The 124,520-nt window shown below is 56.5% G+C and overlaps 8 protein-coding genes across 32 annotated transcripts; 6 read left to right on the top strand and 2 right to left on the bottom strand.

Moving 5' to 3' along the window:
• Positions 1-875: 875 nt before the first annotated feature.
• On the bottom strand, positions 876-5,388 carry CRYBA1 (crystallin beta A1). Its single transcript, XM_053995540.1, is given in 8 exon segments — positions 876-1,208; positions 1,317-1,459; positions 1,855-1,996; positions 3,543-3,661; positions 3,905-4,024; positions 4,575-4,639; positions 5,357-5,369; positions 5,371-5,388. Coding segments are annotated over 8 exon segments (768 nt in total). The 3' UTR covers positions 876-1,060.
• Positions 5,389-9,346: 3,958 nt separating this feature from the next.
• Positions 9,347-46,003, top strand: LOC128817153 (unconventional myosin-XVIIIa-like). 16 transcript variants are annotated; one of them, XM_053995399.1, is made up of 48 exons: positions 9,347-9,412; positions 14,093-15,175; positions 20,132-20,188; positions 20,552-21,232; positions 21,437-21,499; positions 21,703-21,795; positions 22,196-22,231; positions 22,862-22,918; positions 23,466-23,553; positions 23,690-23,799; positions 23,878-24,054; positions 24,170-24,380; positions 24,628-24,770; positions 25,443-25,543; positions 25,632-25,695; positions 25,806-25,950; positions 27,379-27,390; positions 27,836-28,012; positions 28,090-28,180; positions 28,266-28,458; positions 28,869-28,955; positions 29,555-29,696; positions 29,906-30,065; positions 30,145-30,331; positions 30,420-30,654; positions 31,482-31,591; positions 31,680-31,745; positions 31,992-32,120; positions 32,574-32,717; positions 33,732-33,821; positions 33,907-34,026; positions 34,103-34,214; positions 34,317-34,444; positions 34,555-34,709; positions 35,849-35,972; positions 36,048-36,248; positions 36,544-36,654; positions 36,977-37,081; positions 37,193-37,339; positions 37,430-37,543; positions 37,687-37,803; positions 37,906-37,989; positions 38,210-38,347; positions 39,023-39,208; positions 39,291-39,430; positions 40,503-40,547; positions 42,050-42,172; positions 45,342-46,003. In XM_053995399.1, the coding sequence occupies exons 2-48, from the start codon at positions 14,168-14,170 to the stop codon at positions 45,478-45,480; spliced, it is 7,146 nt and encodes a 2,381-aa protein (XP_053851374.1). In that variant the 5' UTR covers positions 9,347-9,412; positions 14,093-14,167; the 3' UTR covers positions 45,481-46,003. The 16 variants fall into 16 exon arrangements, with proteins under 16 accessions (XP_053851374.1, XP_053851373.1, XP_053851382.1 ...); XM_053995398.1 differs by having other exon boundaries at positions 21,703-21,807; XM_053995407.1 differs by lacking the exon at positions 20,552-21,232 and having other exon boundaries at positions 21,703-21,807.
• On the top strand, positions 42,222-45,335 carry LOC128817154 (serine/arginine repetitive matrix protein 1-like). Its single transcript, XM_053995415.1, has one exon. The coding sequence runs from the start codon at positions 42,978-42,980 to the stop codon at positions 44,256-44,258; it is 1,281 nt and encodes a 426-aa protein (XP_053851390.1). The 5' UTR covers positions 42,222-42,977; the 3' UTR covers positions 44,259-45,335.
• A 443-nt stretch (positions 46,004-46,446) lies between the features above and the next one.
• On the bottom strand, positions 46,447-49,344 carry PIPOX (pipecolic acid and sarcosine oxidase). The gene is made up of 8 exons (XM_053995647.1): positions 49,219-49,344; positions 48,760-48,908; positions 48,131-48,332; positions 47,829-48,011; positions 47,614-47,766; positions 47,389-47,547; positions 47,205-47,280; positions 46,447-47,109 (listed from the first exon to the last, which is right to left on the bottom strand). Exons 1-8 carry the CDS (start codon positions 49,342-49,344, stop codon positions 46,979-46,981), a joined length of 1,179 nt encoding a protein of 392 aa, XP_053851622.1. The 3' UTR covers positions 46,447-46,978.
• Positions 49,345-52,626: 3,282 nt separating this feature from the next.
• On the top strand, positions 52,627-67,228 carry SEZ6 (seizure related 6 homolog). 2 transcript variants are annotated; one of them, XM_053995897.1, is made up of 17 exons: positions 52,627-53,034; positions 60,393-60,962; positions 61,035-61,168; positions 62,056-62,248; positions 62,548-62,733; positions 62,808-62,976; positions 63,352-63,518; positions 63,602-63,796; positions 63,980-64,118; positions 64,200-64,396; positions 64,473-64,667; positions 64,747-64,938; positions 65,013-65,210; positions 65,307-65,345; positions 65,451-65,571; positions 65,652-65,754; positions 66,284-67,228. In XM_053995897.1, exons 1-17 carry the CDS (start codon positions 52,971-52,973, stop codon positions 66,314-66,316), a joined length of 2,895 nt encoding a protein of 964 aa, XP_053851872.1. In that variant the 5' UTR covers positions 52,627-52,970; the 3' UTR covers positions 66,317-67,228. The 2 variants fall into 2 exon arrangements, with proteins under 2 accessions (XP_053851872.1, XP_053851873.1); XM_053995898.1 differs by having other exon boundaries at positions 52,630-53,034; positions 66,300-67,228.
• A 648-nt stretch (positions 67,229-67,876) lies between these two features.
• PHF12 (PHD finger protein 12) lies at positions 67,877-99,677 on the top strand. Of its 2 annotated transcripts, none has more exons than XM_053995436.1 (15): positions 67,877-68,202; positions 68,524-68,705; positions 82,839-82,911; positions 84,451-84,838; positions 85,379-85,499; positions 86,465-86,597; positions 87,301-87,465; positions 88,052-88,213; positions 89,290-90,106; positions 92,118-92,240; positions 93,188-93,331; positions 95,230-95,328; positions 95,881-95,963; positions 97,770-97,908; positions 98,506-99,677. In XM_053995436.1, exons 1-15 carry the CDS (start codon positions 68,137-68,139, stop codon positions 98,838-98,840), a joined length of 3,030 nt encoding a protein of 1,009 aa, XP_053851411.1. In that variant the 5' UTR covers positions 67,877-68,136; the 3' UTR covers positions 98,841-99,677. The 2 variants fall into 2 exon arrangements, with proteins under 2 accessions (XP_053851411.1, XP_053851412.1); XM_053995437.1 differs by having other exon boundaries at positions 68,113-68,202; positions 84,429-84,838.
• Positions 99,678-100,657: 980 nt separating this feature from the next.
• DHRS13 (dehydrogenase/reductase 13) lies at positions 100,658-102,869 on the top strand. 2 transcript variants are annotated; one of them, XM_053995168.1, is made up of 5 exons: positions 100,658-100,785; positions 100,872-100,990; positions 101,554-101,677; positions 101,755-102,066; positions 102,538-102,869. In XM_053995168.1, exons 1-5 carry the CDS (start codon positions 100,659-100,661, stop codon positions 102,852-102,854), a joined length of 999 nt encoding a protein of 332 aa, XP_053851143.1. In that variant the 5' UTR covers position 100,658; the 3' UTR covers positions 102,855-102,869. The 2 variants fall into 2 exon arrangements, with proteins under 2 accessions (XP_053851143.1, XP_053851142.1); XM_053995167.1 differs by having other exon boundaries at positions 101,536-101,677.
• FLOT2 (flotillin 2) lies at positions 102,048-122,899 on the top strand. Of its 7 annotated transcripts, none has more exons than XM_053995161.1 (12): positions 102,048-102,066; positions 110,858-110,939; positions 112,208-112,286; positions 114,765-114,855; positions 118,706-118,829; positions 119,243-119,361; positions 119,775-119,888; positions 119,981-120,100; positions 120,487-120,701; positions 120,818-121,001; positions 121,151-121,300; positions 121,479-122,899. In XM_053995161.1, the coding sequence occupies exons 2-12, from the start codon at positions 110,876-110,878 to the stop codon at positions 121,515-121,517; spliced, it is 1,299 nt and encodes a 432-aa protein (XP_053851136.1). In that variant the 5' UTR covers positions 102,048-102,066; positions 110,858-110,875; the 3' UTR covers positions 121,518-122,899. The 7 variants fall into 7 exon arrangements, with proteins under 7 accessions (XP_053851136.1, XP_053851133.1, XP_053851134.1 ...); XM_053995158.1 differs by lacking the exon at positions 102,048-102,066 and adding an exon at positions 103,269-103,510; XM_053995159.1 differs by lacking the exons at positions 102,048-102,066; positions 114,765-114,855 and adding exons at positions 103,269-103,510; positions 112,933-113,023.
• Positions 122,900-124,520: the final 1,621 nt, after the last annotated feature.

Genomic DNA, 124,520 nt, shown 5'->3' with positions numbered 1-124,520 from the left:
TGACCTGCAGAGAGGGGCAGCCCCTCTTTGGTGTCGATGTTGTAGTGTGCGACCACACGGATCAGTAAAGGTAGTCTTTGTTTCCTTCTCCCCTCCCCGGTAATTTCCGATTAGGTTAATGCACTCTGTGTGCCCAGCTGGAAAAGCGTAGGCGTTTTCCCAGTGGTGAGAGGGTGGCTAGAGGAATTTAGTGTAAAACCTGCTGTAGCTGTGTCTGGCGCAGCCCCTTGCGCTGGTGTGGGTGATGTCACGGACTGTAAGGATAGGTAATGTCCATGAGCTGTAATGGCATGATGTATCTTTACCAATGATGTCATACTTCACACTAAATGTTTAAAAAAAGGAAAAAAAAAAAAAAAAAGAAAAAAAAATACAAAAAAAAAAACCTTACCTGAAATTTTGTTTATTCTGCACCAACAGGTCTTCAAAATTAAAATTTATCCAAATTTTATTATTTTATCAGGAAAAAAAAAGAAATTTGTGTAGATCGAATACGTTAAGACAGACAATAAGTGATGTAAATTGTTGAATAAAAATTTTAAAGTTTGTGGGTGTCAGTGTGACTTTCTTTTTTGCGTTTTCAAGGAGCAGCCTGGGTTTAGAACCCAGAGGCCTGGCAGTGCTGGCCATAGAGCCCATGAGCTGTGTGTATGCAGGTGGGTGGATCCAGGTATCCTTTGTCAGGGGAAGAAGAGGGCAAGGAGGGAAAAAAACAAGGGTTTTTGTGCAACAGTGGGGGTCTGAACCTCCATCAGTGTGAACCCCACCTCACTTCAGCCCAGCTTAAAATAAGTAAGAAAGAGTCTGGTCCCAGCTCCTGGGATGGGGATGTGCAACCTCAGTCCCAAACACACACGAGCAAACACACACCAAGCTGATTTATCTTTTTCTTTCAGTCACATTTATTGGCAGTTGTGGCAGTCGGTACCGTTTTGGGAGTGTTGTTCCATAAGCAGTGGCAGTACGAGAGGGGGTGGTTATTTCGGGAGGGGAGTATTAGCACCAAGAGGGAGCCGGTGAGCTTTCGAAACCTTGCAGAGATGTACTGGGAAGTGGGGAGCTACTGCTGGACACGCCTGATGGATTGGATCTGGGAGGTCTGGGCGTGTGAACCCCACTCTCTCCAGTGCTTGTAGTCTCCGCCGTGGTGGTCAAACTCCAGGACGTACTGGTAGCCACGGTACCCGGGATACTGGTAGCACACCCAGCTGGAAGAAAAGGACAAAGAGGTAAGCAGGGGGGTTACAGGGCGTCCCCCTCCCACAGTGATGGCAGCAGATTGTCCCTGCAGCTCCTGTCCTCGGCCCGTCACTTACGCGCCGCACTGGATCTTCATGGAGCCCACTTCGTTGTTGGCCCAGCCCATGGCCTGCAGCGAGGGGTAGTCATCAGCAATCTCCCACTGGCGGCCGATGAAGTTGTCTTTCTCAAAAATGGTGATCTTGGATTCCTTGTGATTCTGTGGGAGAGAGCAGGGGGTGAGGGGGAGGTGGTGCTCCCTCCCCAGCGTGGGTGGGAATGGCAGGGCTGTCACTCCCTATGGCATTACTCAGAGGGTTCCTGGAGAGGGAGGTGTTCAGACCCTGGTGGTTTGAAGTTTTCTGGGTGGCTGGGAGGTGTCAGCTGTAACACAGCTCCTGTCTCAGGCTGGCTGTCCCCTAGCTCTAGTCATGTACAGCTTGCCCAGAAATTCCCTCCAAAACTTTAAAAAACAGGATAGAAAGAGCAAATCCTGCTGGGGTTGCAGTGGGGAAGCGCTGAGCCTGCCCCTGGCGTAGCTGTGTTTTCCTTTCCTAACCTCCCTGCCGTGGCCTGGGACATTTTAACGGGATCAGAGCTCCGTGGGACACTCACAGCGGAGCAGACGGGCCGGAAGGACATCAGGCGCTCGATGTGGTAGGCGTTGCTGCCGCTCCAGGCGTCCCAGCGCGGGTACTCTCCCCTCTCCAGGATGAACTGCTGCCCGCAGAAGCCGGTGTGCTCGTAACCGACCCAGCTGCAAAAACAGAGCGAGGGCTGCCAGGGCTTCCTGCAGCAGCCCGGGGCATCCTGCTGGGAGCTGGCATTAAGGGCAGGATGTAGGTGCAAGGAGGAGGTTGGGGTCTGGCCTCTGCCCACAGGTTGGGAGGAGAGGAAGCGGTGCAGGATGTGAGCAGAGAACCCAGGGAGTGTGAAACTGCATCTGGTGCTGCAGAGGCACCCACACAGCATCCCTGGCTCCAGTGGGAGATGGGGAGATCCAGGGGCCTGTCCTGCACAGGTGGCTCTTCCCCCTGGCTGCTCTGTCATCATTTATGCAGACCAGCATCGCTTCAGGATGCCCCAGCTGCCCTTCTCTCCCAAAGGCCTCATTTCTTACTTGTTTCCCAATTACAACCTGACACTGCTGGACCTGAATTTCTGATGCCCAAAGCAGGCAGAGCCCATCTGGCTCTGAGCAGAGAGCAGGGACCTATGGCCTTTCCCCTTTCTGCCTCCCCCTCTTGCTGAAAACAAACAAGGAGAGGTGAGTGGAATGCCTGCACCCTGCAGGACACATTTTGCAAGCCGTGTTGCTGCCCACACAGCACCTGCCTGTCCCCAGGGTGGGGATGTCCCCTTAAAGGAGACTGGGGACAGAGCCACAGGCAGAGCAGGGAGACAGAACCTGGGCTGGGGGTTGGAAGGTGTGTGGCACGGGCTGTGCAGTGCATGGATCCCCTACTGATGGGTACAAAGGGTGCTGAGGGGATCGAGGGTTTCCTGCCACTGACCCAAACTTAGCCCCAATGCCATGTCCTGCAGCCAGCCTGCCCTGTGCAAGGTGAACAGCTCGATTAGGAGCACGTCAACTGGAGCAGGGAGCTGATTACAGCGTGAGCACGCACGCTGCTGTAATCCCATTAGCATTACATGTCCTAAAGATAGCAGCACAAATCTGTCTCGTCTGCTCCCCGCCCGGTGGGATGTGCACCGCGGGGACCGCTCCCAACACTCCGCCTCTCGGAGCTGCTCGGGAGGTTCCTTGCCTGTGCCAGGGAAGATTCCGTGCGCAGGGAGAAGCCCAGCTCTGCTCCCTACCCCCCTCAGGACTGGAGAAGCTGTGGAAAGGTTCTGCCCTGGTCTAGGAAGCTGTGCAGTGGCAGGGAAAGCCCAGGATAGAGCAGGGCTGGGGCTTGGCCAAGAGGTGTTTTTCTAGGGCTGGTGCTCCAGGACGGGGACCAGGCTAAGCCAAGCCACTCACTGAGCACTGACCCTCTGTGCATCTTTGGGCAGCAACCCTGTTCCAAATCTGACTGGTCCAACACTGCAGGAGGCAGTTTTGGGTGATGCCAAAGGTGTTGCCACTGTCCTCTGGCCCTCTCTCTGTATCAGTGCTGCCCAGGGCAGGCTGCTCTACCCTGGCAGGGTGGGATCCCCCCCATGCCTGGCTTCCCTTGGCTGTGATGCTTGGCTCCAGCCAAACAGAGCGGGGACAGCTGGTCCCACTCCACGCCTGGGCACCCCTCTCCCGGGCAGCCCGCCTGGGAAAGCACCCCCTCCACTGGCAGCTGGGTACTCACGCGCCACATTCCACCTTCAGGGAGCGGATGTTGTCGAAGCCACATTCCATGATGTTTGGACAGGCCGAAGTGAACTCCATCCTCTTGCCCTGGAAGTTTTCTTGGTCGTACACGGTGATCTGGAACGGAGAGCGAGCTGCCGAGTTGGAAACTGCCCAGCAGCGGCCTCAGGCAATTCAGCGCCTCTTGGAGACGGAGGGTGGCTCGGTCAGGGAGAGAGCCAGCAGAGGCTGCACCGGGCACCCCTCTGGGCTGGGACACAGCCCCGCACGCCTCCGCGTCCCTGCACTGCTGGCCCCGCGACGCCCTGCCTTGGTGTCGGGGGAGCCGCAGGCTGGCCCCCGCTCCGCTCTCCTGCTCACCCCTGCGGAGATCAGTTCCCGGGGCAGCGGTGCCGTCCGGAGAGAGGAGCGGAGCCGTTCTGGGACGGGCGGGTGGCAGGGCTGTGGCTGGCGGTTCTCCCGGCCTCTGCTCCGAACGCTCTAGGGCAAAGAGGATTAACGGGGGAAAGGGCGAGGGGCACCTCCCTGGGGGGCTGCGGCTGACGCTTTCCTCTCCCGCGACAGCTCCAGGCTTCGACGGGATGCTCCTCACTTGTGCACGTGTTTCTCCTCTCCCTCTCGGCTCCCTCCTCAACCAGAAGCCCTGGGGCTATTGCCAGACCCCTTGGGGCTGCTCCCCACCTTGCTCCACAGTGCCTACTGTCCGTGCCCTGTCTGCATGGACAGGGGAGGGCAAACAACAGCTGGTGGCTTTTGGGGACTCTGCAACTGCCTGTCACAGGATGGCTGGTAAGAGCAGGGCACAGCTGGCCCAGTGCTGTGGAGAGCCTTATGAAAAACACCCGGGAGGTATTTGAGCAGGCAGGAGGCACGTTCCCATGGGCAGAGGGACATGCCTGTTTCCTGTGCTTGTCCCTGCCTTTCTGCCCGCTGTGCAGCCTTCCTGGCCCCAGAGGATGAGCTTTGCCCTTCTCTCTGTTCTCTACCTGCACACAGGAAAAGGTGAAATACAGGGAATGTGAGGACGTACCTTCCACGGGCCCATGGGAACAGGCAGAGGGTTTGTCTGAGCCATCTTTGCTGCTGGATCGGTGTCTGGAGAAGGAAGGAAAAGCCATTTTTACTGCAGCATGTCCCTGTGCATCCCTGCTGCCCACTCGCGAGGCTGGGGGACGGCTGTTCGAGGACAGCTGCCCCACTGCTGGGGACCAGCCACACCAGTCCCAGCAAGACCCTCTTGCCAGCCCCAGGATGGGGAACGAGACACGGTAGGGGGCTGTGGGACACATCCAAAGCAAGGTGCTCCCTTCTCACCGCTGCAGTGCCCCTTCCCTCCTCCCTGCCATGGCATGGAGCCTGCATGATCACCAGGGCATAGTGCCGAATCCCCCTTTCTCCTTCCCCAAGGTCAGACCACCGCTAGGAAAAACACCCCTGAGCCAGAGCAGGGGGCTTCAGTGGGCACAGTCTGCCCTGTGCCCGGCAGTGTCCAACAGACCCGCCTGATCCCCTCTCCCTGCCCGGTGTCCCCTGGGAGGCACGGTGGGCTGCCACAGACAGCCCTGGCTAATGGTGGGAGATGCCAACCGGCGTGCCGTGCCAGTGGGTGCCAGGAGTGGGGTGCCCTGCTGCAGAGGGGCTCTCAGCCCCCCCCGGCTGCCAGCGGGGATATGTGAGCCTGTCTTATGCCATGGAAAACAGCGACGGTCCCTCTGGGTGTCTTTTGCCACCAGGCAGAAGGAAGGGTGTCTGCCCAGCCGGCCCGCAGCAGAGGGGTGAGGTGGGAGAGGTGCGCATCGGTCCAGGACTCACCTAGCTCAGGCGGTTACTGCTGCTTCGCCCATGTAATGTTTGCCTACTTCAGCGGCTCAGCTTTTATAGGGTACTGCTGGCCGGGAACCGGTGCCAGCGTTTGCAGAGCCGTCAGCACAATGCTTGCTCTGGCATTGTCCTGCTGATCCCCGGAGATTTCAGCTGCTCATCCCCATGGTCTGAACCACATTCTTAGGGAAAAAGAAAAAAAAATTGATAATAAAAAAAAAAAAAAATAATCGAGGCGGCTGTTTGCACAGATAATCTTGGGCACAAATGACTCAACGATTTGACCGCGCTGGCATTTTCCAGGGGCAATGCACCGCGCCGTCACGGGGTGAGCCTGGGGGCTGGCCTGGCCCTGGCGCCAGTTGGCACCGTGGGGACGGCGGGGACACCTCCCCGTGAGACCCTGTGGGTAGTGGGCTCGGCAGGGTGTCTACCAGGTGCTGTCACTTCACTTCACCAGCCAAGGCGTGTTCCCTGTCACCGTGTTGCCGTGGTCACCCTCCTCCCCTCACGGGCGAGGAAGGCTGGAGGTGAGAACTGGCGTGGCCCTGGCAGACATGTCCCCACGGCCACAACGAGCCCCAACGCTCCACACAGCGCTGCCACCACCACAACCCCCACAGCCGGGACATGCCATGGCCTTGGGGAGGCCTCGGCCCTGCGGTCACCCACAGCCGCCAGCCCCACAGCCCCCTTCTCATGCGGGGCTCCCCCGGGGCGGGCACTGCAGGCCCTGGGGCACCATGGCGGGCACAGCCCGGGCCGCCGGGGGTCACGAGGCGAGCGTGGCGGCGCGGGCTGCTGCCTCAGCGCATGGCTGCCAGCACAATGCTCGCCCGCGTCTGACTGCCCCTTTTGTCTCCCCGCTGGGCAGGCGCGGCCGCACAAAACAAAGCGCCCCGTCAGCGCTGCCTGCGGCATGGCCTGGCGCCCGGCCCGGGGGACCCTGCGGGGACGCGCGGCGGGGTGGCACCCGACCAGACAGGCCTGGTGGGGCTCAGCGGGGTCCTGGGGGACCCCTGCTGCGGGCAGGACGCTGCCCTGATGGGGGAAGCTGGGGTTTGCGGGGATCCTTCCCCTCGCTGGCTGCTGCCTGCGGGATGGGGATAGGGGTGGGATCGGTGTCGCCGGGGGGGATCACTGTGACACAGAGCCGTGCGGCTGCACGCCCAAGGCCTGGCACGCCAGCTGACAGTACCAGCACATGCCAGCAAATTTGGGTCAGGGAAGGGGAAGGGTAGAACCACCTGCCCTCTGCAAGGATGCCGAAGTGAGGGGCTGGTGGTAGGATGCTCCTGTGAAGCCTACCCAGCACACTCCCTGTGCACCTGCCGGGGGCATCCTGGCTGAGGGGGGAGGTCAGCTTGGAGCTCGCCCTCCAGCTCGCTCCAGCCCCTCGGACATGCCCGGGTCACGGCTGCGGCCACCCCAGAGTGTGGAGCCTTTGCCAGGAGCCTGGTGCCACTAGAGGGAGAGCTCAGCCCGAGCAGGATGGGACACCGTCGGCGCATGCGGGTGCACGGTGGGTGTGTGGCATTGCACACCCCTCTGCACCCCACGCAGGCACCTGCCCCCCCTTGCAACAGGAAACCTGTCTCTGGCTGAAAACCACCCCACAGCAAAGCCTGAAGCTGGCAGCCACCCCAAAACAGGGACAAGGTGCAGGGAAAGCCCCCCCTGCACAGCCCACTCTGGTCATGGCTGGGGATGGGTCACTCTCAGCAGATAACAGGACCCCAGTATGGCTCAAGCTGCTGGGGACCCCCCAACCCCTCACCCTGCTGGTGGGGCAGGTGTCCCCTCCCAAGGACCGGGAGCACAGCAGCAAGTGCCTGGGGAGCCAATGATGCTGGCGGGTCCACAGGTTGTCCAGAACAACTGGTTTTTCTAGATCTGAGAGACTATAAAGATGCAGTGACCTATTTAGGGAACCCCGCGGTGCTGCAAAACAGATGCTTCCCCTCCCAGCCCGGCTCCAGGCCCTTGCCCTGGCCAGCCATGTGTGCCTGCCAGGGGCACGCAAAATGCCACTGGCACCGGAGCTCTGTCCTGCTTCTCCATAGAAAACCCTGGGCAACACAGAGAGTTTCCTTGGATGTGGGATTTGCTGGTGCCTGGGGAACCCTCTGCCAGGGAGAGCTGCTCAGGGCAACCCAACTTGTTTCCAACAAAGCCAGATGGGATCATGTAGACAGGAACAGCTGGTCAGTTTGCTGGAAAACACAGGGTGTTTAGCTCTGGGGATGTGGCAGGAGAGTGGCCCCAGTGGGTGGCTGCTGGTGGCAGGGCTGTGTGGCTCTGGGGACCCTGTGCTGTCCCACAGCTCGGCAGTTCCAACCGGCATCAGCCCATCACCACCTGCCCAGTGTGATAAGGAAGCAGGAGCTGCCACAGGCTGTAACTGGCTGTTCACCCGCCTGTGACGGGCAGCAGGGCAGACATACAGCCACACAGCGTGTCCCCTCGCCACCGCAGCTGAAAAACCCTCCTGAAAGCTCAGACGGGCTCTGCTGCCCTTCCAGATCACTCGACCCCATCCCTGCTCTCCAGATGGCTGCGGCTCCCTGCACTTGGTGCCACGTGCCTGGGACAAAGGACAGTGTGACAAAAGCAGGCAGCTGTGCTCACTGCCGCCTGCCTCCGCCCCTGCAAGGGCTGCATCTCCTCCACCACTGCATCCCTCGGGCCAGGGCCCAGCACAGCGCTCCTTGCTCAGCTGCCAGCTTGCTCTGCCGTGCCCCATGTGTCCTGCTCTGCTGCTGCTGTGGGACCATGTCCTGGGCATGGGCTGTGAGCTGGCAATCACAGCCAGCTTTACCACTGCGAGGGAGTGGGGCTTGTGACACCCAGACAGGTGTGTCCCAAGAGTGGCTCACAGCCTGATGGTAGGAGAGCCAGGACCACGCGACTCAGCCAGCAATGATAGGATGGCAGCAGGGGTTTGGAGAGAGTCCCCTTGGGCAGTGGACTGTCCCTGTAATCTCTCTGAGCTTCCCAATCAGAGATTGAGCACTGCCTGAAAATTGCTTTTGGAAAGAGCTTGTGGATGTCTCTCTTGGGTTTCCCTGTTCCCAAAGCCCCACTTCAGCTTCCCTGGGCCCAGTTGCTCCCACACCCCATAGGAAGGGAGGTTGTCCCAGCACTGATATGGCAGAGCTTATCCTGAAACCATCTGTCCCAGGATTCTCACTGTATGTGACCAACCCTGGCGTGACGTCCCAAAGCTGGACACCAGTGGAAGGGGTGTAACAAAGACTGTGCTGCCCTCGCTGCTGGCTGTGCTGGGAGATGCTCATTGTTAACCCTGGGCTGTCTCCTGGGCAGAGCAGCCACTGTCCTCACAGTCAGTCCCTGACTGTCAGTCTGACAGCCCTCGCTGGGGACAGGTGCTGCGGGAGAAGCTGCAGAATGGCTCCACAGGCAGCTCTGCCATGGCCAGCTTTGTATTCCCCGCACTGGAGCCAGCAGGCACCCGTCACCCTGCTCCAGCCGGCAGCCTGGAGCCTTCCCTGCCTGGATCCGGTGCTGTTCCTGATGGGATTCCTCCGAAAAGGAGAACCCCAGGAGTGCGTGTGTGCATTGTGCGACGCACCGGGCTGCGTGTGCACCAGTGCGAGCTCACAGCATGCGAGTGTATGTGAGCATCGCGGGGGTGTGAGTGCGGGGAGTGCCGGATGGACGGTGTGTCACCGTGTCACACCGGGGGTGTGCACACACCGTGTGTGCGTCCGCGGGGGGGTGCGGGGTCACCCCGGTTCGTGGGTGTGCGGACGCGGTTGCGCCGATACCGGCCGCGCGCCGGGCTGCGGGCGCCGGTCCGTGCGGTGGTTACAGCCGGGTTACGGGTTCAGCGGCGTTCTCGGGTGGGCAGGACCGGCTCTTCGCTCCGCTCCGCTCCGACCGGAGCCGCGCCCGGCGCGGCGGGCGGCGCGCGCAGAGCCGGCAGTGCCCGCCCCGGTGCGGAGCCGCCCCGCCCCGCCCCGCGCCGCCGCCGGGGCCCGGCACCGCCGCCGCCACCACCGGGCCCCGCTCCGCCGCCGCCGCTGGGTGAGTACCCGCCGCCATCCCGCCGGGACCGGCCACCGGCCACCCGCACCGCGGCCGGGGCACCGGCACGCACCGCCCGGCGCGGGGCGGGCCGCGGCTGCATCGCCCCCCCGGCGGGCCGGGCCGGGCCGAGCCGAGCTCCGCCGTGCCCGTGCCCGTGCCCCCGCGGCGTTGCACAACCGCTGTAGGTGGGTGGTTGGGTGGGAGCCCCTCGGTGCCGCCCCCCGGTTGCGGGGTGTGGGTGTGCGCATGGCCCGCTCTTGTCTCGCAGCGCCTGTGCAGCCCCCGGTGTCACTCGTGTGCGCGTTTACATGTGTGTGTGTGTCACCTTGTGCAGGGTGTGTTTCTGCGTGCGGTGTCCCTGTGCGTCCCCGTGTCCCCCCTGCAGGATGCCCCATGTCAGGTGCTCCGTGTTGGGTAGCCCAGCACCCGCTGCAGGAGTCCCCAGGGCCAGCCCAGCTTCCAGGGAGAAGCCGCTGGCCTGGGCCTTTCCCACACCACCAGGGAATTGCATCCAAAGCCATTAGCCTGGCTCGCCGCTAACCACATCGCTGCTGGGGCCAGTGCCACTGGCACCTGAGCCACCTTTTTAGAGTGTCAGGGGTGGGTGGCACTCAGCAAGCTGCTGTGCTGGGGGGGCAAAGCTGTGGCCACCCCAGTGCCTGTTAATTTTCCCAGAGAGAAATATATGGAGCATCGGGCGAGGGCTGGGATGTGCATCCCTAAATCGTGTGGTTTCCAACCGGCCTGTGAGATGCAAATTGTCTGGTCAGCGAGTGCCAGAGCTAAACTTAGGGCAATTACAGGAAAGTGTGGGCACATGGCAGTGTATTCCTACACCCCAAGGCTGGCCCTGGCGCTCTGGCACTGGGGGACCATGCCCACTGTCCCATCTCAGCTCCCATCGGGAAGCTGTGTTCCCACAGCACCTGCATCAGCCCTGGACTTTGCCCACTGACGAGCTGTGGCTCGGCCCTTCACCTTTGCCATGGGCTGGGCCACGCAGGGAGCCAGGCTGTGAATTTGGGGCCAGATAAGGGTGATGAGGGAGCTGTGTGCCCTGTGCTGAGGGGGCTGCAAGCCACCTGACACCTCCAGCTGGTCATGGAACCATGTCCCACCTGGCAGCCCTGCCAAGATCCTGCCCCACTACCTCTGGGTCTACCCTGTAAGACACCTTGAGCTGTGTCATCCCCCAGCTTTGGGGCAAGGCAGGTGCTTGCACCCCATGCACCCTCCTGGCCTGGGGTGACCCCTCGTAACCAGTCTGGGTCCCCTTTGCTGTTGGACATGGGGTTCCTGCATCAGGAGGGCCTGAAATCCTGCTCTGGGGAGAGCCTGGTGGCACATCCTGGCTGTGACTCAGGTAGATCCGGGATTGTTTTCCTCTTGACACATTCCAGCATTGTCCATAAGGGAAGGCACTGCAGAGAGATTTGGAAACCCCCTAAATTTCCTTGTTCTGTGGAAAACTTGTGTCCAGCAAGGAGCCATCATGCAGGTCAGCTCCCATTTGCCCTGCGTAGGAGCTGGCCTGGCTGCTCGGAATTGCTGCCAGCAGCTCCTGCTCCCTGGCACGGCATCATCCCTTCCTGGCTGGGCATAGCCAGGGCATGAGGTACCCCAACATGGTGTGCCCAAGGAGGGGACAGCCACCAGCTCCTGTGCCAAAGTGGTGTGGGAGCACAGCTCTACTGCTGCCAGCATCAGGGAGCAGAGCAGGGAGGGCAGGCGACCGTGAAACTTGCCGTGCAGGTCCCTGCACGGGAGCGTGTCGGACGAGATTGCGTCTCGAGGAGGGAAGGAGTGGCTGGGAGTTTCAGTGAACGCCTTCCTCCCTGCCTGGAACTCCCCGGCGCCCTGGCAGGGACACAGGGGCTCATGGCTGTGCTGGGGGGACATGGGGGAAGGTGCATCCAGTGCCTGCTTGGGTGGCTCAGAGAGAGGACTTTTGGCTTGGGGAGCGTTGAGATGTGTCTCCCTTTCTGCCATCTGGCCCTTCCAAGGTGACGTCCTCATCTTTTGCCAGCCCAGTGTCGCAGCAGCATCCTCGTGTGCGATCCCAGAGCGCAGCCGGCGCCGGCGGGTGCCTCTCCCTTCCCTGTCACGGCTCACGCCCGCCGCTGCCCCAAACATGCCTGGCCAAGGGGAGTCCCGGAGCAAGCCCGGGCTGAGTCAGGGAAGGCGCCTTGGGTCTGAATCAGAAGCGAGGAGACGCTCGGCAGCCACCTCCTGCTCACGGCATCGGGCTGCACCCATCCGTGGCGGGAGGCTTCTTGGGGAAAAGGGAGCAAACCACAATGGCATTCCACACGGGCTGGGGACATCGGTGCAGGGCGGATGCTACGGTCCTTTCCCCAGCCCACAGAAATCCTGTCTCCCTGCCCCACTGCTGCCTATTGTGGCCCTGAGTGGGGCACACGTGGCTGCGGCAGTGGCCGCCAGTGCTGCCTGATTAGCAATGCGGCTGGGAACGCTGTTCCCCCTTTTTGTTGAGCGTACAAAGGCTGGGAGGCAGCCTGTGTGCCGGGAGAGAAACCACCGAGGACAAAGAGCGCGCTGGCCGCCTGTCTCCTGGTGCCGTGGCTCTAACCAGCACCTGCCTGGCGAGTGGCTCTGCTCCCAAGGGACCCCTGGGAAGCATCCCAGCAGCCCCCTCCCTGCCATGGGGTGAGCACTGGGTGCTCCCAGGGGTGCAGCCCTTTTGTACAGCTTCAGGGATGCCCAGGCAGCTGTGGTAGCAGTGGCACGTGTCACGCAGCGGGGACAGGAACAGGTGCAGGTTCTCTCCTTGCCATTGTCTGTGCTGAGGCCCTGGCACAGGGGAGCAGCCCCCAGGATGGCACAGCCGTGGTGCCCTTTGTGGCAGCACCTGCTGTGGGTCATGAGAAGGAGCTGTGCTGTCCCCTGGTTCAGGTCAGTGATCACCCCACAGCCAGCAGTCTGGGAGAGGAGAAAGGAAGCGGGTTGTTTTCATGTGTTTCGGGGCCCTGCCCTGCCCAGGTCCTGCCGTGGGTCTGAGTAAAGCCCCAGTTGCTGCAGGGAGGGCAGAGCAGCCAGAGCCGTAGGGCTGGGTGGTGTGGGCACAACTGTGGCAGCCCTTCTGGCCGTGGCCAGGAGCCTTGCAGCTGCAAGCCTGACCTTGTCCCTCAGGCTGCTTCCCCTCACTGCCTCAGAGGTATCACACACCCAGAGCCAACAGTGTGCCATGGCTTGCAGGGCTCTGTCCTCACCTGCCCTGTGGCCAGGCCTCTCCCGGGCACACGTGCTCCTGTCCCAGCCCTGAGGGGCAGCGAGGTTCAGGGAGTTCCCTGCCATCCCTGTATGCCTTTGTCAAGGGGAAATCGGGTTTCCCTTGTCCCACTGGGTGTGTTCAAGGGCAGTGGAGACCATGTGCCCTCGCAGGGAGATGGTCCAGGTAGTGATGGTGATGCAGCATTGATGCTGTGCTGGAGCCAAGGTGCAGCTTGGCACAGCACAGCACATCCATGCACCCCAGGCAGAGCCTGCACTGCCACCGTGGGCAGCGCTACCCATCCCTGTGGCTGCCCAAACCTCATCCCCACACCCCTCGGAGAGCTCTAAAGCAGATGCTTCAAACGTGGGGAAGCTTTCCTGTTGTCCTTTGTGCTGAGGTTAAGTTCCTGTGCAGTTTCCTGCCCTGTTATATATAGCTGTCAGCCCGTCCACGGGCGCTGCCAGCCGCCTGCTCCACTTTGGAGTTGTTTATCCGCAGCCCAAGCGCTCGATGAGGCTGGGGGGAGGGCTGCCAGTTACCCCAGGGGCAGAGGAGTGCCATAGCACCCCATGCAGGGTGAGACTGTGGGTGCCCCCAGGCACGGGGTGTCCCCAGGCACTGGGTGCACATGGGGTTTTCCAGGAGGGAGCTGGGTTTTCTGCCCAGCCATGGTTTTCCCACTGGCACTGGGTGCTCCCCCCGCTCTGTGCGGGATGCCCAAATGAAAGAGCCACTGTTCCTGGAGGTCGGCGGCAGCGTCACGAGCCTCTGCGTCGCCCTGGCTAAAATTAGACACTTATCAGTGTTGGGAGGGATGTGATTTTACAGGTTCCTGTTTATTAGAGCAACCTTCGCTCCAGGCCGTGTTTCCGGCTCCTCCCTGGTGGGGACACTGCCCATGGCAGCCCCTGTGGTTTGCGGTGGCCAGAGCCAGGATGAGCAGCAGAAAGGCCTCTGTTTCCTCAACAAGGGGCTTTTGAACAGCAGGCAGGACGTTGGTGGCTGGATGGGATGGGGGTTTTACCCCGGGGAGTGTCACTGCCGGCAGTAACTGCTGCAAAAGCCACCGGGATATTTTCTTCCCTGCCCAGCCGTGCTGCTCCAAAAGAGCTCCTGAGCTGCTGAGGGTTTTGCCTGCAGTCAGCCCTAGTGCCAGGCACTGCCAGGCTTCTGGGCTTCTTTTGGGGCAATGCTGGGGGTACAGGGCCATCCTTCTTGCATCCCTGGGGCTTGATGCCCAGCCAGGGTGAGGACACATCAACTGGGGCAGTCTCAGCCCTGTGGTGCTGCAGTCCCCAGGGAGAGTGGGAATACTGGAACATATTCAGCTCAGGGGCTGGGGGTGGCAGCTGGGTGACCAGTGGGGTGGATGGAGGGGTGGCGGGTGGGTGTTGGACATGCTGCTCTCTGATGGCACCCTTCCTGTCTGTCCTTCTGCACAGGCGGCTGTGCCGTGACCGGCGCCCCAGCTCAGTGCTCTGCCGTGGGGGCAAGAGTGCCCCGAGCCCCCATCCACCATGTTCAACCTGATGAAGAAGGACAAAGAGAAGGATGGGGCCCGGAAGGAGAAGAAGAAGGAGAAAAAGGAACGAATGTCAGCAGCTGAACTCAAGAGCTTGGAGGAGATGAGCATGCGCCGGGGCTTCTTCAACCTCAACCGTGCCTCCAAGCGGGACTCCAAGACCCGCCTGGAGATCTCCAACCCCATCCCCATTAAAGTGGCCAGTGGCTCTGAGCTGCACCTCACAGATATTGACTCCGACAGCAACCGGGGCAGCGTTATCTTGGACTCGGGCCACCTGAGCACGGCCAGCTCCAGCGACGATCTCAAGGCGGACGATACCAACTTCAAGGGCTCGGTGCTGCAGCGGGCAGCCAAGTTTGGCTCCTTGGCCAAGCAGAACTCCCAGGTGATTGTCAAACGCTTCTCCTTCTCCCAGAAAAGCCGGGATGAGAGCACCTCAGAGACCTCCACGCCCTCTGAGCACTCGGCAGCCCCCTCCCCCCAGGTGGAGGTGCGCATGCTGGAGACCCCGCTTGACAAGCAGGGGGTTCCCCCCGGACAGCCCTGCACCCCTCCCGCCGCCTCCCTGCGCGCCAGGGTGCCGGAGCTCGTCGGCAAGAGGTTCCCTGCCGAGCTGCGGCTGCCCGCCCTGGTGCCCCCCCAGCCCCCCACCCCACGGCAGCTGGAGCTGCAGCGGCGCAACACCGGCGATTTCGGCTTCTCCCTGCGCCGCACCACCATGCTGGACCGGGGCCCCGACGGGCAGGTGTACCGGCGCGTCGTGCACTTCGCCGAGCCCGGAGCCGGCACCAAAGACGTGGCCTTGGGCTTGGTGCCGGGCGACCGGCTGGTAGAGATCAACGGGCGGAACGTGGAGAACAAATCCCGGGATGAGATCGTGGAGATGATCCGGCAGTCGGGGGAGACGGTGCAGCTGAAGGTGCAGCCCATCCTGGAGCTGAGCGAGCTGAGCCGCTGCTGGCTGCGGGGCGGCCAGGGGACACGCCGTGCTGCCTGGGATGTGAGTAACGCCGTCCCCGCCGCGGGCACTGCCGGGCCTGGGTTCTGCCAGCGCCAGCGTCCTCGCGGGGGTGTTTGGGTTGGCAGGGGCCGTGGGAAACAGTGGGTGCTGGGGATGCTCCAGCCAGGAGCGATGCACAGGGAGGAGTGAGAGGCTGTGATGCATCAGGTCTTGCAAATCACCGCTGGTGGGTTTTGCCGCCCAAGGTGCTCAGGGTGCTGTTGGGTTGGGTTTTCTTCCTGCCTGCTGGGCAGGAGAGCCCAGCTCTGTGTTGCCTGCGGAAAGTCTATCCCCATCTCTTTGCTGACGGAGCACAGTCCAGCTGAGAAGGGAGCTTTGCTCGTCACTGCCAGGAAATTCCAAAGGCTACTTTGCAGAAGGACGCTGCCTGCTCCACTGCCCACGCTGGCGTCCCCCACTGGGATCCTCCCCGGGGACTGGGGCAGGCACACAGTGTGCCAGGGGCCGGGAGCTGCTGCCGGCGTACGCGGCTGCTGCTGCTGCTGCTGCTGTATAAATAGAAACTTAATGGCTGGGTGACCCACATCCCTCACGCCTGCTGCCCGGCACTGCTGACCCTGCCTCAGGCTAACCAGCGTCCTGGCCAGCTGGCCCCCCAGCAGAGCCCCCCAAACGCCAGCATCCTGCAGGGCTGGACCCCTCCATGGTGGCAGGGGGTGCAGCAGTGTTGTTTAGCATATAACTGGACTTGTTTAGTGTATTTTTAAGCCTTCATTGGGGGAGGAGGATGCCTGTGCTTGCAGAGCAGGTTGCCTGCAATGGGGAGAGCCACACTGTGCATGGCGAGGCCCTGTGCCTTTGGGATGGTGGCCAGGATGGAGTGAGGGTGACCACGGGGCTCCATGTGCTTGCTCCTGGAGCAGATGCCGGCACTGCGGGGTGGAGTCTGCGCCAAGCCAGAGCGGTGGCTTTCCCGCAGCTCCTCCCCGAGCCCTGCAGGCGTCACCGGGCTCTGCTGCCTGGATAACCCCTGGTGGCACAACCCTGTGCGGACGCGGGGCACGGCTGTGACCGTGTCGCAGCGCCTTGGCACGGAGGCAGGTGTGAGTTGGATGTCGGCACACAGGGGGCCAGCGAGGTGCCTGTGCCTTCCAGGAGCGCCGGGATGGGCTGGGAAGAAGGAGAGGAGATGCCGGTGCCCTTGGGGCTGCATGGGAGAGGCTGCAACGTGCAGCCTTGTGCCGGAACATGGTGTGGTTTGACAGCATCAGCCGGTGGGAGCTGGCCAGTGGACCAGCACAGGATGCCTCCTCCTCCTGCGTGGTGCACCAGGGTGACACGCTGTGGCTTTGCCAGTGCTAGGGAGCCCAGACTGGGGTGCTGGGTGCAGCTGGGGGTCCCTCACACAAGGTGCTGGCACACAGGGAGGCTCAGCTCTCCCCCAGGCCCCACTAAGCTCCCTGGAATGTTTCTGGTCCTAATTTAAATAGAAATGATCTTTTTTGAAACAGGAAATTATAGACATATTTTGGGCTGTTGCTCTGGAAGCCCCTCCCTGGCTGGAGCGGGATGGTGCTGGGCTCTGTGTGCACCATGGGGGGTTTAACCCCCTCACTGGGTCTGTGCTGAGTCACCCTTGTCCCCACAGACCTGGCTGGGCAGTGCCAGCCCCCGCTGCATCTTGAGGGGCTGTCAGTGCCGTGGGGTGACGGGGGACAGCCAGTGGCACAGCGTGGCCGGGCATTGGGGCTGGGGTGAAACCCCCTCTGTGTCCCAGCCTTGCTCCCAGTGTGGGGCAGCTGGGCTGGCTCAGCTCCACACTTGTATTTATTTATTTACCGGCTAAATTCCTCAGGCAGGGCCCAGGCGTGCGCTGGTCCAGCAGAAATATTCCAGAAACGCCTCTGACCACTCCAGTGCTTCAGCAGGGCCGCAGGCGTCTGGCGGCTGTGCTGGCCGACCTTGTGCCACTGTCCACAGTCACACGGGTCCCTGCAGGTCACTGTCCCCAGGGTGCAAGGCCACTGTGCCATGGCATGGCTGGGCTCCCCGTGTCCCACCAGGGTGGGAGTGTGGGACTCTCATCGTGTCAGGGGCACTTCTATCATTTTTCCGTGCTTGGCAAGTTCTTGGTTTGGCTCTTTTTCTGCTCTCACTGAGGGGTTGGTGCTGCTGCAGTGTCCCAGTGTGGGGGGGTCTTGGGAGGGGGCTTGTATCCACTGGGCTCAGCCATGGGCCACTGTGTCTGCTGAATTTCCTGGAATTTAGGAATGAGAAATATGCTGGCCAGGCAGAAATGCTGCAGTCGCCAAACAGCTGGGCTGGGCATCCCAGTGGAGGTAGCCTGTGCTACCTGGGGTCACTGCAGTCATTCTCTGCTGTGTTATGCCAGCCCTGCCAAGGGTGTTTGATGTGGCCTGTCCCTTGTGCAGTGGGGTGTGCCAGGCTGGGACCCCCTGCTTCCTCTGGGAATGTTTTTTTTTGTCAAGACACATCTGTCTCCCTTCGGTTGGGCAGGGACCTGCTCAGCTGCCAGCTGGGGTCCCAGTGTGCCATGCCTGTGTCACCGCTGCTCCTCCATGCCACCAGCATGCCTGGCTGCCACCAACTCCTCCCAGCAGCCCCCGCATGGGGAAGCCCCTGACCCTCATCCCCTTGTCTGCTGCCCTACTCCCACTCTTTCCAGGGACACCTTGGACTTCCAGAGGCAGCTTTTACATGAAAACATCTTTACCGTGGGTTGCTGGGGTGTTATCTGTCCCCAGTAACATTTTGGGGGGATCTTGTGTTCATGGGAAAGCCAGAGAAGGAGCAAGAAGTGTCAGGGTTGCACCGCCTGGCACGACACCAGGCACCCCGGGGCGTGGATTGTGCACCCCCATCCTCTGAGGCACAGAGCCCTCCCTGGCCCCCCCAGCTCTTGGCTTGGGGGTGTCTCTCCCACTCGCTCCGGGCGGCCGGCGGCCGGGCAGTTCCCCCCGCGGCGGAGCCCACATCACTTCCTCTGGCAGCGGTGACGGTGACGGTGGTGGTGGCGAGGCCCCACTGCCCGCGTGTCCCCCCCCCCAGCTCTCCCTCCGGCTGCTGCTGCGCCGGCGGGGCCCTCGCATTCCTGGGCTATTTTTAGGGTGGCCCTATCAGCCCAGCTGTCCCGCTGCCGGCTGCCGCCCCACTAGTGCCTCTCCCGTGCGGTGCCGCGCTCGCCCCGGCGGAAACCGTTCTCCTGGCTCCCTCCGGTAAGGTGGGGACCACGGCGTGGCCAGCACGGCTTGGGGGAGCACGAGGGGGGTACATGGGAGACAGTCCTGGTGCTGGGATCGGGGATTGCGAGGCTGAACCCACCCCTGGGGCGCTTTGGGGCTGTTTGTTGTGGGGACCTCATGGCCGGTGCTCTCTGGAGACCTTTGTGGCAGTGCGAGGCTACTTGGAGGTGGGAGCGCTGTGGGCAGAGGGTTTGGGGGTTCTAACCCACAGGTGGGTTCGTCTCCAGACCCCCGTGCTCAGCCTGCGCATTTCACACCATGGTGACAGTTTGGGGGGGACAGGGGACACCTCAGGGATGTGCTCCCAGACTGCTGGGTTGCTTTGGTGGCCAGGTGCTCCCCTGTGCCACACCTGGCCCTGAGAGGGGGCTTCTCCCCAGTGGCCCCAGGCACAACCTGGGGTTGGAGAGTGGGTGCCATCCAGGGCAGCAGGTCCCACCAGAGCTGCCTGACTGCTGGCATGGGGTCAGGCTCAGAATAAACCCAGGCTGTCAGGGCAAGCAGGGAGCTGGGGCAGAAAATATCCCTTCCCTCACCCTGGCATTTGCTTAGCACAGCGGGCTGGCCTGCTCGGGGGAGTGGGGCCACAGTCCTGCAGCCTGACTAAAGGGGTTTTTTTTACACAGTGAGTTTTGCTGGGTCTCAGACTGGTCACCTGTCTGTCCCCAGAGCCCCTCCTGTGGGCACTGTTTGTATGCTGAGCAGGTCCAGGTGGGCTCAGACGCCCATTCCTGAGGATCCCAGGTGGGGAAGGGCACGTGCCTGTACCCCGTGCCATGTTTGGCATTCTGTGTGCTGTCCCAGTCGGTCTCACCTCTCCCTCTCTCCCCAGCCAGGGCTGCGGCTCCATGAGACATCACCATGGCGTTCTCATCCCGGTTTGCGTTCTGGGAGCAGAAGGGAAGTCTCTCTTGCATGTTTGCCTGCGCCCCATGTTTGGGTCACGCTGCTGACCAGCTCCCCCAGTTTGCCCAGTGCTGGCACCATGTTTGGAGCAGCACTCCCAGCCTCACTGTGCTGCCCTGACAGGGGCTGTGCTGGGCGATGGGGAGCTTGGTGTTGTCACCAGCACAGCCATGCATGTGATCACTAACACCATCACTAACGGCTTTGCGAGTGTCTGGCGCAGCCCCTAACACAGTGTGAGCCACCCCAGTGCCACCTGCCACCCAGGAGCTGCTGCGTGGTGGCGAGTTGGGGTGTGCTGCCCACAGGATGCACCACACGCTGCCACTGCAGTGTCACAGCCGAGCCCTGGCACTCAGAGGCACAGCTCAGGGCAGGGTTTGGCTGCCCACCCCCCAGAGGCCCCTGGTTTCCCCGGATCAGCAGGGATCTGGCATGTCCCACGTGCGGCTGCTGCAGAGATTAACTGGTGACACTTAAAACGTGCTGTGACACCGGGGGGGTGACGTGTAGAATGACAGAATCCTGCAGGAGGGGTGGTGGGACTCTGAACCACCTCCCTCACTGGCTGCACATGATGAGAGGGCCCAGGCCAGGCGGGCAGAGCATGTACCTCTCCCACTATAGGGTTTGCTATAACTAGGGTGCATCTCTGTGCTTCACTCCCGTTTTTTTGGCTGATGGGAAGCCTGGAAGGACACATGCCCTTGTCCCTGCAGTGGGCTGCAAATTTGGACTGGCATGGAGTGATGGTCCCAGGAGGTTTTCTGGCAGCAAGGCCCCACAGTGGACTGAAACATGCTCCTCTTGTTTGTCTGACCCTCAGGTCAAGGACGAGGACAAATCTTTAGCTGTGAAAAGACCCGTGAAGGAGGACGGGGCTGTAAGTGTCACAGGGCACGGGCAGGGTGGAGCTTTTGGGGATGGGGCTTGTCCTTGGTGGGAACAGCCCCTGTGACAGGGCCTGGGGACACCATGCAGGGTCATGGGCTTAGTGATGCCCTGAGCACTGAGTTTCACCCCCGTGCTGTCAGTCTGAGGGTTGAATGGTCACTGTTTGTGGGACAGGGAGGTCACCACTGCTCCCTGCCCTGGGATCCACTGTGGGGCTGTAGGTTGGTGGAGAAGGATGCTGTATTTGGCCAGGAGCTGTGCTCCATGGCAGGGCAGAGCCCTGGGCACCATCATGTCCCAAACAGCAGTGGAGGCTGGACCTCCACTCACACCGCTGTCATTGTGGCTGCAGTCGGAGAGCCCGAAGGATGCAGCATCTGCACCACCGAAAGCTGAGCCCCCGAAAGCTGAGCCCCCAAAACCTGAGCCTGTGAAGAGCCCTGAACCCGTGAAGAGCCCGGAGCCACCTTCTGGGAGAGGGAAGAGCCCCGAGCCGGTGCTGAACGGGGCAGCTGAGAATGGGCTGGAGGGCCCAGCCACTGAGGCACAGGGAGAGGATGGCCAGGGCCTGTCCCGCCGCAAGGTGGTCCGGGTGGTGCGCAAGGTGGTCCGCAAAGTTCTGCCAGGGGAGGACGCTGGCAGTGCCAAGGAGCCAGGCCGAGATGCCAAGTCTCCTGAGCCAGTACCACCCCCAAGGAAGGAGGAAACAGGCCGTAGTGCTGTCCCAGCTCCCCCAGCCCCGCCACCTCCCCGCACTGTGGTGCCTTCAGCCCCTGCCAAGCCGCAGCCCAAGGATGAGATCTCAGAGGGGCTCAAAACCCTCATGGCAAAGGGCAAAACCAAGGAGCACCGGCCGCGGCTCCGGCCGGGGGACAGGCAGGAGAAGTCCTGTGAGCCGGCTGGTGGGGACGCAAAGCTGTCCCCATCCCCGGGCGCTGAAGCCAAACCAGAGCCACCAGTGCAGCTTTCAGGAGGGAAAGCGGAGCCGGCAAAGGCATCTGCTCTGAAACCCACGGCCCTGGAGAGGCACAAGGTACCGGTGTGTGCACGGCAGGGGATGCTCTGACCCGGCGGCGGGTTGTGCCCCCAGTGCAGCATGGTGTGAGCTCACCTGCATGGTTTGCAGTGGTTTTGAGATGTGTGGTGTGGGTGGGAGTCACCTTTTTGGGGCAGTCGTGTGTGCTGTGGCCACTCCATCATGCTGCCCCTTGTCTCCCCTCCATTTCATGTGGAGAAGAAGCTGCAGACCAGCGAGAAGCGGCCGACCCCTGTGAAAAATGCCCCGGCTGCCCCTCAGCAGGTGTGTAGGAGTGGTGACCCAGGTCCTTGGACACTGTGGGTACGCACTGATACCCAGCTGTGCCTTCACCCTGGGACCCGCCCCAAGCACTGATGGGCTGCAGGGCTGGGAAAGCCTTTGCAATGGCCCTGCTGGTGCCCATGTGCCAGGGCTGTGAGGGCTGTGGAGCAGCTGGCCTGGAGCTAATGGTGCTCTGCCTCTAGGCTGCCCCTGGCCCTGCTTCCCCTGGCCCCGCGTCCGTGCTGAGCCCATCTGAGGAGGCGCAGCTCCGGCTGGAGAGGATCTTCACCACTTCTGTAATTCCAGAGGTGTTGGTGCTTGCGTGTCACCTTCCCAGGGATGGGGAGGCATGGGCAGCGTGTGGCTGCCCCAGACGTGCCATGTGCTCTGCACACAGTGACTCTACCCCTGCCAACCCCATGGTCCACCTGTGGGTGACACTGGCAGCAGGGAACCGATGACCAGGGCTGTTGGTGGGCTTGGTTTGTCCAGACTAATGTGCTGAGGATGGGGATGGGGAACTGCCTGTATCCCTGTAGGGGCCCAGGCACACCGTGGTGGCTGGGATGGATGATGTCCTGGTGGTGCTGTGTGATCATGGCCATGCTGGGGCCCCGTGGCTTGTCAGGGTGCTGCTTCTGCTCTCTGCCTCTCACCCCCTCTCTTCTTTCTCTCCTCCTTCCTTGCTGCCGTTAGCTGGACCCCGCCGCCTCCGCCTTGGCACCCAGCCAGGTACTGTACCCCCGTCCTCAGGAGCCCTCTGCCTCCACCAGCGACCCCCCGCCATCCTCTGTCTGCCGCTGGGCTGGCGTCTGCGCCCGCGCCTCGTGCTGGAGCGTAAGGCTTTCCCCATCCCACCCTGCTCCGTGGGCTGCCATGGGGCCGGCGGGTGCCGGGGCAGCCGGGGCTGGGTGCCTCTCCCCTCCCCAGTGAGGTCATGCCGGGAAGCCAGACGTGCCAGGAGGGTGCCCTCAGTGGAGGTGGCACAACTGGGGCGGGCAGGGATGTGGAGCAGGGTGTGAAGGGGCAGAGTGCTGCCATAGGCAGGATGCATGGCTCGTGCCGAAGCAGCTGTGGCACGTGGTGCTGGCAGAGCTCAGAGTGGGGTCAGTGGAGTGACCCCCAGCCCCCAGGCTTTGGCAGCACAGCCTCGTGGCCAGTGTCCTTCCCAGCTGTCTGTCCAGCACTGCACTGGACTTGACACCCTGCTGACCACAGTGGTGGCTGTGGCATGAGGGGCACCCGCAGGGTTTGGCACAGCGGTGCTTTGCCCCTGCTCTCTCCCCTTCCCCTCTTTCCGTGCTGTGTGCGGGGCAGGGCTGAGCCCTTCTCGCCTTCACCGCCGTCTCTCGGCCTCGCCAGGGTCCAGCGGACGATGCGCCGGCAGCTCCCCTTGGCCCCGTCCCTGCTGCAGCTCAGGTTTGGCTTTGGAGCTCGTCCTGCTCTCCTTGTGCCAGGGACATCCCCGCTGTGCTGGCCACCAGCCTGGCATTTCCCATGTCAGAGTCCTGTGCCATGTCCTGTATCCCTCCATTATGTGCCTCAGTGTGTCCTGTGTCCCTACAGCATGTCCCTGCAGCATGTCCCATGCCCCCGTAGCATGTCTGGTGTCCCTGCATCCTGACATGTGGCTGGTCTCAGGGCTGTTGTTTGGGAGCTTGGCCCCTCCAGGCTCACCCGAGGTGGCCGTAGTGAATGTGCCTGTGGGTCACTGTGTCTTTATGTCTGCCCCAAGCTGTGGCAGGGTCCTGGTGGTCTCTGCAGCCCTGCGCCCACTGGGGTCCCCAGCGGGCAAACTGGGGACATGTGCTGGGAGGGCTTGTGGCTTGTGGAGGTGGTCTGGCTGTCCAGCACATGGCCCTGTGGCCAGTCAGCTCTGCTCCCTCCAGCCCCAGGGATGAGGGGAGGGGGTGAGGCAGGGCAGAGGGCAGGTGACCACAGCCTCTCCACATCTGCTGTCCCACAGGCCAAGACAGAGGAGCAGATAGCAGCTGAGGAGGCCTGGTACGAGACCGAGAAGGTGTGGCTGGTGCACAGGGATGGCTTCTCCTTGGGTGAGCCAGGGGCACTGCTGGGACACAGCACCCTGTCCTTCCTGTGGCGCAGTGAGCCCCCCTGACCCCACTGTGGTGTCCCTGGGGGCTGCCAGCACACAGCACAGCCCCTCTGAGTGCCCTGTGCCCCTCACAGGCAGCCAGCTGCGGCCGGAGGCGGGCAGCCCCCTGCCCGAGGGCAAAGTGAAGGTGAAACTGGACCACGATGGAGCCGTCCTGGAGGTGGAGGAGGACGATGTGGAGAAGGTAGGGCTGTGGGGCGGGGGCTGGTGGGGCAGATCCCCATTCCCCACCTGACCCGCCCCATCTCAACCTTGCTGCCAGGCAAACCCCCCGTCCTGCGACCGTGTGGAGGACCTCGCCAGCCTCCTCTACCTCAACGAGTCCAGCACGCTGCACACGCTGCGCCAGCGCTACGGCGGCAACCTCCTGCACACCTACGCCGGGCCCACCATGGTCATCATCAACCCGCTGAGCTCCCCCTCCATGTACTCTGAGAAGGTGATGCAGCTGTGGGGGGACGCCAGAGGGGACAAGCAGCTGGAACCACGCAGAGGGAGCGGTGGGGGTGGCAGGCTGCTGACCCTTGCCCGCTTCCCCTCCCTGTCCCCGTCAGGTCATGCACATGTTCAAGGGGTGCCGCAGGGAGGACACGTCCCCGCACATCTACGCGGTGGCGCAGGCCGCGTACCGCAGCATGCTGATGAGCCGCCAGGACCAGGCCATCGTCCTGCTGGGCGCCAGCGGCAGCGGCAAAACCACCAACTGCCAGCACCTGGTCCAGTACCTCGCCACCATCGCCGGCAGCACCGGCAAGGTCTTCTCCGGTGAGTCCCTCTGTGGGTGTGGAGTGCCTTTGTCCTGCCTGCACACGCCCCTTGCTTTGCGGTCACAGCCCCACGCACGCGGCAGCGGCCGGGCACGCGCCGAACGGGCTGTCACTGTGTCACGCCGGTGCCTTTGCCGTGCTCCTGGGGGCTGCTGTGGTGCAAGGGAGCAGCAGCACCTGTCTGGCCAGCTCTGGCCCCCTGCCCACTGCGCAGCCCCTGCACTGCCCCGCTTCTTTTCCCGCAGTGGAGAAGTGGCAGGCTCTCTACACCATCCTGGAGGCTTTTGGCAATAGCAGCACCGGCATGAACGGCAACGCCACCCGCTTCTCCCAGATCATCTCTCTGGACTTCGACCAGGCTGGGCAGGTGGCGTCTGCCTCTGTACAGGTGAGGGGACCAGAGTGGCCCCCCAAGCATGGGAGCTGTCCCATCCTTGCCAGCGTGGCTCCCCATGGTGTGAGAGCCAGTCTGTTCTCACAGGAGTGTTGTCCAGAGAAGCTGTAACTGCCCCATGCCCTGTGGCAGTGTTCAAGGCCAGGTTGGACAGGGCTTGGAGCAACCTGGGATAGGGGAAAGTGTCCTTGCCCATGTCAGGGGGTTTGGAACTTGCTGATCTTTCAGGTCCCTTCCGATCCAAACCATTCCATGAGTCTCCTGGTGTTTCCTACACTGCAAGCTCTGCCGCAGAACCCCAGCCATGCTCGCAGCGCTCAGCAGCCTGGCATCCTGCTCTCATCCTTGTTCACACCCAGATCAGATGGGCTTCCTGTCCTTGCTGAGTTAGTCCCAAAATCAGTCCCAAAATGCTGTTGTGATAACAGCAGTGCCCTTAAAATCCAGGAGATGTACTCCATGCTCTTGTAGTAGCATTCACTGAGGAGAGATGCTCATGGGCTGCTTGGGTGATGCTTGCATTCACGTGGTGCCCTGCAGTGAGAGGGAGAGCCTCACAACTCCGTGGGGAACCCTGGGCAGCAGGGATGATGCTGGGCTGGGTTGGGGTGTCTCAGTGGGAGAGAGGTACTTGGGGACAGTTCCTAACTGTTCCACCTCTGCCAGACACTGCTGCTGGAGAAGCTGCGTGTGGCCCGGCACCCGGCCAACGAGGCCACCTTCAACGTCTTCTACTACCTGCTGGCCTGCTCTGACAGCACCCTGCGGTGAGCTGGGGGGGAGGGCATGGCCTCCATCGTGGGGGGGTCTCTGGGACCTCCCCCATGGGGCCAATCGTGGTGTTTATCCCTGCAGGACTGAGCTTCACTTCAACCACCTGGCAGAGAACAATGTCTTTGGCATCGTGCCTCCCTCCAAGGTTGTTGCCATGGCGGGGCTGTAGGGGAAGATGAGGGTCTCAGGCCCATTTGAGTGCAGGGGGAGGCAGAGCTGGGCTCCCAGACCAATGGCTCCTGTTGTTTTCCACAGCCGGAGGAAAAGCAGAAGGCAAGCCAGCAGTTCAGCAAGCTCCTGACAGCCATGAAGGTGATGGGCATCTCAGGAGATGAGCAGAAAGCCTTCTGGCTCATCCTGGGGGCCATCTACCATCTGGGAGCCGCCGGGGCAACCAAAGGTAACAAGCTGGGAGCCATTAACGAGGGGAGATTTGAGACTGCTGGATGTGAGGGGTTCCAGAGACACCTTGCAAACAGCCTGCAGCGCAGCCAAGCCCTGGGGGAGAGGGTGGGAGGCTGTGTCAGCTGAGGGACAGTGCCCTGCCACCCTGAGTGCTCTGGGGCACCCAGCTTTGTCCCCATGGTTGGGGTGGTCTCATTAACTGGTGGGAATTGAACATGCCCAGACCCTGGGCTGGCCCCTGCCAGCTTGAGGGAGTGGGGGCCTGGGTGGGGCTGAGGCAGCTGAGGGGGTGTCCCCCATTCCCAGTGTAACACCTTTCCCTCCATCCTCCTTGCAGACCCACTGGCAGATGGAGCTGGTAATGGGAGTGGGGAGGGCTCTGCTCTGGGGGGTGCCACGCAATGCAAATTTGGGGGCTGAAATGGGGGCTTGGGATGCTGCTGGTGTGCTGGGACCAACCCTGACCCTGGTTGGGTCCTGGCAGCCCCAAATTTGCCTGCTGCTCGTGAGGAGTCCCAACCCAGTCCTGTCACTACCATTGTGATGTGGGTCAGGGCTGCCCTGGCACACAGCGCTCACCATGGGTGTGAGTCTCCCACAGCACCAGCTTTGCTCTCCATTCCAGGGGGTGGCAAATTTGGTTTTGGGGGCTGCTCTTCTCCCCCTGTGGCTTTCTTTTTCTGCCTGTTGTGCTGGAAGCTCCTGTGGTGCTGTATGCTGGCGGGAGAGCTGGGCATGTCACCCCCAAAATGGGCACCTGGAGCTGGTGGCTGCACCCAGGGGATTTGCAGCCCTGGGGGAAAAGATGATCTAGGGATGAAGAAGGAGAGACCAGAGGGGTCTGGATGCACACTGGGGTGCAGGGCTGGCCTGTGGGGTGTTCTTGGGGTGCAGGGCTGGCCCATGGGGTGCTCTCAGGGCACTAGAGGGCAGCAGGGCCCCGCTGCAGCCACCACAGCGAGATGCTCAGGCAACTCCGGAGCCTCTCCATGGGAAACCTGCTATGGTGGGGGAATCCCAGATCCTGCTGGAGGGGAGCATTGCTGCATCCTGCTGGGTGGGCATCCCACCCCCAGGTCTGCGCTGCTGCTGCTGCTGAAGCCTCCCCTGCACCTCGTGGACGCTGGGAGTGCTCAGAGCTGAGTTGCAGCAGCCCCACAATTTCCTTGGCCCCGGGCTGGATCCAAAAGTGGCTCCCCATGTGCTGGGGCAGAGCCGAGCTGCTCCCCAATGGTGCCCATGGTGCGGGGGGCTCAAAGGGAAGGGACCCCCCACGGTTTGTCGCTGCAGCAGTGCCTGGGGAGGGGGCAGGCGTGGCATGTGCGGTGGCGTGGTGGCAGGAGGGCGTCCCCGTGCCGTCGTGTGCCGTTGTTTCTAACCCGTGTCTCTGTTCGCATGGTGCATGCTGCCCTTTGCAATGCAGACGCCGACGAAGGTAAAGTCCCGTTCTCCGCGCGTGTCTCTGGCTTCCCCCTCCCCTGTGCCACCCTCATCCCGCTTCCGTGTCCCTGTGTGTCACCATTAACCTGCTCCCACCGCCCCCAGCGTCCGTGTCTCTGTGTCTGTCTGGCCGTGGTGTGGCTGTGTCACCCAGCAGGGACATGTCCCCCTGTGGGGTGGCTCAGAGCCTCAGAGGACCGTGGGTAGTGGTGGCCAAGGGTCTGTGCTCCACACCAGTGTGGCTCCAGGCTATTCACCCCTATCTCCTCTTAGACCCCAAACATCTGTGTCTCCTCAAACCCCAAAACATGTGCTCCCACTGTGCCAATCATCCCTAACCTACTCTGTGGGTCCCCAAGATCATCCCAGGCCTGTTTGGAAACGCTCCCCATTTTTAGGGGTGCCCTGCCTGGCCCTGAACCCCCTTCTCCATCCTTCAGCTGGGAGGAAGCAGTTTGCACGGCACGAGTGGGCTCAGAAAGCTGCGTACCTGCTGGGCTGCAGCCTGGAGGAGCTCTCCTCTGCCATCTTCAAGCACCAGCCCAAGGGCACCCTGCAGCGCTCCACCTCCTTCCGTCAGGGCCCCGATGAGTCTCCCCTGGGGGACAGTGGCACAGGTAGGGTGAGGTATGAGGGGGACAGCAGGTAGCCCCAGGGGATGCCAGGGTGGGGACACTCAGGCTTGCTTTGGCAGGTCCCAAGCTGACGGCGCTGGAGTGCCTGGAGGGCATGGCAGCTGGCTTGTACTCCGAGCTCTTCACACTCCTCATCTCCCTTCTCAACAGGTACGTGCTGGGGGGGCCAGCAGGAGAGCAGGGGATGCCTGGCTGCACCCACTGACCCCACTGTGTCCCTTTGTGCTTCCCCCAGGGCGCTGAAGTCGAGCCAGCACTCGGTGTGCTCTGTGACAGTGGTGGACACCCCTGGGGCACAGAACCCCAAGCTGGCGGGGCAAAGCCGGGGGGCCACCTTCGAGGAGCTCTGCCACAACTACGCCCAGGAGCGCCTGCAGCAGCTCTTCCACCAGCGCACCTTTGCCCGTGAGCTGGAGCGATACAAGGAGGTACCAGGGACACCCAGGGCTGCCACTGCCTCCTCCACTCCTGCCCTCCCGTACCCACATGAACTATCTCATGATTTCTTACCCAGTGATCGCTGGACCAGTCCAACCAAAGCAGCTCTGACACGATGCTCAGTGCTGTGCTGGCTGTGGAGCACAGGAGGGCTGGGCTGGGAGGTGGTGATGATGATGACCACCGGCTGTGGGTGGTGATGATGGTGGTCACTGCTTCTTCTCCATCTCAGCACTGACAGCCCATGGGGACCCTTCTGTGTGTCCTGGTCCTCCCTTAGCACTCCACATCACTCTAAACCCCATCAAGACCAACACTGTGATGGGCTCGCACACCCTATCACTGCTACTCTGCAGTGTGGGCGCTCACCTGCCTCTGTTCCTCTGTTCCCCCTCACCAGGAGAACATAGAGCTCGCCCTGGCTGATGCTGAGCCCAGCTCCTCCGGCTCCATAGCTGCTGTGGACCAGTCCTCACACCAGGCACTGGTAAGCACTTTCCAGTCTTCCTTCCAGCCACATCATGGCAGCAGGTGGGCGGCTTTTTGGCACTTCGGTGGTAGAGAGGAAGGAAAGGGGCTGTTGGCCATGAGAGGATGGGTGCAAGTGTGTGTGCAGCCCACATACCTAGTGCATCCTCCAGCATGGTTTTCCCCTCTTCTCCTGGGAGCTGCCTGTGCTATGGGCAAGGGGCCTGGAGACTGTGTGTGATTTCTGGGGTGCTCCAGTCCTCTATGTGCTCTGGTTCCCAGGATGCTCTGGTACCTAGGGTGCTCAGGTTCCTTGTGTCCATGGGTCCCCAAGGTGCTCCAGTCCCTGGGGTGCTCCAGTCCCTGATGGAGGAGGCTGCTGGCACCATCCCTGTGCTGGATTTCAGCCCAGCACTGCATTTCCCACCTCAGTGAGATGTGCTGCCAGAGTGTCCCATATGGACCCTTTCCCTTCTGGGTCTCCACTAGTCAGGAGCCCTCTCACACAGTGTGAGGTTACTTACTCCCTGGGTGGCCCGGGTGCCCTGTGTCACCCCATGTCCCTGCCCTGGGGGACCCTGGGGTGCCGGACCGGCTGCCAGTGTGGTGACCCTGCAGGTCCGGTCTCTGGCCCGCACGGACGAGGCACGGGGGCTGCTGTGGCTTCTGGAGGAGGAGGCTCTGCAGCCGGGCGGCAACGAGGACACCTTGCTGGAGAGGCTCTTCTCTTACTATGGCCCCCAAGAAGGGGGCAAAAAAGGTATGGAGGGGGGCCTGGAACCATGGGGATGTGTCCACTAGAGCAGAAACAACCTCTCTGGTGGAAAGTGTCCCTGCCCATGGTGGGGGGTTGGAATGAGATGATCTTTAGGGTGCCTTCTAACCCAAGCCATTCTGGGATTCTGTGACATGCCCCAGTGAAACAGTGGTCCCCAGGGCTGTGCCCACTGGTTCTGTGTTTCCCTGCAGGGCACAACCCGCTGCTCCCCAGTGACAAGCCCCGACACTTCCTCCTGGGACACAGCTCGGGGACCAACTGGGTGGAGTACGATGCTACGGGATGGCTCAACTACGTCAAGCACAACCCGGCCTCCCAAAACGCCTCTGTCCTGTTGCAGGAATCCCAAAAGTGAGCAGGGTCCTGGGGTGGGAGCATGGCAGGGGGGAGAGGTGACGCTGGGGGGTGACGTGCCCTCCGTGCCCTGCAGGAAGGTGATCAGCAGCCTGTTTGCGGGGCGCGGCGGGTCGGCACTGGTGCTGTCGGGCTCGGTGGCGGGGCTGGAGGGGGGCTCCCAGCTGGCCCTGCGCCGGGCCACCAGCATGCGCAAGACCTTCACCACCGGCGTGGCTGCCGTCAAGAAGAAATCCCTCTGCATCCAGATCAAGCTGCAAGTGGTGAGTGAGGGGGCACCAAGGGGGGTCCCCGCATTTGGCTGGGGCACCGCCGCACGTCACCGCTCACCCTGCTCCGCCACACCCACAGGACGCCCTCATCGACAGCATCAAGAAGTCCAAGCTCCACTTTGTGCACTGCTTCCTGCCCAAGGCGGGGGGCGGCGGGGACCCCCAGGCCGTGCCGTGCCGGCGGGTGAGCGGCAGCGAGCTGGAGCTGCCGGCGGAGCACTGCGAGGCCGGGCTGATGCAGCTGGACGTGCCCCTCCTGCGCGCCCAGCTCCGCGGCTCCCGCCTGCTCGACGCCCTCCGCATGTACCGCCAAGGTGAGCCCTGGCACCAGCACCGGGGGATGGACGACACGGAGGTCCCAGCTGCATCTTCTCACTGGAGAGCCAAAGACCCCCAGGAGTCCCCTCAGCACGTGCCCTTGTTCTGAACTCTGGAGCCTCTCCCCAGGGCGGTCCCGTCCCTTTCCCCCCTCCCCTGCTGGGCTGTTATCTCCACTGGGGACAGGCATGGCCTTAATTGGGTGTCTCCCTTGGTGCCGCTGGTTCCTGGCAGCAATCCCATTGGCATCCAGCCCCTGTCCCACTGTAACGAGAGCCTCTGGGTTGTGCTCAGCAAAGCATTTATCGATACATTGGCTGGCCAGCCACCCGGCTGAGCGTTTATTGCTTGGGGACCAGACCCTTCCTGCCATGATTGGAAATCAATGCCACCTGCACACCTCCTGGATCGATGGCCGTGGCCAGCTGGCCGTGCCGGGGTCAATGTTCCCATCAATACCTCATCGTTAATTAAGATATGGAGGCTCAGTGCTGGAGCCTGATGCAGGAGTTGGCTGTGGCTCAGAGTGGAGCCAGAGCAGGACTTGCACAGGCAACACATGTTGCTACTCTCCCCCCGAGGAGGGATCTGGCCACTTTCTCCTCAGATCCCAGCCAAAACTGCTGGAGGACGCAGCCAAGGAAAACCTCCCAGGGAGGCTGAGGGCATTCCAGCTATGCCTGACCCCATGGGGAGCTTGTGTCACGTGGGGCAACCCCGTCAGCTCACCCAAAACATGAGCCCCAGCATGTCAGGGCACGTGGGGCTGTCCCTGGCCATCCCCTGGGCATCCACACAGCCCCACTCTCCCTTGATTCCCCAGGTTACCCTGACCACATGGTGTTTGCGGAGTTCAGGCGGCGCTTTGATGTCCTGGCCCCACACCTGACCAAAAAGCATGGGCGCAACTACATTGTGGTGGATGAAAAGCGGGTACGTGCCCCATGTCAGAGTCACTGCTATGGTCCAGGGTCCACTGCACCTCAAAGGGCCTGCCCCTGACACCTTTCCCTCCCTGCAGGCAGTGGAGGAGCTCCTGGAATCACTGGACCTGGAGAAGAGCAGCTACCACATGGGCTTGAGCCGGGTATGGTACCCGACACCACCGGGTGTGGGTGTGGGCAGGGCTGTGCGTCATGGCACGGTGGGACAGCAAAAGGGCAGCACTGTTCACTCCCACCCACGGCATTCCTCGTGCCTGGGGAATAAAACCCCACGGTGGGACAGGACAAGTGGCTGCGGAGGGGAGAGACGCATTCCCACCAGCGGGAGGGTGGCACGGTGTGGCCGGAGGGATGCCGGCACCCATCGCTGTCCTGCTCCCCTCCCACAGGTGTTTTTCCGGGCTGGATCGCTGGCCAGGCTGGAGGAGCAGCGGGACACACAGACCAGCAGGAACATCACCCTTTTCCAGGCTGCTTGCAGGGGCTTCCTGGCACGGCAGCACTTCAAGAAGAGAAAGGTTCGTCCCAGCGACTCTCCCCTCCCCGCTCTGCTGCACAATTTCGCCTAAAATGGGCAGTGCAGCCTTTCTGCGCCTCCTGGGCCAGCACCTCCTCCTCCCGCCTCCCCCGGAGCCGTGGGGGGCCAGGGGGAACCGGGGGGCCAGGGGGAACCGGCAGGGAGGCTGCTGGGCATCGCCGCTGAAGGATGAAGCCACGCTTCAGCTCCTACTTTTATCATTAGAGAAGGTGTAAAATAGGCATCTTACAGTGCCTCATCTTCCTGGGATTAGCATTTAGAGGGGCCGGAGAGGATCAAACGGCAGATTTGCTGGTGCAATTAGCCCAAATGCTAACGAAGGGAAGCATGCTGGGGTGTTGGCAGGGGTGCTGAGCACCCACACACCCCGCTTTGCCCTGCTGGTGACCCTGTACTGACCCCATACCCCGTGCTGACCCCGTGCCCTGCACAGATCCAGGATTTGGCCATCCGGTGCGTGCAGAAGAACATCAAGAAGAACAAAGGGGTGAAGGATTGGCCCTGGTGGAAGCTCTTCACCACGGTGCGGCCCCTCATCGAGGTGCAGCTCACTGAGGACCAGATCCGCGGCAAAGACGTGGGTATCCATGCCGGGGGATGCTGGATGGAGCAGGGAGGGCTTGGGGGAGCGTTGGCCCTGGGCAGGGCCCCACAGTGGGGTGGGATGCAGGACACCATGGTGGAGTCACATGCAGAAGCTAATGGTGGGGTGGGATGCAGGAGCCTGCAGTGGGGTGGGAAGCAAAACCCAGGGAAGGGTGGGATGCAGGATCCTGTGGTGGATTAGGATACAGGATCCCGCAGTGGGTTGGGATGTGGGAGCCCATGGTGGGGTGAGATGCAGGACCACGTTTGCCTGCGCCCCGTCAGTGCCAGGCTCGAATTGCTCCCTAATTTGCGAATCAGCATGTCATTAGCATCCCGAGAGCCGGCTGTTGCTTGAGCCCAATTACAAGCGTGGAGAATGGAAATGAAACCGTGCGCCGAGAGGCAAATGTGGGGGCTCCGCTCGCACTGGCAACCAGACACTGGTGCACTCGGCGAGCACGGAGCTGCTGCCTGGCTCAGCTTTCACCCCGACCTGCTGGGGACAGGCACCTGGGTGGGGGCACCTGGGCAGGGGCACCTGTCCCCCCTGCTGCACTCCCAGCCTGGGCTGCGACCAGAGGAAGAGAGAGGATGATGTTAGCAGCCAGGCATTCTTCCACAGCACTGCCTGGTGGTCCCTGGGCATCCTGGTGGGCCCCCTCCCTCCCCACCTGGGCTGGGTGCACCCAAACCCTTCAGCAAGCTGCTGATCTGTGGATTTGCTCCCACCTCCTCTCTCGGGGAACGTGGGTACCCCTCTGCAGCTTTTCTGGGACTGCCTGGCATTTCGACACCATTTATGGGGTTGGAGTCGGCACGACGGCGGAACGGGTTGGGGAAAGTCCCTGCCCAGCCCTTGGCAGGGGAGAGCAGCCCCAGGGAGCCCCCACCCTGCTCATCCTGTGCTGGGGGGGTGCTGGGGAGGGGCAGAGAGCTGCCAGCCTCCTACCCACCAGCCTCTTCCCTGCGCCTGACCCCTCCCTCACCGCCTTCTCTGTTGCAGGAAGAGATCCAGCAGCTGAAGAGCAAACTTGAGAAGGTGGAGAAGGAGCGTAACGAGCTGCGGCTCAACAGCGACCGCCTGGAGAGCAGGGTAGGTCTTTGCTGCTGCTGGGATGGAGTACGGTGCCCTGCCAGCCTGCCCCAGCCCATGGTCCCATTCCCCCTGCCACCCCCAGATCACAGAACTGACGTCGGAGCTGACGGACGAGCGGAACACCGGCGAGTCGGCCTCCCAGCTGCTGGACGCTGAGACGGCCGAGAGGCTGCGGGCTGAGAAGGAGATGAAGGACCTGCAGGTAAATGTGCCCCTCCCCAGCCTCACAGTGTCTCCTGTCCCCCTCAAGTGCTCACCACAGCCACGTCCCCTCCCAGGCCAAGTACGATGCCCTGAAGAAGCAGATGGAGTCGATGGAGATGGAGGTGATGGAGGCTCGGCTCATCCGGGCGGCCGAGCTCAATGGGGAGCTCGACGATGATGACTCAGGTACTGTCCTGCCTCCAGTGCTGGCTGCTGGCACACCCTGCAGTGTCCCCTTCTCCCTGTGCCATCCCCACAGCCCCTTGCTGACCACATTTCCCCACACAGGTGGCGAATGGCGGCTGAAATACGAGCGAGCAGTGCGGGAGATCGACTTCACCAAGAAACGGCTGCAGCAGGAGCTGGAGGACAAGCTGGAGGTGGAGCAGCAGGGCAAGAGGCAGCTGGAGCGCAAGGTGAGTGGGGGTTCAGCTCTGGGGACTCTCTGGTCCCCTCAGCATGGCTAGGACAGCAGGGACATGGTGGCATCCCAGAGCCCTCACTGCCTGCGTGCCTCTGCCCACAGCTGGCGGACCTGCAGGCGGACAGCGAGGAGAGCCAGCGGGCGCTGCAGCAGCTGAAGAAGAAGTGCCAGCGCCTGGCTGCTGAGCTGCAGGACACCAAGCTGCACCTTGAGGGACAGCAGGGACGCAACCATGACCTGGAGAAGAAGCAGCGGAGGTGGGGACTGTGCGCTGGCGGTGGGGGGGACATGGGGGACATGCCTCTGGCGAAGTGGCATTACCATTTTAGCAGGGATTTGGGCACCTCACCAGCTCCTACTTGGCCGAGGCGTCTCCGGCGGGATGGAGCTGCCCGAGTTGGATGTGTTTGTTGTGGAGGAGATCCCCATGCCCTTTTGGGGGGCCCAGAGCTGAGTGATCCCATCCGTGTGGGGTCATGCCCCATGGTGGAGGCTGCTGGTGACCTGTATCTCCACTCGGCACGTGCTGCCATCCCGTCCCCTCTCCCAGCCCCAAAGTTTGCTAACGTTATTAAGCAGCAGGGACGCTTTCATCTCATTATGGTAATGATCGCACACACAAATACAGCGAGAGAATCCAATCTAATTAATTTCAATTTCCGCGGATTGGAGTCTGTGCTAATGCAGCTGTTTATTACCCAGCGCAAGGAAAAATGGGGATTAGCTGACGAGGTGTTTAACGCAGGTCACAAACTCAAGCACAGGGTTGTTTTCCAAGCCCCAAAGGCAGTGATTTTGGAGCAAACCCAGCTGATCCCATCCCAGGGGCACTGGAAGAGATTGCTACGTTGCTGCCTGGCTACAGGCTGTAGCCTGTACAGGCTCCTTCAGCAGGGGCTTGTGTCCCCTCTGGGGGGTCACGTGTCCCTTTTGGGGATGGGACTGGTGCCATGTGATGTGGAACCCCCACACTGGGATGCAGCTGTGGGAGCCAAGGTACCAGAAGAGCCCATCTCTCCTAGAGACCCCTCCATGTCCTGCTTGGCAGGTTTGGTGTCCCCAGCTGTTTTGGAGTAGCCAAGCCCCTGCCATTGGCAGCCACGGTTCTATGGGCACATGCTGGCCCTGGAGAACAGCTGAGGTGCTGCTGGGGTTGGTGCTGCAGGTGCTGCACTCCCCTTTAGCATGGAGTGAAGGCATCAGGAGGAGTGTCTGAGTGACTCTGTGCCACCGTGCCGGCAATTAAAGACTCATCAACAGTGTGTTTCAAACAAGCACTCAGCAGCACACCACCCTCCCCAGTGCTTGCTGCTGAGGGAAGGGGATGCTCAGTGCAGTGCCCCTGGCACAGGGCTGAGGATCAGTGCTGAGTGCTCACCCCACGCTCCCCTTGCAGGTTTGACAGCGAGCTCTCACAGGCGCATGAGGAGGCGCAGCGGGAACGGCTGCAGCGGGAGAAGCTGAGCCGAGAGAAGGATGTGCTGGTGGCCGAGGTCTTTGGCCTCAAGCAGCTGCTGGAGGTGAGTGGCCCCCGGACCCTCCCCAGCCTCCCAATCATGGGTGCCCCGGGCTGACAGTGACCCTGTCTCTCGCAGGACAGGGACTCGGACATCGCAGGGCTGACACAGAAGGCGGAGGCGCTGGAGGCAGAGCTGCAGGACATCTCCTCCCAGGAGTCAAAGGATGAAGCCTCCCTGGCCAAGGTGAAGAAACAGCTGAGGGACCTGGAGGCGAAGGTCAAAGACCAGGAGGAGGAACTGGATGAGCAGGCTGGGACCATCCAGATGCTGGAGCAGGTACAGCGGGGAGGAGCGAGGTTTCTGGGTGGGGTGGTTTCATGCAGGGCTGTTATTACCTGGGCCGGGCTTGCCTGGGAAGAGGAGGCGGTCGCCCTGAGCCCGGCGTCAGGCCAGGCATCGCCGCGGCCAACACGGCTCCTGGCCCTCCGTGCCATGGCCCGGCAGGTCACGATGGGGCGGGCAGCCCAGCTGGCCTCAGACCGGGGGGTTTTGAGGGTGAGTGGTGACTGGAGAGTGGCATGGAGGGGTCCCCACGTCCCCTTCACTCTGACCACATCCCCACCATTTGCAGGCGAAGCTGCGGCTGGAGATGGAGATGGAGCGGCTGCGGCAGACCCACGCCAAGGAGGTGGAGAGCCGTGATGAGGAGGTGGAGGAGATCCGGCAGTCCTGCCAGAAGAAGGTAGGGCTCGGCTGTGGCCCCTCTGCCCAGGAGGGCCTGGGATGCATCCCCATGCCCTGGCCAGGTACTAGGAGCTGCCAGTTGGGCACCGTCATGCAGCACCCGGCTCCCACACAGCGACCACAGCCCGGCTCCACCGGCCCGGCGGGTCCGACCGGTCCTTCTGCTGCCCGGGCCAGCGCACACCGGGCTTTGTGCCTCTGGTTGCGCAAACACCCAGCTGGTGGGGTCACACAGTGTCTCCAGGGTGCGGGGACACGTGAGGAGGGGGTCATGACCCCTCCCCGCTGCCCTGACCGGCTGCCCCCTGTCTGTCCCCCAGCTGAAGCAGATGGAGGTGCAGCTGGAGGAGGAGTATGAGGACAAGCAGAAGGTGCTGAGAGAGAAGCGGGAGCTGGAGAGCAAGTTATCTGCTGTCAGCGAGCAGGTGGGGTGAAGGGCAGCTGGGCACCTGCCTTGCTTCAGGGACCCTGAGGTGGCCATGGTGGGGAGGACACCCGTCTGGCATGGAGCTGTGGCAAAGTTTCCCCTGCCACAGGCCAACCAGCGGGACTTTGAGACGGAAAAGCGCCTGCGCCGAGACCTGAAGAGAACGAAGGCATTGCTGGCTGATGCTCAGATCATGCTGGACCACCTGAAAAACAACGCACCCAGCAAGAGGGAGATCACCCAGCTCAAGAATCAGGTGTGCATCTAGACACTCCCCATACTGCAGGCTTTGAGGGACACAGGGTGTCCCTGTTGCCTGGCCAGGCACTGAGCTATATCCCTGCAGCTGGAAGAGTCGGAGTTCACTTGTGCGGCCGCTGTCAAGGCCCGCAAATCCATGGAGGTGGAGATCGAGGACCTCCATCTGCAGATTGATGACCTTGCCAAGGCCAAGGCAGCGGTGAGTGGGTTTGAGTTGTGATGAACCATGCTGGGGCCATGTCCCATTTGTACCCAGGGTGGCCCCATGCTGTTTGGAGTGGGTTTGGAGGGTGAGTGCCCCATTCTTGGGATGCAGTGGGAGACACGTGTGTCTTCCTGCAGCTGGAGGAGCAGCTGAGCCGTCTGCAGCGGGAAAAGAATGAAGTGCAGAGCCGGCTGGAGGAGGACCAGGAGGACATGAATGAGCTGATGAAGAAGCACAAGGCAGCTGTGGCCCAGGTGAAGTGGGAGCAGCAGCTGCACCCACCCCACCCCCTCAAGATGTCCCTCTTAAAGCCAGTGCAGTAGGATCCCCACTGATGGCACTGGTGTGTCCTGCAGGCATCCCGGGACCTGGCACAGATGAATGACCTCCAGGCACAGCTGGAGGAGGTCAGCAAGGAGAAGCAGGAGCTGCAGGAGAAGGTGAGGATGCACCCTGAGTGAAGCTAGGACAATGGGGGGCACCAGAGGCCTGCTGCCCACACCATGTGGCACTGCCCTGCACCGTGGGGGTACAGAGCAGTCCGGTGGGAAGCTCTCCATCAGGATGGGAGCAGCATGGCCAGCAGCTCTCCTCCAGGACAGCGTGGCAGTGGGGGCAGGGTGATTGTGGTCGAGGCTGAGGCTGTGCCCTCTCCCACAGCTGCAAGGTCTGCAGAGCCAGCTGGAGTTCCTGGAGCAATCCATGGTGGACAAGTCGCTGGTGAGCCGGCAGGAGGCCAAGATCCGCGAGCTGGAGACCAGGCTGGAGTTCGAGAGGACGCAAGTCAAGCGCCTGGAGGTAGTCACGGGGCTTTCCCTCTGCTCCAGCTGGGACAGGGGTGCAACAGGACCATAATGAAGCTGCCTGAGAGTTTTCTGAGTGCCTCCCCTCCCCACGACCCCCCACGCAGCAGCCCTCCCCTTCTGGCAGCCCATCCCTGTCTCCACAGGGAAGGCTCCCTGCAAGCACTGATAACAGTAATCCACCGCCCAGCCCGGCAAAGTGCTGCTCTTTCCCTGCATCGACTTAGGGAAATTATAGACTCCCCAGTCCCGCGAACGCAGCCTGTTTTATATTCTGCCTCCGCAGCTCTGCCGGGGAGCGCGGCAGCTTAGCTCTCCTCTTCATATTTTCCAAGCTATTATTTCCTTCTCCACTCTCTCTACCGGGGCCATAAATATGCAGCGGCTGGCTCAGTGGCTGAGAGAGAACAGAAGCTATTTTTTCCCTACGTTACATATTTTAATTACTTCATACACAGTTAAATCTATTTTTCCAATTCAACAAAGCCCTTGCTGTAGTTCTGCCCCTTCCCTGGCCCTGGGAGGGGGTGGTTTCTCCTCCATCTCCTTGTGTAAATTGATGGGAGTGGGATCCATCCTTGCATCATGCGCTGGTGGGTGTTGGGGTGAGGGTGAACCTTCAGGGTGAGAGGTCCATGGGGGGATTTGGGGTGACCCCGCTGCTCGTCAGAGCCTGGCCACGCGGCTGAAGGAGAACATGGAGAAGTTGACGGAGGAGCGGGATCAGCGCGCAGCCGCCGAGAACCGGGAGAAGGAGCAGAACAAGCGGCTGCAGCGGCAGCTCCGTGATGTCAAGGAGGAGATGGGCGAGCTGGCCAAGAAGGAGGCAGAAGCCAGCCGCAAGAAGCACGAGCTGGTGAGGAACCCGTGATAGGGCCAGGCAGGGCACAAGGGGGTGTTCCCTGAGGAATGTGGCTCATCCCACTCCCTCCCCACAGGAGATGGACCTGGAGAGCCTGGAAGCTGCCAACCAGAGCCTGCAGTCAGACCTGAAGCTGGCCTTCAAGCGCATCGGGGACCTGCAGGCGGCCATCGAGGATGAGATGGAGAGTGACAGCAATGAGGACCTCATCAACAGGTGAGAGACAGGGGCCCGGCTCCCCCGCGTCCCTCGGGGTCACCGCTTCCCCTTGCCACTTCAGAAATGCCACAGGGACCCCTTGGCTCTGCCTGCCCTGGCAGGATGCTGTCTGTGCATCCATCCATGCATCGTGCACATGTGCATCTGTCCATGCACACGTGTCTGTCCGTCCATGCATCGGGCACCTGTGCACACAGGCATCAGTCCATGCATCTGTGCATCCATCCCTCCGTCCACCCGCAGCCCCCATGAGCTTCAACCACTTGTGGAGGTGCCTGAAATGCATCCAGGATCCTGCCAGCTGGCTGGAAACAGCCCAGGGAGCCCCAGGAGCCAGGGCAGCACCAGCTGGCAGGAGGTTTGGGATGCTGGGATCCAGCCCAGCCCAGGATAGAATTATAGAGTCGTACAATTGTTTAGGTTGGGAAAGACCTCTGAGATAATCAACTCCAGCCATTAACTCAGCAGTGCCTTGTTAGCACTAAATCATGTCCCCAAGTGCCACATCCACACATTTTTTTAATGTTTCCAGGCAATGACTCCACCACTTCCCTGGACAACCTGTTAAAATGCCTGACCACCCTTTGGTGAAGAAATTTTCCCTAATATCCAATCTAAACCTCCCATGGCACAACTTCAGGCCATGTCCTCTTGTCTTACCACTTTTTCCTTGGGAGCAGTGCCTGACCCCCCTGGCTACAACCTCCTTTCAGGAAGTTGTAGGGAGTGAAAAAGTCCCCTCTGATCCTCCTTTTCTCCAGGCTGAGTCCCCCTCAGTTGCTCCTCATCAGATTTGTGCTCCAGACCATTCCTCAGCTTTGTTGCCTTTCTTTGGATATGCTCCAGCACCCAACGCGGGATGCTGGGATCCAGCTGGGTGCAATCCCACTCTAGGGACACAGGGCAGCTTCACCTCACTCCCCAGACCCTTCCCCATAATTTAATTTGCCCACCCACTTGGTCTTTTTTTTTTTTTTTTTTTTTTTTAATTTTCCTTTCATTTAATTTCTTTTCTGTTGTGTTTCTCCCCCCCCCCCCCCCCGACCTTGCCCCCTCCAACCCCTCCCAGTTTGCAGGACATGGTGGCAAAGTATCAGAAAAGAAAGAGTAAAATGTGAGGAGCATCTCTTTCCTTCCTCCCCTCCCCTAACCCCCACCTCACCCCCAGGGGCCGGGGTCCCGCATGCCACTGGCCCAACTCTGCATGCCCTAACAGCATCCACGGCACGGCACATAACCACATCCCGTGCATGGGGACGGGATGAGCCCCTGGGATGGGGTGGGGAGGGTGATGCTCTGCCGTGGCTGATGGCAAATGTGGCAGCATTTGGCAGCAATGGAGCCCTGCTGCCACTAATTAATACCCCACCCATGGTCGCTGCCACGACCCGGGTCCTGCTTAACTAATGGCACGTTTGCCTGGACATAAACTGCGTTTGATGTGGAGTTTAATTCCATTGGTTAGAAAACCTTAGCTGCCCCTAGAGCTTGTTGTTGGGGCTCATTGGGTTTTTTTTTTAATGTCGTTCTGTGGTTTTTTTTGTTGGTGTTTTTTTTCCCCCAAGCCCAGCGTTGTCTGGATGTATTGCAGGGGAGGGAGATGCGCAGGATGGAGAGCGGCTCGTTGCTCTGAATTTAAAAAGAGAAGGATTCATATACAGGGTCTATCCAGACCTGTCCCTGGTGCTGTTTGCCTTCATTCTCAGGCAGGGAATAAGCCCAAAACCAGGCGGATAAAAGGCCATTTAAGATTCTATGACACATCCCATCCCTTCCTTGGAGTGGCCTGATGGGAGCAGGGTGGCGAGAGGGGACCACACTGCTTCAATTTCTGTATAGATCCCGACGGTGCTGCCATAGCCCTAATGAAAGCAGTAAGCGGTGAGGTATTAAGAGAGATTTATTCAGGGATGCTTTTAACGTGGAGGAATGGATTTTGCAATGCAGACAGCACCTTCTTTCTAAAGGCAATCAATATGGTTACGAACGGCCGTTATAAATTAGATGGTTTAAGCCAGATAGGACTTTTTTTACGCCGAGACGTAAATCAGGGGCTCTCGGGCACGGCAGGGCTGTAAATCTGCCCGCTGTGCTCCCGCGCCCGCCGTGCCAGAGCCGTTTCTGTTCCGCCTGCTAAACTCCTGTTTACCCGGGGCCATCAGCACTGCTCTTCCTCGCTGTAATTCTGCGCTCGACGGCAGCCTATAAAATGAACCCACTTATTTCCCTCCCAGTCCCAGAGCCTGAAATCTCCTGTGTTTCTGGAGCTGTGCCCTGCCTGCTGCCCCAAAGCCAGGCCTTGCTGTCTCCAGCTCTGGAGCTGTGCAGTGACAGGGGGATGTTGGGCAGAGGGTGCAGGAGCCCCTTGGGCAGCCACAGGGGTGGTTTGGGGGTGCTTCAGGGAGCCCCTGGCTTGCAGGTTGAACTATGTGCGTGCAGATGGTGTCTGCGGAGCAGAACCGTAGCATGGGGTTTCACCCATGCCAGGGTACACAGGCAGTGGGTGCTGGAGGGGTTCAGTGCCTTCCAGTGCATTTCTATCTCTCCAGCACCCAAAAACTCACTGCCCTTTGCTGACCTCTTGCTTTCTTCCACCCTGACCCACACCTCCGGCAGTGATGGTGACTCAGATGTGGACTCAGAGCTGGAGGAGCGCGTGGATGGGGTGAAGTCTTGGCTCTCCAAGAACAAAGGCTCCTCCAAAGCGCTCTCGGATGATGGCAGCCTGAAGGGCAGCAGGTGGGTGCAGGGCTGGGCATGGGGCTGGTGGGCAGAGGACGGCCTGAGCTGTGCTGGGACATGGATGGGGCTGGGTGGGTGCCTGTGGGATGTGGCATTTGGTGCTGTGTTCCCACGTGGCGCTTGTGTGGATGGCCAGGGAAGGGTTAATGCTGGTGAGCGGCTCAGTGTTCATTGGGGCCACGCGTCCCCCCACCCAGGGGGAACTCCCTGGTCCCCCTTCCTTCATCCCACCATGGAGGCCTATGGGGCATCCACAGCCCCCAGCCCATCTGCCTCCCCAGGGCTTGCGGTGCTGGGCTTTAGCTCTAGCTCTGTGCAGCATTCCACCTCTCCAGGACTGATTCCCTGCTCCATCCTGCCCTCCTCTGCATCCTCACCCCATCCCTCCCCACACTTCTCAGAAAATGTTGGCAGAGGTGGGGAACGTGCCCAGGTGCACCCACGGCATGGGGCTGAGGCACACAGCCCCGCTCCCCCTTGGAAAACGCTTGCCTGCTGAGCGCAGATTGCTTTTATCCAAACCCAATTTCCTAGCAGGGCTCCAGGAGTCCCAGGGGACTCCCTCCCTCTGCCGAGCAGGGGGGAAATATCTGAGCTGGTTTCTGTTAATTGGTTTAATTTATTCAGCGGTGCAGATGTAAAACATTTTGTTATTGGAGATAATTCCACCTTTTCTGAAGTCGGGAATCAAACGCAGCGGCTCCAGGTAGCCGACAATGAAATAAATTGAAGGCAACACTTTAAAGGGGAATCAAAGTGCTGGGCTAGAACAATTCCCCCATTTACATGACATTTTTCCACGATGCCATTTCCCGCTGACGCAAATTGCCGAGGCCGCCTCGTCGGCCCCTCCTTCGCCCGCTCATCTCCGTGTCTCTCTTGTCTCCCCGGTGCGTGCGGGGCCGCGGTGCCGCGGCACAGGCCAGCCCCGCCGGACGGCCCCGAGCCCGAGGAGCGGCCGGTGTCGGTGTTGAGCTCCCTCAGCTACAGGAAGCGGCCGGGCCTCAAGGACTCCATAGGCGGCCGCGGGGATGAGCAGACGCTGTTCAGCGCCCTGGGCGAGCGGCCGCCTTCCCCCGAGCGCCCTCCGCGCCGGGCGGCCCGCGGCGGCGAGCCCCAGGACCGGGCGGCCGTCATCGCCCGCGCCTTCGCCGACGCCAGCGGCCGGGCTCGCCAAGGGCTGGACAAGCGGTGGTCCCTCTCGGCCACCGACGTAGAGAAAGCCTCTGTCGCCTCCGCCCCAGTGAGCCGCGTCTCCTCCGCCTCCTGGCGCGGGCTGGAGGACGGCGATGATGGGGACGAGGGGTGCTCGGTGCTGAGCTTCGCCCTCTCCAGCCCCGGCAGCTTGCGGAGCCGGCGCGGGGGCCCCGAGGGCCGCCCTGAGTCGCGGCTCTCCCTGGCCCGCAGCCGCCTGGATGAGGCGGACGAGGGGTCCCGCGGGCAGCCCCTCTTGGGGCGCAGCTTCTCTGTGCCCCCACGGCCCCGCAGCGCGGCCTCCGAGGAGGAGGGTCCTGGGGACGCCCGTCCCGTGCGGCACCGCTCCTACCTCGACCCAGACCTGGAAGCCGCCATCCAAGAGGTGCTGAGCTACCGCCCGCTGCAAGCCAGGGGCTACTCCAGCCCCGACTCGGGGGACGACGGCCGGAGTGTCCGCAGTGTCAGGAGTGTCCGGAGTGCGGCCCCTCTGGGCGCCGCTGACCGCCCCTCCGGCAGCCTGCGCCGCTCCGCATCCGCCCTCGACTTCTCCCGGAACACTTGCCGGTGCCGCAGCAGCTCGGGCTCCTCTGAGGAAGAGGAGGAGCAGAAGAAGAAGAGCTCCAAGAAGCGTGCCAAGAAAAGCAAGAAGAAATCCAAGAAGAAGAAGAAGAAGCAGCAGTCATCATCCGAGTCCAGTTCCTCCTCCGAGTCCTCCTCCGGCTCCACCAGCTCCTACCGCAGCACCTCCAGTGTCAAGAAGGGCCCACGGGGGGCGGGGAGCGAGGAGCCGACACGTCCTGCCCGGGGCAAGAAGGAGGAGAAGCAGCGGAAAAAGCAGGTGGACAACCTGATGATGAAGTACCTGTACCGTCCCGAGAGCGACTGAGGTGGGAGCGGTGTGTGCCGTGCAGCATGAACCTCCCCGTGTGCCACTAACCGCTCGCCCTAACCCTCTCCTGACTCCGGAGTTCTCCTCCGCCGGCATGGGGCACCCCGGGATGGGGCAGCCCTCTGTGCCTGCAGCAGCCCTGCTTTGGGCATCTCCATCCGTGGGGAGATCCCCGGCATGGCCGCAGCGGGACCGGCAGCTGCCCATGCTGCCAGGACGCAGCGTGGTCAGGATTAGCAGCTGCGGGACACCAGGAAGTGCTAATCCCTTCCTGGCTCCCCAGCCATCGGCCAGGACACATCTGGATTTATTCCTTCAGGAAATTTTTAAGGGTTTGATGGACACAGCCCCCAGGAGCAGAGGGGAGTGGGATGGGTACTAACATGCACCCACTGCAGTGTGTGAACATGGGGGGAGGCAGCACCCATGGGGGGGGGGGAACCCAGGTTGGGCTGCTGGAGCTCAGAGTTGCCCTGTCTTGGGTGCCTATGATGGGAATTCGGGGTGTGAATGGCATCGACCTGCAGGACTCTGGAGCTCTGCACACTGTTTGATGCAGAGAGGGTGTGTTTGGGCTCGCTGGCAGCAATTTCAGAGCAGGCTTCATCCTTTCTGATGGCTGAATAGGAGAACGGCTGGAGGAAGGGAAAGAAGCCTTTTGGAAATGTGGTTGCCTTGGGCTGTCTGACCCAGAGGAGGGGAAGGCATCATGGGGTACCAGGGAGCAACACCCCCAGCACCCAGCCCTGGGCTCGGGTACAAGCAGGACCCTCAGAGTGTCTGGGAGCACTGGTGTTGGCATTCAGGGCCACGAGCCTTTTCCTGGGCAGGCTCAGCTCAGCCCCACTGCAGAGCAGGGGCTCAGCTCAGCGCAGCGAGGAGTTGTTTGCAGTGAGGCATGTCCCAAATATCTCGGAAAGAATAAAAAAGGAGGCAATCAAGGCTCCATCCAGCTGGCTGCCAGCGTGCTGGCTCACCACAGCTCCTGCTGCAGCCGGAGGGGAGTTGAGCTCAGCAGCCAAGCCATGCTGGGACACGGAGCCCCTCGTCACCCCCCTCTAACCCCGCTCTCTCCCACAGCCCCACGAGCTCCCGGCACACCTTCACCTACGACAGATGGGACGATGAGCAGGACGCCGGGGACAGCACACGTCGCTCCTCCCGCAGTTCCCCCAGTGCCAGCGAGGTGGAGAGCCGGGCTGCCGAGACCCCCGCCTAGCCCCCCACCACCACTTCCCACCGCCCCGGGAACACTCAGCTCCGGGGGTCACCCCGGGCAGTCGGTATTTCTTCTGCACGGGGTGGGGGGGACACACGCAGCCGCCCCCCCGGCTCCAGCCATGGGAGGAGCAGCCCGGCCGGCTCGCTGGCTGCACCCCCCCACCCTCCCACCTCCTGTCTGTCCTTGGCGGCGGAGTCGGCTGCTCCGGCACCTGGGATTTATTCCTCAGTGCCTGCTGGCACCTTGTTTTATAACTTAAACTCCCCCCCTCGGCACCCTGCCGTCCTCTTACTCCCCTTTTAGTTGAGCCAAAGACGTCTCTCGCTGGCCGGGCCCTGGGGAGCAGCCGCCCGGCAGCCGGGAAGGGGACGTGGGGAGAGGGTCCCACGTACCCACCTGGGTTTTTGTGACCCCCCAGCCCCCCCACCTCTGCCTGGCTGTTTTGCACTAGCCCAGCTGTGCATCTTCCCCCACCCCCTTTACTTTCAGTATGAAAATAAATGTCATTTCTGGCTGGTGATACTGGCTGCTGCTTGCTCCATGTGCCTGGGGGGCGGGGGGTCTCCCCGTTTTGGGGGGGTGTTTGCATGGTGGAAGGGTCTGATGGAATGCATCCAGCCCCAGCAAGGATTCAGGGCTTCATGGAAAGGCCTCTTCCCTGACCCTGCTGCACCCATGGGTGCTGGGGAGGGGAGCGAGGAGGGGGGAAGCCCTCGTGGGTGCCAGTGCTGAATCATTTATCAATCTTCATAAATATGCAGATGAGCAGCGGGACAGAGCCTCTGCCTGCTGGCGTTAAATAATTAACGCGGAGGAGATGATGATGTGCGTTGCTGGCTGCCTGCACGGCTCAGCCTCGGCCCTGGCCGTGTGCTGTCCCCGTGCCATGTGCTGTGCCCTGCACCTGGCCCCAGGGACACCCCGCACGCTGGGGACCCCCCTCACTCCTTGGCAGGTTGTTTCCCTTTCCCCACTATCTCTTGGAAGCACACAGGCCAAGCTCGGTGCTCGCTGCCATAAAGCCACGCTGCGCTAATGCGCTTTCATTAAGTGGGAGCGATCTAATGATAATAAAATGGCACATTTAACATTAAAACATTTAACTTGACTCCTAAGCGAGTGTGTCTCTCCACGCTGCTCCTGCTCCATCTTCATGAGGCTGACAAAGCTTCTTAATTTGTTCCCCAGGAGTGGGTGCTTGGTAGAGATGGCTTGGCACTGCATGGCATGGGGGATGCTGGGATGCTGCGATGTGGGGAGGCAGGGTACCAGGGTGCAGGGATGTGGGGAAGCAAGGATGCAGAGGTGCTGGGATGGTGGAATATGGGGACATGGCAATACAGGGCATCTGGGGTGTGGGGTTGGAGGAATGCAGCGTGTTGGGAGTCCCCAGGGTACACGGAGATGGAGGTGTACTGTGTGTCAGAACGCAGGGATGCAGGGGCACAGCTGCAGGCCAGTGTGATGCCATGGGGGCACGTCTGGAGCCCCACACCTACTGTGCATCCCCAAGCACACCGGGGAAACGAGTGATGGCAAAGTGGGCCATGTTGTAGGATGGCTCCTCGCCCAGGCTCAGCTCACACAGCAACTTCCCCACCACTGGTGCCAGCTTGAACCCATGGCCTGTGTGAAGGAGAGGGAAGGTGGGGACACAACCATCCCCACGACCCTGGACAGCTCTGAGGTGCTGGGTTTGGGGGGTGGCTGCCCTCGCCTACCTGAGAAGCCAGCGCCGATGACGATGTTGCTGAACTTGGGGTGCCGGTCCAGGATGAAATCTTCATCTGGAGTGTTCTGGGGAGCCAGGGTGTGAAGGTGAGGGGACAGGGTGGGCTCCACCTTGTGGTGGAGGAAGGCTCAGGACCCCAGATGCCTGAACCTGTGCCCTGGGGAGGGTCTCACCGTGTAGAGGCAGGTCTCCATCACCGCTGGCTGGGTCTCCAGCCCGGGCAGATAGCTGCTGATGAAGCTGCTCAGAACGGCGATGTCAGGGCGGGGGGCACTCGAGGGGGCCTGATCCCGTTTCTCTGGGTCAGTGGGGCTGCCATGGTGGTGGCACACCTGGAGGACAACTGGTCAGGGTGGGCTGGTTAGAGAATCCCCCACCTTCAGCTGTGCCCTGCTCACCTTCATCAGACCTGGGTACTCAATGGAGGGCAGCCCGTAGATGCCGTGAGGGGCTTGGCTCAGCCCCAGGGTCAAGAAGCAGGGACTGACACTGCCCAAGCCAGCGCTCCCAGGTTGCTTCTCCCTCCAGTAGCAGACATCGATGCGCAGGGGCTGGAATCACTCCATTAGCTCTGGCCATGACTCTGCCACCCCCCCGTGCCACCAACCTTTACCTGCAGCGGCAGGCGGAGACCCAGCTGTTCCACGAGGGCACCAGTCCAGGCTCCAGCCGTGATGATGAGCCGGGGGGCTTTGTACACGCCAGCAGTGGTGGTGACAGTGACCGTGGCCCCAGGTTCGATGCGCAGCACCTTCTCCCCGTCCCGCAGGGTGCCCCCGTGTCGGCGAAAGACCTCCTGGGTGGGGAGGGTTGGGTGACAGGAGGTGACTGCAAGGATAGAGCCAGGGGACCCCCATCCCATCCCAAACCATCCCATGTCATGCCAAAGCATTCTATCCCTTCAGCAGCACCTACCTGCACTGCCTGCAGTGCCCGGCCAGCAAAGAGCACCCCGGCAGTGCTGTCCACCATGGCCACCTGGCCAGCTTGCAGCTGGAAGCCAGGGAAGCGCTGGGCCAGCCTTGCAGCATCGAGGACCTCGTCAACACCCAGGCTCTTCCTGCAGGCCTCCAGCTCCGGCTCTCCCAGTGGCCCCAGCAGCACCAGTCCCGTCTGCCTGCATCCCACCAGTCACGTCAGCTCGCCCTGCTCCCCCTCCCTGCATGGACCCCCAACTTGCTTTGCCCCTGGGGGAAACTGAGGCACGGTGATGCTTGGGATGTGCTACACCCTGGTGCTGGGGCACTGCACAGTGGGATGCAGGGGCCAAGGGCAGAGCGAGATGCGTGGGGAGGGTCTGGACACTGACATCACACTCTGCCCCCTAAATACAGCAAGCGCCATCAGCCCTGACCCCGGCACAGGCACCGGAGGACCATTTAGGTGTTCATTTCCTTAATGACATTTCCTTCGTGGAGCCCCATAAATTACCAGGAACTGGCAGCTGCCTGCCAAGGAAGCCGCATCCCACCCAAAGGTCACCGCCTCCAGTCGCGCGGGGAGGGGACGGTGCCCGGCGGTGGCTGCGTCCCTGTCCCCATCACCTGTAGAGGGTGGTGCCGGTCTCGGCCTCCAGCTGCTGCCAGCGGCGGAAGCAGTCGGTCATCATGCGGGAATAGTACTCCTGGGGGTAGGCGCTGCGGATGATGCGGCTCTGCCCGTGAGAGCTGCCCCGAGAGTGGGGCAGGAGGAACTGTGGGGCAGAGAGGACATGGGGGTGACCACAGACACTGCCACCCTCAACGCCACCAGCCCCACGTGCACCAGCGCCGTGCAGAGAGGGCACCTTGGGGACACAGCCTGATCTGTCAACCACGGCAGGGAACAGGGGTCCTGGCGCTGGGGACATGAGAGTCTTAGCATTAGGGACAGGGGGTCCTGGCACTGGGGACTGCAGTGCCGGCAGTGGCTCTGCTCTGTGCCACGGTGGAGGGCAGCCAGGTCTGCAGGCACCCGGCCCAGCCTGTTGGGAAAGGGGACATGGCAGAATGGGGTCACCATACCTGCTCCAGCAGCAGAGTGTCCTTGTGGCGCTGGGCCAGGTGGTAGGCAGTGAAAGAGCCCTGGATGCCGGCCCCAATGACAATGACATCGTAGGTGGATTTCTGGGGCTGGCTTAGGGCAGCCATCTCTGTCCTCGTCCCTGCTGCTGTCTCTGTGGCCGATGGGATGTGAGCTAAGGGGAGGAACGGGGCAGAGTCCAGCCGAGCCAAGCGGGTGGTGCAGCCTTGGCCACCTTCCAGCTCTGTGGGGACACAGGGACACACAGGGGCCACGCTCTTCCTACCCCTTGTGGCTGGCCAGGCACGAATATTCTCATTCCCCCACCAACACTAACATCTGGTCCCATCAAGGCAGGCAGCTCAGCTTATCAGGGTGCCATAGATGTGAAGGAAAACCACTTCCAATAATTCCCCCTTTCCACCGGCCACTGCTGGCTCCAGCTGTGGTGCTTCCATTTGTGTGCCAATGGGAAACCCCCCCTTGCTTCCAGGCAAACAGGGCTTTTTTTCCCTCCAGCACAATTTATTACAGCCATAAACCATTTTGTCGCCATCTTTTGTTGTTATTTTTTTAACGGGAGATAGAGGTGATTTAGGGCTCACCAGAGCTGCCAGGATGCAGCATGGTGGATTTTGCAAATCTGTAAAATTTTGGGGTGTGACTGGGGTTTGGGGACGATGCCTTGGAGTGGGGAATAACCCAGGCAGGGGCTGCCAGTTTTGCCCACTGCCACCACTGCCCCGTGCTGCCTGACAGCTAATTAGGGGAATTAATTTACTCTGGCTTCTGCGGTGTAAAAGGCATTATTTACTGGTTAATTGTGGTTATTACGAAATGTTAAAGATCATTATTTATTTTGCCACTTGCCTCTGGTGATGAATGAAGCACTGGGGAGCACTGGGGGCTCCCACCACGTCACAGGGACACCCCAACATCGTGCAAAGGCAGACCTGGCAGCTCGCAGTGATGGGGAGCTGAGAGGAGGAGGATGGGCAGCACGGGCAGAGGCTGGGGTGCCCCCCAGACCCCTCACCCACCCCACTGCCCATGACCACTGCTGCAGTGAGTGCATCCCAGTCTCAGCATCACCACCATGCCCAGGGCTCTGCATCGCACAGGGCCCCGTTAAATCAGCACATCCTCTCTTGCCTTTGATGTTACAAATAATTCAGCAATTTCCCTGGGTTTCAGCTGACTTTTTTTTTTTTTTTTTTTTTTTTTTTTTGCTTTGAATAGCCCCTGTACCTGCTCTTCCTTTTTTGCTGGAAAGATGAAGGATAATTAATTATCCGTGAAACGTTAAATGGTAAAAATGAACTCCTCTCCCGTTAGCAGTGTGGTAATAGAACGGATGGAAAAGCCTTGCTTGTGAGGTTACAGAGAAGGTGAGGCCTTTGGTGGGACACAAATCACCATCTCCAGGGCTCTGTGGGTCCCCTCAAGACATTGCTTTTGTTCTGCAGGTGACCCCAACCAGTGCTGAGCCCAGGCATCAGGGAGGTCTGCACCCCCAAAGACCAAAAACAGCTGCGGGACCTCAACTTGCCTTAGGGTGAATTTCTGGGGGGTCCCCCCAGCCCTTTGCTAAGGTCTCCATCATCCCTGCCATGTCCTCTTCACCTGGGTTTATAATGACTGGAGGCAATGCTTGTGGCAGCAAGAAATCCATTTCCCTAAACAGCTGATGTGGGTCAGGAGAGCTCAGTAAAAATGAAATATTCCCTGTATGGGCTGGGTGGATGGATGGGAAAACTCGGGGCTGGCAATGGCATGGGGAGGGGAAAATGGGGGCTTGGGGAATTGCCTGGCACAGGCTGTGGAGCTACCCCAGCTCAGACTCACGTGGCACTGGGAAAATGGGAAACAAGGAACTTTGGCCAAGTCTGGGCAAGGATCAGATGCAATCTGATAGGTGCTGGACTCTGCACCCACTGCACCCTTTTCATCTGCTGTACAGTGGGACAGAAGTATCTCAAAATCCCCTCATCCATCTATGCTGGCCTCATTTTTCACCAAGCACAAACCAACACTTAAAAAAGAATTAGGGAGCAATGCTGTTCCCCAGGGAGCCGAGGCAAACACAGCATCCTTCTCTCCCAGCTGCAACATTTTGGCTCCACGCACCCTCACCCCCATTTTCCTTCTCAGACCTCTCCATTCCCAGTCCTTTGATGGCACCTGCAAAGAATTGTTTGTTTTCTGTCAAAAGCAACAGCGGCTGAAGGCAGCCCCTCATTAGCAGTCCAGGTACATGCCTGGGGATGCATCAGGCAGATTAAAATTATTTGAATATCATAATATTAGAAACTTCAATTTGGCCTCAAAATGCTCATCTTCCGAGCCCTACCAGGGCTTTGCTGCATTAAACATTGATGGCACTACTGGCGGATCAAAGTTTTGGGTTTAGAGCTGAAAGTGCTTTGCAGAAGAGCCGGCAGCACCCCCGGGATGAGAAGGATCCCGACATCGCTTCCAGCCCCGCTCCCACCACAGCCGTGGGGCTGGTGGCACAACCAGCAGTGCCACGGGGCTGGTGGCACGCAGCCCACGACGTGGGACTGGCTGCTGCACTGCTCTCGGCTCCCCATGCCAAGCCATGCCATTCTTCATGGCAGGAATGATGCATGTCAGCAAAGCAGGACCTGGGATTAAAATTAAACCCCCACCGGAGCTGGCTGCGTGGGCTGTGTGTGCAGCGGGGCTGGCCGGGCTGCGGGGGATCCGGCGAGGCGAAGCCATCTGGGCTTTTGGAGGGATGGGGAGGGGGTTATTAAACAAAGAGATTTTTTTTTTTTTTTTTTTTTAATATATTTTTAGCACCCGCAAGAGCCGTCCATCAGCCAACATGGAGCTGCTCGGTGCCGCTGCCAACACCATCTGCCCACTGCAGGGCTGGCTGCCCTCCGGGACCCCGAGGCAGGGGCTGGGGAGGGGCTGTTGGAACCCCACCATAAAGAACACCGGCCTCCCTCTGTGCTGTTCCGGGTCCAGGTATCTCTGCTTGGAGAATGATGAGCCCAGCCCTAATTTGGGCTATTGAGGGATGGGGAAGAGCAGACTGGGGGAAGGGAGGTGGCTGTGGTGAGAGATCTGTAGGGTGGGGAGGCAGGATATGGTGAGATGGGCACCGGGCACATTTCCCACAGCCCTCGGTGGCTCCCGTCCCGAAGGGTTGTCGGGATTCGGGAAGGAAGAGGGGGTTAGGCGATCCCCCTCCCCCAGCCTTCATCGCCAGCTTTAGCGGGCGCCGCACTCGGAGAGTTACGGCGTGGGGGTGGGGTAGCAGGGAGGAGCCCCCCCGCCCCCCCCCCAGCCTGCGGGATTGGAGGGCGCCTCGCCCGGAGAGTTACGGCGAGATGTGGGTGGGGGAGGCCCCCCCTTCATCCCTGGAATTAGCGAGCGCCTCACTCGGAGCATTACGGCCGGCCCCCCGCCCTGTCCCTGGGATTGGCGAGCGCCGCGCTCGGAGCATTACGGCGGGGGGGATTTGAGGGGGAGGCGGGCAGAGCCCCCTCCCCTCTCCCCACATCCCCGGCACTGGGTGTGCGCCGCGCTCGGAGCATTACGGCGAGGGGGGGCTGAGAGGGAGGCGGGCAGAGCCCCCCCGGCCCTTGGATTGGTGTGCGCCGCGCTCGGAGCATTACGGCCGCCCCCCCTCCGCCGTCCCCGGTATCGGCGGGCGCCGCTCGGGGCGCCGCCGCCGCCGCCGCGCCCGCAGCGGAGCTGTCCGCGGTGCTGACCGCCGCCGGCCATGGGCCCGCCGCCCGCGCTGCTCCTGCCGCTCCTCGCCGCGCTGCTCCGCGCCCCGGCACACGGTAAGCGCCGACCGACACCCCGGGTCATCCCCGCCGTGCACACCGGCCACCCTTCGCTACCGGGTGGCCTCAACCCGCCTCCGTCGCCGGCAAACTTTGCCAACTCGTGCTCGCCCCCCGGTGCGGAGGGGACGCTTCCCGTTTTCCCCCGGTGAATCGAGAATTCCCCCCTCCCCGTTATCCGCCCCGCCGCCACCCCCTCCGGGGACGCGCACAGCGCTTTGCAGCCGGGCTGGTGCAACGCCGCCCCCGGCAGGCTCCGGCGGCAGCCCCTCTGCCGGTGTTACCGGCGGGGGGAGCATCGCTGCACCGGGGGCTGGGCGGGCACGGCGGACCCGCTCCCGCGGTCACCGAGCCCTTCGAGCCACCCGAGGCTGGCTATGCCGTGAGCCGGTCCCTCCGTGCGGTCCCCACTTCCCCGTGGGGGGCACCGGGGGAATTTGGTTCTTTCCCCCTCTCTTCCCTGTTGGGGTGACGCCTCCAGCTCCGCGAGGGACACGGGGGACGCAGGGGTGGCGGGTGCTGGTTTGCCAAGGAGAGCAGCCAACACCCAGCTCGGCTCCTTGTCTCTGCCATCCGTGGGGCACCGGCAGTCTCGATGCCTCGTGGCTCCGCTGCCCCAAAAATAGGATCGGGGACCCTCCAAGGCTTGGGGACATCTGTCAGGGATTGGGGTGCCCCGGAGCACTGTGGCCATGCATGGGGCGATGGGCGGGTCGTGGTCCAGCCCTGCTGGCCCCGGCGGGATGTGGGATGTGGGCACCGGCTGCAGGCAGCAGCCGTGCGGGGAGTTACATAAACTCCCCATCTGGCAGCGGAGCCCAGCCGGGGAAGGGCGCCGTGGCCCTGTGCCCGCTGCTATTCCCAGCTCGCTCTGCCGCCTGGGGCTGCTGCCACAGCCCTTCTTTCTTGGGAAAGGGACTGGATGGGGACAGCAAGTGGGGCAATGCCATGGCACCCCCATCTCCTGCCCTGCTGGGGGGGCAGCAAAACTGGAATGGGGGGGTCCATATCGCTGGCTCTGTCCTGGGAGCAGGGCAGATTTCCCCCAAGGGAGGCTGGTGCTTACTGTGTCAGTTTAATGATTTCTAATGAGCAATTACCTCTAGTCAGTCCCCTAATTTCTGAATATCAATAAAGTTAATTAAACACTGCATGTGCATTTCCCAGAGACTTAAATGTAGGGATGCCCTGGGAGGTGCTGAGCTTTTCCTGGGGCTGGGACCCATGGGGTCCTGTCCACCCTGTATCCCCTCACCGGGTACTGGGAGTTGCCTGTGTGACTCGTGCCTCAAGCTCCCCATCCTCCATCCAGGCAGGGCTCCCAGGGGTTCCATGCAGCAGTGCCATGCTCAGTGTCACTGTGGCCTTGACTTGGCATCAATGGGCTAGTGCATGATGGGGATGGGATGTGGGGTCAGGGAGTCTTGGACCCCTCATCCAGGTTGGGGAGCTTTATGATGCGGTCTGAGTGGTGGCAGTGCAGGGTCTGATCCTGTCTCTCTCCTGCCCCAGCTGTGGGGCACCACCAGCCTCTGGTGTCCACAGGGGTTTGCCCCAGCAGAAAGTGGGGTCTGGACCCCATGGCACTGGTGAAGCCGAGGGGTACAGTGCCAGGCACAGCTCCATCCATCCTGCCCCACTGCAGCCCCTCTCCCCAGCTCTCCAAAGCTATGGCAGGCCAGGCATGTTTTGTGGGGATCATCTCAGCCACACTGGAGGGAGCTCCTTGTAATCTGGGGTCCTGGCAGCCCGTGGCATTAGGAAGCAGCACAGGCTGTGGCAGGGGGCACAGGGCCTGGCCGTGCCCCCATGAGCTGTGCCACAGCATCCAGCATCAGCCAGATGCACTGTGCCCATTGGGGTGATGTATTTGGGGGACACGGTGCCCCCGGGGATGTGGGTGCTGGCTGGGGTCTCAGTGTGAGGAGGGGGCTGGGGAAGGAGGCAGGCGCCTGCTCCAGTAATTACCGGCGCGTGTGCTCGTGCCCTGCGTGCCTCGGAGGAGTTCGTCACCGCCACGCTGCCGTGCCGCCAGGCCAGGATTATCTGGATAATACTCTTAAGCCAGGGAGCGGGAGGGCAGGGCTGTCCCGAGGGGATGTGGGGCGCAGGCTGAGCCAAGCACCCCCACCATTGCCCGGGAGCCAGCCTGGTTGCCGCAGGGATCGTCTGTGGGTTTGCAGTGGCGGGGATGGATTCAGCGCAGGGTGCTGTGCCAGGCAGGGCTGCCAGGCAGAGCCACAGCAGTGGGAAAGCGGGGGAAAATGGGGCAAAAGAAGCTTGGGTAAGGACACGACAAGGGCACCCCCAGGCCTGGTTTGGAGCAGCAGAGAGCCCCCACCCCTTCCTGTGCTGCTGGTGGGACCCCCAGGCTGGCACGGGGCTCCTTGGAGCTGTCACTCCCTGTGTGCAGCCCCTGCTGGGGTGGAGGCTGAGGCTGACCCTGGCTGTGGGGTCCCCTGGGAGCACCAACAGCCCCCGGGGGAGGCAGATGAAGTTGTGTCTCCAGTGGCTCTGACGGGAGAGGATAATTTCGCCTCCAATCAATTCTTTAAATGCGCACAATTGAAAGATTGCCTCTGAAAGCTGCCTATAACCAGGGAGGTAATGGATTCCCTCCAGTCACAGGCAGGAGCTCGGGAGTGGCAGCAACCCTTCCTCCTGCTGCTGGGGAGATGGGGACAACCAGAGGACCAGCACTGCTCCCACCACGAGCAACCTCGGGTGGGTGAAGGGGCTGCCTGGACCCCTCAGAGGCAGCTGGGGATGCCTCTGTCTGCCTGGCTCACTGCCAGCCTGCCCTGTGCTGAGACCTGGCGCTGCTCATCACATCCTCCGAGGTGCCAGGGGGTCCCGTTGGCTAAGGCTTGGGATCTGCTCGGCCCCCAGCCTGCGGGAGAAGCAGGAGGAGCCAGCCTGCACACTCGCTGTGCCAGTAGGAATTATTACATATATAATTTAAATGCAGTAACGAGCTGTGCTGAAGGGATCAAATATTAATCAGCTGCAAGAGCGCTGCTCTGACCCTGTGAAAATGGAGAGAGGTGCTTGAAATGCCAGATCAGCCAGTGGTGGGCGATGAGTGAGGTGATGCATGGGCAGGGCAGGCTCTGGTGGTCCCCAGATACCCTGGGGGGTGGCAGCAAGGGGCAATATTGGCTGTAAGATCAGCCCTGAATGGCTTCTAGAACTGGCTGGTTCATCCTCTAGGAAAAGCGGTGCCTCGGCGGGATGTGGGGCTGGCTGAAGAGACGGAGTGCTGGGGGCAGCTGAAATGCTGGCTGTGGCAGGAGCAGGCGGCGATGGGAGGGGATGGTGTCTGCAGGAAGTATGACATGGCTGAGCAGCCCAGCGCGGAGCCCGACAAGCAGCTCTCGCTCGCCTCCCGCAACCGATTTCAATTACTGTCTCTGCCAGTGGGCGGAGGGAAGGGGAGACAGGAGCTGGGTGGGCAGCGTGGCCCTGCTCGCCCTGCCTGACTCCTGCCCACGCTGGGCGGGCGTCCCCAGCACCCAGGGGTGCCCCGAGGGCTGGGTGCTCCTCTGCCGCCCGGAGGGAGGGGTGAGCTGTACCGGGTCCTGGGGGAGACCAGAGCTTGCACAGAGCTCCATGGGGGCCTGGCACCGACATCATGGCCACTGTGGGGTGGCACAGAGGGGGTGCTGCCCAGCCATGGGGTATTCATCACAGGAGAGCCTGGGGGAGGGGCTGGAGGGGCTGATTTAGGTGCTGTGAGCCCAGAGAAGGGGGACATGGCACCGCACAGCGCTTGGGTCTGAAATAGCAGCAGACATACAATTTATCACCGCTGCTGCCACGCAGGGAAATTGCTGTAGAAACCCATTAGCTCCGCAGGGAGAGCGGGGAAGGGGGATTACATGGGCTGTGGGTGGCGAGGAGGGGACAAGGGCACCGCTGGCATCCACCAGGTGGGACGGGAGGAAAGCCCCAGGGACAGGCACCCAGCTGCCCGCTGGGTTCTGCCCTGGTGCCCAGCCGGTGTCGGTGGTGCTCCGTGTGTCAGCCGGCGCTCGGCCGCCGCGATGCTCCAGGGAACCAGTTGCGGTGATGTGACATGTGTCAGCGGGTAAATGACTGTTCAATTCAAGGAGAATTGCAAAACATACAAGGTCAAACGCTTCCCCGCCAGCGCTGCCATGAATATTAAAGCCGAGCTCCTCCGATAGCTGCCAGGGCTGGCGGCCGCACCCACCAGCAGTGTCCCCGGGCACGGGGCAGCCCCTTGGGTCCCTGCTCCAGCTGCTCTAACAGTCTCAGCTTGGCCGTGGGCATCTGGGGTCACTGGTGGTGCGAGCGTGGAGGTGGCAGGATGTGGATGCCAGCATGGGTGCCAGCTTGCCATGCTGGGTGCCAGTGGTTTGTGTGTGGTGACAGCTGGGTGGCAGAGGAGCTTGCTGCACAGTCCTGCCCGTGCCCACCTCCACACCATCTGTGTGCCCCTGCCTGCATCCACCCACCCACGCCTGCATCCACCCACCCAGCCTGCCTGCATCCCGACAATGCCTGAATTCCCACGCTGCCTACACCTGCCCACCCACCACCTGCACCCACCTGTATTCCCTGCCTGCTCCTGCCCACGCTGCCTTCCCAGCTGGAAGCAAGCCCTGCTCCCTGCCTGAGGTCCTCAGGGCCACCAGGGCAGGGGGCAGGTAGGGATCTGACATGAATAAGGTGTGTGTTCCCCCTCCTGTTCCTGTTGTGGAGGCTGGGGGTGGTTCAGGGGGCTGGAGGCGCTGGGACAGGGAGGCTGTGGGTGGGGGAGCACGGTGTCGGCTGCCTGACAGCTCATTCATCACAGCTGCTGGCCCTGACCATGGGGGCAAAGCCAGATTGGATTCTAAATTGGAAAATAAACCTAGAATCTTGTGAGGCCCAGCCCCTGCCCTCACCCTGTGCCAGGCACTCGCCTGCCTGCACCCCCCGCCTGCCCCCTCCTACAGATGGGGAAACTGAGGCACGGAACACCACTGTACCAGGGCACTGTGATGCTCCTGAGGCCACCGAAGGTCCTGCCCTGTCTCCTCCCTCACTCGGGCACTCTGTTATTGCTGTCTTGGCGGGCAGCATCGATCGGGGCTCCCTGGGCGGCCGCGTGCCGCCTTATTTATTTATTGGTGACAGCAGGCAGCATCGATTCCCGCCGGGAGGGCCTCCGCCCGCCACAGCCGGATTAGTCTCTGGCATCTCCCGGCTGCTGTTAATAAACTCCCACCCGCCAAAGCCAATGGGAGGGATTAGGACCCCATCCCGGCTGTGACCATGGCCAGCATGCCGAGGGACCCCAATGGGTACATGGCTACTGGGGGCTTGACAGCCCCTTTGCCCACCCCGAGTTCAGCGGGGTCACTGTTGGGTGCCAGGGCCCAGAGGGGTGTGTGCTGGGTAGCCAGTCCCACGTCAGCAGTCCCTGGTCACCTTGGGGACATGGGAGGGGCATAGCTGTGGCACTGGAGATAAGCTGCTTAGAGACATCTGTGGAGGTGGAGGATCTAAAACTGTGGTGTTCACGGGGCATGGGTGGCAGCAGCTGGGCACCCGCTGCCTTCCCACGGTGTCCTGAGCATCCTGCATCCCCAGAGGGCCAAGAGTCCCAAGCATCCCCTGGTGCCAAGAGCATCCTGTGGTACCCAGAGCCCAGGGCAGTGCCTGGTGCCAAGACTGCCCAGCCCAGGGTGCTCAGTGTCCAGATGGGACATGTTGTAGGACCCTTGCTGTGAGGCCTGACCTTAGCCAGTAGCCTCCATGGGGACCACCGTGCCCCCCAGCACCCTGGGCAGGTGAGATGCTCATGGACAGGAGTGTCCAGGGGGCTGGGTGGGCCCAGCCTTCGCCGCACAGGGCAGTGGTGGTGGTGCAGGGCCCAGCCCTGAGCGCTAATCTGCTATTAAAGCCCAACAGAGATTTTGGCGCCCTTCAGTATAAACTCATTAACTTTTATGTTCTAATAAACGGATCCCATTAAAATATAATTCTGGCCTTGCTGGGGGGCAAGCAAACCCCTTGGAGCTGGTGCGGGCAGGTGTCCCTGCTGTGCCTCTGTGCCCAGGGCATTATCATTGTCCCGGCGCGATGCCAGGGGGGTGGTGGGGACGAGGGGTGGGTAGCAGCGGTGTGAGGGTGCCTGCCAGCACCCAGCAGCTCCCCACTACGCTGCGCACCCAAGATAATGTCTCTTAATAGTCCCTTAAAAGCAGCAGTCGCAGAGTAATTAATCTTCGCGGGGCCCTGCCCTGCTACGGATAGGGATAATTACCCGGTAATTGGCAGTATCGTGTCATCAGTGCCTGTGCACGGCGACAAGACGTGCCCACGCTACCGTGGCCTCAGAGGGATGCTGGATGTCACCATGACACCCCCGTGGCACTGAACTGTGCCCAGCAGGAGAGGGGACGGTGCTGTGCCAGATCCAGGAGCCAGAGATGCTGGGTGACTCATTAGGGCTGATTAAATTCTTTTATTTTTGGTCTAAACGCCGTAAGCTGCTGGGCTGGGCATGCTGGGGATTTGTTCAGGGACTAATGCCTGGGAGAGACACGGGGCTGCGACAGGGGAATCCCTATGGCTGTGGGTGGGAGAGAGGGGGGAGCATCGATGGGACAGGGGGCTCCCTACAGACTCACACTGCTCAGGGACAGCCTGGCTGGAAATAAACTGAGCTCTCTGGCAGCCTGGAGAAGGGTGCAAGTGTCCAGGCTCCCGTGATATTCCTGGCACATGTGGCAGTCATGGTAATCACCTGCATGTCTGCTTCCTGGGAATATGCAGACCCAGGAGAACCTTGGCATGGGATGGCCACTTCTGTGGTGAAGGATAATCTGTGATCAGGGATACCCAGTCCCAGGGCTGTCCCCATCCGGGCTGGCTCACAGGAGGAGCGGGCACCCCTTCACGTGGTACATGCTGCAGATGTGCATTAATTAGCCGGGGCTTAATTGCTAGGGCTGCCCCAGTGAAGGGTATGCTGGGGAGAGGGCGTCACAGTCCCGCTGCATGTGGCTGATGCACTTGTTTGCCCTCCTGGTTTTGGGGGAATATTGGTGTGCAGGGAAGCGTTAGCCCTCGGAGCAGCACTGGCCTGTGGTGCAGGGTTGGTCCATGGGAAGTGTTGGTCCCCAGAGCAGCACAGGTCTGTGGCAATGCACCAACGTCACTCCCCAGAGCTGCATCCACACCTGATACGGCGCCAGTCCATGTCCCAGGTGCCACTGAGAGCAGTGTTGGTCAGTGATGAAGCATCACTCCTGATGCATCACCAGTCCCCCATTCCCTGTCAGTCCCCAGCGCAGCATCAGTCCACAGGCTCCCCAGCATCCCAAACTCTTTCCTCCCTCCAGGCTTCAATGGGCTGGCGAGGAAGACAGGGGAGAGCGCTGAGGTGGAGCCGACGGCGCTGCCCACGCCGGCGGAGCGGGAGGCAGAGGCTCGCTTTGTGAGCACGGCGCCCACGCTCAAGATCCTCAACCACCACCCGCTGCTGGAGGACCTGCTGCACGAAGCCTTCCTGAAGAAGGACTACCTGGCCCAGGCACCATTCCTGCCTGTTGGCGCCGGCCCCCTCCTCCCTGGCGGTGCCCTCCAGCCAGCCCCCGGCCCCCCAGAACCCGAGCCCTCACCTCGCACCCCTGCCCTGCCCCGGCCCGCCTTCCCCACTGACCCGCTGACCACGCCAGCGGGGCGCCCCGGGCCATGGGGGGAGGCATGGGGGGCTGTGCCAGGTGCAGACCCCTCGTGGTCCCCGTCTGGAGTGCCAGAGTCAAGCACTGCATCCCCCAGCCAGGCACCCACCACGGCCGGCACATCCCTGGCACCCCGAGCTGGGGCCACTGTGGTGCCCGGGGATGAGGAGGGGACCACCACCACCTCCACCATCACCACCACCACTGTCACCACACTGCAGGGGCCAGGTGAGCGCCAGGGAGGGAGTCAGGTGGAACCAGGGTGAAGTGAGGCTAAGCTGGGGTTTTTTCTGTCACCAGCTCCCTGCAACAGGACGCTGGCAGGTCCCGAGGGCTGGCTGGTGTCCCCAGAGCCAACTGGTGTCCCCTATGATGGCAGCCTGGACTGCACCTACAGCATCTCTGTCTACCCTGGCTATGGTGTGGAGCTCAAGGTGAGCTGAGGGCTGAGGGTGGGCCAGGGTGGCAAGTGCCTGCAGACAAGTGTGGCATGTCCCCTACTCTGTGTCACGGCTGTGTGTCTGTGCAGGGTGCAGCAAACACATGGTCTTGTCCCTGTCCTTGTCCCTATTCCTGTGTCCCTAAGCCAAGAGAGCTGGCTCAGGACACTGCTGACCCTCAGGCCCTGGTACAGGGATGTGGGTACATGAGCTGGTGGGATGCCCCAGGATGCTCTGTGCCCACCAGCTGCTGTGGCTGGCACCACAAAGAAGTGTTGTGAGATTTAATTAACGAAGCCCTAATGGAGAAGGTGTGAGCAGTGCCAGCAGGTGCCATGCTGTGCTGCAGGGCCTGGAACACCCAGCACCCATCTGCCAGGAGAAGAGGCTGACAGCAAACCCTGCTGTGCTGAGGCCTTGTGCTGCTCCTGTCAGTGGCAAATAGCCACATGTCCCTATCTCTGCTGAGGCCACCACAGGGCAGTGCTGTAGCTTGTGGAAAGCTGGTGGTGAGCCAGAGGCAGCATGTCCACCACCAGCCCCGCTCCAGCCCACACTCACCAGTGCTGCTGCTCCTCACCGTGCAGCATGGTTTAATTAGCATCATTAATAGCAAATTGCTCCAGAGGGCAAGGCTGGCTGTCTGCAAGGCTGCCAGCGTGGGCCTGGCCGTGCTGTGGTGCTCTGGCAGGGCCGCTCTGGCAGGGCCCTGCTGCTCTTGGCGTGGGGGATGATTTATGGCACTGCTAACCATGTTTGAAAGGTGCTGCCCTGCACAGACAGGCTCCAGTGGGCTATCGACCGCAGAGAAGCCACTCAAGGACCTGCTCCGAGCCAGGTGCCAGCTGATGCTGCGGTGGTGACACTTGTGTCCCCGGCAGGTAGAGAACATCAGCCTGGCAGAAGGGGAGACACTGACGGTGGAGAGCGCGGGAGGCCTGGAGCCCAACCTCCTGGCCAACGAGTCCTTCCTGCTGCGGGGCCAGGTCATCCGCAGCCCCGCCAACCTCCTCACCCTCCGCTTCCAGAGCCCCCGGCCCCCCAGCCCTGGTTCCTACCACTTTCACTACCAAGGTATGGGGCTCAGGCCCCTCTGTGTCCTCTGGGAGCTTCCCTGCCAGCGTGGTGCTAATTTGGATTGTAGCGAAGCACCAGGAATTTATCTGTGTTTTAAGTGGGCGCTGACTAGGTGAGGAACGCTCATGGAGAGCTAATTGGCCTTAGCAGTTATGGATTCATTGAGCGTAATTCTCGGCAGCCATAGGCACTGTGTCACTCAAGGCATTTCCAGGGCTCTGGGGAGGCAGTTTCTGGGTTCTGGGAGGGGGGGTCCATTGCTCCTCAGCCTTGGTAACACCACCACCTGCCCCCAGCCTACCTGCTGAGCTGCCCCTTCCCGGCACGGCCGGCTTTCGGGGAGGTCTCGGTCAGCAGCCTGCACCCTGGTGGGGACGCCCGTTTCCGCTGCTCCACGGGATACCAGCTGCAGGGCGCCCGCCGGCTCGTCTGCCGCAACGCCACCCGCCCCTTCTGGAGCGCCCGCGAGCCCCTCTGTCTCGGTAAGCACCGGCACCACGGGGACACGGGACAGCTGGCATGGCAGTGTCACCCACTGGTGGTCCCTCTCCCACAGCGGCGTGTGGCGGGGTGGTCCGGAACGCCACAGTGGGACGCATTGTCTCGCCCGGCTTTCCCGGGAACTACAGCAACAACCTGACGTGCCACTGGCTGCTGGAAGCGCCGGATGGCCACCGCCTGCACCTCCACTTCGAGAAGGTGTCACTGGCAGAGGACGATGACAGGTTTGGCTCAAACTGCGGGGGCTAGGGGTTTAGGGGCACCCCCTCACAGGGCCATGTTCAGGGATGAGTGCTCTTGGCTATATCCAAGGATGGGTGCCATTGGCCATATCCAAGGACAGGATCTGCCATGGATGGGTGCCCTTAGTCATATTTAAGGATGGGTGTTGCTCGCCATGGCCAAGTGTGGCTACCTTTGGCCATTGGCCATAGTCAAGCATAGGTGCTGTTGGCCATATTCAAGGAAGATAACCTCTGGCTGTGCCCAAGGATGGTGCTGTTGGAAATGGCTGGCGTTGGAGGCTACCACCCATGCCCAAGCATGGCTGCTGTTGGCCATGGCCAGCAGTGCACCCTACCCTTGTCATGCCTTGTCAGGCTCATCATCCGCAACGGCAACAACGTGGAGGCGCCGCCGGTGTACGACTCCTACGAGGTGGAGTACCTGCCCATCGAGGGGCTGCTCAGCACCGGGCGCCACTTCTTCGTGGAGCTCACCACCGACAGCAGCGGGGCCGCTGCAGGCATGGCGCTGCGCTATGAGGGTATGGGGCCAAGGGTGTAGTGGGTGACCCAAACATCCCTGTGCCCACCTGGCCCCTGCAGACCTTTGCCCCTGTGCCCGCAGCCTTCGAGCAGGGGCATTGCTATGAGCCCTTCGTCAAGTATGGGAACTTCACGGCCAGTGATCCCCGGTACCCCGTGGGCACCACGGTGGAGTTCAGCTGCGACCCTGGCTACACGCTGGAGCAGGGCTCCACCATCATCGAGTGTGTTGACCCCAATGACCCGCAGTGGAATGAGACAGAACCAGCGTGCCGTGGTGGGTGCTGGTGCTAGAAGGTGCTGGGGGTTGCTGTGGATGGGGAGCATGAGAGATACTGCAGCCACCATGCTGTTGAGTGTGATGGAGCTGAGGGACATGGTGGGTGCTGGATGTGGGATGCTGGAGTGGGTGCTGTGGCGGGTGCCCCATGGCAGTGCCAAGCCGGGTGTGCGCCCGCAGCGGTGTGCAGCGGGGAGCTGACGGACACGGCTGGAGTGGTGCTGTCACCCAACTGGCCAGAGGCATACGGCAAGGGCCAGGACTGCATCTGGGGGCTGCACGTGGAGGAGGACAAGCGCATCATGCTGGACGTCCGCGTGTGAGTGCTGGGATGGGCCAGGATGGGATGGTGGGATGGCGGATCTGTGCACTCCCTGCCCTCACGGCCCCACTGCCCCAGGCTGCGGCTGGGCTCGGGGGACATGCTGACCTTCTACGACGGGGACGACCTGACGGCACGCATCCTGGGCCAGTACACGGGCGCCCGTGGCCGCTTCAAGCTCTACGCATCCACTGCCGATGTCACCGTCCAGTTCCAGTCTGACCCTGGTGCCGGTGCCTTTGCCTATAGGCAGGGCTTTGTCATCCACTTCTCCGGTGAGGCCCATGGTGGGACAGTGCCCCTGGTGTCCGCAGTGTCCCCACTGCCCTGCTCAGCCTTCCATGCCCACAGAGGTCCCCCGTAATGACACCTGCCCTGAGCTGCCGGACATTGCCAATGGCTGGAAGACGTCCTCACAGCCAGAGCTTCTCCACGGCACTGTGGTCACATTCCATTGCTACCCCGGCTTCCAGCTGACTGGCACTGACCTCCTGATGTGTCACTGGGACCTGACGTGGAGCGGTGACCTGCCCTCCTGCGAGCGGGGTGAGTGGTGCCCACCAGTGACCCCTTGCCCTGCAGCGCGTCCCCAGCCACCATCACCATCGGTCACTCCTGCCTGCAGTGACAACCTGCCGGGACCCTGGGGATGCTGAGCACAGCCGCAGGGTGGTCTCCAACCCCAAATTCCCGGTGGGAGCCACCGTGCAGTACGTCTGTGACAAGGGCTATGTCCTGGCGGGCGCTGGGACCCTCACCTGCCATGACCGCGCTGCGGGGGGACCCAAGTGGAGTGACCGCCTCCCCAAGTGCATCCGTGAGTTGGGCGTCCCCTCCTCGGGCATATCCCCTGAGCCCAGGGCGAGCGCTGACGTTACTACTGCCTCGCAGCGGAGACCTACGAGCCCTGCCACAACCCCGGCGTGCCGGCGGGCGGGCGGCAGAACCCGGAGCGGCGGCTGTACCCGGCGGGAGCCACCCTACACTTCTCCTGCACCGCCGGCCGGGCGCTGCTGGGCGACAGCAGCCTGCGCTGCCTGCCCGGACACCCCTCACGCTGGAGCGGCTCCCCTCCCATCTGCAAGGCGGGTGAGACGACCACCCCCCACCCCAGCACCCCGCCGGCTCCGCTCAGCACCCCACTTCTCACCCCTGGTGTTGGTTTCTTTCTTCCGCCTCCTCCAGCCTCCTACGATGAGTTTTACAGCAACCGCAACCTGGATGGTAAGGGCGAGGGTGTTTTGGGGTGCCAGAGCGTGGAGGGGCACCCAGGGTGCGGCCGATGTGGGGTGTCCCCTGGGTGAGCCCCCAACTCTCCCTCCCGGACAGCTGTGGCCAAGGCCGTGCCCTCGGGGACAACGCTGGAGGGCACCAACGTTGCCATCGCTGTCTTCCTGCCCGTGCTGGTGGTGGCCCTGCTCATCGGGGGCATTTATCTCTACTTCTCCAAGTGAGTGGCCCGCTGGCCCCTGTCACCCCGTGCGGCCCCGTGGCCCCCCACTGCCCACTCCAGCTGCCCTTTCCCCACAGGCTCCAGGGGAAGCCAGCCCTGCAGCTGCCCCTTGCTGGCTCCCACCCCTACGACCATATCACCGTGGAGTCGGCTTTTGACAATCCCACCTATGAGACAGGAGTAAGTACTGGCCCCCACACCCCCCATCTGGGGCTGGGCACCCTGGGGACCCTGCATTGCATGGGCCACCTGTGCCAGGGGCTGTGCATGGGCTGGGACAGGTGTGGGATGGGGCCATGTGTTCCAGGCACCACACATTATTTAGGACATGCATCCAGGAACAACACAGGGCATGGGACATGGCACCCAGAGACCACCCATGGGATGATGTACCTGTCAGGATGGACATCCAGTTGGGGACCACACACGGGACGGAACATCGACCCAGGGACCACGTGTGGGGTGGGATATCCATCTAGGCACCACACATTAGTTCAGACAACCATCCAGGGACCACAGACACTATCCATATCCATCCAAGCACCACGTATGCGATGGACACCCATCCAGGACCCATGTGTGGGATGGGACACGCATCCCCAGGGCCGTCTGTAGTCTGGGATGTGCCCCCAGGTCCTTATGGGATGGGAGATGCCCTATCCCTGTGCCAGGCACCCCGTTGCACTGCCGAGTGTCCAACCCCTTGCAGTCTGTTTTCTTTGCAGGACACGAGGGAATATGAGGTGTCCATCTAGGTGTGGGCAGCGTGGAGCTGGGCGCTGCAGCCACCCCTCCCGGGCCCCCCCGCGCCCACCGGCCCCCGGCACGGGCTGGGAACACCTCTCCCAAGGAGACTCAAGCCGAGCGCTTGGCAGGACCCACCTGGGCACCGGCCACCCCCCTGCCACCCCCAATCCACCCAGACCCCCGCGGGATCTGCCCGAGCCCCACTGTCACCCAGCCGCCCGCACTGGGCTCGAGAGAGGCTGAGCCAGTGGGGGTCCCTGGACCCCATCCTGCCCCCCCGGCCCCTGGGCCAGCGAGGGTCCCTGCACCCTGCCCTGCCCTTCGGGCTCCATCCTTCCCCCCAGACCCCCGCAGGGGGAAAGCAGCAGCCCCCACAGTCCCTGCGGCGGAGGAGTGACACAGGCAGGGGGAGCAGCGCCGCGGGGACCCCCAGGTAAGGACAGGGCTCCCCGGCGCTGCAGCGGGGAGGGGACAAAGCCCCGGGGGGTGGGCGAGGGGCTTGGGTGGCCATGCGGGTGTCCCCCCGCCCTCGCCCCCCACCCAGCACGGGGCTGGTCCCCCCGCAACCCTGTGTCTCCCACCGCCGCCACGCAGGGACGTGTCCCTCCCGTGTCCCCAGCATGCTGCGTGTCCCCCCGGCCCCCGCTTGCTTCGCCCTCACCGGGGGGGTCCCTTCCGCCACCAGCGTGTCCCCAACGCGCGCCCCGGCACCCCAGCGCGGCCAGACCCGGAGTGACGGGGTGGGCAGGGGCACGGGGCATGGCTGTGCCCCCCCCCCCCCCCACCGCCGCGTCCCGCCCGGGCTGGTGACCCCGGCCCCCGCCGCCCCCTCGGTCTGGAGGGGACACCGCCCCCCCTCCCCATCTTTTGGTTGTTTCATTAATAAAAAACTGGTGTTTTAGAAGAAGCGATGGCGTCTTCCTCAGCGGGGCCGGGCAGCTTGGGATGGGGACACACCCACACACACAGCCCCCAGCGTGGGCCCTGCGCCCACCTCACAGCCACGCCGATGACACCGCGACCCCCACGCCCTCCCCTCCCGTGCGCTCCGGGGGGGGGCACTGCCGCTTTAAGAGGCGTGGCCTCTGCCGGGGTGACGTCAGAACCAGAGACCGCGCCCCCGGCGCGGCGCGCGCCCCCTGCCGACCGGCGCGTGTCCCGCCGCCCCGCCCCGCGCCGTTACGTCACTGACGTCCCCGCGCGCCCCGCCCGCTCGCTGGAACGTGACGGCCGCCACGCGCCTGCGCGAGAAGAGGGCGGAGAAGGGGCGGGGCGGGGCGGAGCCGCGCGGAGGGGGGGAGGCGCTTCGCGCACGCGCGGTGGCTCCGCGTGCGTCCCGCCGCCCCCCCGCCCCCCCCGGCCGCCGCCGCCGCCGCCGCGCCAGGTCCGCGCGCGGGAGGCGGCGCGGAGCGCGCAGGCGCGCGGGGCGGGCGGGGCGGGGGCGCGGAGTGCGCGTGCGCGCGGGGCCCGGAGCGTCGGCGCCGCCTGTGCGCGGGGCGTGCGCGGTGCGTGAGCGGCCGCGGCGGGCGCGGGGCCGCCGCCCCCTCCCTCCCTCACCCACCCACCCCCTGCGCGGCAATGGCAGCGGGCGTCGGGCCCCCCGTGGCCGCCCCCGGGCACGGCTGGAGGAGGAGGAGGACGACGCGCAAGCCGCAGCGGCCCGTGGGATAGGCCCCGCCGCCCGCCCGCCCCCGCCGCGCCGCGCCCCCCCCCCCCCCCGCCCCGCCGCCTCGACGCGGAGCCGCCGCTGAGGGGCCGCCGCACTCGCTCCCTCTCGCCGGGGGGGGCTCTCGGGGCCGCTCCTGGGCTGGATGAATGTGGGAGAAGATGGAGACCAAGACGATCGTCTACGACCTGGACACCTCCGGGGGGCTGATGGAGGTGAGGCCCGGGACGCGGCGGGGGGGGCCGGACCGGGGGGGGGACAGTGGGGCTGCAAGATGGCGAGGGAACCCCCCCAGCCCGGAGCCCCGTGGCCTTACAAGGAAGTGCGGAGGGACGGAGGCAGCTCGCCCGGCCCCCGGAGAGGCCCTGCCGGACACTGGGCGGGCGGGGCGGGCTCGGCCGGGGCTCTGTCCCCCCCGCGACCCCCTCCCGGAGGGCTCGGGGTCGCTGTCCCCCCGGTGGGCTCGGGGAGAAGGGCGCTGGGTCAGGGTCCGCGCAGCCCCTCAGAGCCCGCTCTGTCTGTGTGTGCATGTGCAGCAAATCCAGGCCCTCCTGGCTCCCCCCAAGAGCGAAGATGGGGAGAAGAAGAGCAGGAGGCCCGAGAAGGAGCCCAGGCGAAGTGGCAGGGCCACTAACCACGATAGCTGCGATAGCTGCAAGGAAGGAGGGGATCTGCTGTGCTGCGATCACTGCCCCGCCGCTTTCCACCTCCAGTGCTGGTAAGGCTTGGCGCTCTCTCCCTCCGGATCTGCCCGGAGCACCTTCCCTCCGGCCGCTCCCGCTTCCCGTTAGGTCCCGGGGAGGGGGGGACGTGGGGCCGGCTGGAGCAGACAGGAACAAAAAGGAGGTGCAAACCCCGCTTGGCTCCATCCCTCCTCAGACTAATCCACAGCGGCCGAGGTGAACCCTCCCCTGGCTGCTTTCTGGAGGGTTGGGGGTCCACCCTCCTCCTTTCTTTTTGTGCTGAGCAGCGGGCGAGAGGCCTGGAGGAGGAGCGAGGCCGCTGGCTGCGCGGCCTGGCTGCCTTGGTGCTGCCCCTGCCCGGCCTTTCGCCCTCCCCAGCGGGAAACTTCCCCACCTCCCCCCTCTCCAAGGGTGCCTGGCTTGCGGGAGACCCTCCGGAGGGCCCTGGCTGGAGAGGGGGAAGCCCTGGCGGCGTCTCCGCACCAGGCCTGACGTTCCCAGCGCTTCCGTGCTGCTGCAGCTGCTGGGAATAATGGAGGTTGCTGTCTCTGTGTCTCCCTGCCTCACTGTTTACAATATGGCGACCTTCCTTTAAATTATATTTTTATTCTCAGCGCCATTTTGGCTGCATATATGACTTCCAAACCCTCGCAACACTCCCCACAGTATCTCAAACGTGAAAATACCTTCCCCGTGGAAATCCAGGCCTCCAGACTTTAACGTTGGCCGGTTTTATTCCTTTCCCTCCTTTTTTCCCTTCCTCCTTGCTCTTGCGACCTGCTTGTCTCATCCGTGGGGGTGTCTGCCGTGAACTGGGGGGCTGCCGGGTGCTCTTGCTGGGAGTTGTGTGGCTTTGTTGGTGAAGGCAGAGCTTTCTGCATGCAGATCTGGCTGCCGGCTGGGAGTCGAGGTGCGTGTGGAAGCGGTGGTAGAGCTCGAGGTGCTGGAGGCTGCAGCAGGATGGGCTCTTGCTGCCTTCCCTCACAGCTTCCCAAGCTCTCCCGGCACAAAGCGACACCACGCCAAAAGCACCTCAACTTTCCGCCCCAAAGTTTTTTCCTTTTTCTGCACCCGGGGCTTGGATACATCCTGAAATCCCCCCTTTCAACAGTTGACACAGGCAGGCGGTTTGTGTTAAATTAGCACAGCCAGAGTGGATAATGGAGTGGAGGAGGGAGCGGGGCAAGTCAAACAGCTGGAGCTTGGGAATACAGAGTATTCTTCCTTAGGGAAGATTTTTTAACCACATTCCTTTCTCTCTTTCATGCTTTGGAGCTTTGTTTGCCACCCTGTTACAGCTGTCTCCTCTGCGCTTTTTTTTCCCTCCCTCTGTTGGTTTCTTTTTTTCTTGCTTTTTTTCTGATTTTCATTTGCTTGCTGGCTATTCTGCATTTCTGTGCTAATTGAGGGTCTCAGAACACTTATTAAACTGGTTGCTGATAGCAGGGAAGCTGAGTGTGCGGTCACAGTCCTGTAGGGAGTGTCCCGTTAGCAGCGTGTAGCCAGGCAAACCCGACAATGCTGTAGCATGCAGCCATGACATCATCCCTCCTACCCTGAGGAAGTGCTACTGGTGGTAGTGCAGATCCTCTAATATTTACTAGCAGGATAGTAATTATCATTATTTTCCATCCAGTGTCCTTGATGAGCTTTAATTTAAGGGTGGTTTTTTCCTTCTGCCGGGCGTAGTTGCTTTCGGATGCAGCCGAACGCATCCTGAGTGTTCTCCTAGCGAGGCTGAAACTTCACATTTTGGGATGGAAGAGCTGTGCCTAAGGCTGCAGAGTTAATTCTGAATCCTAGCTAAGTCTGACCATAAATGAGACCACTTTGTGCGTGCCTAAATTTCATGGCTTAAGTTGGCGTTGTTTTTGTAATTAGTGAGTAGGAAACAACCAGGTAAATCAGAGACCTGAAAAGCTTTCACTGTACCTGAGTTAGTTGCATTACAATTGTATATGAATTGATATAAAAATATTATATAAAAATATATATGTATCTTTGGCTAACTAGTCACTCTTCAGAACAGAAATGAAAGAGCAATTCTAAATACTCTCTTTCACTCCATTTGTTGCCTCTTCTGTGGTTTCTCAAGCAATCCCTTTGACAGTGGCTGTGGGAGGTGGCACAGGGTGGAAAGGCTTTGTCTGAAGGCCTCCAGCTTCGGCCTGGTTCTGTCTCCTTCCTTCTGAACCTTTGTTGGACCCTTGGCTATGGCCTTCAGGTGACCTAGGTTGTCTCAAAGGGATGCTCAGGCTTTGTTTTCGTGTGTCTTCCCATTACCTCCTACACTTTGCTGAAAGTAAACTTCCATTCTGGATATAAACTTAGGCATAAAGGCAGCACTTGCAACTTCCTTTCTGCCTCCTTTTTTTTTTTTTATTTAAAGAATAGTAGCTGTATTGGAAGGCTTGGTTTAAGTCACTTGAATAGCCCTGCTGGAGCACTCTTAACTGATTTGTGTCAACAGCTTACCTGTTCTCTGAATATTTATTGTGAATATTTATTCAACCTGCTTTAGTACCAGGTTGAATTTATTATCAGTATGGCATAACAAAAAATGTAGCTTTTAATTGGCCTAGGGTTTGTGATCAGTTGATTACAGCTGTAATCAGCTTCCATACAGCTGTCTGGGAGAGGCCATATTGCAAAAGAAAAGGATTTTCAGGGGTATGATTGGCTCAAGCCATGCAGTCAGCTGGAGACAAACCCAGCTCAGCTTCCCAGGAACTCGTGTTGCTCCTTCCTGTGTAGGGAGGGTTCTTCTGTATCAAGTTGTTTAAAGCTGTAGTGAGGAAGTTGGCTTTGCTAGGTGTGTGACCCTCAAACTTCAGCACTTTGCCTTAACTTTAGTTTAGCACTTGAACCCGTCGTACTCTGTGGAAAACAGAAGGCGGAGGCCAAAACTCCCGAAACTTTCGGAGTCTGATAGTATTACACATCTGAGGTGGTAAATAACAAGTTTTGTTGGTACACCGTGGAACGACTGCTCCTCCTGAATTAACGTGGGTGGAAGTGACTTCCCAATTCATCTGTTGGGGTGTCAGCTTTTCCCACAACTCCATTTTGGAGTCACTAGTTCAGTGTCAAGCTGCTGTGGGTGCTCTGAGGGGCCGGAGGATTCCAGCCTGGCTGGAGATAAACTGGCCTGGTGGGAGGGATACAGGAAAGTGTGAAATCCATGCCAGATACTTAGTTTCAACATACTTGGATTAATATCATGGTCAGGTGACTCTGTTCAGGTTTGAATTTACAGAGAGAGGTTTTTTGGGTCCCTAGCAATTCTTGAAAACAAGACATCAGTTTTTTAGCTCTGAAGTTGGTGTCTGGTTCTACTGTTTGCCCACAATCTGCTGCTTTGGGTAACAGTGCAGAGTGCATTTCCATCCTGATGTTCTGCCTTAGCCCAGGCCCCCAGGGATGGTGCACACTCCTTCTTTACATGATTGAAAACCAATTTTCCAGTGCTACTTCTATTCTTTCCCATTTATATCCTCCTCCTGGCAATGTGATTGTTAGAATTCCCTGTGTTTTCTTGAGCTTGTAGTAAACTTGATTCACATTGAAGCGGGTTTGTAAAGTGACTGATGTTGCAAATTCATTACGAAGGATTAGAAAGATCCCCGGGAGAGGAAAAGTTTAGTTAACAAGCTGGGGGAGGGGAGTGACAACAGGAGGGAGAACCAACACAGAACAGTTTTGTGTTTGTTTTTTTTCTCTCTCTTTTTGTTTTTTTTTTTAAAGTCTCCCTGCCCGAGTTTCTGGTTGGAGGAGCCCAAAAGCACAAACCTCGCTGAATGCTGCGGTTCAAGTCCCTCTTGTAAAAATCTCATGCCGCTGGCTGTGCAGCTCTGCTGGCATGGCAGAGTGACCTCAGTCCCTTAAAGCTCACCAGTTACGTAAACGACAGTGCCAGTTTTGTGGCACTGCTCAGCAAAAAAGGTTCCTCCTAGCTGGGCTTCCTCACTGCTGTGCTGGGAGAAGTGTGTTCTGTCCGTACCAGGGGCTGCTACCTCCATCAAACTTTTTGCAACACCTCCTTGTGTTTACATTTGCAGTGTTTGGCTTATTTCCCCTCCGATTTGGCAGTCTTCACCCAAGTGCTGGTGTCGAAGAACAGGAGTAACAGAGCTGCAAAGTGCAGCAGAGGAAGCTAAGCTAGAGTTTTGGTATTTTCTATGAGTCACATTGTTTTAGTGCTTCGAACAAAGAGTGGAAAAAAGTTGTGTTTGGCTGGTAGGACATCCATAACTCTTTCCTCACCTTATTCGATCTAAAATGCCCTGCTTTATCTTTGGCATTCGTTCTAGCTTTGGGTTTTTACATGAATATGCAGTCTGTGAGTGGAGAAAAACAATGGCCAGTCTATTGTCTCAGTTAATCCTTCCCTTACTGGTCATCTTGGGCTGCCTCGGGTGTTTCAGGTGAATCTTAGAATGGTCTGAGGCATCTCCTGCTGCAAGGAGTAGCAGGATGTCCAGGAAGATGCTGGAGAGGCAAACTTCTTGCCTAATAGTGACTAAGAATGGGTTTCAGTACATCAAATTGCATCACAGCTTCAAAAAAGCTTGTCATTTTAAGTGGAGGCAGTTTTTATTATGAGGCTTTCTGTTTGTTTGGGTTTTTTTAACAGTAAATGAGTGGCAAACCCCTACTTTAATGTTGATGTGATTGCATATTGAAGGTCAGAGTAAGCTGTTCTGTTCCTGACATATAAATGTATCTATCTTAACCGATACTTTGTTAAAACAATATTGGTTTAAGTATGTGCTTTTAAAAAAACCTCAACTTTCGTTTTTATGTATCTCTGGTTCTGATATTTTGGGAGCCTTGGGGCCAGCCTAGGCTGGATCCTGAGGCAGGAGGAAGTGATTGCCCTGACTGGGTTTCTGGCAGCAGAGGGTCGCTGCGTGTGCGCCTGCAGATGTGGTAACATGATCAGTCTTGGCAGCTCTGCTCAGCAAAGTTGTACCAATGAGATTTTTCACTCTCCTTATTTTGTCCTAAATCTCTCTGTGCAAAGGCAGATAAGGTCAGCCTAAATCTATGGACTTCAGCTGAGGGCTCCAGCAAATCATTCACAGTAAGAATTTGAGGAACTCGTGATTGGGTGACTTGCAAATCACCACTCTCACCTGGGTGTGTGGATGTTGCTCGTGTTAAACTGTGTGTGAGCAGATTTTGCACTGTGGGCAAGAACTGGGGATTTGGATTGAACCGTGGGTCTCTGCTGCGGTTCCCAACATCAGTGTGGAATGACAGGGGCATGGCTTTGGGATTCTAAAGTCAAGGATTCAAAGTTGAGGAGGGGGATGTTTAGCGACTTAACTTAGGCTTTGCCTTCAAGATGTGGTTGCTTCATGGACTGGTTTCTCATCAAACACCTGCATTGTTCCAAAGCTGTTTAAAATGGCACAGTGGAAGACTGTGAACAAGGAAAATCCTCCGTGGTTTCGTACCTTGGCTTAGGAAAGTGCCAGTTTTATGTTGATCACGACTTGTGGAACTGAAAAATCTTTTTTCTGTGCTGCTGTGAGGTCCATTTTTGAGTTGTCTCTTCAGGAGCAGGAGGCTGCAGCGGTTTGCTTCGAGGTGGGGTTCACTGCTTTGTTCCTGCTGCTCCAGAGCTGGTCTTTCCTGGTATGTCAGCCTGCAGGCATGACTCATGGGAGCTTTTCACAACATGGAAAGGTCTTCCCAGAGGAATTCCAGCTCCTCCAGGCATTTGCAAAGGAAATTCTTAATTGGATTAGATTCATAATACTAATCTGCTAATGACTGTTTGTTATGGAGATCTTGGCACTATCTTGTAAATATATTCACCTTCCTTTAGCTGCCTTATGTCTTTTTATCACATACAAGCTCAGTGTTGTTAAGATTGTACTGCCGCCAGCAGATCTGATAGTTGGGAATGGGGGACTACTGTGTTTATTACACAAGATCTTATAAAGCTCATAATTCTTTCCTCTCTCTCTCTCTCCATTTCACGGTGTTGTTTAGGTGGTGTACTAAAAGGGAAGCGGTGGTAATTGGCATGTCTGACATCCGGCTGTACTTCTCTTACCATGGGTGTGAAGGACACCCCGGGTGGGGAGTGCCTCTGTGCAGTTGTCAGTGACAGAACTGTGTATTTTTAGTAAGAATCAGGACCAAACAGGCATTTCCTTCCTCCCAAAAAGGGTCTTTTTGGGTTGTAGGTGCTGTTGTGGTGGTGTGAGGAACACCTGCAGGAGAGCAGGACTCCTGTGTTTCCCTGTGTAAGACTGAGTCAATTTGAAATTTCAGTTGTAACATCAATACTGAAACAGTTTTTCAACAGTCACATAAATTCTTCTGTTTATTGACCCACACCAGTGGATGTTAAACTGCTTTTGTTGCTAGACTGACTCACTGGTATGTGTCAGGTTCTTGAGTTTTTCCTGTGCTCTACAGCCTTTCTTAATCCTTGAGTCACTATCAAATAGCAGGAATCTGCTGTGGAGAAAGGGAGCAGTTACTTCCAGAGTAGGAAAGAGGTGTATCTCCCTAAAAGCAAGTGTGACAGTGAATATTTAGGAAGTGCTGTCTGTTGGAATATAAATCATGTGAGAAGGATGTACCCATTTTGTTTTTTTAAACCAGTCAGGAAGTTCTCTTGGACTTGTGAAAATGCAAATGTATCTGGGGATATAACATGGCTTTGTTACAGGGGTATGAAAGAAGTGAGTGTAAGCAAAAAGCACCTTGCCACGTCAGGTTACTGGCTAGACTTGTGATTTTTGTGACACAGATTGTCAGAGCTGGCTTTTCTTTCTTATAGTAATCGATTTGTGCTGTCTCCAGCTCCACTGCTCACTAGATGTCTGCCCAGCTTCCTCGAAGGAACACTGCAGTATCCAGTAACTCTGTAAGCTGAGTAAAAATAGTGTTGTAGCTTCCCTTTAATAAAGAAGTTGACACATACCAGTTGTAATGCAATCACATACCTTTTTAGGGGATGGAGTAAATAAATGCTCCCTGTAGCCAAAAATGAAGGGAGGGGGGAAAGAAAAAAAAAAAAACAGGTTGTATAAATCATTCTTCCTGTTGGTGTATCAGATGTTGAGCACAAAAGGCAAAGAGCATCTCAGCCAGCTGGGGGGAATCGAGTGCCTGAACCCAACTCTAACCCATTTCTGCTGACGTCTGCTCTGCACGATCACTGGAAGCAAACTAGATGGAGCTGGAGATTACCGACTTTGAACCCTGCAGAAAGCACTGGCCTGAGGATACAATTTAGCAGGCTGAAAACCCCATGCTGAATTTCTGGCAAGCACTAGTGATTGGTGTGAAACACCTGCCTGTACAGCCTCTGACTTTGGGCACGGCATCATGTGAACTTCCCAGTGATCTCTGTCTAGAATAGCAACAGGAGCAAGATATGAAGGTGATCTGGAAAAGGCAGAAAAGAATGTATGCCCTGCTCTAAGGATTTTTTATTGGTGGTGTTTTTTGTTTTTTTTTTTGGTGGATATTTCTGTCTCTGCTCTTTTTTCTCTCTTCCCCAGCATTCTTGGGAAAGCCTAGTCCACATGTAGATGTCAGAATTACACTTCACTTGTGTCTGTGTGAAGACAAATCATGCTTTTGCTTTTATGGGTCTGCCCTTCATCTTCTGATGTGCTGCTTTCCTTTTTTCCACCTTATTGCTGCTGTCCTTTCACCCCTGTCTCCTTTGAACACATTCAGTATGGCTAGGGCTGAATGTGTTCACTTCTCAGAAACCTCTCAGACCTGTGTTTTGATTATTTTTTTTTCCCACCAGAGATGTCTCTTCATTTATTGTTCTTTAAAGACAGAATTGGATGAAGTGATCCTCACCAGGGCTATGTTGTTCCTCAGCCTCCTTTCTTTTCCCTGTTGCTGCCCTATGTGTCATCCTGCTTTGAGAAGATGACTTCTAATCTGTTAAGAAGATGGTGCTATAAAGACCTGAACACTTAATAATGAACCTGGACATTGAATTCAGGCTATTGTTACTATTGTCTGCAGCACAGGCATGAGTGATGCCTGGGAAAGAAACAGGAGTCAGGATGTGCAAAATGTCTGAATTTCTGTGTCTGACCCACATTTTTCAAAGTCAGTAATTCTTCTATCAACTTCCATGGTTTCTGCTTATAAATACAAAGCTGGATGGTTCCCTAGGCAAATACGTCTCAAATATCAGAGTTCATAACCAGTCAAACTAATCAAAAAATAATAATCAAAAACCCTCACTGCAATTCTGGTGGTACTATACACTCTTTAATACATATTTATTTATATATATATATGTGTTTACCTATGTGTGGAAATTTGGTATCTTAAAAACAATACTTCCTTTAATTTTTTGTCAGCTGGACATTAATGAGGGTAATAACTAACAGGTTGTCTAGGGAATGGTCTCTGTGGGCCAGGTTCTTTCTATAAATAGAAGTAACTAATTACATCAGGTGATCACATGTTTACATGCAGCTTATCCAGTTTATTGGACCCTCCTGCTCATCAGGTTGGAGGCAAAAGAGTTCTGCTTCATGCCTTGGAGGATACTTCCTTGATTCCCCATGAACTTCAGGATTGCCTGTGCATGAGGGTATAGAGAGGAGGCAGGACCCCAGTGAAGGCAGGAAGGGAGCTGAGGTAAGGTAGATAAACACCTGCTTCCATGATGTCCTCTTCCCAGGATGGGAATAGCAGGAGTGGTTTGATGGATTCCAGTAAAAAAGTTCATTGGCATTGAAATTCACAGATTACTCACAAAATTTATGATACACTCATGAAATGGTACCTGGTTCTTGGGAGCACAGTGGTGCTGCTGTCAGAGCCTGGGACTGCTGGCCAAGCCCTTGAAATGTTGAACACTGGCAGGTCTAGATAGTAAAAATAAGCACACAGTGAAGGAGATTTTGGGATCTGGCATACCCAGCAAAGCTGCTGCTTAAACCTTGAGGGGTTCAAGTCTTCCTCCACTCTCGTAGCGTGATGTAGACAATGTAGTGTACCTTTATTTTTTCATTGGGTGCATCTTACTCCTCACTGTCTGCCCATATAATGGTGTTTTAATCCTGCTTCTGTTTTCTGTCTGTTGCTGAACCCTTATTTCCAGCTCTGGCCATGCTGTTGGAAAGATGCACACTAAGCACACGCAGCGTTCCAGATGATGGGATAATTGGTGACCTGTGAAACAGTCATTTTGGTTCCCTTCCTTGCATAGTGGCAGCCAAAATAATCATGTCCTGACCTGTTTGGTGGTGTCCAGGAGTCCTTGCTGGATGTTGCTAATTTAGAACTTATGTCCACGCTCAAGACTTTCACTTTAGTGTAAACAAAGTTATGCTGTCTGCTGTCAAGCTTTTTTCACATATTCCCTCAGGAGTTGTTGCACCATAGACAGACGTATAGTGGGTGATGCTCTGTAGTTAATGTGAATTGTGCTGCTGGCTTAAAATAGGTATAACTTATAAACAGTGTGAGCCTAACTGAGGCCAGACAGTTACTGAAACTGTTAGTTTTCATGTAATCAGGTCATGCTTGGAGGTCTATAAAGAATAAAAATTGTGCTGGACTTATCTGAAGTTTCTTGGTCTCTGCATTGGTGCTTGAGAAATCTTTGGCTTTTTCAGGAAGATTATTGTTGTACAGCTGAGTGTCACAATTTATCCATGTTAATGAACAGAACTTGGAGACTTCACTGAATAATTTGAGGAATAACAGTGGAGGAGAGGAGGGAGCTGATAGTTTTCCTAATAACCACCTCTGAGGTAACTGAAAATCTGACTTCTGTCTTCAGAATCTTTGTGTTGATGCAAGAGTAAAAGAGGAAGGGTAAGGGAGTTGCAGTGGGGAGGAACTCGCCGCAGGCTGCAGCTGTTGGCTTGTTTGGTGTGGTTTTATTCTGTCTAAGGTAGAGGCTCAGGGTTCCAGGTGTCCTCCTCCAGCCGGGTTTGGGAGCAGCTGTGAGCAGAAGTATGTAACTTGGGCACAGTAAAAATGTTCCAAAAAGCTGAATTTGTAAATGATGCAACTTTCCCTGTTTCTCAATGGGGCTCTTGTAATGCCCTGACAGTGAGGTTGGTTTCCTGGTTTGTTTTAGCTGCCATTGAGGCCCTGCTGTAGGAAGCCAGGGAGCCTTGTTCTTTATGAAGCTGGTAGAACAGCTGTAGCTCTATCCATCATAAGGATAAATAGGAGTCCCGTAGAAGAGTTGAAAGCCTTCTTCCCTTATCTGGCAAACATATCTAGCATCCTTCATTATCATCCTGTCACTGAGTCTTGGTCAGTTCATCAAGTTTCCTGAGATGGAAAAATGTGTTTGCCTACATTTTTTCATGGTGTTACTATTTTTCCTCCGCACAGAAAAAAAAATATTTAAGTCCAATTGTTGAAAACAACTGACGTGAAAGAGAAGTTATTGAAGAAAGCTTCACCAGGCACTGGTTTGTTTTCCTGCCGCCATTATCTCAGCTGGTAGCTGGCTGTATCCTGGTGGGTCCAAAAGTAGTGTCAACGTGCCTTTGACGCAAGATGGGCAGGAATGCAGTGTGTAAATAACCTCAGGTCTGCTTATAACTGGTTCCTTTGAGAGCTACAGCCCAGTTTGTATTGGAGAAGGTGCCATTCCTTGGAGCACTTGTTTATCTATTTATTGAGGTCAGCAAAGTGAGGAGTAATTACAGGATTTAGACTTGACAACAGGCTTCTGATGTATGAGAGCCTCAGAGTGTGAAATTGAAAAGCTAAGTGGCTCCATGCTATTGTTTGCTTGATAAAAACTCCTAATATGCTCTTGAAGATTTTTTTATTTTGTCATAGCCATTTAAGTTTTATTTAAGAGATAGTGCATTGCGTTCTGGCCATAGCAGAGCAATGCTTGACAATGCATCTGACAGGAATTTCAGGAGATAGTTAACTTTCTGAGAAAAAGCCATGAGACAGATACATGGCAAGTGACTTTCTAGTCAGTGTAGTGGTTTTTGACTAGGCAGTGATAAACATCTCCTTTAATTTTCAGAGGCTTTGTATGAGTTAGTCTTCCAGGTGTTTTTAAGTCAGCCTGTGTTTTTCAGAGCTGTCTTTGTTTTAAATGCAGAAACACATTCTGCTGAGCAGGTTGGATTTGGGTCACACCAAACCCCCCAGGTAAACAGCAAGAGGCCACCACTCTTGTCTGTGATGACAGGAGGGGAAACTTTCTGAAATGAAGGGTTAGTGAAAATGTACTGAAAAGTGCAACTGACTGGTGTGTAGTTGAAAGGAGATGTGTTGTAACCAAAGATAAAGTGGGAGCTGTACAATTCCAGGTCCTGTTGGCAGCAAACACTGGCGGCTGGAGCTGTGCATGCTAATGAACCCATGAAAGATAGGGAGAAAAGGGCCGTGGTGCTCCTGCCAAAGTGCTAATTCTTACCTTGCTTATGAAGATCAAGTATCTTGCTCAGATTTAAAAATCAGTTTCTTTTATGCTTACAGTAAAAGGTTGAAGAATGTGGTCATACCTAGTCAATTAAAACAGCATTCTTTAGCGCTTCCCCGGCTTTCTGTTGAGACCCAGGCAGTGCTCTCTGCTTGCTGCGAGGCCAGCAGTGCAGGAGCAGCCTTCATCAGTCTTTGTTAGCATGGTGAGCTGCGTTGATGAACAGTTCATTAACCAGGAGAGGCAGAATCAGTCTTTTAATACACTTGCTATCGCAGCTAGGCCCTGACAGTGAGCAGAAAACCTCAGGAGGCTTGTCTGAGCACTAAAACCTTTCTGCTGCTCTGAAACGAATCTTTCCCCCTCCTTCCACAGGCCTTTGGGTAGCAGTATTCATTAAAATGCTTCTTTAATAGTACGGTGTATGTAGGATTTCATGGTTCAAACCCAGCAAATGGGACAATAACATACACACTTGCAGAAGAAACCTGTTCTGACTCTTCCAGGCGTCTCTCAAGGTTCACCGTGGTATTAATTGTTTCATTGTAAAATGCATAAGATTGAGGTAACAGTTAAAACAAATAACCGGAGGCATCTGGCAGCGTGTGGATCCCTGGCACGCCGCACGTCGGAATGGGGCAGACGTGTTCCCAGCAGTTCAGGCACGCTCATCGGGAGCTTCAGAGGGTGAAATTTCACTAGAAACAAATCAAAGTCTGTGGGTTTTTTTTTTTTTTGCCCTGGGGTGTTGGGAGGGGAGAGGGGAATGGGCCACATGAATCCATACTTGCTGTAGATGCAGATCTAAGAGCTCGTTTTCTAGCAAGAGTAAAACCTGAGCTATTGCAGGATGCACCTTAGGATTGAGCATGGATTTATGCTGCAGCAAGCACACGGGGATCATTTGTTACTCTCCTCCTTCCACACCCCCCCCCTCCCTGCTTCTGTTAGCAAAAGATTAGTTTGGGGCAGGGAGTTACTGCTTCATCCAAGCATTTGAGGTGAAGCAGCCAGTAGTGGAGGCTTTGGTGCTCTCATCTAGAGCCTGATCTCTTGTTCATCCAAGCCCTCCAGGAAATGAGAAACATAAGCTGCAGGTATGTCAGTGCATATATGCAGAGCGCTGCGTTTCTGGAGTGCCTGGAACACGGAGGCCTCTGAAACCCTGCACTCCTCCTCAAAATGGCTGCCAGATGTGTTGGCTCTACTGAATTCCCCAGAGCCTGACACCAGAAATGCTGAGGTTATTACCAGCTTGGTTCTTGCTGTGTTCTTCCTTCAGTCTTGCAGGCAAAGTGTTGCAAGAGGGAGTGTGACCCCGGATGGCTGCAGTACCTGCAGAGGCAGTCGCTGGCACACGGGCGAGCTCGGGGCAAGGCTCGCCGGGACTCTGTTTAAACAAAGGAAGTGTGTTTGTTTTCACAGTCCAGGCTTGGGAGCCCGGGCTGGGATCCTGTGCCATTTCCCTGTGCTAGGAGCAAGATTCTCGAGGAAGACAGCCTCTCCCTTTGCTGCAAAGCACAGCTCTTCCTGGCCAGCAAATATGCATCTTATCCTCCCTGGCTTGTCAGGGCTGGAGACTGGAAAGCTTAACTCGGATTTGGTTTGGTATATGTAAGTGCAATAAACAGTATAGAGACTCCTGCCATGAACCAACATCTAGCTTCCCATGCTTGTGTGGCTTTCTTGGGCCAGTCTTATAAGCTACTGTACTTCTTGATCCCCTTGTAACCCAGTCAGTCCCAGTGGATCCTTGAAATCTGTTTCCCAGTCAGTGGGAAATGGAGCTTCCAGAGCCTGTGGTAGTGCATCTGTGTGTTCAGCACAAGAGAGCAGACTTGCTAAGAGCTGCCTCTAGCAAAAGTCAGGAGAACTTTTAGAAGTATTATCTTAAGCCACACTGCATGGTAAATGGCTGGTTTTTGCCAGCAGGTATATTTTCTCTGCCACAGTCAGCAGTTTGCTCAAATAACAAATCTTAATGATAAAGAGGTGTTGGAAAGTACTTGAGTTAGTAGTAGGATCTGTAAGGAAAGTGTATCATCTAACATATGCTGCTCTGCCTTTTACTGAGGAAAAGTGTTTCTCAAAATAGTCCTCCTTACTCTAATTTGCTTTGGTTTATTTCTAGCATCAGAATGAGAATGTCATTTCACTGTGATACAGCTTTTATAGTAAGTGCAGATCCATGTGAGTAGGATGTATCCAGTGCTTCGTAGCCAAGGCAAGCTGGATATGGTGACACTTTTAAGAGTATTTGGGTTGTCTTAAGATAGAAGGTGGTTTCTACCATTAAGTGTGCCCAGGGATGGAGTACATGGGAGGTGGTGGGTAGACCTCATGGCAGCTTGTTCAGTTGGACTCACTGCAAACCCAAGGGATGGAAATGCCTGTATGTATGACTGACTTTGCTTGCTGGAGTAATGAGTAATCAAGTTATTTAAAGAGGTGTGGTGTTTGTGGCAGGAGGTGGTGTGTGTGTGGCACAGCAGTGAATCTTCCATTTATCTTTGCTGTTCAAGTCTGAGGGTGCTCTGAAACCGTAGAGCTGAGATGGGTGTCATGGAAGACTGGCTTCTTGGAGGTGTCTGGCTAAGTGGATGTATGGGAGAGCGAATCCAGGGAGCTTCACCATAAATTAAAGGAAGTGGCTGGGAGTGGAACTGCAGAGCTGCCCTGACTCTGGCTGTGTACGTGAGAAGAGTTCCAGAAATGACAGTAAATAACAGTAAAGCTTTGCTTTGTGTTTCTCTTGTAGCAACCCTCCGCTCAGCGAGGAGATGCTGCCTCCCGGGGAGTGGATGTGCCACCGCTGCACCGTGCGCCGCAAGGTAAAGCCTCTCAGAACAGACACAATCCCTGCCCTTCCAAATGGCCATTTGAAACCTGAATCCTGAGGTTTATACCTGCCTCTCCCTTCGTGTGTACTCAGACAACCAGAGCTGCTTCTTTGTGCTTGTGTTTGCAAAGGGCTTCGTTAGGAAAGGGCTTAAAGAAACCTAACGATATTTTAACATCACTACTAGGAGGTAAAACTGAAGGGCCTGGAACCTTCTTGTCAATCTGTGCCTTTTAAACTGTTTTCCTTCCCCCCATTTCTGGAAAGGAGGGAGAGCTGAGGCACAGAGGAAATGGGAATGGCTCCTGTGCTTGAGGAGGTGAGCTGTCTACAGGCAGAATGGGAGTCACGTTAATACAACTTTGCCATCAGGATTCTGATTCTGCTTAATATGTGTTTTTTAGAAGAGTGACTTCACAGCAGTTGTACATCAGCAGAGGGTGAAATCACAGTGAGTTATGATTTCCTGGGCTGTTGAACAGGATAGGAAGGAGATGATTGGGCAATATTGTAGCTTGTCTTTTTTTTTTTTTTTTTTTTTTTTTTGCCTTGATGCTCTTTCTCCAGGAAGCTGTCTTGCACAATGTAAACATCTTATTGCTGTGACCACATAGGGCTGCTTAGCAGAGGGTTTAGAAACTGCACCAAGCTATCTAGCAACTGTTCTCTTGAAGTGACACCCAAAACAGATTGGAAGAAAACTGTGTGCTCAGCCTTTGTTCCTGAAGTGATTGCCTTGTTAGGTTTCCAGGGTACTGTTCAGCCATCTGCCAACAATAGAAATGAAGGTCACAAATCGAAAAACAAATAATAAAGTAAAAAGAGAGAGAAAAGGAGAAAATCCCCAACTTTTCTATATTAAAAATTTCCTGAAAACACTTTGCTGCCTTTGCAGACCATGTTAGTGATGGAGTATATTGGTTCCTCCATATGGGTGATGCTGTCAAGCACTGTAACTGTGCACAGTTGCCCATCCCAGGCCATGTTGCAAAATGGATCTTGTGATGATGGCAATCTATAGTTTCCTCTGCTGCACTTTGTTCAAGATTCCTGTCATCAGGAGATAGCAGAGTGTTGTTTGTATGTTGTGCTTGTATTCTCAAGCTGACCTTGTCAACCCCTGATGGGTTTGTATGCAGTGCCAGGGTTAGTAAAGTGCATCAACAGTGAACAGTTTGCTGTGGAGTTTCTCAGTGTTGGTAGCAAAGTAAACAGTTGTGTGATTTGTCAAATGTTTAGGACTAGATGCTGTGAAATGTTATCCTGATCTGGACTCAAGTATAGCTACCCTGAAAGGAGAGACACATGGTAATGTTCTTCCCCACGCTTAGTTCTCTTCAGCTGTTCTGTCACCTCTACCTTAGCTGCCATCAGACTGTTCTTGATCGAGGCTCTAATGACTTCAAGGGGGAAGTTGTAGTGCGTGGCTCAAGCGTTTTCAGATGCTGTTTGTCTTCAATCACATATTTGTCAAGGTTGATGTGCTTTGTTTGTGGCCTCCATGATAAGCCTGCCTATTCATGTCGTGCAGAAGCGAGAACAGAAGAAAGAGCTGGGGCAGGTAAATGGATTGGTGGACAAATCTGGGAAAAGGACCACCTCCCCCACCAGTGACGCAGACCTGTTGGACAGGTCTAGCAGCAGCATCAGGGCTAATGCGCATGCCAGGATCTTGGAAAGGAGAGCGAGCCGGCCTGGCACTCCCACATCCAATGCCAGCACCGAGACCCCCAACTCAGAACAGAATGATGTCGATGAGGACATAATTGACGTGGATGATGACTCTGCCATTGCAGAAATGGACTGTGGGCAGCCCCAGCTGAAGCGACCCTTTGAGCTTCTTATTGCTGCTGCCATGGAAAGGAACCCAACGCAGTTCCAGCTGCCGAATGAACTGACCTGCACCACAGCACTTCCAGGTGAGCGGGGCCTTGTCTGCTGCTAGTGAACACGTCTGCAGTTGCAGCCTGCTGCCATCTTTCCTCTTTTCCCTCCTGACTCTGTGATAGTTGTGGCTCCAGTGGTGTGTGCTGGTGAAAGCAGAGGTACCTCTGGCTCTCCTCCAGCTGCCTAGCAGCAGGTGCCTTTCAAATCTCTGGGGACACTGCAACTACACACCATGTCCATCAGGACTTGTGATAGATGCTTGTTGTTCTCACCTTGGTCTAGATCATCAATATGAAAAAAAAAACAGTTGTCAAAATACTTGATTTTTGATTTATGATGCAATAATATAGTAACAAAGTAGTGACTAAATGTGTAGGGTGTCACTGAAATTACTAAGCGTGAAATAAATCTGCCTTTAAAGACAGACTCTGTCACTTAAGGCTAGATTTAGTGGTTGATAGAGGTTCCTGAAGCAGCAATCTTTGACTTTTCTGAGATGATTATATGTATCTACCAGAAGGCAAACCTCTGCTATGTGGATAACACAAAGCTTTTTAAAATTTCCTTTTCAGGTACTAGTAAGAGGAGGAGAAAGGAAGAAACCACAGGAAAGAATGTCAAGAAAGCACAACACGAGTTAGACCACAATGGTTTGGTTCCCTTGCCAGTGAAGGTCTGCTTCACATGCAACAGGTACTTGTTCTTCCAGGGAAGCTGTTCAGTGTAGCTGCAGCCTTCACAGGAGCAAAGTTCTTGCTGAAAAAAGTAGATTACCTGTTTCCTTTTCCATTCTCCTTCATTACTTACTTACAATCTTCTAAACAAATGGGAGAATATTAATCTTTGCTAAATAACAGGTGTTTAACCACAGCAAGTGTAGGTCCAGCTGTAAAGGGTTCTGAAATGTAGCCTGAAGATTGACAAGATTGAGCCATCTTGTCTTCAATGTTTTTCTGCAAAGAAATATTCTAAAGTGATGGTGGTGTAGTAAATGGTGATGTTTGTTTATGGTTTGTGAAGGAAGTGTGTGAGGAGGTGACCTTTAGGAAATAGAAATCTACTGAGAGATTTATAAGCCCAAGGCAAATAGGAATATTGTGCTGAAATTGTAAATCTGAAAACCAGTACAAAATACTGATGGGTTTTGTAACACTGCATAAAAAAATGCATAGATCAATCCCAATTCAAAATGTCAGTGAAAATGAAACCTTTATTTCAGAAACCCAGTCAGAGTGAATTTCTCAAAGTGGAATGGGGATTCAGGTGGGCTTTTGTGGAGAACAACTGATGACTTTGTCATAGAGCAAAGGCTTTTTTAAAGCCTGGGGATTCAGATGTAGTTGTTTTTCTGGAGTTTGAGACTTGTTCTGAAAACATTTTGTTGATGTACACGTCCCAACGTCACACATGATTCCTCTAAGGAAACTTGTAATTACCTAAATCTGAGATTTCCTTTGATCTCTGAATTTTGCTTCAAATAAAGGTTTTCCCCCAAGTGAATCTTAAAGAAGGTCTATACAGATCAAGTTACAAATCATAAATCCTACTTTTTGGTGCAAACAACAGTGTAGAGGATAAACTGAAGTGGTCAGCCAAGCTTGCCTGAATGTTCTATTTATACTCTGTACAGGGAATAAGATTTGGCTCTCTCTTCTCAGGAGCTGCAGAGTGGCACCTCTAATCCAGTGTGATTATTGCCCACTCCTGTTCCACATGGATTGTCTGGAGCCACCGCTTACTGCCATGCCTCTGGGTAGATGGATGTGCCCAAATCACATAGAACACGTGGTGGTAAGCAGGACTGACTATGATTGCAGTATGGTAACCGGATGCTGGAGTTGGAACCTGGCAGGTCCATTAAAGGACAAAGCACAACAAATGTAAAACAGCTTCTGAGCTCTTATTGCTCCCTGTAACGCTTGTAAAGCTCCTGCTGCAAGCAACGCACTCTCCAAAGGAATATGATGCTGCTCTCTGCAATAAAATATAAAGATGGGGGAACTCCTTCCTGTAACTGAAGCTGACAGCTCAGATTGTGGCTCACTGACAGCTTGTCTAGTTTTTGACTGGACTCTTTAAGATCTAGATGAGCTTCCAGAACTGGGATACAAAGCAGCACAGTGCTACAAATAGGGGAAGTAATTCTTTGCATGCTTAACCCAAAAAAGTTTCATTCCAAGAGGGAGTTTTCATTTTTGGAAAAGCAGTGTACTTGAGACTTAAATACTCAGGAAACAGGGGGCTGAAACAAAGAGCTTTTTCCCAGACAAACTGCTTCTGAGAGCATTGATACTGCTTAGTCGGCCTCTAAATGCTTTTGTATTCATCTCCAGCAATGTGCCCTTTAACAGAAATGGTTAGTGCTGCAGGAAACAAATAGCCTAAAGCTGAGCTGATGCTGTACTGCCAGTGCTGCGAGGCATTATGAAAGTCTTAGGGTGCCTTAGAGTGACCTGCAGATCCCTAACTCCTGTGGCATTATCTGATCACCCAGCTGAACCAGAAGAACTTGACCCTGAGTAATCGGTGCCGAGTATTTGACCGGTTCCAGGACACCATATCTCAGCATGTTGTCAAAGTGGATTTCTTAAACCGAATCCATAAGAAACACCCTCCGAATCGCAGAGTTCTTCAGTCAGTGAAGAGGAAAGGTCTGAAGGTATGTCTAACAAGTAGTGGTGGGTGAAGACCCCTGTGTATGTGTCTTAGTTTGGAAGGGAAACCAGCATACTCCTTGGGGCAGGAGGAAGAAGACAGTCTGAATGATTGTGTTGGTGAGAGATCTGGGAGTCAGCACTCACTACTTGTAGGATTTAAGAAGATCTCTTTCCTTCAACTACAAGGCTCAATTATTACAAGTAAGCACTTAAATCTAGCACAAGCATAGAAGGTACAACACAGAACTTCCTGAAGGTGGCCCTACAGTCAGATTTGGGGCTCTGTTTGTTGCCAGGATGCCTGAAAACTGCCATACAGACTTGCCTTGGCTGTTTTTTCATTTCTCTTATGCTGTAGCCACCATGTTGTACCAAAGTCATGCCTGACCTAAGGGAATAAAACCTATTAATTTCAGCATGGCTACATCAATTTAAAGTACTCAGTCCTTGATAATTCCAATGTATCTGCAGGGTTCCTTTGGGTGAGAAAGCAGCAAATGCAAAGTTTAGTGCTGATCAGGCACTTGGTTTAACTAGTCATTCTTGAGTAATTGTTCTCATGTGTGATCTTCTTTCTCCACAATGTAGGTTCCTGATGCTATAAAGTCCCAATACCGGCTTCCACCCCCGTTACTCGCGCCTGCAGCAATTAGAGATGGCGAGCTGATCTGTAACGGGATCCCTGAGGAACCCTTGCAGAAGCACCTTTTGAACACTGAGCACTTAGCCAGCCAGACAGAACAACAGGAGGTAAATTAAGTCAAATGCTTGGACTCTGTGTGTGTAGTTGCTTTGGTACAAAGATCCCCTTCCACTTCAGTCATGATGGAGCAGTTGTCTAGGAAACCAATCTCAAGCTCACGTGTGAAGGTGATAGCTTGTCTTGTCTCTGACACCCTTGTGCATTAAAACTTCACTTTGACTTTCCAGGTGAGATGTAAAATTCCTCATTTGACACTTCAGGGAAGTGGTGCAATAGTCCTCTGGCCTTAAGAGTGGAGTCGAGGGCCTTCTGTCTAGAAGTCATCTTTATTTCGTGGCTGAGGGGAAATACTTTGCACTTTGATTATGTAAGGCTGCTCTCTGACACGTTTATTTATAAGTTAACGTCCCATTTCTGGGTCGCTTTTTATTGCGGATGGAATTGGACATGTAAATCAAGGTCAAATGAGCGTTTAAATCTTGTATGAAACTTTTGGCCACATTCCACAGTGTAAGGGCATGTTAAGTTGCAGTCAGGGGAGAAATCAAGTCCTTCTTTTAGCGCAGACAAGATTCTTTTATGTGGCAGGTGCACATCCACCATGAAGCTTAAAACTTAGAATAAATCTTTTGGTCTTCCTCCACTTTGTGTAAAAGGAAAGTGATCTCCATCCCAGCTTTCTACTCCCTATACCTGAGGTAGAGCAGCATTTCTTTCCAACATGCTGTAGAGTAAGTTGGAGGGTTGTGTTTGGCTAGAAGCCCAAATTAGTGAAAGGTGTGTTTGTAACCTGAGGCTGAAGAGTTGCAGCATTTAACAAGCAAAGAGAAGGAGGAGTTTGGAAGTGAGGAAATGCTGCCTTCTCCCTCCTTTAATCTCAGCCCCTCTCTGTCCTACCTCCAGCATAGAGATAAACAGTACATAATCTTGGTTGCACTTTTATACTTCTGGACAAAATTTTCTCCTAATTGTAGATGAGCTCCAGAGCAGATGCTGTAGTTCCACACTGCATCTGAGCAGTCAGCAGCTGGATTTCCTCGAGCTGGGTGAACGATGGAGCAACTGTAGAGGTTTGGAGCACTGCTGCCTCCAGAGCTAACCTGCACTTTTTTCTTCCTTCCAGTGGCTCTGTAGTGTTGTTGCGCTCCAGTGCAGCATATTGAAACATTTATCTGCTAAGCAGATGACTTCGCTTTGGGACTCTGAACAAACAGAGAAGGCTGATATTAAGCCTGTTATTGTGGCAGATGGCTCACTCGCCAACCCTTACCAGGCAGCTGACAAGGCACCCACACCTTCCCTCTATTCCATGTCATCCTGCACCTCAGGGATTACCACCCAGAATTCCTTGAGCTCCTCGCAATCCCAGCAGACTTTGTCACAGGAAGATGTTAACTGCAGCTCTTGTATAGATAAATCCAAGAAGGCGTCTTCTTGCGGGACTTCGAATGGGCCGACAGCCTCTGACATTAAAGTGAACGGGCCTCATTTCTATGGCGTTTCATCCGAATCCTCAGCACAGTTGACTGACTCCCAGAGGCTCACGGGGTCTGGGAACACAATACCTGTTTTGTCTCATCGGCAAACGTGGCCTCGGCCCCTCACGCCCCCAGCGAGTTGCGGACTTCTGAATCACACCATTGGAACCGTTGTCAAAACAGAGAACGTAGCAGGACCCGTTTCTTGTGCACAAAGGGGATCTGCGCCGGTCACGAGTTTGCCTACGTCCATATCGAGCTCCTGTGCCAGCCTGGAGACCACCAGCACTTTGCAAAGGAAGAATGTGCAGACGCAGATCGGGCCGCCACTGACGGCAGAGCTGCGGGCCGGGGGCTCCCCGCTCAGTGCCACCCGGGCTCTCACCCCTCCCCAGGCTGCAGGAGATGGGATCTCAGCTGTTGGGTCCACAAACAGATTCTGTTCACCAGCACCACCTTCAGGTACGTGCTGAGCCACTGACCTTGGCCCCAGGGCTGAGAAAAACTCAGGCTAAACCTCATTCAAAATCTCGAGGCTGTAGCAGTGTGTCCTTGTTTGACTGGGAATCGGGCTTTCTGTGGAGAGCCAGCTGAAGTTTCTCAGGTCTCCTCTGTCTTAGGTCTCTTTATGGGAGCCATGGAATGTATTTTTGCTGGCTGTCTATATTTGAGGGGGGATCTCTGTCCTGACAAGCAGGATAGTAGGTCAGTTGAATTCTTGAAAGCAACAGTAGCTTTATATCACTTGGCTGCTGCCTCGCTGTTTCAACAGCTGCTGCTTTAAAACCCCAGCGCTGCTGTAAAACCACTGGTTTGTTTCAAATGGCCGTTTGGACTGCAAGGTAGTCAGTCCTTCTCACAAGAGCAGCTCTCTGGGATCTAATCCAGAGTAACTGTTCAGGCAGTGGTTGTGTCCCCTACTGCAGGTGTTGTTGGAGTCTTCATGTGCATAGCCTTGATGTTGGAGAAATGTGGGCTTGGGAAGCTGTAGTCTGCTTAGGATCTGTTGGTCTGACACAGGGTAGTTACAGACTTGGATATGCCAGAGATCCTGAGTTGTACCCAAAAAACTTGCTAAATAATAGCAAGGTATATAATAGAGTGTATGTATCCATTTTTAGTGTAGAAGCATAAAGTCAAAGATGTTGACAGATGCTGGAGTAACTGCCCACAGCTCAAATTTTGTTAGAATAAACGTTCACATATGGCATTCTCTTCCTTTTCCCTCTCCCCACGCCAGCTCAAGACTCAAACCAGCAAACTTTTTGTGCAGGTTGGGTGGGAACAGTCACTGAAAAGCACGTGACAGAGCTGTGTGTCACTTCCCAAGCAGTTCCAACCTGCTCAGTGTCAGGCTTGTGTGGAGTGGCTCAGGTCTGGTGGTTGTAAAGCAACAGAGCAACATATTTTTATAATCCTTTCTAAAATTCCTCAATGAGCAACTTCTAAGCTTTGCCTCGCCTTTGGAAGCAGTCCCCAGGGTACTTGGCCTCCTCCTGAATAAACTTGGTTACTTTGAGGCTGCTGATTTGACCATGCCCTGCTTAGAAATGCAAGGCTGGGAGAAGTTCTGGTAGAGGAAATGAGACCATATTATAGAAAACTTCGTGCTTGTGGTTTGAAGAGCACTGCAAACCCTACATAATTTTGCAGTTACTTAAGATGTTAAATAATTGCATCTGGTGCAAAGCTTGTGTTCTACAAAATCCTTACTTGCTGCACTGTCTCTTGGGAAAGGTGTAAACATTTAAATTTTCCATCTAACATGATGGATTATATATTTATAACAAAAATTGTGTGGAAATTTTGCTGCTGAGTACAAAAATGCAAATAGCTCATGACCTTTTTTGCCATAAATTTCAGCAGTTATAAGCAAACCAGCTCAAGAGGATCTGGTATTGACAACACATTACAGGGGTTTTGTTTCCTGGCATTTGCCACTGCCTCTTTCAGCTGCATGGCCACTTCCAAAGCAGGAGGATTTTATTTTGTAAATAATAGAATCTGCTTATGACTGCCACATTCCTTCTGGACAATGATGTGCACCCCAGATTTTATAACAGTGTAGAAATAAAACCAGCACAGTTGTGCTTTTTATTCGTGTTAAAACCTAGACAAGCTACTTGGCAAATGTCTCTTAGGTTTAATAAATTCTTCAAGCTCCTGGGGAGCTGGTGCTCATCTTTCCAGTGTCACCACAGGGAGCAGGAGATTAAATGTATAGGTCAAGAATTCCTCCAGCAGCTGGAGACGAGGCAGAAACCACGTTTTGCTCTGTGTTGGAGGCACAGAGAAGCCTTTCTATGAGCAGAAGAAAGATCCTGGCCTCTAGTTCAGGCCTTTTTCAAAGCATGACTATGAACAAAATGAGTCATTTTGGAGCAGCTTGGCAGCCAAGGGCAGCCTGAGGGCTGGGTGCATGTCTGGTGAACGTCACAGTGACATCTCTTCTCTCCATCACCTCTCTCTGTAGATGGTAAGGTCAGTCCCAGCACCTTATCCATAGGAAGCGCTTTAACTCTACCCTCATCACTCACTTCAAACTCTGCAGCTATGTTGGACTTCACCGGTTCCCTGAAAGCGTTTATGGACGGGGGTGAGTATTTAATTCATCATCAGTCTCTGCTAGCCCTGTGTGTTTGCTTCCCTAAAGCATTCCATCTCTGCTTGAGGGAAAGTTCCAGAGATAAAGAAGGGTTGTAGTCAGGTGAGGGAGGGGCTGGGTGTACATTACCTTAAATATGTCACATGCTTCCCTGCTCCTAGTGTTGCCAAGGCAGCAAGGCCAATGAAAGTGTTTCTGCCTGAAGCTTTTCTGGGGAAGAATCACAACTGGGCTGCTTTCCAGGTGGAATTCACATGCAGAAACCTGCCATGTTGTGGTGCTAGCTGCAATCCAGAGCTGCTCCTGGCAGATGTGAAGTCCAGCAGCAATAGATCATGCAGTAGAGCAGTCACCTGAGTGGTGATGCTCCAGTGGGTCTGTTAATTTTATAATTTATTTCTGCTTCTGTCAGTCTCCTAGACTGGCCTGGTTTTTATTTCCTTTTGTTGCATTTGGCAAGAGATGGCAAATGCTAGCAGAGTGCCTTCAGGAGGAGATTGCTGAGCCTGCAGCAGCTTCAAAGGGGGTTACAGGTCTCTGTGATGCAGGGCTGGACTTTCTAACCAGGTAGCAGAGCTTCAGAGGAAGGACCCAACATGCTGTCCAAAGGGGTGCAATGGCCATCTCGAATGACCTGTTGATTCTGGGCCAAACCAGCAGATTTTAAGCTTTTATCAACCTTAGTTCCCCCAAACCTCTGTTTGCTGCCTCAGTTGGAGCTCTCCAGCTGTGGCTGGCACTGTCCTCACACTCTGTTCACAGGAAGTGATGTGAAATAATAGCTCACGTATGTGTAGGAGTCTTGGTATTGCAGAATTGGTCAAGTCTTTGCTGTTGAAGCAAACAGCAGGTTTGAAAGTGGGACAGCTAAATCCACTGCAGCTCAGATCGCACTCTTTCCCTGAATAACTTACTAATTGCTTTTTGTTTATTAACAGAGATTGAGATAAATATGCTGGATGAGCAGCTGATCAAGTTTCTGGCCTTGCAGAGAATACATCAGCTCTTTCCTCCCAAAGCTCAGTCTCTAGCAGGCAGTGTGAATTCCCATCAGCAATCTCCTGTGGGAAACCACATTGAAGGTAAGAGCAGCCCTAGAATAGCTGGGTTATGTTGAGCCATAGATTTGCCACTGTCTATTCTTTGAAGGAGATTTCCCTCTTTTTCTGGTGCTGCCTTTCATTTTTCTTTCTTCTCATCCCTCTGCTCTGGATATCCACTGACCAGAAACTCCATCAGGATCCTCTACTTAATTATTTACAAATTTGAGCAATGTGAATACTTATAGTACCTTCAGACTTTCTGCTGGAAATGTGTAGTGAAGTTGTGTTTTATTCATCTTAGAATTAGCAATAGATGGGAAGGTTCATCTCAGGTGCTTGGTGGCTTTTCTTTGCACTTTTACCTTTGAGATGGGCAAGAGAAATCTGTGAATTCCTGCTCTGTCTTTCTGGAGGAGTTGCTTGTGATACAACAAGAACAGGAGGAACTGGAGCACAGAATATATGTGTGACATTGTCATTGCCTGTTCAGAATGTCAGTGTCAAGCTGAAACCACTACAAACACCAGTAATGGAAAACAACTGGAGTTTCTCTTGGAAATCTCCAGATTCCTGAGTTTGGCTTTGTTTATTACCACTGGTATCACCTAAAGCTGCAGGGTGAATGTGTTCCTCTGCATGCCCCAGTCAGTTTAATCTGCTTTCAAACACTAACTGGAGAGCCTTGCTGTGGAAGCAGTTCTCTGCTCCCCCTCTGCTAGGCCTGGGGGTAAATATCCCAGATAAGATCTTTGGAAGTCAGTCAGTAATCTTTTTCTGAAGCTCTGTGCTTGCCTGGTTTAGCATCATAGCATTCCCTAAATGCTTTGTCAGTCTTCTCGTGATGGCTGCTGCAGGACACAGCAGCAGGCTGTGGTATGAGCTGCCTTCCTGGTCTGGAATTCTTCAGCACTCTGCCTTTCTCAAGGCAGATTGGTGCTGTCTTAACCCATCACCCTTTTTGGGCAGGAATGATGCATCCAACTGGCTGCTTAGCATTGCTGATGAAATGTTAGATCCAAAGCCTTTAGTGAGCCCTGCAGAGCCAGGCAGCTGAAAGGATTCCTGCAGGGCAGCCAGGCAGAGGTGGAACTTGTGATGCCACTTGGTGTGGCCACTATTATTGATGTAGGTACCTCTGCAGTCTTTCATAATCCTCATGTTCTGTTCTTTGATTTCACCCTCTTGGTGTAACGCTATCCTGCAGATGTGGTATCAGGAGAGGCTTAAACTCCATGTATAAGGGGTTTTCCTCCAAAAGACAGTGCTGAAATCCTGGCTAGGCCAGTGTAGCCCAATGGAGTTCAATATCTGTTCCACAGAAGATTTTCTGTCCAGTTAACATGGGCATGTGAGTGTGTGATTTGAACTTGGAGCTGCTCTGGAGGCTCAGCCCTGGACCAGCCATTGTCAAGTGTGCCATAGGGACTGACCTGAGGGTAAAAGAGTCCACTCAGTTAATCATCCTGTCTTGGGAGCTGGGTTTGTCCCTGCCAAGCCCCATTCAGCCCAGGTGTTTTTCCTGCAGCTTCACTAGAAATTAAATCGCCGTTGTGAAGTTGGTGAATTCACCAGCACCAATTCTTTTTAAGTGATACTTTGAGAGCAACGACTGAGCTCTTTGATTACCCAGAGTAGAAGAGATTAAGAAAGAAGCCAGGGGTAGAAGGCTTATGTGTTCCTCAGCGTGGCTCCATTGTGCACACTCAGTGTTAATGCTCCCCATTTGCATGGCTTGTGTGGGTTATGAGAAAGCAATTTTCTCTGACTGGCAAAAAGAGGTTTAATGCACTAACATTCCTAGAGGGTTGTGAACTGGTGCTTAGGCCAAAACTGACTGCATCCTCCTTAGGGTCTGTGCTTTCTGAGCTAGGGACACTGGGGTCAAGCAGCTTTCCCAGCTGATAACATTGTTCAAGTAATTTCATTTTATCTTGCAGCTCAAAGAAAGGAAGTGCAAGCCCGGGCGGTGTTCTATCCTCTGATGGGCTTGGGGGGTGCAGTCAATATGTGCTATCGAACCCTCTACATTGGGACAGGTGAGTAGCTTTTTCCTGCCCTGACCTTTCAGAATCAGGGTGGTTCTCCCTGAACCCTCCCTAAGGTCTTTGCCAAGTGGGTGTCAAAGGAAACAGACTCACTGTGGCCACTTGTACTGGGATTCTGCACTACCAAGAAGTGTGGAAATCCCCATTTGCCTGAATCTCTGTGGGTGGCAGCTCTGTCACCTAGTGTCATAACTAGAACAGCTGTCTTGGAGTTTTAATGCCTGACTGATGGAGAGGAAAGTTATGGTTTGCTTGCAGGTTTTGTTTCTTGTTGCTTAGATTCTTCTAGTGCTCTGGGTAGACCCAGGAGCAGTGAAATGCTCTTCAACCTTTGTGGAGCTGCTGGCTCCCTTCCCCCGCTGAAACTTTGTTGGTGGCTTATCAAAGCATTATTCATGCAGTCCTGGGAGCAGGACAAAAGCAGTTGCTCCCCTGTTGTTTTGCTAATTGAAGTTTAATTCTGTCTGTTGTTCTCTGGTGCCTGACAGTTTGGTTTTTTTTCCCCAATATGAACTGAGCCTGTTTTGTCCTCCCCCATGACAGGAGCTGATATGGATGTGTGCCTTACAAGCTATGGTCACTGTAACTATGTGTCTGGCAAACATGCCTGCATATTCTATGATGAGGTGAGTGCCTGAGTGATTTTTTTTTTTCATTATTATTATTATTTTTAATTTTTGGTGTGCATGGCAGTGGGAGCTGGAGATGCAGGCAGCAGGTTGTCTTTGTGTGGTGCTCCTTTTGTGGACTACAAAGTAAGAGCTGTTTTTTACTCCAGTGGAGGCTGTGTCAGCATTTTCTGTCAACCCTTTTCTGAAGCACAGAGCTCTGCCAGCATGATTTCTCTGACTGCCTGTGGGCAAGGACTAGCCACAAGTCAGCACTGTCACTACTGGTGTCTAGGGAAAGAAAAGGACATAGACGTGATCTGATACTTTTTGATCTGAATGTATTGTTAATAAAAGCTAAACTTTGTGTCAACATCAAACCTCAGCTGGAACAAACCAGGGAACTGCTCTGAGTCCCTTGTCTTCAAATGTGATGGGAGACCAAAGCATTCATAGCATCTGCAGTTCTCTATAAATTATTTATTTAGCTAAAACTTCAGTTAAGCTCACAGCATAAACAGAAACCTACAGTTTCTACTTAGCTACAGCTCAGAGATTAGTTTGTTCTTGAAGTAAACAGACCAGCAGGCCTGCCAGTAACAGCACTGCTGGAGATGTCTCTTAGCATGGAAACAGTCTTCGAAGCAAGATCAAGTCTTTCATATCACCATTTGTCAACCAGCTCCAGAGCAGGATCCAGGATTAACCCACAGCCAGCTTTGGCCATTCCTCCAGTGCTCTGCAAGCTACCAAACACACTCAGTAATGGGATCCTGACCGTAAATCTGTGTGGAAGCATCTCTTCACAGTGGTCAGTCATAAATCAGGCTCCAGGCACTGACCTTAGACCCTCCTATGGCTGTGGTCACTCTGGAGAGGGAGAATTTCCCTTTCTCGAGCTCTTTCTGCAGGTTCTCCTTCTGCAGTCTAGCAGGTTACTCCCATGTGTACGTGGAGTTTTTGTAACTTGATTAAAGTCTTGTAGTCCCTGAGGGATGAGGTCTTGAGATGATTTCTGTGAGCTAACCTGAAATCTTCTCTGCTCTGTCAACATCCTGCACAAAGCTCAGCTGAGCATGACGCCGCTTGTGTAACGCTGCACATCACGGTAATGCCTGCTGGCATTTCAGCCTGCACAAGGCCTGTGAATCCCAGACTGCCTCTGTCCTGAGGCTGCTGCAGCACGTGGCATCCCTCTTGCCATCTTGTGCCTGCTTTCCAAAGCTCATCTCTTCCTTATAGGCACAGGTCTCGAGCCAAGTTTGCATCAGGTGTGCCTGTAAAATGCTCGCTTTTGTGAGCATCAGCTTGAATATCCTGTTCTCAAAAGATGTGTTGGTTCAAGTGCAGTAGGTAAAACCCACTTTGCTTTGGCCCTCCTTCTCTGCCAGAAAGCAGCTCCTGCAGGAAGGCTGGTTATTCTGTCAGCTGTGGGATCAGGTTGGTGGTCTCTGAAGCTGGAGGATATTTACCACCTATTATTTGACCACTACTGGCAACAAGGAAAAGGGGTTGTCTTTCAGTGCTCCAAAGAGGTGTGTATGGACAGAAGCACTTCTGACTAACAGAGGGTGGGGTTAGATTGGATATTAGGAAGAAATGTTTCCCTGTGAGGCTGGTGAGGCCCTGGCACAGGCTGCACAGAGAAGCTGTGGCTGCCCCAATCCAAGGCCAGGTTGGATGGGGCTTGGAGCAACCTGATTGAGTGGATGGTGTCCCTGCCCATGGCATGGGACTCAAACAAGATGATCTTTAAGGTTCCTTCCAACCCAAACCATTCTATGACTTCATATCTTGATTCCCTCCTCTTCCCTTTCTTTTCAGAATACGAAGCATTACGAGCTGTTGAACTACAGTGAGCATGGGACGACCGTGGACAATGTCCTGTATTCGTGTGACTTCTCGGAGAAGATGACACCCACTCCTCCCAGCAGTATTGTTGCCAAAGTGCAGAGTGTAATAAGTGAGTGTTGTACCACCACCACAGGGAGTTAAGTGAGAGGGGGCAGGAGCAGGTGGAAACCAATTCCTTGTTGATGGCCCTTGGTCTGCACAGGCTGGTCCACCCCTTGCACAAAGGGGAGCCTTGCCACAGCCTTCAGCTGGGGTTACACAAGACCTTCCTCTGCAGCCTAGGGAGCTCTGTGCCCTGACCTAAACCCTACTCCAGCCTCCAGTGCAGGAGTCACCAAGCTCCAGGTCCCGACGAGCAGCCAGCTTGGAGCAGGCCTGAGGCATTTCCCCATGCATGTCCTCCCTTCCCAGGATGTGAGATGATCTGTGCTGTGCTGCAGGCATTCTGTCCCTGCATGGCTCACTCCTTCTCTCCACCTGATCAGCTTCCTCTTCTTGGGCTGCCAAAATAGATATGTAAATGCCTCAACGTCTCCAGGGCTGTGAGGAGATTCCCATTTCCCTTTGATCAGCTGCTCACTGCAGACTGAAATCCCTCATGGCTGGAGGATCTTGCCCATGAGGCATCTCAGCAGTAACCCCTGCTGATGAAAACAAGCTGCTGCTAACCTGCCCAAACCTTACCATTTTTTAAATTCTTTTCCAGAACGACATAAAAGCAGAAAACAGGAAGAGGAGGCACACGAAGAAGCTGCTGTGATGAATTCACAGGCACAAGGGCAGCATCGAAAACCCTGTAACTGCAAAGCCAGCAGCTCCAGTTTGATTGGGGGCAGCGGGGCTGGCTGGGAGGGCACGGCCCTGCTCCACCACGGCAGTTACATCAAGCTGGGCTGCCTGCAGTTCGTTTTCAGCATCACCGAATTTGCGACCAAACAGCCCAAGGGGGACACTGCCTTAGTACAAGATATGGACTTGGAGGAGAAGCTTTCTCTGAAACCCCACCAGGTGCCCGTGCTGCGGTCCAACTCAGTTCCCTAGGAATTTTTAGGAAGAGAGCTTTTTGGAGTAAGGAAAACGCCCTCAGACTCTTTACAATGCAAAAATGTACAAACCGAGGTGGGATTTTTCTGTGTCGGCCCAGAGACTGTTCACACGCCGTTTGCATGAAATGAAGAACGTTTAACTTTTTTTAATTTTTCTTTTTTGCTCAAGTTTTAGGGGCATTTGCACATATATTTGTACTATACATTTCATTTTAAAAGGAAAACTGCAGTGAGAGCAGGACGTGTCAGAGCGAGGGGTGACCGCTGTCTGACTCGAGGACTCTCTCTGACAGATAGTTCCCATGCAGTTGTAAAATAATCAGAAACTTGTTCTATTTTGTGCCAGTGACAATAGTTTTATATTAAAAGAGAAATACAGTTTTCATACAGCAAATCTATACAATATCATTGTTTTATTTAATGTAAAGAAGCGCTCTTCTTCCCACAGTTATTTTTCCCATCCCTCCCTGCTATGGTTGCACTACAAGTAGCTACTGTGTATTATGGGCAGTGAGAAATGAGTTCTTTTCCTGGTGTCCATCCTATTTTTTATTTCAGATAAGGAAAAGTGTTGGATTCTGTGTAAATACATCAGTGATGGCATTTTTCAATGTTTTAAAGCTGTGTACAGTGCTACATGTGGTATGACGTTCCTCAAATTGTCTATTGTAGCAGATCCTTTGTCGTAACCTGTCTGTCTCTTTTGTTTCTCTGCCACCCCCCCCCCCCCGCAGCAGAACAGCTAGTTCCACTGTACATAGTAATTGTAACGTTTTAGACTTTACAGAAACTTTCCTGTATTCTGTATATAAAAAAAAAATACTTCACATTCTGTTTTCTCGATTGTCTGTCTTCACTCGTGTCACCACAACCTGGAGCTTCCCCAGAGTGTCTGACTGCAGAGGAGCCTGAGCTGGGAGTCAGGGCTGGGGTGGGATGGAAGGACCCTGGTGTCCTGCCTGGGATGTGGGAGGATGCTGGTGGGAAGAGGGTGAGGACTGGAAGGTGATTGAATCATGGAATTGGTTGAGATGGGAGGGACTCCTGAAGGTCATCAAGTCCAATCCCTGCAATGTGCTGGGACATCTTCAACTCATTGTGGCCCAACCTCACCTCAAATGTTTCCAGTTCTGGGCTCCTCAGGACAGGAGAGACATAGTCTGAAAGTGTCCTGGAAGACCAGGGGACTGCCACACCTCATTTATGAGGGAAAGCTGAGGGAGCTGGGCCTGTGTAGCCTGCAGAAGAGCAGACTGAGGAGATCTTATTCTCAAATACATCGATGTGAAGGAGGTGTGTCAGCAGATGGGATGGAGCCAGGCTCTTCTCAGGGGTGCTGAGCAATAGAAGGAGAGGCAAGGGCAAAAACAGGAGCAAGGGAAGTTACACCTGAACATGAGGAAGACCTTTACCGTGCACTGGAACAGGCTGCCCCAAAAGGTGGCAGATTGCCTATCCCTGGGGATATTCAGCTGTCCAGGCATAGTTCTCAGTGCTCTAGAGGACGCTGCTTGAGTAGGGGGGCCGGACTAGATGACCTCCGAGGGTCCCTTCCCACCGGAACCATCCCGAGATTCCGTGATCTCCCACCCCTCGGGGCAGGACCGCTCTACCGGGGTATTGATGGGGGGGCAGCGCCGGCCCGCACTCACCCTCCCTCTGTCTCTGCTCCCACCGGCGCCGCGAATCCCGCTCTCCCAGCGCCTGGAGCCGCACAGACCTTGCCCCGTCCGCCCGTGGGTCCGTCCCGCCGGGGCGGGGCGGCGGGAGCGGGGCGGGGCGGGCCGGGGCTGCCCGGAACGGCGGCGGCGGGATGGGGTGGGCGCTGCTGGGCGTGGGGCTGCTGCTGGCGCTGTACACGCTGCTCCGGCACGGGCTGCGCAGCGCCCCGCGGCCCCGCGGCCGCCCCGAGCTGCGCGGCCGCACCGCCATCGTCACCGGTGAGCGCCGGCCGCGAGCGGCAGGGAACCGGGACGGGCCCCGGTGCGGCCCTTGCCCCCGCTCACCCCCGCGCTCCGCTCCGCAGGGGGAAGCAGCGGCATCGGCGCGGCCACGGCGCTGGAGCTCGCCCGGTGCGGGGCCCGCGTTATCCTGGCGACCCGCAGCGCCCGGCGGGGAGAGGCCGCCGCCAGCCGCATCCGCAGGGTGAGCGCCGGCATCGGCACCCCCGGGGAACCCCCGGCATTCCCACCCACGGGGCATCCCCAAACCCTATGGCACCTCCAGGGTACCCCTGGCACCCAACGGGCAACTCCAGGGCACTCCCGGGATACCCCGCCGTGGGGTGTCCATGGATATTACATGAACACCCCCAGATACCTCCATGGGCACGCTGAGGACACTGCCACGGCATCCCCTCAGCAGCCCAGGGATGCCCATAAGAGACCCCCAGGACATCCCTGGGCACCCCGAGGACACATCCAAGACACACAACAGGACTTCTCTAAGCATCACGTGATTAACCCCCAAAACACGCCCATGGGTACACCCAGGTACCCCATAGCACACCCCAGGAACAATCCCTCAGACACCCCCACAGGACATCCCCAGGCACCCCGAGATACTCCAAGGTGGGGCACACTGTACCACGGAGGGGCTGCAGCCTCCCGTGCTGGGGGGTCCCAGCACACTGTGGCCCTTGGGCCGGATCCAGTCCCCAGAACATCCCCCTGCCCCTGGCCCTGCCCCAGCCCCCCGTGTGCCCACAGGAGACTGGGAACAACGAGGTGCTGTTCATGCATCTGGACCTGGCCAGCCTGCGCTCAGTGAGAGCCTTTGCCAGCACCTTTCTGCGCCAGGAGCCCCAGCTGCACCTCCTCATCAACAACGCGGGTGAGTGCTGGGACCCCGAATCCCCTGTGCGCCCCCGGGGCACCACCACAGGCTGCCATTGCCTCCTCGCTCCGCAGGGGTGAGCGCCGGGGGCACGACAGAGGATGGCTTCAGCCTCCCCTTCCAGGTGAACCACCTGGGCCATTTCCTGCTGACCCAGCTGCTGCTGGAGCGGCTGCGGAGCTGCGCTCCCAGCCGGGTGGTCATCGTGGCCTCCAGTGCCCACTGCGCCGGCCGCCTGCGCCCCGAGTCCCTGGGCCGGCCGCCCTCGGGGCTGTTCTCCACCTTCCAGGACTACTGTGACAGCAAACTGGCCAACGTGCTGCACGCCCGCGAGCTGGCCACGCGCGAGCAGGGCACGCAGGTCACCTGCTACGCCGTGCACCCAGGTAGGACCCAGCTCACCCTCGGTGTCTGGTCTGTGATCTGCACACCTCTTGTGTCCTGCGGCGTCCCTCCGTGCGGGGTGGTGTCCTGCTTTGCAGCCTTTTCACAGGGAATTCCTGCACGGGGAGCAGCTCTCCCTTGCACAGTGTGGCCCTTTGCACGTGTCCCCGTGCACGGTGTCTCTTTTCATGGCGTGTCCCTTATCTTGGCATGTCCCTTTGGACCTTGTCCCCTTGTATTCCTTGATACAGTGTGTTCCATTTACAGGGTCCCTTTGCACAACACATCTCTTTATACAGTGTGTCCCTTTTCACCTGTCCCTTCACACCTGTCCTCGCCTGGGGCACACCCAGGACAGGCAGGACAAGCGTGGGGATGGTGGCCCACGCCAAGGCCACCCCGGCCACCTCCCTTTACGCGCCCGTCCGCTGGCACGCTCAGGGGGACGCCCCACACGCGCCGATCTCCCACAGGCTTCGTCAACACGGCGCTGTTCCGGCACGCGCCGCCGTGGCTGAAGCCGCTGCTGCTGCCGCTGGCCTGGCTGCTGTTCCTGGACGCGTCCGAGGGCGCGCAGGCGGTGCTGGACTGCGCCACGCGGGACGGCCTCGAGCCCCTCAGCGGCCGCTACTTCACCGAGTGCGGGCCCCGGCTGCCGTGGGCAGCGGGGCGCGACGACCGCCTGGCCCGGGCGCTCTGGGAGGGCAGCGAGCGCCTGGTGGGGCTGGGGGCGGCGGGGGGACACGGGGAGGGACACGGGGAGGGCCCTGCTGCTCCCGCGGCACAATAAAGGTGACGGCGGTGACGAGGGAGCCCGGGGGGTCCTGTGTGGGTGTGGAATGGGGGTGAGCGAGGGGCGCCGGCCCTTGCACACCCACCACGTGCAGCAGAGCTGGGAGGGTGACAGCAAATGAGTGTGCAAGGGGATGTGTGTGCACAGAGCAGCACGCCCGGCTGCAAGACATGCACCCTGTGTTGCACACCCATGTGGTGACACGCACACACATGTCCCTTGCACACCCACGCGGTGTCTCTCACACACACACACACATATACATCCCTTGCACACACATGCGGTGTCACAGACACACACACACGTCCCTTGCACACCCACGCGGTGCCACACACACACATACACACACACACACATATATACATCCCTTGCACACCCACGCGGTGTCACACGCGGTCCCTTGCACACGCACGTCCCTCCCCTGCACACCGCGCATGCGCACGCCCCCCATGTTCCCCCGCGCACGCGGCGCCCAACATGGCGGCGCGCCCGGCCCCGCCCCCGGGGTGTGGCACCGACCTCCCCAAGATGGCGGCGCCCGCGGGCCGCGCCCCCGCCGTGCCAGGCGCGGGGGGTTGTGGGGGCGGTCGGCGGCGGGGCCATCATGGGGAACTGCCACACGGTGGGGCCCAACGAGGCGCTGGTGGTGTCAGGTACGGCCGGGGGCTGTGGGTGACATGGAGGGCACCCTGAGGGAGTTGGGGGTCGTGGCTGTGAGGGGACTGTCAGGGGTTTGAGCGGTCCCTGTCATGGGAGGATCCTGAGGGATTGGGGGGGTCTCTAATGCGGTCTGCTTGGGAGCGGGCTTTGGGGGTCCTGGCTGAGAGGGAGCTCTCAGCGATTTGAGGGGTCTCGATCACTGGGGGGAACTGGGCGGGGGTGTCTCAGTGGTGGAGCCTCATGGGAGAGGGAAATCGGAGGGTCCTGGCTGTGAGGGGACTCTCAGGGGCTTGAGGAGTCCCTGTCAGGGCGACACTGTCATGGAGAGAACCTGTGGGAGTTGGGGGGGGTCTCTGTGATGGGGTATGAAAGCAGGGGGGAATTGAGGGGTCCTGGCTGTGAGGGCACTCCGAGGCATTCTCGGAGGGATCCCTGTCGTAGGAGGGCCCTGAGCGATTTGGGAATAGGCAGGGAGATGGGAGATGCTGTAATGGAGCTGAGGCTCCGGGGTGGGCTCCCAGCAGCGCAGAGCGGTGGGCGAGGTCCGGCCACAGCAGCAGCAGCACCTCGGGTGCTGCTGATTGCAGGTGATGTCAGGCACTGGCACCAGCAGAGCTCAGACAGGCTTTGGCTGGCATTGCCAGGAAGCCGTCCTGTTCCCGGAGACAGGATGGGTTTGCCAGGGAAGGGGAGCTGGGTGTGAGCATCCCCGTGGGGCAGAGCGCTGCAGGCTTGTCCCTGCAGTGCCCATCTTCATCCATCACATCCTGCTGCAGCTTCCTCACCAGCACATCACCTGCACGCTCAGTGGTGCTGGCACTGGATGCAGCTGATGCCCACTGGACATGTGCAGTGTCACCAGCAGGTGACTGAGGTTGGGGTTAAACAAACCAGCAGTGAGATCCCCCATGTCTGATTCAACCTGTAGCTGCAGCTCCAGGCTGCACTTTGGCATGGAGCAGGCTTTGTGCGGACAGGATTATTATTAATTCATTATTGATAGGTGAGTTAATTATTGTTAGGTCATTGGAGGGCTGGGAGCTTCACTCTGTGACAGACTGAGGCCAGCTGCAGGGTAATGAGCACCAGCAGAAAATGCATGTGAACATCAAGGATGTGCCTCTAGTCACAGCTCTGCCACACTTGCAGCCGTGTTATTGTGGTTTTGCAGCCAAAGCCTCCAGCAAGCTGTGGTTGATCTGTTATCAGTTCATCTCTCTTGGATGACAGACCTGTTACGGGAATTCCTGAGGAGATGCCAGGAGCAGGCTGCAGTTCTGGAAACAAATCTGCCCACTCTGCTAGTGGCTTCTAAGGAGTTACAAACCCCACCCAGCAGCTGGCCAGAGCAGCAGTATTCCTTGCAGTTTTCCTGGTCTGCAGTTCCCAGTGGGATCCAAAGCTGATGCTGTGCTTCCCTCCAAAGGGAACCCTGTCAAAACTGGCACTGCTTGGTGAAATGCCACATTCATGGGAAGATTGAGAAGCTATGCTGGGATGCCCTTTAGTCTCGAAGCTTGGGTTTGCTTCTGTTCAGCTCTGGAGTTTACAAAACACAGCTACCAGGATGAGCCAGCAGGAATTTGTGGCATCTGCTTGCAGTTCCAGGCGTGATGCTTTTCCACAGCCAGGAGCGGCGAGCCCAGGACACTCCTCGTAGTGCAGCTGCGTTTTGGGGAGGGAGCAGAGATCACCCAGGGTTCTGCCAGTTGGGATGGGGTTTGGAGCTGCCACCAGACTGGTTTTCCTCAGCTGCTGCCCAATGTAGTCTGCACATACTTGCTGAATCCTGAGGGCACCAACTGGGAGCTCTGCAGGGCCCTGCAGCTCCTCTGTGCCTGTGAGCAGAGCGACTGCTGGGGCATTAGTGAGAGGTTGTAGCTACAAAACATTGAAATTCCAGGAACTTGAGCCATGTTCCTTCGGGGAAAAGCAGGGAGGATCTCGTGGGCCAGCATTAATTTGTGTGATACTAAGTTGGATTTAGGGAGAGAGGGGAAGGGAAGTAGAAACTAATAATAATTACCAATAAGCCAAAATAATATTAAATAAATTTTAGTTAAATTAATTTAAATAAACCAAATATTATTAGAGGCAGGCTTTTGGCATGCAGTCTTGAATTGTCATGTGGTAGTTATCTGAAAGACTTCACTTGGTGGGAGGGTTTTCTTTATTTTCTTTACTCAGCCTGTGCCCCTTGGCCTTTAGTCCTGGGCCTCCCCTGGCATGTGGGTTTTTCTGAGCAGGGTTGTTCTTTCTTTTCACTTTCTTGTGAGACACTCGAGTTCCTCCATTGCTCAAGAAGCATCCAGCTGTGCCTTGGGAACATGGAGCTCTGTAGCCTTATTTGGGAAGCTGCTTCCCAGGCACAGCTCAGCACTCTGCTGGCACTGCTGTCCTTCCCCTGCTGAGCAACACCCACCTCCTTCTAAGAAACTGCTCTGCTGATCGATCCATCCGTGACTTGTGGAGCCCAGGATTTGTAAGGAAGAGCCTTGAGTCTCCCCAAATTGTGGGTCTGACTTTCCTGGGAGACTCCCTTGGTGCAAGGTCTGAGGAGGTTTCGGCCTGGCACATCACTGAGCCCACTCTGAGCACAGCTGGAGCTGGTGGAGTTTTCAGGGACGTGCACAAAGTACCTGTTCATCCCCATATCTGAATGTTCCCACCAGCCAAATAGGCTGTGAAATGCTGGGTTTGGGTTGCAATCTGGTTTAAATGCAGCTTTTGTGGCTAAGGGTCGATCTGCTGATTTTAAATACAGCACTATAATATTTCCACAGTGTCACAATAAGGAAATCTGTATTTATAGTGGCCATATTCATCTAACAGTTACCAAACAGTGTTGCTTAAATCTCTACAGTTGAAGCATTTTCCTTCTGGCTGGCAAGGGCTGCAGCAGAGGAGCTCTGAGGGGAACACCTGGAAATACGTGATGGGGGAAGTGGGCACAGCCCTCCCTGTTCCTGTGTCAGAACAAACTCCTACTTCAGCAAAAGTTTAGGGAGTGAAAGGAGGAGAAAAATCAGGGGAGTGCAACCCAGCCAACCCAACTTTGTCTCCCAGGAGACTACTGAGACAAGTATGTTGCTTGTAACACCTACAAGAAGACAAGTGGAGGTATTTGCCATGTTCAGCTAATCTCATTCCTCCTCAGGTGAGCAGAAATCAGCTGGAGAAATATGTTCCAGCCCAATTTCTCAAATTTTAGTTTGGTGCAACACCCTTTAAGTGTCCTTGATGTCTGTCAAAGTAAAGGAAGAGCTAGCAGTTAATTCTAGTCTTGTGCAGACATTTCCTGCTGCATGCCAGCAGTCAGGGGTGTGTAACCCTTCCAGGGCTGGTCTAAGCTCTTCCATCCTGTTACTGCATCCCTCTTACCCCTTCAAGAACTGCTCATGTGCTATTTTCTAAGTTGAAAGCATGAAATAAGGATTTCTTGAAGTTCTTGAAGCCCTTCCTGCAAGAGACCTACAGTCCATAGTGCAAGAAGGAACTGGTTTCTCAGATATTATGCAATTAATATGAAACTTCCTGGAAGACCATTGCCAGGAAACTTGACAGTAGCTCACTGTTCAGCTGAAAGAATTTTATCAAGTAAGTTCCTTGTTTTGGCTTGGATAATGGAATTGAGAATGTGCTTATTGAATCTGCAGACTGAGCTGGGAGTGGGTTTGAGAGCTTTGAAGAGCTGGATCAGGATCAAAACAAACTCTGGAGATTGACCCAATGAGCTGAACAAAACCCAGTGCAGTTCTGGAAGGAGAAATGTAAAAGCTCCATTTAGGTGAGAAGAGTCTATTGCATGAAAATGGAACGAGAAGGTCCAGGCCATGTCCTGTGGAAAGACAATGTGGGCAGCAAGAGCCATCTGAACCCTCACACTGATGGTGTCATTCCAGGTCTTCAGCCTCAAAAGAAACAGGAGCTTGTGGGAAGGAGCAGGCAGCTTCAGCTGGGTCTCAGGAGGTTTTGCCCTATGTTCATACAGTTCATTCAGTTCAAACTGTTTTCCAGGGTTGTGGTTCCACCTCTTGCACCAGGCAAGCCATGCAGGAAGCTTGCAGTGGCACTGGTGGTCACCACGGTTGGTTTCTCACTGCTTGTGATGCTCAGGGTTTGCTCAGAGTGCAGTGTTGCAGGTGGTCTCAAGTCATGAGTGCTTACACAGCTCATCTGGGATCTCTCCTTCTCGAGAAGTGCTTCTTCACACATGGTGGGGCTCAAGGTTTCCCTTGTCATGTGCTTGTTAAATCTCCAGGACTTGCAAACTGCTCTTTGGAAAGCCTGTTAGGAGGAGGTGGACAATAGCCTCAGACCTTTCCTTTTGGTTCCCAGAAGGAATTTTGGGGGAGTATCTCAGTGATTTTGTTGTGTAGCTTCATTGTTGTCTTCTCTGAGTTCCTGTTTATGAGATGAGTTATTAAATGTGTTTTTAAACTCACTCTATAGCATTGTTACTCATTAAGTCATTTTCATATAGATTATATCCAGAACAAGATAGCCAGTGTAATCTGTTTTCATCTGCTGCAGTGACCATCAGAGGCTTTTATGGATTCAACTCAGAACCCTGCATCTTTTTAAATTAATTTTTGTTAACCTTGTACCATTCCTGTATGTGAACAAAGCCTAATTTATACGCACAGCAAGGCCTAAGGACCAGACACTGACTTTAGTCTGGGCCCTGCTCTAGGATATGATTTTCTTTATGCATGCTTTTGCCTTCCTCTATCTCTGCATTATCTTTTGTCAGTAACTGTTTTCAATTACCAACTTTTTCCTGGTCTGTCTGGACTCAGCAGCCTGTTTACCATGACCTGATTTTGGAAAGCTCACCACTTCCTGCCAGGGAGGTAACTTAGTGCCTGAGTTACCTGGGAGAGCAAACAACACAGAGCTTGTTCAGATCATCCCAGCTTTGATGTTTTGAGCCCTGTGTCCCCAAAACTGTTGAGGCTCATGTTCGTCCTTGCTCACTTCCTACATCTGCTGAGAGCTCCTTTTATCTACCAACTCCCAAACGATTAATCTTATTTCATAATAAAAAAACCCCAAACAAACAGACAACGTACTTTCTCCTGGCTCTGGGAATTCTTGCTTGAACATGGGACCCCTTCCTTGGGAAGAGGCCAAGCTGGCTGGCAGCTCCCTGGCTATGAATCCTCCATTTGAGGCCCCGCACACTGCCCCGGAAGAGGCACGGTGGATGTTTGTGGAAGCGACTGTGAGACCCAGTCTGCTGGAACAGTGGGCGTATTATAGCTGGGAAAGGCAATTTCTCTGCCAAATCTCATTGTGCAAGAGGGTTTATTCTTTAGCCTTGCAAAGATTTTGCTTTGTTGGTTCCTTTTTCACTTGCAGCCTGAGAATTGAGAAAGAGGTGGCAGGACTGCCATGGAAAATGAGCCCTCAGCTCCTCAGCCTTGCCAGGACAGAGCTCTGCTGCGCTCAGACGTCCAGCATGTGTGAAAGCAGCTGGCTGGCATCCCACTCTTCCTTAATGTGTTAGTTTTCCCTGTTTTTTTTAGGCTTTGAACAGTTTTTGACATATAATCTAGCTCAGCAGACCGTGCTCTGCAGCTGTGTTGTGTAGCACCGGGAAGCAAATGTGGAGCTCGTTTTGTGCGTGATACTAAATAAGGTATTTCCTTGCATTTCCTACAGATAAAGAGGAGCATCTGTGTGGAGAGGCACTTTCCTGTAACAGTGGTGGGTTTAGGGTGTAGAGCTTTCTCAGGATATTATTAAGAAAAAATTAACAGAGGTTCAGTAAAGACCACACAGACCCTGGGAAATAAAATACCTTTCCATGTGGTGCTGCTTTTCCTGAGTGCCAGGAACACCTCCCTTCCTGTTCTTGGAAAACAAGGGCCTGGCTGAAAGGCTGAGCTAACCGGGCTGACGCCCTCCAAGAAGTGTTAAAGGCATTGTGGTTACTGCAGGATGTTGTATCATCAGCTTCTGTAACATTTGCCTGGCTGAAATAGCCTTCCAGCTATGGGAAAAAGCTACCCAAAGGCTAGCTCAGAGGTGACAGGAGTATATTCCTCTAGGCTGTGCAGCACAGGAGATCTGAAAAAGCATGTGAAGCCTTTTCCCATTTGAGTTTAATTCTTACTGAAATGCGAGGGTGAAGAATTGTAGATGGGCAGATCTGCTGGTTTGTCAACCACTGCATGGAAGCCAGCGAAGCAGGCAGTGTGTGGCCAGTGTCTGGAAGCAGTGTTTGGAAGTAGGCAGAAGATGGCTAAATGCTGGGAGGTTGGAGCAAGAAGAGGAGGAGAACAAGGAGGACAGAGTCCCCTCCTGCACTCAGAGAGCCCTGCAGGCACACTGGCCTGGATGTGTGCTGCTTCTGCTCTTCATTTTGACCTATGCAAACGATACTGGTCATTCCTCTTGAAAGGGCTGCTGGCTTCATCCTTGTCCCTTTCCCCTCCCACAACCCAAAGCTCCCAGAGCCACTCTGTTTTCTGCATTCCTCCTCTTCCTCTGCGCCAGCTCTGTCTTGCCTGCATAGATCTATCCCACAGGGCTGGAACTGCTCTGTTTGTACAGCACTGCCTTGCTGAGGCCCTCAGCACTGCTGTAGTAAGAGTGATTATGGAGAGCAGCTGGGAGAGGGAATTCTGGCTCAGTCTGCCTGAGAGTCAGCAGCTCCCAGCCCTGGTCCGAGCCGGGGAGCTGCAGAGTTCCTCCCTTCCCAGCCATGAATCTGATCACTGGCAGGGTGCTCTCTTGAAAGGCAGCAGGTGTCTTGTTCCTTAAATCAAAGATATGAAAATCCAGGCAGCATCTTCCAGCTTCACCGGGATCAAATCTTAAATGTGTCAGAAGAGTTCTGGAGGCTGCCTGAATCTTGGGCACATCCAACTCTGAGATGGACCATCAAAGCATCAAACACTATGCTACTTGCACAAGCCTGAACTAGGAGGTATTTTTTGGGAGCTCAAAGGTTCTTTTCTCTTCCAATGATGATTTGAGAGCTTATGTGGGAATTTAAGGGTGGTGTGAGGGAAAGAAGGTAGATTTCATATATGGCTTTCCAAAGCAATTAACATCACAGTTGAAGATACTGATATTGATTCTGGTTGCTAAAAGGGCTTAACAAAACTAAAATAAAGCCCTGGTTTGACATACAGATATTTCTGTGTGTTACTGTTGGTCATAGTGAATTATACAAATACTGTTTTCCAAAAAAGGTTGCCTTGGGAAACTGCCATGTGAAGCCCATGGAGAGGAGGAAGAGTAGGAACTCCTCTGCTTGTAAGTTATTCCCTGTCCAAGAGCACATGCATGTGTGTAATCCTGATGTCTCTGTGCTCTCTGCTGTGCTGCAGGTGGCTGCTGTGGCTCTGATGAGAAGCAATATGTGTATGGAGGCTGGGCCTGGGCTTGGTGGTGCATTACTGACACCCAAAGGTAAGGAGACCCCTGTTATTTGTGGGCTTTTGGAGTGGGAATTTGGCAAAATCATCCCAGTGGGGCTGTCAGCAGTATTTTTAGGAACACTGGATCAGGCACTGTGTGTGAACCCAGGGATGAGCATCAGGAGTTCTTTGCTGGCTGTTGGCATGGGGACAGCTGGGTGCCACAGTGCAAAAGACACACACACAAAAAGAAATCACATGCTTTCAGCTGGATTGCTTTTTAAACAGCCTCTATGTCCACAAGAAGAGCCAAGCTCTGCCCAGTATGGCCCAACCCCTCACCCAGTAACAAACCAGTTCGTGGCCTGCAGTGCACCAGTGCCCCCCTCTGCTCCTCAAGTCTCTCTTTGTAAAGATCTGCTGACTGCTGTCACCTTGGGAGCAGACTGTTCTGATTTAAAACCACGGGATTTCCTTTCTCTCCCTTTCCTCAGTTGTGGATTTTGCTTGCTGCTGCTTACAGTGTGGTCTCTGAGCTGACGTGCTGTGGTAGTGCTGCTGTCCTGCTAATACAGCTCTTTGTCTCTAGGATCTGTAGGAATGCTCCCTGCCAATACAACCCTCATGCTCACTGATACAGGTTTCCTCTGTCTGTGAAAAAAAATAACAGGGAAAAGGATAAAGACGTGACTTTTGAGTTTTACGCTGAGTGATGGCCAGAGGTTGTAGTTAACCCTTACAGCCTCTTCCAACCTCTATTCCCTGTACCTGTGTTGTCACCAGCAAAGTGAGCATGTGGCTGCCCTCACTCTGCACATGATGGGAGGTGGGAGAGGAAGGAAAAGCCCAGCTTGTGGGCTCAGTGTTTAAGGGCTGCATTTGAGCCAGACAAGCTTCATTCCCAAATTTTTGTGAGACATCTTGTTGGGAGAACTGTTAATTGAACAAATGGTTCTCACTTCTCCTAGTCTTCTGTGGGAAGCGCAAAGAGCAGTGCAGGACCTTGACCTGCCCAATGCAGAAGATCAGACACATTTTGGAGGCTGATTTGCTAAGTTAAGGATAGGCTGAATCCAGGGCCAAGAACTGGATTGCCAGGAACGAGCTGTTATATGATAGAGGTCTGGGCATTATTTAGCAAGTGGGGCTCTTGACAGGAATTCCAGCATCCAAACAAATCTTCTGCTTTAAAATCCATACCAGTTCATGCCGTGGGATGTGGGGCTTAAGTCTCCTTTCTCACGTGCCATAAGCTGTGCCCCAGATGGAGCCCACTGCATTAACATGAAGAGTGAGACAGATTTCCTTCTCTGAAATTAGGACATTTTTTCTGGAACTGCCAGTGCTGCAAGCAAGAGAGACGGGAGCAATTGTGTTGCTGTCAGCGGCATCCCGCCAGGTAGCATTAACCTGGGAGCAAAAGGAGCAGTTAGAACTGGCAGGGTGCTGGGCACTTACCCTGCTGCAACCTTGAGCACTTGGGAAAAACAAGGGGAAAAAAATGCTGTCACTGTTTAGGGGTCAGAAATAAAAGCAGTGAGAGAGACGGTGTGGTCTAATGTGCCTCTGGGGAAGCCAAATGGTGCTAATTCAGCTTCCCAGGACAGCACTTGGAAACGGCTTCTCTCCTCAATGCCTTAGCCAGGGGTGGGTAGCCAGGTCCCTGGTGTTTTCATTTATCTGTCCTCTCTTAAATACTGACATAGAAGCATCTAAATTATTACCAAAAGGAATTTTTCTGTGTGCAAAGATTACTTCAACAGAGAACTCCAGCTGACACCAGGATGGCACCGTTTTGTGTGCAGGGTGGGGACGAGCCCCCAGCCTGTTTATCCTCATTAAAGGAAACTGCTGGATGCTGTAAACTCCCTCCCATGACCAGGGAAGCTGATTATGGAGCCCTGGGAGCAGGCAGTGGGAGAAAGGCAAACTGACCAGGGAAAAGCTGAAACCTGAAAGTCTCGTCTGTCCTTTGCAACGAGTGTCTTACTCTCTGGTAACTGCTCTGTGTATTTGCTGTCCTACCCTTACTCCTCCCTGCTCAGAGTGTCTTTGGAGGTTTTGACCATCCTCTGTCGCTGCGAGAATGTTGAGACGTCGGAGGGGGTCCCACTGTACGTAACAGGGGTTGCACAGGTAATGATCCTCCAGCTTCCTAAAACACTGTCTAACTGTTTATCCCTCTGTTTTGAGCAGCAGCAGCAGCAGCAGCAGGATAACATAAAAACTAATGGTTTTCTAACGGGACAGCTGAAATCTCTATAGTCTCCTCTCCTTCCCCTTCTCCAGCTCTTGCTCTGTGGCACTCCACAGTTCATAGGTAATGCAGACAGGTACACTCCTGGCAAATTCCAAATTCAGCATTGCTGTACCTAACATTTGCTCCTGCTGTAACCCTTTCCTTGCCAGCACTGTCTCCACTGGGGGCTTGGGGATGAGCAGAAGGGCATCTGGAGGCACACTTTTGTGTGGAGGCACAGGCAGGCCAGGTTGGATTCTGTACAGGATTTGGGACAGGTGGGAAGGCAGGTTTTGTACCATTTCAAAATTGCAACTGTGCCTGGCTCTGCAGTGTTGGCTATGGATTCCCACTCAGCCCTTCTTCCTCCACATGGAGACTCTGCCCATTTTGGATGTTGTCACTTTTGAAAATACAGCACAGAGACCTCAGATGAGTTGCAGCACACAGGACTGACATTAGGAACCAGTAATGACTAAATATCCCAGTGAACAGAACTAAGAAGCAGCACAGTTTGGAAATTAAATTCCAAGTCTAGATTAGGCCTTCAGAAGGCTGAAATCCTGCAGTATCTGATTAAAGCTGTGAACACATGGCAAAAAATGCCTGTGCATGTCCTGGACAGTGGAATGTGTTTTATCAGCTCCCAGTTTGCGTGCCAGTTTAATTAGGACAGTGTCCAAGGCAGGCACGAACTTGCAGGGATAGGTTTCAGCACTTCCAGCCAATCCTAGAGCAACTCAGTGTGCACACAGCAGCCCAGGGCAACCCCTTCATGGTTCAGATGTTTGACCTGATGTTCACTGACACAATCTCTTTGCCTGTGGCTCCCTGTCCTGACTCCCAACGTCTTTCTGGCTCATTATGGCTGATATGGGAGCCAGGCTTGGCTTCCTGGAACAGAGCCTGCCACAGCCAAAGATGTCCCTTGTTTTACCAAATTGTGACCTGTCAGCAGATTGCTGGAACTGACCAAAGTACCTCGAGCCCACCTGGGGTGACTGAGACAGCTCTGGAGCTGCAGGATCTGTTCCTGGGTGCCTGATACTCTACAGGTGCAGCCATAAAGAGCTGGAGACTCATTTCCATCTTTGGGTCACGGGACACTGGAAAAATAGAGGGAGAGGTGAACCAGGTCAAGGGTAGGTCTGTGGTAGGGCTAACCCAGGGCTTCTACAGCATCAGTGTCAGGTTCTGCCAAGCACCACCATTCATGTCAAGGTGGGTGGGAGCATCCCAGTTCTGTGCTGTGCTTTCAAACCAGTGACACCTCCCTCTGCTGCCGTGGCATTGGGCAGCATGGCACAATGAGCCTCTGACAGAGGGCCCTTTGGGGTCCCAACGCTGCAGCTTCTGGCTCCTCACTAACCCAGCAGGAGGGAAAGGGCCACGAGATAATTTCCAGTCTGGATTCTACCCTTCGATGATAAATTACCTTTAAGCATTATCTGAAAATCTATTTCTTGGCCACAATGCCCTGTCTGTCTCCAGTCACAGATGTGGTCCCTTGGCTGCATTCTGTGCCTGCCTTGCATTACCTGTGATGAGTGCAGCAGGTAGGCCGGGGCAGGAGATGCAAAGGGAAGAGCTGAGTGTGTGTAACCTGGAAACGTGCAAATATTTTACGTTTTTTGGCAGGATTTCCCTAGAGATAATGACGTTACAGCCCAGGTGTGAGGACGTAGAGACGGCGGAGGGGGTAGCTATAACTGTCACAGGTGTGGCACAGGTACAGTAACTCCAAAACATTTCAGGAATGCATGTCTCTAACTTACGTCTGGTTTTCCCTCTGAAGAGGTTGCTGTTGTCCAGGGAGAGAAACCAGCTGCTCTGGAATAAATCTTTGTACCAAATCACATTGTCCTTGTTGGTACAAACACTCTCCAGCATGTTCCGTGTGGTGAAAGGGGGTTGTGACTTCTCCTTCTTTCCCCAAAATAATTTTTTTCTGGTGTCTCATTTGTCCACGTGGCAAATGAGGTGTGTGGGGGTGACTTGATGTGTTTGTGGAATGCTGATGTGCTGGGGTGCCCTTGGAGCTGTGTGTGACCCCACAGGACTGACCCATAACCTCCTGAGATGCTATCGAGCATTTTGTTCCTTTGGATTGTTATTGTTAGCAAATGGGCCTTCATGGTGAGTTAAAGCTTGAAAAAAAAACTTAGTCCCTCCAGGCACTAAAAGTGGCGTGTAAAATTTTTGGCTGGAATTGAATTTTTATTCTCTACAGCTTTCTTCAAATGTAAGAACCTACTTTTGCTGCTTGTGGCAGCACACCAAAACCCTGCACTTCTTGGAGTCTGAGGTCTTCTGTCCTGGTACAGTCTGTCCTTGGGGCCAGGTCCTGCCCTGGGGAGGATGCTGGGAGGGAAATGTTAGTTTTTGAGGGAATCTGGCTCCTCAAATAGGCAGCTGGATGCTGTGTTTGAAGATTACTCCTGACAGCTCATTCTGCAATTGGGTGTACAAACCAAGAGTGGCTCTCAGTGCCCACAGGGCTGTGGTCACTGTGTGTCCAGGTGTGTTGTCACAGCACAAGTGGCTGCCACATTCCCTGTGAGGAGCTCTGGAGCCAGGGGGAGCTGCTGAGTGAAAATCCCTCATGGACCCAGCACCCGTGGTTTCTATTTTTCAGTACTTTAGATCCATCTTTCACTTAGTTTCCAGTTCTTGATATGTATTTAGCTGCTAAGGTGTCACATAACCCCAGTGGTCTTTGCATGGTTGCAAAAATGTGTGCACCCACGTCTCCCTTCACATTCTTTTCCTAAACCTGTAGGCTTTTCCTTCTGTATTTGGTATTTCTCTGAAGCCAGCATTCCCTTTTGTCCTAGTTTTGGGAAATCCTTCCTGCAAAATGGTCTGATAGCAGAGGGCTGGATCACTAGGTGCCTTGATTTGAAAATGCAGACCCCAGTTCATCTCATTCATGTTATTCTCTCTTCTCACCATTCATTTTTTCCACTGACAGTTAATTTTAAAGCTGTGATCCAAGGAATTGCCACACAGAAAGCAGCCTCAAGGCTGTTGGGAATGTGCATGGCAGAGATTACCTTAATTCTGCAGAAGTACTTTTTGAGGCAAACGTTTTTCTATTAAGAGCTTGAGCAAAAAAAAAAAAAAAAAAACAGGGAAAAAAAAACCCAAACAAATTATTACTAGAGAAACAGCTTTTAAACTGTTTGCTGCAATGATAGAAGTGCTTAATGTGCATAAGGATGCTGTTCTCTTGAAGAGGGATGTAATGAGTGCTCACCAGTAGCCTCCTTCCCATGTTGGCTGGGTGCTGGGATGCTGCTCCCTTAGGCCGTGCTGGGCTCTGTATCCTTCTGTAGCATTTTCCTGAGCCTCCAGCTAATTGGATTCTCTGTGCTCACCCCTCACAGCGAGTGCAGCTGGCTGGAGCAGGGTGTGGTGGCATCGATCCTGCACAGGGGATTGCTGGATGGAGGCTCTCTGATCCTGCCAGCCAAGGGCTCTCCCTGTGATGGGAATGACATTTGAGAAGCACCGAGTGTCGCAGTGCCCTGCCTGAAACCCTGCAAAACATGCTGAGCACAAATTGCTCAACTCTGGTTTCTTTTGTGCAGCCTTTGCTTTGGAGGTTGGGATCTGTGTTGCATGCAGAGCCAGGCTCCTGTGGGCCGGCCAAAGCTCACCAGTGGAGGCTGGCTGGCTTTATCCAGAGGCTGAATCATTCCTTGCTCCTAAGTACCGCAGGGATTCTCCTAATGAGCATCCTGCCCTGTGCTCTGTCCTCCCACAGCTCCCGAGGGTGGGGATTGTTTGGAGAGGTGGAATTGCTGGCAGATGCTCACCATAAATGTCACTGCTGAGTCTAATTGCTTTTGATACTTGCAAAAATCTCCTATTTGCTGTGAGAGGAGCCTCGTGCAGGGCTCACACTCCTGGGTGCAGCTCCAGAGCAGCTCTCCCAACTCCCCCTTGTGTGGGAAGAGCACACTGCTGGCCTGGGGTGTAAGGACAAGAAAAAATACTGCGGAATTGGCCCTGACAGGATCCCAAGAGGCTTTGGGGACAATGCGGAAGAGGATTGCCACGCTTGCCTGAGGTTGTTTGACATTTTGACTGGGAGACCCAGTCTGGGAAGCAGCAGTAGGAAACAGGCTCAGCCTGGGTTGGTGTTTCTTCACATTACAAGGGGCAGGGTTGTGAGTTTTGGCCAGCTCACTCTGTCTAGCATGGTCCACCTCCTGTCCCCTTAGAAGATGACAGTCAGTCCCAGTTGTCCTGCTCTCTGGCAGTGCCTGGGCCACGTGCTGCTCTTTGGCTCTGGAGGGATCATTTTGTGTTGGGGGGCTGTCAGATAAGGCTCTCAAGAAAGAGTTGTGTTGCTTTTGCAGCTGAAAGTGCTAGAAGGTATCAGGATGAGGTCTGTAGCCTGTGAATCCCTCAATAGTGTGCGCTGGGACCCTCAGAGGGCCCCTGTACAACATCAAAGCTGTGCTTTAGAAGTCTTGGTTCAGACAAGGCCCTTGGGGCAGGACTCAGGGTGCCACCAGCTCCTTGTGGGACAGGAGGCACTGCCCAGCCCAGTTGTGTCCATGAGAGGGTGCTGTAGGATCCAGAAAGCTGTGTGGCTGCTCGGGACCTGCTCCTTCTCTGGTGCTGCCAGGCACAGAATGTCCCTGTGCCCAGCCTTTGCCTGAGCCCTCAGACTGGACATGGCCACCAGGAGCTGTTGTCTTGGTGGGTTGCACTCCTCATAGCTGGGTGTTGTAGAGCACAGATCTCCACTGCCTAACACACTCCACAGGGATTTGTAATTCACTTTGCCTTTAAAAAGCAGCCCTGTGACCAGCAGGACCATCCTAAGACCCTGGCTTGGCTGGAATGGGGGCACTTTTACGCCTGGCTCTGGTGTAAGAGAGGTGAAAACATTGCTGGGGTGGCTGTGTCCCAGCTCTGGGGATTGTCACCAGACTGACCATGTGGAGCAGAACAGCCAAGTCCTGACCATGGCACATTGAGGTCATTGCAAAGGATGTCTGGGAGCTCCCAGCTACAGGCAGGACAAACCAGTGACTTTATTGTCTCATCTCTCCTTCCAGGGAACACTGAATGCAACCCCTATTCCCAAGCTGCTCCTTGGGCATGTCAGACTCTTTCTCATTCTCTGTCTTTTCAGGGTCAGAAAAATTCATTCTAGTGAAAGAGGAGGAAGGTAACAAAATGGGTTTTGGCCAGGGGTGGTTAATACCCAGCTTTCTTCTGACTCTGGTGTTGGTGCAGTGGCTGAACTGCTGTTTCAGGGATTTTTGTAGGGTTTCTGTGAGTTGGGACTGGTAGGGCCAGGCTCTGTCCCCACTGCTGAGCACCTCTACGCTGAGCTGCTGTCAGGGTTTGGACAGCAGCACAGAGAGCAGGGGCTCTCTGGCTGGTCCAGTGGCCTGGCTCAGCATGGTGACAGCTCAGAGTGGTCCCTTGGAGCATCTGTAGCACAGGGGCCTGGCAGCCTGGTGGTGGTACTGCTGCTTCTGCTGCTGCTGCTGCTGTTGGGTGCCTGCACCTCCTGGACAAGCACCTTCAGTCCCTTTGGTTCTGTCTCCTGTCTCTAGGTGAAGATAATGACCGAAAAGGAGCTCCTGGCTGTGGCCTGTGAGCAGTTCTTGGGGAAGAGCGTGCAGGATGTGAAGAACGTGGTCCTGCAGACTCTGGAGGGACACCTGCGCTCCATCCTAGGTATGGAGGGGCTCATCCCCTGGAGGCATCTCGAGTGGCTTTGTCCCTTCTCAGCTGGCTGGTCCCAGCAGTATCGCTGCCACCACGCAGCCACACGGGACCTTCCTGTGCTGCCTGCAGAGGTGGCATCTCCCCTCCAGCAGCTCCCTCTGCGTGGCTGGGCCTTGTGATAAATGAGTTTTCGGTGCCTGCAGTGAGAGATGTCTGAGTCGCCAAGGACCATAGGTAGCACATGTGGGTGGTGGTTGCACTTGTGAGACTGAGATGTTGCGGCCACTGCTGTGGCAGAGGATTACACCCTTGTGTCCAGGCCTGAAGAGATTAGGGACAACAAGGATGTTGCTGAGTTTAGACCCACATTTTTGTGTGTTACCTGTTCCAAATAAAGTGCTTCACCTTCCTCCCCTGTGCAGGTACTCTGACAGTGGAGCAGATCTACCAGGACAGGGACCAGTTTGCCAAGCTGGTGCGGGAGGTGGCAGCTCCCGACGTGGGTCGCATGGGGATCGAGATCCTGAGTTTTACCATCAAGGTACGCCCAGATGTTGGGCACTGCCCTAGGCAGAGCTGTAGGAGCAGCAGGAGAGAGCCTGGCCCTGACCCCCCTGCTGCAGCTGGAAGGCTCAGGCTGACAGCCTGTCCCAGCCCTCCGGGAGTTTCCATGACAGCCGCCACAGCATGTCCTGTGTCCAGGCAGCTGGGCCAAGAGCACCCGGGTAGCTGCCTCTGTAAACAGGCTCATGGAGAGAGCTGGCTGATAACCCAGCCTCCTGGGAGTGAGGGAAGATGTCGGGATGGCCTCCTTCTCCCTGCCCTCCCTGTTTGTTTGGAGCAGCTGACATGACGCGTTCTGACCCTGGCCTGACCACACTGAGCTTCAATGGGAAAGGGAGCAAGACGGAGTCACTCGTTCATAAGTGTTTATGACTTACCTCCCCTCCCCAGGATGTCTATGATAAAGTGGATTACCTGAGCTCCCTGGGGAAGACTCAGATTGCAGCTGTCCAAAGGGATGCAGACATTGGAGTGGCAGAAGCCGAGCGGGATGCTGGCATTCGGGTAAGTCCGGAGACATGCTGAGCTTCCCTGGAGCAGCCTTTTCTGCTCCAAGTGCATGCCCTGAAGGTCTGCTCTCTGTTCCCTCTCTGCAGGAGGCACAGTGCAAGAAAGAAATGCTGGATGTCAAGTTCATGGCAGATACCAAAATAGCAGATTCCAAACGGTCCTTTGAGTTGCAGAAAGCTGCCTTCACTGAGGAGGTCAACATGAAGGTGAGAGTATCCCACAGCCCATTGCTGTTCCCTGGAGGGTCTGTGATGGTGTTGGTGACTCTGAGATTTGTCAGCTTTCTCCTCCTGCATCTGTTAGGAGAGCTGGAGGTGGAGAGCCCAAGTCTGTGTGTCACTGCGAGCTCCTTGCAGCAGATTCCTCTCCTGTTTGCAGCAATTCAGTGGGACTTGAAGAAGAGGAAAGGATGGGGAGGGTTGAACCTGGAGCTGATTTGGCTTAAGTGCTGTGGGAAGAGCAGTAGTGAGGATTGGGATGTCACCACTGGGAAAAGGTTCAATAGCAGGAGTTGTGTCTGGTTTTGGGGTCCTTATGTCTGCGTACCCGAGTTCATGGCCCTGACCCCTCTTGTCCTCTCCCCGATGTGCAGACTGCAGAGGCCCAGCTGGCCTACGAGCTCCAGAGCGCCCGGGAGCAGCAGAAGATCCGTCAGGAGGAGATCGAGATCGAGGTGGTGGAGCGCAAGAAGCAGATCGAGGTGGAGGAGAAGGAGGTGGTCCGGATGGAGAAGGAGCTGATGGCCACCGTGAAGCAGCCGGCCGAGGCCGAAGCATATCGCATCCAGCAGATCGCCGAGGGCGAGAAGTGAGCGAGCCCCTGCCCTGGGCTGGGCAGGAGGGAGCACAGTGCTGCCCTCAGCCCCAGCTCCTGGGCTCTCTGCAGGGATCTGGGCTGCTGAATGGCTGCATTTCCCTTTCCAGGGTGAAGCAAATCCTCCTGGCTCAGGCGGAGGCAGAAAAGATCCGCAAGATCGGAGAGGCCGAGGCTTTTGTGATCGAGGCCGTCGGGATGGCGGAGGCTGAGGGCTTGAAGCTGAAAGCAGAAGCACTCCAGAAGTATGGAGAAGCTGCCCAGCTGTCTCTAGTGCTGGATGCACTGCCTGAGGTGAGAAAGGGGCAGCTTTCCCCTGCTCCAGGTGGGCTGGTTTCCCAGACGGGGCTAGGTCTCCTGGGGGCACAGTGAGGCCCTGTAGGGACCTTTCCCAGTGAGCTGCTGAGCAGTTCCTTGACTCTCTGCTCACCCTGCTTCCCCAGATCGCTGCCAAAGTGTCTGCTCCCCTCTCCAAAGTGGATGAGATCGTTATTCTCAATGGAGAGAAAGGCAGCACCATGTCTGATGTGAACCGTCTCCTGGCTGAGATCCCCACCTCCGTGCGTGCCATCACTGGTGTGGATCTCACAAAGGTGAGCTGGGCACTGGCAGCTGGCAATGCCAGCTGCTCTTAGGGCACAGGGACTTGTCTGGAAGCTTTCAGCCTCCCAGGGAGCCTCTCCTTCCCCAGCCCTGACCACCACAGAGTGCAGGCAGCGCCCTGCCTCCCCCTCCTGCAGCCCTAACAGCTTCTCTCTCCCCCTCCTGCAGCTCCCTCTGTTCCAGAAAGCCACCGAGGCCAAGGAATGAGGTTGGCCAACCCAAAGCTAGTGAAGATCACTCCCTGTTATGCACTCAGACATCAACTGCCTTCGACACATGGGAATTCCTTTTATATCAAAGACAATCCGAGTTTCATTTGTAACTGGTGCCTTATTTTGTAGGGCCAGAAAGATGCATGTCCTGTCTGCTGCTCTTTTTATTCCAATGCTGAGAGAGGATTTATTTTCTAATTAACTTTGTGTTGTCTCAGGCCAATCCCATCCCCAGTTATGACTGGCAACTTGTCTGGTGTTGCAGTCCCTGTGCCTTGCTGTTCTCTGCCCTGGGGTGAACACCTGGGACTTGGAGCAGAGGCTTGGGATGGGGAGTTTTAGGAAGAGAACCAGGACCCCCCTCCCCTGGGCTCCTTGCCCTCTCTCAGTGACCCTCCTGGGCCCTGTCCCAGCCCTGCCTCTGCCCACAGCTGTCCCTGTGGCTGGCTCTCCCTGTCCCTGTGCCTCACCCTCAGGACCCCCACAGTGGCAGCAGCCCTGCCCAGGCTGGGTGGGTGGCAGTCAACCCCCCAGGAAGGTGACAATCCAGCACTAGCAGTGGGTGCTGCTCTCTCCCATGCTGGTTCTCCTTGGGGAATTTTCCTCATAGGATCTGAAGCAGGGAGAGCTCCAGGGGTCAGAGGGAGCCCAGCTCAGCCCTGGTGTGATCTCACCGCCACGAATACCAAAAAGTAGCACTGTGCCAAAGCCACCCATCCCCTGAGAGGGCAGTGAAGCCACTGTGGCTGCTGTTCCCAGGTGCTGTGACACTTCCCGACCCCACAACTACTCGAGCAGAGTGGTGGTCAGAGGTGGGTGGGGGACCAGCTGGACACTGAGGTGGGGACAGGCTCCTCCAGCACAGCCTGTACAGCTGCCCCTGCCTCCCTCCCTCCCCCTGCCTCTTATGGCCAGTGGCTTTGCTGCCTTGTGACAATGTGAAAGACATTGTCTCCCATGTGTGCCAGTCCTCCCCACAGTGCCACCAGAGCCCTGTGCTGGCCCCTGCCCCTTCCCTGCCTGTCTCAATGCCTGTGTTCAGTGTGGCTGCACAGTTCAGTGCAGTGTGAAGTCAGCCTGGCACTGCTGGGAGCGGGGACGTCCTGCGCCCCCAGCTCAGTGCCCCCACCCCATGCCATAGGGTGGCTGCAGGTCCCTCCCGGTGGTGTCCTCTGCCAGGAGTGACCCATGGCGGGTGCTGTGGGGCCCCCCACGCCCTCCCTGCCGCCGGGGCGGGCGGAGCGGCGTTATCAGCCCCCGGCTTGCGCTGGCCCGTGGGCGGCGGGCGCGGATCAGGCGCTGGCCGGGCCGGGCCGAGCCCTATCTGCATGTGCCCGCCACCCCGCTGCTGCGAGATAATAAACCCTTGTCACCTCCTGCCTGGGCTCTGTCTCGTCCCTCGTGCCCGTCTGTCCCACCCCGGCTCCCCTGGGTGGCTTGGGCTGGCCAGAGGCTGCTGGCCCGGGAGTGCTCCCGCGGGGATGGGGGAACAAGCAGTGAGGGGAGGTGAAGTTCCAGCTCACGCTGCTCCTCCAAGGCTCCTGGGAGCTGGTGGCTTCCCCATGGTCACCGTGTCCCCACGGGCTCTGTGTCCCAGCCCTCCTTGGGGGAGAGCCTTGTGCTCCCACAGGGATGAGTGTGGAGCCACGGAGTGAACTCCGCTGCACGGCCCGTGTGACCCCAGGTGGTGACCTCTGCAGGGGCACCCCAAAGAGTGGCACCTTGGGGTCTGGAGGAGGGCTGGCAGGTGCTGAAGGCGCTGTGTCACAGCAGCCAGGCTGGTGGCAGCAGCTCATGTCCCCCTGCCAGCCACCAGAGCCCTGTCCCAGCCCCACACGCCCTTTCCTGCACTGGGGGACAGCAGGGTGATTCTGGGGGTACCTGTCCTGCTCGGGGTCACCCTGCAAGCATGGGCCAGCATGGGGGGCTTTGCTGCACTGCCCTCCCTGGGGAAAATAGTTTCTTTGTGCCCTCCAGACTCTCCATGTCCCCTCAAACCCAGGGCAGGACAACAGGCCCTGTCCTATGTGTCCTGCAGGGTGGCCCTGCAGATAGACAGGGTGGGGACAGCTCTGCAGCTCCCAGTGCTTCCTTATCTGGAGCCAGACACACTGCCCTGGGGCAGCATGGCTGCTGGGAGGGCTGTGGCACGTGGGGGTTCCCACAGCAGCTGTGGTACCAGCCTGGGGGACACTCAGGCCCCTTCTGCCACTGTGGGGCACAAGGCCACAGGGCAGGGCTGCCCACGAGTGCTGAGCAGGCAGCAGGGCTGGCAGCCAGCATGGGGATAATCCCATGGGGACGATCCCCTGGGACTCACCTGGAGCTGGCTGGGCTTGGGGGACTCAGGGACACTTTGCCTGTGTCACTGCTCTGCATGCTGGGGTGCCTGTGCCACAGTTTGGGGAACACTAGAGGCTCCAGGACACCCTGGGTCACAAGAGGGACCAAAACAGGAGCTCCCTTGCAGCCCCCAAGTCCCTGCAGCCTCATGCCTTGGGACAGGCTCAGACCAGGGCTTGACCCTGTGCCCCCTCCTGCCAGGGTCTGCGCAGGCCAGGGGGAGCGTGGGCCATGCTGCCCCTGCTCCTGTCACCCAGAGGTGACAGTGGGTCCAGGGACACCTTGTGTGGCAGGGCAGGGTCCCTGATAGCCGGAGGCTGCTGCTTATCGGGACCCCAAGCACGCGGTCCCGGCCCGCAGGGGATTATCACCTCCCCCCAGCCGATTTCCAGGAATGCCAGCCGGTCCTGGCGCAAACAACCCGGCACAGTGGGACAGCGCTGGCTGCAGGATGTGGCCCTGTGGGGACAGACAGGGCTGGGGGACACAAATGACCAGGGTCATGCACAGGCAGGTGACACTCATGGTCAGGGGGTGGAGCCGTTTGGGGACACGCGTGGTCAGGGGACAAGAATGACCAGGGTCATGTGCAACGAGGGGACACAGCCCTCTTGGGGACGCACGTGGTCAGGAGGGGCATGCCCTCGGGGGGACA

This window comes from Vidua macroura, chromosome 20, assembly GCF_024509145.1.
Source record: "Vidua macroura isolate BioBank_ID:100142 chromosome 20, ASM2450914v1, whole genome shotgun sequence".
Taxonomy (NCBI): domain Eukaryota; kingdom Metazoa; phylum Chordata; class Aves; order Passeriformes; family Viduidae; genus Vidua; species Vidua macroura.
This window is presented reverse-complemented; position numbering and strand designations above follow the sequence as displayed.

What these genes read in the sequence shown, in the direction of transcription:
- LOC128817153 (XM_053995398.1), top strand. Translation starts at nt 14,168, where the DNA reads ATGTTCAACCTGATGAAGAAGGACAAAGAGAAGGATGGGGCCCGGAAG. An exon ending in CTGTTGCAGGAATCCCAAAA is followed by an intron (nt 30,066 to 30,144) that starts GTGAGCAGGGTC and finishes CGTGCCCTGCAG; the next exon opens with GAAGGTGATCAGCAGCCTGT. An exon ending in GCGACCGCCTGGAGAGCAGG is followed by an intron (nt 33,822 to 33,906) that starts GTAGGTCTTTGC and finishes TGCCACCCCCAG; the next exon opens with ATCACAGAACTGACGTCGGA.
- LOC128817154 (XM_053995415.1), top strand. Translation starts at nt 42,978, where the DNA reads ATGCCATTTCCCGCTGACGCAAATTGCCGAGGCCGCCTCGTCGGCCCC.
- PIPOX (XM_053995647.1), bottom strand. Translation starts at nt 49,344, where the DNA reads ATGGCTGCCCTAAGCCAGCCCCAGAAATCCACCTACGATGTCATTGTC. An exon ending in TGGAGACCTGCCTCTACACG is followed by an intron (nt 47,281 to 47,388) that starts GTGAGACCCTCC and finishes CTGGCTCCCCAG; the next exon opens with AACACTCCAGATGAAGATTT. An exon ending in CATCGGCGCTGGCTTCTCAG is followed by an intron (nt 47,110 to 47,204) that starts GTAGGCGAGGGC and finishes TCCTTCACACAG; the next exon opens with GCCATGGGTTCAAGCTGGCA.
- SEZ6 (XM_053995897.1), top strand. Translation starts at nt 52,971, where the DNA reads ATGGGCCCGCCGCCCGCGCTGCTCCTGCCGCTCCTCGCCGCGCTGCTC. An exon ending in CTACCACTTTCACTACCAAG is followed by an intron (nt 62,249 to 62,547) that starts GTATGGGGCTCA and finishes ACCTGCCCCCAG; the next exon opens with CCTACCTGCTGAGCTGCCCC. An exon ending in ATCCCACCTATGAGACAGGA is followed by an intron (nt 65,755 to 66,283) that starts GTAAGTACTGGC and finishes AACCCCTTGCAG; the next exon opens with TCTGTTTTCTTTGCAGGACA.
- PHF12 (XM_053995436.1), top strand. Translation starts at nt 68,137, where the DNA reads ATGTGGGAGAAGATGGAGACCAAGACGATCGTCTACGACCTGGACACC. An exon ending in GCTGCACCGTGCGCCGCAAG is followed by an intron (nt 82,912 to 84,450) that starts GTAAAGCCTCTC and finishes CATGTCGTGCAG; the next exon opens with AAGCGAGAACAGAAGAAAGA. An exon ending in CCTGCATATTCTATGATGAG is followed by an intron (nt 95,964 to 97,769) that starts GTGAGTGCCTGA and finishes CTTTCTTTTCAG; the next exon opens with AATACGAAGCATTACGAGCT.
- DHRS13 (XM_053995167.1), top strand. Translation starts at nt 100,659, where the DNA reads ATGGGGTGGGCGCTGCTGGGCGTGGGGCTGCTGCTGGCGCTGTACACG. An exon ending in CCGCACCGCCATCGTCACCG is followed by an intron (nt 100,786 to 100,871) that starts GTGAGCGCCGGC and finishes TCCGCTCCGCAG; the next exon opens with GGGGAAGCAGCGGCATCGGC. An exon ending in CCGCCAGCCGCATCCGCAGG is followed by an intron (nt 100,991 to 101,535) that starts GTGAGCGCCGGC and finishes GCCCTGCCCCAG; the next exon opens with CCCCCCGTGTGCCCACAGGA.
- FLOT2 (XM_053995158.1), top strand. Translation starts at nt 103,292, where the DNA reads ATGCGCACGCCCCCCATGTTCCCCCGCGCACGCGGCGCCCAACATGGC. An exon ending in AGCGGGATGCTGGCATTCGG is followed by an intron (nt 119,889 to 119,980) that starts GTAAGTCCGGAG and finishes CCCTCTCTGCAG; the next exon opens with GAGGCACAGTGCAAGAAAGA. An exon ending in CTGAGGAGGTCAACATGAAG is followed by an intron (nt 120,101 to 120,486) that starts GTGAGAGTATCC and finishes CCCGATGTGCAG; the next exon opens with ACTGCAGAGGCCCAGCTGGC.